The sequence below is a fragment of the Calypte anna genome, chromosome 1 (assembly GCF_003957555.1).
Source record: "Calypte anna isolate BGI_N300 chromosome 1, bCalAnn1_v1.p, whole genome shotgun sequence".
Taxonomy (NCBI): Eukaryota; Metazoa; Chordata; class Aves; order Apodiformes; family Trochilidae; genus Calypte; species Calypte anna.
In genome coordinates, this window is record NC_044244.1 from 104,903 (window position 1) to 242,925 (window position 138,023).

Genomic DNA, 138,023 nt, shown 5'->3' on the forward strand with positions numbered 1-138,023 from the left:
TCTGGTGTGAGGCATGGAGAGGCCAGCAGCTCGTGGAGCCTCTGGAGCAAGAAAGGCTCCTCCCGCTACACTTCTACCCTGGAAGTGCTGTGTGGTGGCTGGAGTCCTGGAAGAGACCAGCAGCTCGTCGAGCTTCAGGAGCAAGAATGGCTCCTCCCGCTACATGGCCCAGTATAGGTTGGGGGCTGACCTGCTGGAGAGCAGTGTAGGTGAAAGAGACCTGGGGGTCCTGGTTGACAAGAGGATGACCATGAGCCAGCAATGTGCCCTTGTGGCCAAGAAGGCCAATGGCATCCTGGGGTGCATTAGAAAGGGTGTGGTTAGTAGGTCAAGAGAGGTTCTCCTCCCCCTCTATTCTGCATTGGTGAGGCCACACCTGGAGTATTGTGTCCAGTTCTGGGCCCCTCAGTTCAAGAAGGACAGGGAAGTGCTTGAAAGAGTCCAGCGCAGAGCTACTAAGATGATTAAGGGAGTGGAACATCTCCCTTATGAGGAAAGGCTGAGGGAGCTGGGTCTCTTTAGTTTGGAGAAAAGGAGACTGAGGGGTGACCTCATCCATGTTTTCAAATATGTAAGGGGTGAGTGTCAGGGAGATGGAGTTAGGCTCTTCTCAGTGGTGACCAGTGATAGGACAAGGGGTAATGGGTGTAAATTGGAGCACAGGAGGTTCAAGTTGAATATCCGGAAAACTTTTTTTCCTGTAAGGGTGACAGAGCCCTGGAACAGGCTGCCCAGGGGGGTCGTGGAGTCTCCTTCACTGGAGACATTCAAAACCCACCTGGACACGTTCCTATGCGAGGTTCTCTAGGTGGCCCTGCTCTGGCAGGGGGGGTTGGACTAGATGATCTTTCGAGGTCCCTTCCAACCCCTAGGATTCTATGATTCTATGATTCTTTTCTCTTCTGGAGAGGAACCCAGGATGCTGCTCAGCTCCTGATGGAGCTCCTCATCCCAATCCACTCCTGAGCTCTTCTTTGCTTGACTGGGGCTACAAGAAAACCTTTCCAAATCACTTTTCCAACCCAAGATGGAAAACATCCAACCAGACCTTGCAAAAGCTCCACTTGTTTTCAGCCCCAGGGTTTGGACATGTCCTGGGTCATCCTTTAAGTCTTGATTCCCAAGCAAAGCAGAGACAAATCCTTCCTTTTGAAAAGCTCCAAGTGTGAATTCCAACACAAAAGATGTTAAAAGTTTAGGAAAAGAATCCAAATAATGTCTTGAGCCCCCCTGAAGTGTTGCAAATGGATGAAGAGGAATGGTTGTGTTGGCCCAGTGAGCTGCAGGCACTGAGTCTGTCCTGCTTGGGGCCAGGATACACCCAATATCCCTTCTTCTAGTCAGAATTTCCACTTAAATCTCTTTTGAGTACCTTCACTTGCTGAAATTAAAGGTGTTTCCCAGTCCCTGTCTGCTCCCAGGACTGATAACCTTCCCTGTTTACAGCTGCTGCTGGGAATGCTGTGCAGACCCAAGGCCACTGCTGGGCTCAGCAGAACCAGAAAGGGGAAAAAAGAGTAAAAAAAGAAAAGGGAGTAACAGGGTCACAGCTCTGACCTTGCTCCAGGGAGGAGTACACCAGGCAAAGGACTAAAACTGACCAAAATACTCCATCCCATCCCAAAAATGTCACACTCAGGAGAAATCTGAGGGATCAGGAGGGTGAAGCTCTTTGTCCATGGCTGGGACCTTGTCCTCTTCTGAGTCCCCCCTCAGGGAATGGAATCAAAAATCATGGAGTGGTTTGGGAAAAAAACAGGGAATGGGTTGGGTTGGAAGGGACCTTAAAGATCGTTTAATTCCAACCCCCCTGCCATGCTCAGGGACCCCTCTCCCAGCCCAGGGGGCTCCAAACCCACCCAAGGTGTCCATGAAAGCTTCCAGGGATGAGGGAACCCTAATTAATGCTCCTTGAGCATGGAATCCTGGAAGGGTTTGGGTTGGAGGGGACCTTAAAGCTCCTCCAGTCCCAAGGGGACAATCCAGGGACCCCTCCCCCAGCCCAGGGGGCTCCAAGCCCCATCCAACCTTCAACACCTCCAGGGATGGGGCAGCCACAGCTTCTGGGGGCAACCTGGGCACCCAGGGGCTCAGCACCCTCACCCCAAACAATTTCTCCCTCCCTCCCCAAGAAACAGAATCCCAGACTGGTTTGGGTTGGAAGGGACCTCAAAGCTCATCCAGTCCCAACCCCCTGCATGGGCAGGGACACCTCCCACCAGCCCAGGGTGCTCCAAGCCCCATCCAACCTGACCTGAGACACTGCCAGGGATGGGGCAGAGACTCTTTTCCTGGGCAACCTGGTTCTAAAGCTCAGCACCCTCACCCCAAACAAGTTCTCCCTCCCTCCCTCCCTGCCTGCCTGCCCAAGATCTCCTCTCCATCTCCCCTCTTGCAGCTGGAAACCCTTCCCCCTCGCAGGGTCCCATCCCTCCAGGCCCTTGTCCCAAGTCCCTCCCCAGCTTTCCTGGAGCCCCTTCAGGCACTGGAAGGTGCTCCAAGGTTTTCCTGGAGCCAGACAAGACCTGACTCAGTTAAACCTCTTCCTGGGGGTCCTTTCTCTTGGGACCTGAAGAGAATCCCTTCCGTGTTGCTGGGTTTGTGTCTTCCTGTGCTTATCCAGGCAGGATCTGTGCCTTTTGGGATGGTTCTGTTCACTGCATTTGCATTTATCTTCTGATATTGCCCATCCAGAACCACATCCAGGTAGAGGTGGCAATATCCCAGGTGGTTTGACCCAACAGAGCCACATCCACCTCTTCCAGTCCTTGGTGTTCATCGTCTGAGCCTGGTCAGACACCTCGGGTGGGGTAGGACTGAGGGTTGGACTCAATGATCTTGAAGATTGTTTCCAACCATGATGATTCTATGACTCTGCCTCCTTGGCACAACCCTCCCAGGTCTTCATCCAAACACCTGAGTCCCAGTCTCATCCTGGGATGTTTCTTCTCCTCCCTGCCAGAGGTGGAAGAACATTTTGGGCGCTGCGAGCTACGTTGAAGTCAACTTGAGATTGAAGTCAACTTGAGATTGAACTCAACTTGAGATTGAACTCGATTTGAGATTGAACTCATCTTGAGATTGAACTCAACTTGAGAATGAACTCAACTTGAGATTGAAGTCAACTTGAGATTGAAGTCAACTTGAGATTGAACTTAACTTGAGACTGAACTCAACTTGAGATTGAACTCAACTTGAGAGTGAACTCAACTTGAGATTGAAGTCAACTTGACATTGAAGTCAACTTGACATTGAACTCAACTTGACATTGAACTCAACTTGAGATTGAACTTAACTCGAGGCTGAACTCAACTTGAGATTGAACTCAACTTGACATTGAACTCAACTTGACATTGAAGTCAACTTTCCAGCCCAGGAGATTATTTGTGCACTGCTGTTGCCTCGTGGTGTGGATCACAAAGGGTTCAGCACTTTTCCAACTGGGAGACCTTGAACTTGCCAGTCCCTTTCTCTCGTTTGCCGAGCTCAGAAATCTCTGATGCTTTTCTCTTCTCTCCTGGAAATTACAGAGAGAAACTTGCTGAGCTTCCAAAGAGCTCAGCATCAACCTTTGTGTGCAGAGAGAGCCTTGATTGCCTCCTTCCCACATTCTCCATTAGCTTGGACTTTTCTCCAGCCTTTCCTTTTTGTTCTTTAAATGCTTTGGAGTCCCCCCACGCTCCGTTCCTCAGCCTCCTCCTCCCATTATCTCCGTGGGTTCCAGCAGAACACGTGGACACTCTTTTGTTAGGGCCACTGCTCCTGAGGAATTGGGGTCTCTTCAAACTGTTCCTTGCAGTTTTGCTTCTGCCATGCTCATTAAATCCCAGTTCCAATCAAACTCAGCTGCTAGAAACGGGGAGGGATTGGAAGTTGGGCTGAGTTGCATCAGGTTCCCTGCCACCTCCCAGGGGCTTTGGGTTTTCAGTTTTCTTGGAAATATTCACCTTTTGGGGCACTTTCCTGATGGGGGAAGGTGAATGGGGAGAACCTGAGGCCTGCAGGAAGCTCAGCTGCCTCTTAAAACCAGAGACAGATTCTTGGAATAGATTTATTGATAGTGACCCACGGAGCCATTGCTCGTGGACCTTAAACAGATCTCTATTTATTTGGTTTTTTTTCCTAAGCAATCTGAAAACTGTGGCAGTTTTATGGAAGAAGGCAGAACCTCACGTGATGGAAAAATCCAGGATAATGATAAAAGGAAATCTCCAGGACTGCTAAAAGCAGCAGAATAAAAACACACCCTCTGCCTCCCAACCTTAAAGATCATCAAGCTCCCAACCCCCCTGCCATGCTCAGGGACACCTCCCCCAGCCCAGGGGGCTCCAAACCCACCCAAGGTGTCCATGAAAGCTTCCAGGGATGAAGGAACCCTAATTAATGCTCCTTGACTTAATGAGCATGGAATCCTGGAAGGGTTTGGGTTGGAGGGGACCTTAAAGCTCCTCCAGTCCCAAGGGGACAATCCAGGGACCCCTCCCCCAGCCCAGGGGGCTCAGAGCCCCATCCAACCTTCAACACCTCCAGGGATGGATGGAGGAAGGGATGGATGGATGGATGGATAGATGGATGGATGGATGGATGGAGGATGGATGGATGAAGGGAGGGATGGAAGGATGGATGGATGGATGGATGGATGGATGGATGGAGGGATGGATGGAGGGATGGAGGGATGGATGGATGGATGGATGGATGGAGGGATGGATGAAGGGAAGGATGGATGGATGGATGGATGGATGGAGGGAGGGATGGAGGGATGGAGGGATGGAGGGATGGATGAAGGGAAGGATGGATGGATGGATGGATGGAGGGAGGGAGGGATGGATGGATGGATGGATGGATGGATGGAGGGAGGGATGGATGGATGGATGGAGGATGGATGGAGGGAGGGATGGATGGATGGATGGATGGATGGATGGAGGGAGGGATGGATGGATGGAGGGATGGATGGATGGATGGATGGATGGATGAGGGATGGATGGATGGATGGATGGAGGGATGGATGGATGGAGGGATGGAGGGATGGAGGGATGATGGAGGGATGGATGGATGGAGGGAGGAATGGATGGATGGATGGAGGGAGGAATGGATGGATGGATGGATGGAGGGATGGAGGGATGGAGGGATGGAGGAATGGATGGAGGGATGGAGGGAGGAATGGATGGATGGATGGATGGATGGATGGATGGAGGGATGGAGGGATGGATGGATGGAGGGATGGATGGATGGATGGATGGATGGATGGAGGGATGGAGGGATGGAGGGATGGATGGAGGGATGGATGGAGGGAGGAATGGATGGATGGATGGATGGAGGGAGGAATGGAGGGATGGAGGGATGGAGGGATGGAGGGATGGATGAGGGATGGAGGGATGGATGGTTGTCAAACTGGTGCTGCCATCTCTGAGGTCACATTGGACCAAACCTCGTGTGTTCTCAGGACCTGTTGTTCCTCTGGGTGTTTCCTAAACCCCTCACCCAATGCCTCTGGGATTTAATGTTTATTTTAAATGAGTAAAACCTGAAAAAAAAACAATTGGACGGAGATGATGAGCTTTGACAACACAGCTTGTTCTTTTTAAAAAAACAATGTAAAAACCCCATTTTCCAGCCTGAATGCCACCTGAGCTTTACATTTTCTCTCCTGAAGCCTCCAGAGGCATTTTGTGCCTTGCTGAAGTGATTCTCTGGCACTTCCCTGGAAGGGAATGGTTTCTGTGGTTGAGGACAGGCAGCACTTGGTCTTTTGTTGTCTTTTCTTTTGGATCCAGAAGAAACAAACCCCAAAAATCCAACCTCAGGACCCCAAATTGTGTGTTGGGACAACACAACCTCTCTGGGCAGCCTGGGCCAGGGCTCCCACAGCCTCACCCTCAACAACTTTCTCCTCATGCTGAGCTGCAACTTCCTCTCTTCTCCCTTCAACCCAGTCTTCCTTGGCCTCTCCCTGGCCACCCCCAAAAAGAGATTGGCCCCTTCCTCTTGCCCCCCACCCCTCAGCTACTGATGGACATTCAGCACATCCCCTCTCAGCCTTCTCTTCTCCAGCCTCAACAGCCCCAGGCCTCTCACTCTTTCTTCCCAGCACAGATGCTCAAGTCCCTTCCTCACCCTCCCACCTCTCCCTTGGCCTCTCTCCAGTAGATCCCAGTCTCTCCTCAACTGGGGAGCCCCAAACTGGAGACAGGATTCCAGGGGTGCTCTCCCCAGGGCAGAGCAGAGCAGAGGAGGAGGAGGAGGAGGAGGAGAACCTCCCTGGATCTGCTGGACACACTTCTCCTGATGCCCCCAGGACACCATTGGCCCTCTTGGCCCCAAGGGCACATTGCTGACCCCTGGAGAATTCCCTGTCCCCCAGGACTCCAAGGGCTTTCTCCAGGAGCTGCTTTCCAGCAGGACATCCCCAACTCTGCACTGGGGGTTGGGGTAATTTCTAAACAAACACAGGAGGTGAAAAAGAAAAGGGAAAGGGAAAGAAAAGGAGAAAGGAGAAAGGGGAAAAGGAAAAGGAAAGGAAAAGGAAAAGGGAAAGGGAAAGGGAAAGGGAAAGGGAAAGGGAAAGGGAAAGGGAAAAGGAAAAGGGAAAGGGAAAGGGAAAAGGAAAAGGGAAAGGAAAGGAAAAGGAAAAGGAAAAGGAAAGGGAAAGGGAAAGGAAAGGAAAAGGGAAAGGGAAAAGGAAGACACCTCAGCTGAAGCTGGCAATAATTCCCTGTCCCCCAGCACTCCAAGGGCTTTCTCCCAGGAGTGACAAAGGGATCTGCCAAGATAAATCTTAAATTCTGTGTTAAACTGAATCATTCCAAGGGCAGGATGGCTTTGAGGAGATGGGGAAACCATTTGGGAGGAGTTTGATAGAGAAAGGGTAAAAATCCCAACACTGTTCATCTTTTATATTAAAGAAAAAATCAATGTCTCCTTCTCCAGCAGGTTATGGAGGGAGCTTTGACCTTCAGGTTTTGGTGCTTCCTTCAGCTTCCTCAATCCCTACACCCTGAATTTCCTTCTTTCAGCTTCTGTCACCTCTGTGAATCCCATTCCCACGTGTGGGAGGAAATTCTAAGCCCACACATCCAACCAGAAAGCATTTTGCCTTTTCAACTGTCAGAGCATTTTGGTTTGGGGAGGGAGAACTTGTTAGTAATCCCTCATTAGGCTAATTTTAAGTCTCTCTCACATGGATTTAAATGTTCTTCTCCAGCTTTTCATCCCCCTGTGAGAGTGTCTGATTGATTGACCTGCCCTCCTGGTTTCTGTTGTGCTTTTAAATGACTTATTTAGTGGATTTAATTGAATTGGGTGGATTTATGAAGCCCCTTGGAGCTTTCTCATTGCCCTGGAGTGGGTCAGAGCTCAGGTTTTCTCCTCTCCCAGGGTGACAGCTTCGTGGGAACCTCACCAGGGCTCTTCACAGGTTTTGCTCGTGGTTCCTTCAGGTGTAAAAACCATCAAAAACTCCTTCCTAACCCCTTTGGCTCCAGGTGGATTTTGTTAAAAGGATTTCAGCTGAGTGGGGGATGCTCTGCCCAGGGGAATCTCTGCTGCATTTGCATCCCGGAGCCACAGGTGGGGAAACAAAACACAAGAGAAAATTGCCTGAAATTGGGTCCAAACCTCCTGCCCCCAGAGAATCATGGAATGGTTTGGGTTAGAAGGGACCTTAAAGCTCATCCAATCCCTCCCCATGTCATGGGGACACCTCCCCCAGCCCAGGGAGCTCCAAACCCACCCAAGGTGTCCATGAAAGCTTCCAGGGATGAAGGAACCCTAATTAATGCTCCTTGACTTAATGAGCATGGAATCCTGGAAGGGTTTGGGTTGGAGGGGACCTTAAAGCTCCTCCAGTCCCAAGGGGACAATCCAGGGACCCCTCCCCCAGCCCAAGGGGCTCCAAGCCCCATCCAACCTTCAACCCCTCCAGGGATGGGGCAGCCACAGCTTCTGGGGGCAACCTGGGCACCCAAGGGCTCAGCACCCTCACCCCAAAGAATTTCTCCCTCCCTCCCCAAGAAATAGAATCCTGGAATGGGTTGGCTTGGAAGAGAACTGAAAGCTCAGCTCATTCCAACCCCCCTGCCATGGGCAGGGACACCTCCCTCCCAGATTGCTCCAAGCCCCATCCAACCTGGCTTTGAACACTGCCAGGGATGGGGCAGAGACTCTTTCCTGGGCAACCTGGTTCTAAAGCTCAGCACCCTCACCCCAAACAAGTTCTCCCTCCCTCCCTCCCTGCCTGCCCAAGATCTCCTCTCCATCTCCCCTCTCCCAGCTGGAAACCCTTCCCCCTCGCAGGCTCCCATCCCTCCAGGCCCTTGTCCCAAGTCCCTCCCCAGCTTTCCTGGAGCCCCTTCAGGCACTGGAAGGTGCTCTAAGGTCTCCCCATTGCAGCCTTCTCTTCTCCAGCCTCAACACCCCCAACTCTCTCAGCCTGTCCTATTTGTGTCCTCTTCCAGTTGAAAGCCATCACTCCTCATCCTCTTCCTACGTGCCCTTGTAAGAATTCCTTTTCCAGCAGGGTTCCTGGGGGATCTGCCAAGACAACCCAAGCCCTGCTGCAAACTCCACTCCTGGCCTCATGCCTGCCCCTCGGCCGTCAGCCCAACAGGGAAAATGAACTTAATGAGCAGGGCTTTAATCAGTGGACCTTGGTGTAATCAGCAGAAGCAGAGCCCCTCGACCTCCTCAGGATGGGCCAACCCCCCCCTCCACCCCTGCTTTTCATTTTCCCATGGGAAGAAAGCTGCAGGATCTCAAAGGGAAAAGAAAAAGCTTGAAAACAGAGATTAAAGATTCCTTTCCATGAACTCAGCTTTTCCAGGGCAGAAAGTGACTGAACCACAGGAGACTGAGGTTGGAGATGGGGAGGGAATTCTTGAATTTGAGGGTGGGGAGAGCCTGGCCCAGGTTGTCCAAGGAAGTTGTGGCTGCCCCATCCCTGGCAGTGTCTCAGGTCAGGTTGGATGGGGCTTGGAGCCCCCTGGGCTGGTGGGAGGTGTCCCTGCCCATGCAGGGGGTTGGGACTGGATGAGCTTTGAGGTCCCTTCCAACCCAAACCAGTCTGGGGTTCTGTTTCTTGGGGAGGGAGGGAGAAATTGTTTGGGGTGAGGGTGCTGAGCCCCTGGGTGCCCAGGTTGCCCCCAGAAGCTGTGGCTGCCCCATCCCTGGAGGGGTTGAAGGTTGGATGGGGCTTGGAGCCCCCTGGGCTGGGGGAGGGGTCCCTGGATTGTCCCCTTGGGACTGGAGGAGCTTTAAGGTCCCCTCCAACCCAAACCCTTCCATGATTCCATGCTCATTAAGTCAAGGAGCATTAATTAGGGTTCCCTCATCCCTGGAAGCTTTCATGGACACCTTGGGGGGGTTTGGAGCCCCGTGGGCTGGGGGAGGGGTCCCTGAGCATGGCAGGAGTTGGGATTCAATGATTCTCCTCCTCCTCCTCCTCCTCCTTCTCCTTCTCCTCCTCCTCCTCCAAGCTTTCAGAGTTTTCTCCTCTCAGTCCTGAGCTGTGCTCCACCATCACCCATCCTCCTCCTGGTCCCTCTCCCACCCACCCCCTCTCCTCACCCAGCACCTTGTGCCTGGATGTATCCCAAAACCACAGGTGGGGTGGGAGGGGGTGGGATGCATCTCCTGCCTGGGGCTTCCAAACCCCCAGGAACATCCAGACTCAGGTTGTTTGGTGTCTCTATTTCCAAACAATGCCACAGAACCACAGAATGTCACCTGGGAAGGGACCTCCAGGATCAGCTGCTCCAACCCTTCTCATGTTATTGAGCTGAGATGTCCCAGCACCCACTGAGCTGAGGCTTCAAACTTCCCAAAGTGGGGGAATCCACCCTGGGAGACCATTCCAGTGTCTGACTGTCCTCAGAGGGAAAATCTTAATTTTTGTGTCCAGTTGGAATCTCCCCAGGAGCAACTTGTGCCCATTGCCCCTTGTCCATGGGGTTTCTTGTCCATAGGGAGTCTCCATCTCCTTTGGAGCCCCCTTGGAGTACTGGAACACCAGAATTAGGTCTGCCCTGAGCCTTCTCTTCTCCAGGCTCAACAGATGCAGTTTTCCAGCTCTCTCCTCATATTCCAGGTGCTCCAGTCCTCTGATCATCCTCCTGGCTCTTCTCTGGACCCTCTCCACCCTGTCCACATCCTTTTTGTACAGCAGGGCCCAAAACTGGATGCAGTTTTAAGATGATCTCTGTGATAACACCCAGCACTCTGCCACCTCTTCCTCTCCTGTGCCTGGGGCTTGAGCTGCAGAGGCAGAAGGAGTTGGGCTGGGTTGGAATCCTGGCTCCAGCAGCTGATACTGAGTGGCTTTGCCTCTCTCCTGCCTTCCTGACTGCAGAGATGGGATCCAAATGGGCTCCCAGCCTCACCTCTCATCTGAGTGGAGCCCAGCATCCATTCCTCTTGGCTCCAAAGCACATCCTGAGAGCATTAATAAAGCTCCCTTGGAGTACTGGAACATCAGAATTAGGTCTGCCCTGAGCCTCCTCTTCTCCAGGCTCAACAGATGCAGTTCTCCAGGCTGAACAACCCCAAGCCCTCAGCCTGGCTTCCCAGGGAGGTGCTCATGGAAAGGGTTTGGAATGAGCTGATCTTTAAGGTCTCTCCCAACCCATTCTCTCACCTGATGAATTGATTGATGGATTTACAGGAGGAGGGGCAGCCAGGGACACCTCCCACAGGACCAGGTTGCTCAGAGTTTGCTTCCCACACCACCATGGTTGTGGTTTTGATGTCCCCACGGTCACCACAACCCCAACCCCACCCCCCCATGGGCTGCATTTGCCCCTTCCTCACCTTTTTGGGTCGTCTCAGCACTTGGTGTCTCCGGGTGCTCCTGGGTTGGGTTTTGGGGTGGAAAACTTGGGTCTCCTTCAAGAAAACACAACAGGGAGACAGCATCAAGAGCAGCCCCCACCCCACATCCCCCTCCCCTGATGGAGCTTCCATCCCTCATCCCCGTGGATCCAGGAGGGGCCTTACGGATGCATTGGAGCATGGGGGGGGTCCAGGCTGGTTGTGTGGAGCCCTGGGGGAGGACACACTGGATGAGGTTGGAGGTCCCAGCTTTCCTCTTGTAGCCCGGGTTGCAGGTGTAGCGCAGGAGGGTGTTGAGCTGAGTGGTGTTGCCCACCTGGATGTGGGCATTGGGCACCTCCTTGGGCTGGCTGCATCCTGCTGGAGGGAGAGGTTGGGGGGAAAAAAAATAATAATAAAAAATGATGAAGGGAATAAAGAGGTGAAGATTTTTCAGCCTCCAACATCATTCCCTTCAGAGATGGATAACGAGGAGCTCCTCATGAACCTTCCTTCTGCTCCTCTCTGACCACACCAAACCTTTTCTCACCCCAGCCCTGGGATGCAAATTGCTCTCCAGGACCCTGCTGATCCCACCTCCCTTCCCCTCTCACTGTTTAGAGCAAATCCCAAACCTAGAATCTTTTTGGTTTGTTTTTTGCTACTTTATGGCTCAGTCCTGCTGGCATTCCTCCAGGCACAGAGCTCTGTGCAGATCCCAGCTGGTTCTGCCTTTTTTTTGATGCTGTTCCCATCTCCCTGGTAGGCAGCAGCTGGTCCTTCAGCTACAGAGGGCTCTGAGCTCCCCATCACTGACAGGTATCACCCTGGGAGAGGAGAATATTGAATATTTCTTGGTCCTGCAGGTCAGGATTTCAATACTTAGCTCCCTGGGAAAAAAAAATTAAAATATGTGTGTAATTTTGGGGGATAAATAGAATTATTCTCAACTTCTCAGTGCCAAAACTCATCCTTAGTATGGAGCTGCTGGAGCCAGTGCAGAGGAGGCCCTGGAGCTGCTGGGAGGGCTGGAGCAACTCTGCTCTGGAGCCAGGCTGAGAGAGTTGGGGGTGTTGAGGCTGGAGAAGAGAAGGCTGCAATGGGGAGACCTTAGAGCACCTTCCAGTGCCTGAAGGGGCTCCAGGAAAGCTGGGGAGGGACTTGGGACAAGGGCCTGGAGGGATGGGACCCAGCGAGGGGGAAGGGTTTCCAGCTGCAAGAGGGGAGATGGAGAGGAGATCTTGGGCAGGCAGGGAGGGAGGGAGGGAGGGAGGGAGGGAGGGAGAACTTGTTTGGGGTGAGGGTGCTGAGCTTTAGAACCAGGTTGCCCAGGAAAAGAGTCTCTGCCCCATCCCTGGCAGTGTTCAAAGCCAGGTTGGATGGGGCTTGGAGCAATCTGGGAGGGAGGTGTCCCTGCCCATGGCAGGGGGGTTGGAATGAGCTGAGCTTTCAGTTCTCTTCCAAGCCAACCCATTCCAGAATTCTATTTCTTGGGGAGGGAGGGAGGGAGAAATTCTTTGGGGTGAGGGTGCTGAGCCCTTGGGTGCCCAGGTTGCCCCCAGAAGCTGTGGCTGCCCCATCCCTGGAGGGGTTGAAGGTTGGATGGGGCTTGGAGCCCCTGGGCTGGAGGAGGGGTCCCTGGATTGTCCCCTTGGGACTGGAGGAGCTTTAAGGTCCCCTCCAACCCAAACCCTTCCAGGATTCCATGCTCATTAAGTCAAGGAGCATTAATTAGGGTTCCCTCATCCCTGGAAGCTTTCATGGACACCTTGGGTGGGTTTGGAGCCCCCTGGGCTGGGGGAGGGGTCCCTGCCCATGGCATAGGTGGCACTGGGGGATCTTTAAGCTCTTTTCCATCCCAAACCAGTCTGGGATCCCCTGATTCACTGTTGATGTCAGAACTCTGTGGTCTCCTTCCTCATCCATCAGCAGCACCCTCAGCCTCCCAAGCACTTCCACCCAGTGTCCCACTGGCTCAGAGCCTCACGGGTCAGTATTTCCCTAAAAAGTCCTTTTTTGAACAGCCTGGGATGAGGTTTTATGTTAAAGCAGCTGGGACAGGTGAGAGTCCTGCTCCTGCCTCAGCTTGGATGGATGGGTGGATGGATGGATGGATGGATGGATGGATGGAGGGAGGGATGGATGGATGGATGGATGGATGATGGATGGATGGATGGATGATGGGTGGAGGGATGGATGGATGGAGGGATGGGTGGATGGAGGGATGGAGGGATGGGTGGATGGAGGGATGGAGGGGTGAAGGGATGGATGGATGGATGGATGGATGGGTGGATGGATGGATGGATGGATGGGTGGATGATGGATGGATGGATGGGTGGATGGAGGGATGGATGGATGAATGAAGGGATGGATGGAGGGATGGATGGGTGGATGGATGGATGGATGGAGGGATGGATGGATGGGTGGATGATGGATGGGTGGATGGATGGATGGATGGATGGGTGGATGATGGATGGATGGATGGATGGATGGAGGGATGGAGGGATGGGTGGAGGGAGAGAGGGAGGGATGGAGGGATGGATGGATGGATGGATGGATGGATGGATGGATGGATGGATGGAGGGATGGAGGAATGGAGGAATGGTTGGAGGGATGTATGGATCTATGGATGGACACCCTGGTATAGTTGAAGATATCCCTTCCCATGTCTGTAGAACTCTATGATCTTGAAGATCCCTCCCAACCCCACCAGTTTGTGTTTCTATGATTTCCCAGTTTCCTGTGTTTATAAAATGTGAGCAGAAGGAGTGTCCTGCAGACCCACCAGGTCTGGGCCCTTTCCTGGGACTGGACAGAACTGTCTCTACTTTGCTTGTGGCCTCTTGACAACCTTCTTTGGCCTCCTGGAAGGTCAATTCCTTGAGTCCCTGCCAACCTGGAAACATGTCCAACGTTTTTTCTTCTCTGTAGAAAGTGTCCTGTTGGCTTTTTGTGCCTGGAAGAGGTTTCAGCCAGATGGGGTTTGGTTTCTTCTCCCAGATTACAAGAGAAAACGGCCTCAAGTTGTACCAGGGATTTGATAGATTTGATGTTAGGTGAAAAATCTGCTCCAAATGGGTTGTCAGGGGCTCTCCCAGGCTGCCCAGGGCAGGGCTGGAGTCTCCATCATCCCTGGAGGGGTTTCAGACCCTGGGGATGTGGGGATGAGGGACATGGGGTGGTGCTGGCATGGGCACTGCTGGGTTCAGAGTTGGACTGGATAATCTTAAAGTCCTTTTTTTTTCCCCAACTAAAATGATTTTATGATTCTAGAAGATGCTCATTCCGTGGTCTTTGGAGTCCAGGGTTAAATAAGATTTGTGGTAAACTGAAAGTCTGTAAAACAGCTCTGCCAGGTCTGCCCAGGATGTTCTGAACCTGTCAGGAGGCTTTAAAATGGGACAAATTCTCTTCCTTTCTTTGAAAACCAGACAGAGGTGGCTGAGTGGGGGATTCTGGTGAGTGCAATGTCCCAGGAAGGGGTCAGGGGGGTGATGGGGATTTAGGAGAATTTGGGGACCATTCCAGAGAAGCATTTGCTGGGGTTTAGGTTTTCCTGGTTACCAACACCTTGCTGGGCTGGTGAGGGAAGGGGATGGGTGCTGCCTGTGGGACCTCTCCCTAAAGCCAGGGATGGAGACCTCGGGGGTTTTTAGGATCCAGGTCTCCATCCTCTGGGTTTTTTAGGATCCAGGACACTCCGTGTCCCCCAGGCAAAGCCCAAGAATCTCCTGCTAATCCCCACCAAGGAGTTTGCACCTTGCAGGTTCTCAGGAGTCCCTCCAAAGCCACTCCACTTTCCACCCATTTTCTCTTTTTTTTTTTTTCGTGTAAGTTGAAACTTGGGGATTTTTTCTCCTTTTCCTTGGGTTCTCGCTCCCCCTCGTGTCTGCTCAGGGATTTTGCAGCCATCATTTTCCATTTCTTTCTGCTCACTCTGTTCTTCCATCACCCCAGCACACCTCCTGGTTCTCCTTCTGCTGCAAGGCAAGGCATTAAATCTCAGCCAGCTTCTCAGCAGCCACCTCAAGCCACCCATTTCTGTGGTTTTTTGAGAAATAATTACTCATTTTTTTTCTTGTTCTCTGCTCAAAGCTTTAGTCCTGCTGAGCTTTCAGGAGCTGGTAGCTGTCTGGTCACTGGGGTTTGACCCAAATCTGTTCCCTGCTGGGAAATATTCCACAAGAAAAGAATATCCTTGGTCTCTTTGGTCCCATGGCCACATCATCCCCCTGTTGAACTTTGGAAAAAAAACTTCTCTTAAGTGTTTGTGGTCCTCCTGACACTGAGCAGTCCTGCTGGGATCTTGGGGGTTTGGGTTTTTTGGTTTTATTTAAGCAATGAGCATTGATTTGAGTGATGGATGTTGGAAATCAGCAGCTACGGGGGTCCCACCAAGCCCAGGCAATGCTCCAGGGTTGGGGTGATGGCTGGAAAGTGGGAAAAGGACCCAGGAGAGTTGGTGAAAAGGGGTTGGACAAGAGCTCAGGGTGTGCCCAGGTGGCCAAGGTGGCCACCAGCATCCTGACTGGGCTGGGTTGGGATCAGCAGTGGGGTGGGCAGCAGGAGCAGGGAGGAGGCTGCACCCCCAATCCTGGGGTCAGTTCTGGGGACCTGAGGAGCAGAAGGAGATTGAGGGGCTGAAGAGTGTCCAGAGAAGGGAATGGAGCTGGGGAAGGGGCTGGAGAGCAAGGAGAAGGGATGGAGAGTATGGAGGAGGGGCTGGAGAAGATGGAGAAGGAGTTGGAGAGGAAGGAGGAGGAGCTGGAGAGCCAGGAGAAGGGGATGGAGAAGATGGAGAAGGGGTTGGAGAGGAAGGTGGAGAGTATGGAGAGTGAGAAGAAGGGTCTGGAGAGCATGGAGAAGGTCTGGAGAGAAAGAAGAAGGGTCTGGAAAGTAAGGAGAAGGTTTGGAGAGGAAGGAGGAGGGGCTGGAGAGCAAGGAAGAGGGGATGGAGAGTGAGGAGGAGGTTCTATAGAAGATGGAGAAGGAGCTGGAAAAGATGGAGAAGGAGCTGGAGAGTAAGGAGAAGGTCTGGAAAGTAAGGAGAAGGCTTGGAGAGGAAGGAGAAGGGGCTGGAAAGTAAGGAGGAGGGGCTGGAGAAGATGGAGAAGGGGTTGCAGAGGAAGGAGAAAGTCTGGAATGTAAGGAGGAGGTTCTGAAGAGAAAGGAGGAGGGTCTGGAGAAGCTGGAGAAAGGATTGGAGTGGAAGGAGAGTATGGAGGAGATGGAGAAGGGTCTGGAGAGCATGGAGAAGTTCTGGAGAGAAAGAAGAAGGGTCTGGAAAGTAAGGAGAAGGTTTGGAGAGTGAGGAGAAGGGTCTGGAGATGATGGAGAAAGGGTTAGAGAGTGAGGAGGAGGTTCTATAGAAGATGGAGGAGGGGCTGGAGAAGATGGAGAAGGGGCTGGAGAGGAGAAGGTTTGCAGAGCTGGAGAAGATGGAGAAGGTTCTATAGGAGCTGGGGAAGAGTCTGGAGAGCAAGGAGAAGGTTCTGGAGAAGATGGAGAAAGGTCTAGTGAACAAGGAGAAGGATCTGGAAAACTTCTGAGGAGGAGCAGCTGAGGGACCTGGGTCTGAAGAAGATGGAGAAGGTTCTGGAGAAGATGGAAAAGGTTTTGGAGAAGTTGTGAGGAGCAGCTGAGGGCCCTGGGGGTGTTGATCCTGGAGCAGAGGAGGCTGAGGGGAGACCTTGTGGCTCTCTGCAACCCCCTGAGAGGAGGTTGGAGCCAGGGGGGGTCGGGCTCTGCTCCCAAGGAACAAGGGATGGGACAAGAGGAACTTTGGGCACAACTCAAGTTTGTTTAGGTTGGAGCTGGGGAAGAATTTCTGCCTGGAAAGGGTTGTCAGGGCCTGGCCCAGGCTGCCCAGGGCAGGGCTGGAGTCCCCATCATCCCTGGGGGGGTTTCAGAGCCCTGGGGATGTGGGGATGAGGGACATGGGGTGGGGATGGCTTTGGGCTCTTGGCTCTCTTGGCTTTAAAGGTCTTTTCCAACCCAAATGATTCCATGATTTGCTGATTCCAGTTGACTTGGGTGGGGATGCAGACAAAAGGTTTTTTTGCTCATCTTAAGTTGTGCCTGGTGTTTGCCCAGAAGGTTTAAGTGATGTCTCTTGGACTTGTTTTCACCCAGAGCCTCCTGTTTTAGCCAGAAACTCCAAAATTTCTGGTATTTAAATTCACCAGAGCAAGGAAGGGGAGCTGGGAACTTCTCCTCCTGTCCATCCCTCTGCTTCAGGCCCTCTCTTGGTGCCTCCCAAGCCAAGTTCCTTGCTTGATGGCAAAGAGCAGAAAGAGGAAGGCAGTGATGGGAGGTTTGTGTCTGTTTTCACCCCCCAAAAAATACTTTTCAGGAAGGAAAAGTAAAGGGAATGTTTGTGTGGGCTGATAAGCTGCTGGACCTTCCTGGTGGAGAAGGTGAAGAAGGTGGTGAAGAAGGTGGTGAAGAAGGTGGTGAAGAAGGTGGTGAAGAAGGTGGTGAAGAAGGTGGTGGAGAAGGTGGTGGAGAAGGTGGTGGAGAAGGTGGTGGAGAAGGTGGTGGAGAAGGTGGTGGAGAAGGTGGTGGAGAAGGTGGTGAAGAAGGTGGTGGAGATGGTGGTGGAGATGGTGGTGGAGATGGTGGTGGAGAAGGTGGTGGAGAAGGTGGTGGAGATGATGGTGGAGATGATGGTGGAGATGATGGTGAAGAAGATGGTGAAGAAGATGGTGAAGAAGATGGTGAAGAAGATGGTGAAGATGCTTCCATGGGCATCTCCAGCTCCACCTTCTCTTCTCCCCAGACTGCTGAGCTACAAAACAGGCTCAGAAAAGAGGATTCTGCATTCCTGAGGGTGAAATTCTTCATTATTTGGTGTGGCTGCAGCAGATTTCAGACTCTTTTCAAGCACTGCAAAGTGGCAAAGCTTTGTTTGGAACCTCTGGAGCTGCTGTCCATGGAAAAGTCTCCTGGCAGGAGCAGGAGATCCCCTCCTGGTCTCTCTAGCTACAGAACCTTCATTTTTTGCCTCTTCTCCTTCTGCAGAGCTGGGGCTGAGCGTGCTCAGCAGAGGGAGCTGCAGCCCCACCAGGCTGCTCCATCCTTGGCAGGAAGAAATGATTCCAGTGGGAATCATTCCAAAGGATTCCTCTGCTCTGAGCACAGGGTTGGGAAGTTCATTCCAACCACATCGAGTGTGAAGCTGGAAGCCCTTTGGTGTTTGGGGTGTCCCTGTGCTCTTTCCTTGGAAGCCACATCAGGTTTTGGTGGTGCCAAAGTCCCCTCATCCCAGGGGTGACCCCTAAATCCAGCACTGCCTCCTCCAGATCCCTGTCCTGCCCCTTGGAATTCTGGTGATGCTGGGCTGGAGACATGGGAGAGATGGAGGGATGCATGGAGGGATGAGGGATGGATGAGGGAAGATTGAGGGATGGATGAGGGAAGATTGAGGGATGGATGAGGGAAGATTGAGGGATGGATGAGGGATGGATGAGGGATGGATGAGGGATGGATGAGGGATGGATGAGGGATGGATGAGGGAAGATGGAGGGAAGATGGATGGAGGGAAGATGGAGGGAAGATGGAGGGAAGATGGAGGGAAGATGGAGGGAAGATGGAGGGAAGATGGAGGGAAGGAGGAAAGGAGGAAAGGAGGAAAGGAGGAAAGGAGGAAAGGAGGAAAGGAGGAAAGGAGGAAAGGAGGAAAGGAGGAAAGGAGGAAAGGATGGAGAGATGGATGGATGGCTATCTGCCTCCTCCATGCCACAAGGGAGGTTGCTCTTACTTGCTCTTGGCTCCCACCTGGAGCAGAGCTGGGATCGTCACGGAATCCCAGCTGCAAAAATGGGCTGGATCCCAGCATTTCCACCCAGCGTGGGACTCTGAACAGACCTGAGGAACTGAGCTGCTCATCTCACCCCTCAGCACTTGGATAACCAGGTTGGTTCCTTGGGAAGATCTCAGCCAGGAGAAGGTTTGCCCAAGGAGGGGGCTGGGCTGCCGCATCCCCACCACATCCGAGGCAACGGGAGCCTGGAGAGTCTCAGCCATGGAGCAGTGGGATGGCAATGCCAACTCCTCAGCTTTCCACCTCCCCCAGTGGATGGTGAGTTCTTTAGGTTCTTCTTTTAACCCGAACTTCTCCAGGTGGTGGCTTCTTCATTGCTGGAAGGAGCTCCAGGGCTCGCTGCTCCTCATCAGGCGTTCGGTCCGGTGTTAACGAGGTCTCTTTGGCATCCTCAGCCTCATCCTTTGGCTTCTGCAGCCTCACTGAAAACGGTGAAATCGTGGAGGGAAGGGTCCCAATGGGCCAGCCCTTCGTGCAGATTTATTATCTAAAAAACCTAGTTTTTAGAAGAATTTGGGAGCAGCAGCGAGGAGTTGGGAATAGCGGTGAGGAGAAGCAGGTGAAGCTTTTCAGTGTGTTCCAGGAGACATTACATTTCATCAGGACCAGCATTACAATTATTATTAGACTTGCACCAGATAATCCTTGAGGTTTTTGCCAACCTATTTCAGGATTCTCTGATTATCTTTTCAACCTGCTTGAATTTTTAACCTCTTTGTAGATTCTAGTGTTGGAAGAAAACCTCCGAAACTGAAGACACCCTCCAGGGCAACTTGGGTTTGGTGGGTTAAAGAGCTTAAAGCCTAGCAGAAAATATTAAAAAAAAAAATAAAAATCCCTCTGCTTTGCTTCTCTGGCAGAAAGAATTCCCCAAGCAGCTGAAAATATCAGGACATTGCTCCAAAAACCAAGCAGGGCTGGAAGGCAGAAGGTTGCATGTCTGGAGGTTGGGCTTCACGTGTCCCCCCAAGGTCTAAAATGCTCCTGATGCTTCAGAAACACTGAGATTCTCTTAATATTCATCAAGTCTTTCAAGGTTTCTGCTCAGATTTTTTTGTTTTTTCCCCTCATTTCTATTTTTGAACTTGTCCCTTTCTCTTCTCATTTCTTGACTAACCTGAGGACTTCTTCAAGTACTCAGACACATTTCTGAAATATCTTTATAGTGCGCTAGGATTCAGGCCTAGGTTATATTCTCATGGAATCTACAGTTTTAATTGTGGCTCAGATTCCAGAAGGATTGTTCACAAAGTTTGTTTTTATGGGTTGTGTCAGGTATGAAATGAATGAATGGGTTTATGTTGTATATGTGAGTTGGGGGTGGGGCTGGGGTTGGGTCGGGTCGGTACCGGGCCTTGTGGGCGCGTGGTGCCGGCGGGGAAGTCCTGGTTCGTGTTTGCCGCTCCCCGGGCGCGTCCCAAGGACCCAAGGACTGCAACCGGGTCTGGTTTTACCTCAGCCCGGCCTCGCCGCCCGCCTCCCGGCAGCAGGAGCTGCGCTCCGGAGAGTCGGGCGGGAACCGGCTGCCCGGCCTGGGGAGCCCAAACCCGGTGCTGCGGGTGGACCCAAACACACAGGAAACCCCAGAACCCCCTAAAGAAAAAGCTTCACCCCACATTTGGGCTCGGGGTGTTCATGTTTGGGCTCACGGTCCCAGAAATGGTCCAAGGAAGTGATTCTGCCCCTGTGCTCAGCCCTGGGGAGGCCACAGCTTGAGTCCTGTGTCCAGTTCTGGGCCCCTCAGCTCAGGAAGGAGATTGAGGTGCTGGAGCAGGTCCAGAGAAGAGCAAGGAGGCTGTGAAGGGATCCAGGACAAGTCCTGTGAAGAAGGGCTGAGGGAGCTGGGGGTGTTGAGGCTGGAGAAGAGGAGGCTCAGGGGAGACCTCATCACTCTCTCCAACTCCCTGAAAGGAGGTTGGAGCCAGGGGGGGGTTGGGCTCTTTTCCCAGGCAACTCTCAGCAAGACAAGAGGGCAGGGTCTCAAGTTGTGCCAGGGGAGGTTTAGGTTGGAGATTAGAAAGAATTTCTTTCTGGAGAGGGTGATCAGGCATTGGAATGGGCTGCCCAGGGAAGTAGTGGATTCTCCGTGTCTGGAGCTATTTCCAAAGAGCCTGGATGTGGCACTGAGTGCCATGGGCTGGGAACTGCAGCAGTAGTGGATCAAGGGTTGAACTTGATGATCTCTGAGGTCCCTTCCAACCCAGCCAGTTCTATGATTCTATGATTCTATATGTAGTTACAGTAATGAAAAGGGCTTTATCATAGCAATCCAACTCCAGTCACTCATGGGCAGTCTTATCCAAATAGTCAAAAGTTTTGACAGCACTCAAGTATGAAAAAATATGACCTCCTACTTATTTACTCCTGTGAAGCCAAGGGAGCAGTGATGAATCTGGCTTCAAACCTTCTTGCAGCAAATCCCTCTCAGAAAGAGAAGGAAAAAGCATAATTTCAAGTAGGTAAAGGAGGGGAAAACAGATGAAGGCATAATTATATTGTGACCAGGTAAACTAAGACTAGTTTATCACGTATTTGGTTAATGCATCTGGGTAACCAATAGTCTGGAACAGAATACAGAGCTTGATGCTAGTTTTTCCTACATGAAGAGCCAGGTTTACATGATGGCTTTGTACACACATGAACTGATATCTGAGATTTTCTATTAATACTCAGTCATCCCTTGCCAACTTTACAAAGCAGTCATGGGTTCAGTGGCACTAAAGCATGGAAGGAAGGCTCCTCATAATGAGAGTTAGGCAGAGAGGCATTTCTCTGTCTTCTTCAAGGCTCAGTACTTTCATTGAAGTTGCTCATGTCTCAGTGAGCCAGTCCAACAACAACATTTCATGAGATTTTATCTGTCTGGTTAACTATTAGCTTAAACTGTGGTAAAGCTACCACAGTTAGCTTTAATAAAAATAAAAGTCAGACAAAGCCAGACAGAATGCAGAATGCATAAATGTTTGCTTGTGAAACAGTGCCTATAGAAGAATGTATGTCTATGTTTGTAGATGATGGTTGCTTATGGGCTGGTGTGCCTATAGAAGTGCCTATAGAAGAATGTATCCTGGAGATATTTAAAAAAAGACTGGATGTGGCACTCAGTGCCATGGTCTAGCAACTGCTCCGGTGGGTCAAGGGTTGGACTCGATGATCTCTGAGGTCCCTTCCAACCCGGCTAATTCTATGATTCTATGAATAAGGAGTTGGTGCTCTCAGACACCCAGCAAGGTGTTCATCTGCTTTGCTCTTTATCTGCAGAGCCTGTTCAGAACTTCATTATTTCCCCTTGAAGAACAAAAATTACCAACCCCCCAGGATGATTTCCTTAAGCTTTAGGGGTTTTATTTTCCATAAAATCCCATTTTCTTTCCATAAAATCCCATTTTCTTTCCATAAAATCCCATTTTTCTCTTTCCTCGTCTCACTCAGTTTTGATACTTCCTGATTCTTGCAGCTTTCACTCAATTTGTGCCACATTTAGATCCACAAATGAAAGAAGGATTTTTCACCTTTAGGGGTTTGTTGTCACCTTCTCATCCTATGGCTTCAAATGGGGATTTTTTTGAGGGTCCTCGTTGCAAAAATAGAGATTTTTTTGGGTAATCCTGATTGCAAAATCACAGATTTTTTTGGGGGGGGGAGGGATCCAGATTGCAAATATCCAGATTTCTGCTTAAAAACAAGCAGCAAACCTCTCCCTATGGATCCATCCCCTTCCATCATTTTCTCCTTTGTGATTTTTTCCTGGGGTTGGGACCAGATGACAGAAATTTTATTGAAATACATAAAAAGAAGGATTTTTTTTTTTTTTTTCCCTAGCAATTTCCTTTCGTGACATGGGGGGGTGATTTTAGAGCTGCTTTAAAGCTGCTGTGGCAGCAAACTCCATCTCCAAAGGGCTCAGGTTTAGGTCCTCTGGCAATGTTTTTAATCAGGATTTTAACCTGACTCATTTCCATTTTATGGGGTTTCTCAGGACAGCCCGGGAGCAAACAACCAACCACATTTCAAGTAATAATTAGCTTTAAAATGCTCATTATCTCTAAGGTCATTACTTCAAGGAGTATTTTATGTCTCCACCTCCTTAACCAAGGAGCTGCTTTTACCACAGTGAACCAAATAGTAGTAACCAAATCACCAAATATTAAAAGAAAAAGGATTACTAATGAATAATAATAATAATAATAATAACAGCCATCATCAGCATCACCTTTTCTGTGTCACTTTGTGAAAGAGCAGCTGAAAATAAAAGTTCTCCCATTAATTTGAGGTTCTGATGGTTGGGAGCAGATGGGCAGAGGGTCAGTTTGTGATGGAAAGGGAGGTTTGGGGTTTTGCAGACCTGAGCAAAGCCTAATTAATTAACTGTGACTTGAGTTGTTCTTCTCCCTCCTGTATCTGCTCTTCTCTTGGCTTCCCTCTGCTCAGGGGTTTCCAAAGAGAGAATCCTCATCTTTGGTTTCCAAAGAGCTTGCTGGTTCCTCATGGGATTCCAGGATTTAACCCTTCCTCATGGGATTCCATACCATGGGATTCCATCCTCCTGGCTTCCCTCTGCTCAGAGGTTTCCAATCCAAAGAGCTTGCTGGTTCCTCATGGGTTTCTGGTTCCTCATGGGATTCCATACATGGGTTTTAACCCTTCCTCATGGGATTCCATCCTCCTGGCTTCCCTCTGCTCAGGGGTTTCCAAAGAGCTTGCTGGTTCCTCATGGGTTTCTGGTTCCTCATGGGATTATGGGTTTTAACCCTTCCTCATGGGATTCCATCGTCCTGGCTTCCTTCCCTCTGCTCAGGGGTTTCCAATCCAAAGAGCTTGCTGGTTCCTCATGGGATTACGGGTTTTAACCCTTCCTTGTGGGATTCCATCCTCCTGGCTTCCCTCTGCTCAGGGGTTTCCAAAGAGAGAATCCTTATCTTGGCTTCCCTCTGCTCAGGGGTTTCCAAAGAGCTTGCTGGTTCCCCATGAGTTTCTGGTTCCTCATGGGATTCCATACACGGGTTTTAATCCTTCCTCATGGGATTCCATCCTCCTGGCTTCCCTCTGCTCAGGGGTTTCCAAAAAGCTTGCTGGTTCCTCATGGGTTTCTGGTTCCTCATGGGATTCCATACATGGGATTTAACCCTTCCTCATGAGATTCCATCCTCCTGGCTTCCCTCTGCTCAGGGGTTTCCAAAGAGAGAATCCTTCTCTTGGCTTCCCTCTGCTCAGGGGTTTCTAAAGAGAGAATCCTCATCTTTGGTTTCCAAAGAGCTTGCTGGTTCCTCATAGGATTCCAGGATTTAACCCTTCCTCATGGGATTCCATACCATGGGATTCCATCCTCCTGGCTTCCCTCTGCTCAGGGGTTTCCAATCCAAAGACCTTGCTGGTTCCTCATGGGATTCCACACACAGGTTTTAACCCTTCCTCATGGGATTCCATCCTCCTGGCTTCCCTCTGCTCAGGGGTTTCCAAAGAGAGAATCCTTCTCTTGGCTTCCCTCTGCTCAGGGGTTTCCAATCCAAAGAGCTTGCTGGTCACACCTTTCAGGGAGAGTGTTAGCCCAGGCACTTCTTCAAATCAGGGAGAATGTTCCTGTTGCCAGCTCCTCACACTGCTGCCTTTCAGAAGTTGTTCTTCTTTCAAGTTGTCCACATTCTCCACCAAATGCAGCAGGAGGAGCCTTTCTTGCTCCTGAGGCTCAACAAGCTGCTGGCCTCTCCATTGCCTCACACCAGAGTGAGCTTCTCCCTGTGGGTGTGTGTCCCACCTTTATTACCCCCTGGTAATAGGGGGCCTGCCCTAACCAGGCACAGGTGGACTCTCACCCACTCTTTGGCAACTCGAGGCACCTGGTTTATCTTGTTTCCCTACAACGGTGCTTCCCTTTATTGGGTAAAACCCACAATTTCTCCAGTTCTCTACAGTTTGGATTTGATGGTGGCATCAAACACCTTTGTGACAGGCAGGGATGAACGTCTGCAGGCAGCTGTGGGAGATGAGTTTCTCATCCCTGTTGGGATGTGATCAAAAAGAGGGGAAATGGTGAATTTGGGGAGTTTTCTGCAAGCCTGCAGGCAGTGAGCACACGAGGCAGAAATCCTCTTGGGACCTGGTGCCTTCTTGGGGAAGTTTTTGGTGGTTTCAGGTTTGTAGCTGATAAGGGAAACATTCCATGTGAGGACTGAAGGGTTTTCATGGCCTCAGAGGATGGTTTGGGTGGGAAGAAACTTTGGAAAATCATCTCCATCCCCCCTGGAACATCAGAGCCCCATCCAACCTTGACCTGGAGTGTTTCCAGGGATGAAGCATCAACCACCTCCCTGGGCAGCCTCTCTCCATCCCTTAACCTTGGAGCTCCTACAAACCCCAAGTTATTCCTTTGTTGGAAGCTGAATGTGGAAGGAACCATTTCCTCTCATCATGGGGCTGCCAGCAGCAGAACCCAGGGTGGACCAAGGGATATTTTTTACAGCTGGAGGAGAAGGTTTCTCTCTTTGTCCTGACTGCTTTAGGTCTTTGTTTGTTATTTCCTTTCCTAAAAGATTTCTCCTTCCCCTTCCCAGCAGTTGCAGAGGTGCCACCCATGCTCATCCTTGTTGGGTGTTGGGTGTTGGTGCTGCTGTTCCTCCCAGGGAAGTGTCCTCTGGGGCACTGAGCTCTGAGATGCTGGAAGAACTTCTTTTAATTTTATGTCCAGAAGGTTTTCCACCTGCTGTGGAATCCCAGAGGATTATTACTTCAACAAGAGGTCAACTGAGAGAGAGTCTCAGCTGCTGGGATGCAACCCATGGGCCATGGTTTGGTCCCCTCGGAGGGCTGAGGATCAAAATCTGTCTCTGTCTTGGTAAAATAAAATCATTTGAGGTGTTTGGAGCCAGGATCTGATGTTTGTGCTGGACACAACCTCAGCCCAAGGTTGAACATGAGTTAGAAATGCCCTGGGCTGAGTCTGCACCGTGGATCCATCCCTGGTGGTCTCCAAGAATCAGTGGCTTCAACTTCCAACACCCTTGGAAGCCTCTTTGGCCCTGGCTGGGGGACTCTTTGTTCCCATCCTTGCTGTCCCAAGTCCTGTAGGTAAAAATCAGGATTAACCTGGGCATCCCCCAGGTTGTTTTTTCAGGAGCCAAAGGGTTAAAGGTGTGGGTGTTAATCCTGGAGCTGTGACCTTTTGTCTGGAGAGCTGGAATCTGAACCAGTTGGAGCTCCAGTGAAAGTTTTGGCTGAGTGAGCAGCCTCGTCAGGGTCAGGTATTAATTTGGGGCATCTGAAATGGTGGAATTAATGGTGGGATTAATGGTGGAATTAATGGTGGGATTAATTAATGGGTTTGGAGAGTCCTTTTCTTGGAGCCATATGATCTGGGCTCAGGAGGTGGATTAGGAGAACAGAAACTGCCTGAGATGTTGAAGCTGAGGTTTTGCAGATAATTCCAGGCATGGAGAGAGCTGAAAGGGTGATGGAGGGGAGGAAAAGAGAGAGGGAGGGAGGGAGGAAAGGAGAGAGAAAGGGGGAAAGGAGAGAGGGAGGAAAGGAGAGAGGGAGGAAAGGAGAGAGGGAGGAAAGGAGAGAAGGAGGAAAGGAGAGAGGAAAGAGAGAAAAGAGGGAGGAAAGGAGAGAGGGAGGGAGGAAGGAGAGGGAGGGAGGAAAGAGAAGGAGGAAAGGAGAGAGGGAGGGAGGAAAGAGAAGGAGGAAAGGAGAGAGGGAGGTGGAAAAGAGAGAGGAAAGGAGAGCGGGAGGGGGAAGGAGAGAGGGAGGGGGGAAAGGAGAGACAGAAGGAGGAAAGGAGAGAAAGAAGGAAAGGAGAGAAGGAGGAAAGGAGAGAGGGAGGTGGAAAAGAGAGGGACAGAAGAAGAGAGGGAGGGGGGAAGGAGAGGGAGGGAAAGAGAGAAGGAGGAAAGGAAAGAGGGAGGGGGGAAAAGAGGGAGGAAAGCAGAGAGGGAGGGGGGAAAGGAGAGAGGGAGGGAGGAAAGAGAAGGAGGAAAGGAGAGAGGGAGGTGGAAAAGAGAGAGGAAAGGAGAGAGGGAGGGAGGAAAAAAGGGCGGGAGGAAAGGAGAGAGGAATGGGGGAAAGGAGAGAGGGAGGAAAGGAGAGAAGGAGGAAAGGAGAGAGGGAGGGAGTAAGGAGAGAGGAGGAAGAAAGGAGAGAGGGAGGAAAGGAGAGAGGAAGGGGGGAAAAGAGGGAGGAAAGCAGAGAGGGAGGGCGGGAAAGGAGAGAGGGAGGAAAGGAGAGAGAGGGGAAAAGAGAGAGGGAAGAAAGAGAAGGAGGAAAGGAGAGAGGGAGGTAGAAAAGAGGGAGGAAAGGAAGGAGAGAAGGAGGGGGGAAAGGAGAGAGAAGGAGGAAAGGAGAGAGAGAGGGAGGGATGGGGGAAGGAAGGCCATCCCTGGGGAGGTCTCTTCTCAGGTGCCTTTCAGATCCCGGGTGGGATCTCCGGTTTCACGGGGGAAATTGGAGCAGGAGCTGGAGGATCAGGAGGTGGGGTGCTGGGGGGAGGCTGCTTTTCCTTCCTGAATAAGGGATGAGAAGGCAGGAGGAGGAGGAGGAGGTTGGGAGCTGCCAGCCCTGGGTTCTGGTGGGACAGCAGAGCAGTGGTGTGGGTCCCCTCCAACAGCTCCAAAATGATTTCCCTTGGGATCTTTGCCATTTTGATTTAAAAAATAAAGAATAAATTAATGCTGTCACTTGAAATCATGGAGAGATGAAGAGTTTTTTCCATTGGGAAAAGACTTCTCAGGCAGTTTGGGACGTGAATAACCAAGTGGTGGCAGCTCTTGAAGACCACAAACCCCAAGCTGCTCTTTGGGGTGGATTTTATTAGCTCCATAACTTGGTTTTTAGTCCCAGGTTTGTTGCAGGTGGATTTACAAACTGTCAGCTTAATCACAGAGAAAACTGCATTTTTTTTTCCTTTCTCCCTTTGTTCCTTAAAAAAAAAAAATAAATATAAGCATCCCCAGCTAAGAATAAATTCCAAGACAAGAAAATCCCTGCTCTTGCAGAATGAAAAGGTTCTGAGAATTTAGGATTTGGGTTCCTCTTGCATGTTGCAGAAGCACTCGGGGATTTTGTGGCTGTCAAATGGATTTTAAGGTTTCCTTTGGCAGTTTTTAAAAAGAGTAGAAAATGCTGGGAACCCATGGGGTGGCTGAAGTGAGGCAAGTGGGAGGCTGTGCGGAGGGTTGGTGATTTTTTAATAACTTGTTTGGTGAATTATAGTGATAAATAGGATTTTACAAGGATTAAACGTCAGCCCACAGCTTGGACAGGAGCACCCTGTGCTGGGTTAGGAACTGCTGGAACGGGCCCAGAGAGTGGTGCTGAACGGGGCTGCATCAAAATGGAGGCTGTGGTGTCCCCCAGGGATCAGTGTTGGGCCCAGTGCTGTTCAATATCTTTATTGATGATTTAGATGAGGGGATTGAGTCCAAATTCACAGATGACACCAAGATGGGGGGAGTGTGGAGCAGCTGGAAGGCAGGAGGGCTCTGCAGAGGGACCTGGACAGACTGGAGAGTTGGGCTGATCCCAACGGGATGAGGTTCAACACAACAACCCCAAAAGGTGCCCAGCAGAAAAGGCAAGGCCTTTGGCACCTTCTCCCACAGGATATTCCTGAAAAAGCTGTGGATCAGCCAGGAGCACCCTGTGCTGGGTCAGGAACTGCTGGAACAGGCCCAGAGAGTGGTGCTGAACGGGGCTGCATCAAAATGGCGGCTGTGGTGTCCCCAGGGATCAGTGTTGGGCCCAGTGCTGTTCAATATCTTTATTGATGATTTAGATGAGGGGATTGAGTCCATCATCAGCAAATTCACAGATGACACCAAGCTGGGGGGAGTGTGGATCAGCTGGAAGGCAGGAGGGCTCTGCAGAGGGACCTGGAGAGACTGGAGAGTTGGGATGATCCCAACGGGATGAGGTTCAACATTCCAAGGGCCGGGTCCTGCACTTTGGCCACAACAACCCCATGGGGAGCTCCAGGCTGGGCACAGAGTGGCAGAAAGGGACCTGGGAGTCTGGATTGCCAGGAAGCTGAAGAGGAGCCAGCAGTGTGCCCAGGTGGCCAAGAAGGCCAATGGCATCCTGGGCTGGCTCAGGAACAGCGTGGCCAGCAGGTCCAGGGAAGGGATTCTGCCCCTGTGCTCAGCTCTGATGAGGCCACAGCTTGAGTCCTGTGTCCAGTTCTGGGCCCCTCAGCCCCTCAGGAAGGAGATTGAGGTGCTGGAGCAGGTCCAGAGAAGAGCAAGGAGGCTGTGAAGGGATCCAGCAGAATTGCTGTGAGGAAGGGCTGAGGGAGCTGGGGGTGTTGAGGCTGGAGAAGAGGAGGCTCAGGGGAGACCTCATCACTCTCTGCAACTCCCTGAAAGGAGGTTGGAGCCAGGGGGGGGTCAGGGAGGTATCAGTGGGATAAGAGGGCTCAGACTAAAGAATTTTTTCCTAATATTAGGAAATATTAGGAAATATTAGGAAAGGATTCTTTGCAGAGAGGGTGATCAGGCATTGGAATGGGCTGCCCAGGGAAGTAGTGGATTCTCCGTGTCTGGAGATCTTTCCAAAGAGCCTGGATGTGGCACTGAGTGCCATGGGCTGGGAACTGCAGTGGGAGTGGATCAAGGGTTGGACTTGATGATCTCTGAGGTCCCTTCCAACCCAGCCCATTCCATGATTCTATGATTACAACTGAGGTATGATTTGTAGAAGATACCTGAGCTGGGACAGGAAAGAACTTGAGTTTTGTGCATTTTTATAGAATCAAGTTTCTTAGTTTTAGTCTTCAGCTCAGTCTTGGCTGAAAAAAAAAAAAGTTTTTTCTACTTTTTTGCCCTTTTTTTCCAGGAAAAACTATTTGTTTTAAGTATCTTGCTGTGATACCCTACTGGAAAAGTAGCTTGTGCTTTGGTGGTGCCATCCAGTTGAGCCTCAGACCCCCTTTTGGAGGCTTTTAGATAAATCCCCTGCAGCTGAAGTAGCATCTCCCTGAGGCTTCTGCATGAAAAGAATGATCAATAACATTAAAACTTAAAAACTCACCTTGAAAACACAACTTGGGCTTTAGTATCAGCTGGGACAAGTGATGCTGAGCCCAACCTCAGCTTTCCCAACACATTTCCACAGTGGGAATAATCTGAATTTCCATTTCCCACTCTACGGGTTCATTCAAGTTGGGAATTCTGGGTTTTCCTCTCCAGAAAACAGATGTTGCTTGTGTCCAGCCCAGGAATTTTTACTCTTTTCTTTAGTGGATTCTTTGACATCAGCCTTGGAGACATCAAATGCCACCGTGGCTCCTGCAGGAAAGCTTTGGAGAAGGACTTGGAGCAAAGTTGCCTTGGCAGCATCTTCCTCATCCACTGGACAGCAGTGAGGAGCAATTTTAGGTCAAATCTGCACAATATTCTAGCAAACCAGTGGTAAATTCTTTTAAAGGAGGTGTGGATGGCAAGAGATGGAGCTGGAGGGGTGATTTTTTTTTGTATATTTTGGTGGTGATGCTCCCCTGCTTCTCACCTCCATCTTCAGGGTTGAGGTTCTCCATGGGAGTTGTTTTGGGTAGATCTCTAGGGACAAAATTCTTTGGGTAACAGCTCCAGCCATTAAATAATTAAAAAAAAAATTAAAATAAATAAATATAAAAATAAAAAGTGTAGCAGAACATCCATGTAGCAAAACATCTGGCTTCCCAAACCCTTCTGCTGCATCAGCATCTCTCTGGGGTCATCCACAACCCTTTTTCTGCTGCAGGAGATACCTGTGGGGTGGGAAGAGACTGGAATAGAGCTAAAAGAAAACTCTTTTGATGATGAGGGGGGTGAGAGACTGCTCCAGGCAGCTTGGAAAGGTGGAAGGTGCCCCATCTTTGGTACCCATCTTTGGTACCATTTGAGGTCAGGTTGGATGGGGCTCAGAGTTGAAGATGCTCATGGTGGGGAGGTTGGATTAGTTGACTTTAAAGCTCCCTTCCCACCCAAACCCTGGTGGGATTTGATGTTTCTGAGAGGAACCCACCTGGGGACAGCAGGAGGGGTGTCAAGGCTTGGACCCTTCCAAAGATCAAGGACAAATCCTCTGCACTTGTTGCTGGGGTGGGGGACACACACAAAGGATCTGCATTAATTAAACCCCACTTTCCCAGTTAACAAATGCCTTCCAGTTGCTCATTAATTCATTTTCTCCTAATGAGGCTCCCTCAGCATAATCATCTGACATTGGGGGGAGAGGAAAGTGGGGATGGAGGAGGGAGAGAACCTGAGTTTATTAAAAAAAAAAAAAAAAAAAAATAAAAGCACCTAATTAGCAAGTTAATTATAGCGAGCAGGGAAATGTTCTGGTTATATAAATCAGCTTTTGTTATGCACACACAAGCCAGGCCACGTCCAGAAACTGCCCAGAGGTCAGGCAAAGGCTGTGATCCAACCTGAAACAGAAGCAGAGCTTGTTCAGCAGGACGCCTCATTAAGTCTTGGGGTCCTTTCCTGCCAAAACAACAACAACAAAAAAACCCAAAACCCAACGCTACAAACCCAGGGAGTCCAAAAAAAAAAAAAAAACAACCCAAGCAGTTCCCTTTTCCCTCCCTCTCCCTCCACCCAGCAGCTGAAACCAGAGCTGGGGAGGTATAAATGGGGGGGCAGCCTCTGCCCTGGATAGAGACAGCACCGAGGGACCTGTGGGTGATGTCCCCACCATGCCCAACAAGAAGAAATACAACATCAATGGAGACTCTGGGAGTAAAGCCCAGGTGAGGGCAGTCCTTAGGACCCTAATAATAATAATAATTTATTTTTTTTTCTATTTAAAAAAATCCCTTTGTTTCTCTCCACCCTCTTCGTTTCCCCTCCTTTCCTTCCTCTTGCCTCTGGAGCTGATTCCATCCAGGCTGGGAGAAGCTTTCCAGGGAACTCCTCTTCATTTTTTTAATTCTTTTTATTTTCAGTAGAATTTTTGAAGTGTTGAGCCCGAGGTGTTGCTCTGGGGTTGTTCTGCAGAGGAGTTGGTGGGTTTGTGAGCACGTTCTTTGCCCATGGGAACCTCGACCAGCAAGATGTTGGGTTTATTTTTGGTTTTTTTGCTTGGTGAAGTAGCACAGATCAGCCCTTCCTGGTGGAAAGCTCAGGTTGAAGTGAGGCTTAGCTCATTTGAAATGTAACCAGCACACACCTGCATTGAGAAGTCATTAACCCCTTCTGCTTCTGGAGGTTTTCCAGCTTGGGTTGTTTTGTTGGGATTTTTTCCTGGTAGAGGTTGAAAACAGAGATGTTTGAGTAGCTGTGGAGCAGGTTGGACTCCAAAACCCAAGTGGTGCAGCTCTCAAAGGCTTCACCCTCTCTTCTTTGAGCTGTAGCCTGTGCAAAGTTGGCTGTTGGCTTCAGAAATGGTTCAGTCTGAGCTGAATGAGTTCAACCTGGAACAAAATCCCTGTCCTCATCCCCTTCTTGCATATCCTGGTCTTAAATTCCTTCTTTCCAGCCTGGCTTGAACGTGACATGTCATTGGTCACTTTGTGCCTTTTGCTGTGATTTAAACCCAAGTTTTTGGGCTGGATAAGCCAGGCTGAGTTTTCTCCTTCTGTCTCAAATTCACCTCTCTGAGGTTTCAGCTCTAAAATGGAAGATACGTCGTGGGACCTGGCTTAAGGTTATGTTCCTGCCAGCAATTTGCACCCTTCACACGTCCAGCAGATACAAAATCCAGCACTAGGTGAAGGCCATGGCTCAAATAAATCAAATCCCAGCATCTAGTCCTGCCAGCTCTCCCTGGGTGTCAACTGGAAGAGCCCAAAGACGTTGGGAAGGGTCAACGCTCGCTGAGAGCGGACTTGAGCGTTGACCTGGTGGGCACCTTTCCTGAGGTTTTTCTCCTCTGATACCTCCTTCCACCTCTTGCCATGCTCAAGTTCACCCCAGCTTGTGGCAGCTTTTAAAGGGTTTAAGCTCTTGGAGGGGTTAATATAAAGTCTAGCTCTGGTTCTGCCTGATTTGGTCCATGACTTGGCTTTTCGGCGTGTTCTTGCCCATCCGTGCTGTGTGTGGAGGAACTTCCAGAGTTCTGGGTGCAGTTACCAACTTTACCAAACCAGTTGTGTTAAAAATCCTTGAAGGGAGGATGCAGAGGAAAGGAAAATGTTAATTAGAATACAAATTCCCCCACCCTTTGTTAAGCTTCAGCCTCCCTCACTTTGCCAAGAGCCTCGTTTCGCACAAATAACCTGAATGCTTTGAGGAAGCTGCTCAGTTGTCAAGGGATTTTGTCCTAGTTGGGAAAAAAAAAAAAAAAAAGATGTTATTTTAGGTCAACAGCTCATTAGAAAAGGAATTAAAAAATTGGAGGGGTGTGTGTGTGAAGACCCCATCCCCCTGGGACCAGGGGTGTTCATCTGCACTGCAGCTCTTGGCTGTAATATGAGTTGGGTGTGGGGGTTTCTTCTCCCCCGTGTGTCTGTGATCTGGTTTTATTCTGTTTGCTTTAGGATTAGCAGAAAAAAAAAAGAAAAAGCTTCCAGGTGGTGCTGTAAATCCTCTCCTAAGTCCTTCCCTCCCCAGGAGCTCGGGCTGGTTGCCCTGGGTCACCTGAGACCCCCATCACCTTTTTCTTTCACTTCCTGACCCAAAAAGTTGGGGACCAGCTCTGGAGCTTCTCAAAACTTCTGTAACTTCTCAAAGTACCCCAAGGGGTTACTTGGTGGACTCGATTGATGGCATTCATTGTTTTGGAGATGTAAATATTTAATCATAGAATCATAGAATAGGCTGGGTTGGAAGGGACCTCAGAGACCATCGAGTCCAACCCTTGATCAACTACTGCCACAGTCACTAGACTATGGCACTGAGTGCCATATCGAGTCGCTTTTTAAATGTCTCCAGGGATGAGGAGTCCACCACCTCCCCAGGCAGCCCGTTCCAATGTCTGATCACCCTTTCTGTGAAAAAATTCTTTCTAATATCCAATCTGAACTTCCCCTGGCACAACTTGAGACCCTGCCCTCTTGTCTTGCTGAGAGTTGCCTGGGAAAAGAGCCCAACCCCCCCTGGCTCCAACCTCCTTTCAGGGAGTTGGAGAGAGTGATGAGGTCTCCCCTGAGCCTCCTCTTCTCCAGCCTCAACACCCCCAGCTCCCTCAGCCTCTCCTCACAGGATCTGTGCTCCAGTCCCTTCACCAGCCTGGTTGCCCTCCTTTGGACCTGTTCCAGGACCTCAATCTCCTTCCTGAGCTGAGGGGCCCAGAACTGGACACAGGACTCAAGCTGTGGCCTCCCCAGAGCTGAGCACAGGGGCAGAATCCCTTCCCTGGACCTGCTGGCCACGCTGTTCCACAACCAGCCCAGGATGCCATTGGCCTTCTTGGCCACCTGGGCACACTGCTGGCTCCTCTTCAGCTTCCTGGCAATCCAGACTCCCAGGTCCCTTTCTGCCACTCTGTGCCCAGCCTGGAGCTCCCCATGGGGTTGTTGTGGCCAAAGTGCAGGACCCGGCCCTTGGAATGTTGAACCTCATCCCATTGGGATCAGCCCAACTCTCCAGTCTGTCCAGGTCCCTCTGCAGAGCCCTCCTGCCTTCCAGCTGATCCACACTCCCCCCAGCTTGGTGTCATCTGTGAATTTGCTGATGATGGACTCAATCCCCTCATCTAAATCATCAATAAAGATATTGAACAGCACTGGGCCCAACACTGATCCCTGGGGGACACCACAGCCACCATTTTGATGCAGCCCCGTTCAGCACCACTCTCTGGGCCCGTTCCAGCAGTTCCTGACCCAGCACAGGGTGCTCCTGTCTGATCCATGGGCTGACAGCTTCTTCAGGAGGATGCTGTGGGGGACGGTGTCAAAGGCCTTGCTGAAGTCCAGGTAGAGCCCATCCACAGCCTTCCCCTCATCCACCAGTCAGGTCACCCGATGATAAAAGGAGCTCAGGTTGGTCAGACAGGACCTGCCCTTCCTAAACCCATTCTGGCTGGGTCTGATCCCTTGCCCATCCTGCAGGTGCTGTGTGATTGCACTGAGGATGATCTGTTCCATGACCCTGCCAGGCACTGAGGTCAGGCTGACGGGCCTGGAGTTTCCCGGGTCCTCCTTCCGGCCCTTTTTGTGGATTGGTTTGACATTCCCCAACTTCCAGTCATCTGGGATGTCCCCCGTGAGCCAGGACTGTTGGTAGATGATAGAGAGAGGCTTGGCGAGCTCTTCTGCCAGCTCCCTCATCACTCTTGGGTGGATCCCATCTGGTCCCATAGACTTGTGGGGGTCCAAGCAGCTCAAGAGGTCACTGACCTGGAGCTGCTGGGGTGGTTTTGGGGTGTGCTGTGTCCCTGGGGCAAGGCAGGGTGGACTCTGGGTGGTTTTAGTGCCTCTTGAAATGTGCCAGGTGCTGGTGAAGCTTTTTGGGGTCACTCACTGAAGGTTGGTGCTGATGTGAGCAGAGAAGCAGAGTCAGGGACAACCCCAGGTGCACATCAACGGGTTCCAGGAGGATTGAGTTGATTCTTCAGAATTGTAATGATTCAGAATTATTTATAATTCTGCTGTAGAGTTATAAATAATCATCTGTTAGAGCAGATCAGGGAGTCACAGACTGGTTTGGGTTGGAAAGAACCTTAAAGACCATCCAGTCCAACCCATCTGCATCAACTGGGACACCTCCCACCAGCCCAGATTGCTCCAAGTCCCATCCAATGTGTCCACAAAAGTTCCAGGGATGAGGCAACCATAATTAATGCTCCTTGATTGAATCAGTATGGAATCATGGAAGGGTTTGGATTGGAGAGGACCTTAAAGCTCATCCAGTTCCAACTGGACAATCCAGGGACCCCTCCCACCAGCCCAGCTTGCTCCAAGCCCCATCCAACCTGACCTTGAACACCTCCATGGATGGTTGGTTGATGTGAAAACCTGGACTTGGGCAGTTTGGAGGAAGGAAATCCTGATTATTTGGCCTTCTTGCTCTTCTTTTCAACCAAGGGGAGGAATAAATAGGGGCTGGGAGGAAGAGGTTCTACCATAAATAGCAGTGCCTGGATAAATGGGACACTTCTTCACCTGTGTCCTCTGCATGCTTTGGAGCAGATCAGCTTTGTTGACTCAAAATAAATATTTCTCTCTCAGCTTGGCAGTTATCACAGCTTAACAGGGGCAGGGCTGAGCCTGCTCAGTCCCTGGAGCTTCACAAACATTCCTGAGGTTTTCATTCCTTAGGGATGAGTGAAGTGAAACAGGATGGATTCTTCATCTTGGGTTGAGCAGGTTGCTGTTTGATATATTGGGGCAATGCCCAGCAGAAATCCAGGCTGGGTGGAGAATGGATGGATTGCTTCCTGGAGTTGGGATTGATGCATCCTGAGCAGGTTTATTGAGGATGCTCAGCTGGGGAGTCTGGGGACACTCTGGGGGGAACTGAGGCCACCAAGGGGGACCTGGAGAGGATGGAGAGGGGGGGCCATGGCAACCCCAGGGAGTTCAACAAGGCCAAGGGCAAGGTCCTGCCCAGGGGTGGGGACAATTCCCAAGAAAAATCCAGGAGAATGGCTGGAGAGCAGCCCTGAGGAGAAGGACTTGGGGGTGTGGGGTGAGGAGAAGCTCAAGAGAGGCATCAAACCCCCCATGTCCTGGGCTGCATCCCCAGCAGTGTGAGCAGCAGGGCCAGGGAGGGGATTGTCCCCCTCTGCTCCGCTCTGGGGAGCCCCCCCTGGGGTAAAGCTGTGTCCAGCTCTGGGGTCCCCAGCAGCAGAAGGACACGGAGCTGTTGGAGCCAGTGCAGAGGAGGCCCTGGAGCTGCTGGGAGGGCTGGAGCAGCTCTGCTCTGGAGCCAGGCTGAGAGAGTTGGGGGTGTTGAGGCTGGAGAAGAGAAGGCTGCAATGGGGAGACCTTAGAGCACCTTCCAGTGCCTGAAGGGGCTCCAGGAAAGCTGGGGAGGGACTTGGGACAAGGGCCTGGAGGGATGGGACCCTGCGAGGGGGAAGGGTTTCCAGCTGGGAGAGGGGAGATGGAGAGGAGATCTTGGGCAGGCAGGGAGGGAGGGAGGGAGAAATAGTTTGGGGTGAGGGTGCTGAGCTTTAGAACCAGGTTGCCCAGGAAAAGAGTCTCTGCCCCATCCCTGGCAGTGTTCAAAGCCAGGTTGGATGGGGCTTGGAGCAATCTGGGAGGGAGGTGTCCCTGCCCATGGCAGGGGGGTTGGAATGAGCTGAGCTTTCAGTTCTCTTCCAAGCCAACCCATTCCAGGATTCTATTTCTTGGGGATCCTGGGGAGGGAGAAATTGTTTGGGGTGAGGGTGCTGAGCCCCTGGGTGCCCAGGTTGCCCCCAGAAGCTGTGGCTGCCCCATCCCTGGAGGTGTTGAAGGTTGGATGGGGCTTGGAGCCCCTTGGGCTGGGGGAGGGGTCTCTGCCCATGGCAGGGGTGGCACTGGGTGATCTGTAAGAACCTTTTAACCCAAACCATTTGATGCCTTATCCTTAATTTCCTGCTTTGTTGTACACAACAGTGTGCCCTTCAACCCCATGCTCTTCAGTACTTGTGTTCTCCACGTGTCCACACTCCCAACAGCCTTGACCCTGATGGATCTGATTGCCAATATTTCTTAACACAGTGCTGCTGAAGTGGCACTTGTTGCATGAAGGTTGTCTTTTTTCCCCCTTCTTTTTAAATTCTCTATGATTTAAAAAGGAGCTTTGGGTATTTGCAAGACAAATTGACAACTCTGCATCTGGTGCAGGGTCTGAACTGCAACCAAGTCGGCAACTCCGTGCTCTGCCCCCAGGGAAATAACAGGAGCTGCAGTTGAGGTGGTGTCAGTGTCTGCTCTGGGTTCTAGGCTTCAATTTGCTGTCTCAAACCATTGAGTTTTTCCCCCTGACTGAACTCAGCATTTCTTTGAACAGATCCAGTTTGCTGACCAGAAGCAGGAATTCAACAAACGCCCCACGAAGATCGGGCGCCGCTCGCTTTCCCGCTCCATCTCGCAGTCCTCCACAGACAGCTACAGCTCAGGTGGGCACCATCACTCCCTTGCTCCTCTCCCTTGTCCTAATTACAAGTTTAAGGTCGTTTAAAAGCAAATTGAAATCTTTTCCAGCTGTGCAGGGTTTGGTTCTGCTCCTGCCATGAGCGGGGAGTTGGGCTCCACGATGCTTATGGGTCCCTTCCAACTCCTGAGGTTCCATGGTTCTGTGGTCAGCTGCATCTTCTTTAACTTTTAAGGCTTTTTTAGTGTCCCAGGTTTATTTATGAAAGTTGTTTCTGGCAACTTGATTTGTCTGGACTAATATTTGGTGGTTGTGCAGAACTACCCAGAACCCTTCAGGTTCTGGTACCCCCAGCACCAGGTTTGTTCCTTTGAGGACCTGGCCCAGCAAAGTATTTTGTGCTGCACAGGTGCTCAAATTGTTTTGTTTTCTTGGAAAACTGATAATTTCAGATTTCAAAGTCTACATTTTTTAATGTAGAAGCTTCGTTTCTAGAGCAGTCCATGAAGATTTCCTACAATCCAGTCCAAGAACCAGTGAAGAGCCAACTGGTTTCACTGAGTGCCCCATTCACCAACCATTTAACATACAGAAATCAAACTTTTCAGGTGGAAATGGGAATCTTTCAGGTGGAAATGGGCATCTTTCAGGTGGAAGTGGGCATTTTTCCCTGCAGGAAGGAGTGCAGCTTTGAGAGAACCATCTGAAACTTCCCCTTGGAGAAGGCAAAGCTGCCCTGCACTTCACAGCCACTCTCTGGCAGGGGTTTATTCAGCAAATAAATCACTGGGACCACAGAGTGCTGTGAAAAAACTTGGTGTCACCACACTCCCCAGCAGGTAGGAACTTCAGCAGCCCAGTTGGTAAAACATCACATCCCCAGGTGGGACCTGCAGTTAAATTCTAGACCAGGAGCACCCATGTGGGACCAGTATCCAACTGGGACCAGTATCCTTCCAGTGTTCCCTTTTCTGTGTCTGAATCTGTCCTGAAGTGCTGGTCTTGTGCTGGGGAGTTTGTGTTGCTTCAGGAAGTGGCTGTGAGGACAGTGGCTTTCCAGGAATAAGGAGAGGTCATTTGGGATGCTCTCAGGTTGTTTGGGATAGGTCCATGTGGGATCCTTGGGCACGTGGAAGGAAACCCTGCTTAATACCTCAAATATCCTAGGTTCCATCTCCTGTCCTGAGCCCATCACAGGAAGGAATTGGGATCAAATTGGTGTCTTGATGCATCTGATCCCCTGAAGAAGATGCAGAAGAAATCAGTTTTCAGTTAAAAGATACTAAAAATGGAGATGTAAGGAACTGGGAGCTGGAGGAGGTGGTGTTGCTCTGTTCCCCCTGGGTGGGAAGGCAAAGCCATCAAGGTCTTTCTTCTTCCAAAACTCATGGTGGATTATCATCCAGAGCTCTCAGGTGGCTGGGGGCTTGCAGGGCTTTGGCTTTATGGCCCAGCCATGGGAATCAGGAGCATTCAGGGGGGGTTCTGCCCTTCACTTCATCCCTCTCCATCACATGGGGACAGGTTTTGGATGCAGCTCAGAGCATGTTTGAGGAGACCCTGGGTAGATATCTGGGTCCTGGAGCATCAGAGAGCACAGGAGCTCCAAGGTGCCTCCTGTCCTCACCCTCTTAGATGTGAAAAAAGAAATAATTTGGGTTTGGGGTGAATGAGAGAGAGAACAGGGATTATCCCTGGGCACTGGGGAGGCTGCACCTTGAATCTTGGGGGTTACTTCTGGGCCCATCAGGACCAGAGGACATTGAGAGGATGGAGAGTGTCCAGAGAAGGGAATGGAGCTGGGGAAGGGTCTGGAATCATAGAAACACAGAATCATTTTGGTGGAAAAGTCACAGAATCATTTTGGTGGGAAGGGACCTTAAAGCTCATCCAGTTCCAACCCTCTGCATGGTCAGGGATGCTCCCACTGAGCATCCTGGTCTGGTTGAAGATGTCTCTGCTCATGAGAGGGGAATTGGCTTAGATGCCCTCCAAAGGTTCCTTCCAACCCACAGTGTTTGAAAAATCCCCAGAGACCCCAGTGAACATGAAACCTTTGTCACTTGGTTGATGTGGAGCAGAAATGGAATTAAAATGCTATCAGGACGTGCTGGTCTGGCTCCTCAAATCAGCAATAAAAGCCTCTGATGTGTATTTGGCATAAACCACCCATCTTCTGTTGCTGTTCCACTTCATTTAAAAGGGGTAATTCTTCTCACCAAGAATTTTAATTGGGGTTTGGGGTTTTTTTTGCACCATTTGGGAGGAGTTTGTCCACCCAAGGATGCTCCACGGTGTTTAACAGCAGCTGCAGCCCAAGGAAAGTGCAACCTTGGAGGCAAATTTGGGCTTAAATGTCAAGAAATTCTTTCCCTTTCTGCTGGTATCTACTCAAAGATTTTGGGGGAGGATCAGGAGGTTTAGGATTGGGTGTAAGGCACCAACTCCACGTTCTGTGGGCTCTGCAAATGGGATTGGAACAGGGAAAATCATTGTTGAAAAATACTTGACTTCCTCCTCTTGCTGTTCCATAACTTTAAAAAGGTTTTGCCCAAAAGTAGGAAGTTTTGTGTCTTTAGTTGGGTTCTCCCAAGGGTATCATAGAATCATAGAATCATAGAATTGGCTGGGTTGGAAGGGACCTCAGAGATCGAGTCCAACCCTTGAACCCCTTTTGGTTTTTTTTTGCTGGTGATGATGCCAGTAGTGCAGATGTGAGAGGATCCTCATCTTGAATATTTGAACTACACCAATAAAATTAATTTAATTACCACAATTCTAGATCATAGAATCATAGAATCATAGAATTAGCCGGGTTGGAAGGGACCTCAGAGATCATCTAGTCCAACCCTTGACCCACCGGAGCAGTTGCTAGACCATGGCACTGAGTGCCACATCCAGTCTTTTTTTAAATGTCTCCAGGGACGGAGAATCTACCACCTCACCGGGCAGTCCATTCCATAGCCTGATCACCCTCTCCGTGAAGAAATTCTTTCTAATATCTAACCTAAACCTCCCCTGGCACAACTTAAGACTGTGTCCTCTTGTCTTGTTGAAGGTCGTCTGTGAAAAGAGTCCAGTTCCCCACCTCGCTACAGCCTCCTTTCAGGTAGTTGTAGACAGCAATGAGGTCTCCCCTGAGCCTCCTCTTCTTCAGGCTGAACAGCCCCAGCTCTCTCAGCCTCTCCTCATAGGGCCTGTGCTCCAGTCCCTTCACCAGCCTGGTTGCCCTCCTTTGGACCTGTTCCAGGACCTCTACATCCTTCTTAAACTGAGGGGCCCAGAACTGGACACAGGACTCAAGCTGTGGCCTCCCCAGAGCTGAGCACAGGGGCAGAATCCCTTCCCTGGACCTGCTGGCCACGCTGTTCCTGAGCCAGCCCAGGATGCCATTGGCCTTCTTGGCCACCTGGGCACACTGCTGGCTCCTCTTCAGCTTCCTGGCAATCCAGACTCCCAGGTCCCTTTCTGCCACTCTGTGCCCAGCCTGGAGCTCCCCATGGGGTTGTTGTGGCCAAAGTGCAGGACCCGGCCCTTGGAATGTTGAACCTCATCCCGTTGGGATCATCCCAACTCTCCAGTCTGTCCAGGTCCCTCTGCAGAGCCCTCCTGCCTTCCAGCTGATCCACACTCCCCCCAGCTTGGTGTCATCTGTGAATTTGCTGATGATGGACTCAATCCCCTCATCTAAATCATCAATGAAGATATTGAACAGCACTGGGCCCAACACTGATCCCTGGGGGACACCACAGCCGCCATTTTGATGCAGCCCCGTTCAGCACCACTCTCTGGGCCCGTTCCAGCAGTTCCTGACCCAGCACAGGGTGCTCCTGTCTGATCCATGGGCTGACAGCTTCTTCAGGAGGATGCTGTGGGAGACGGTGTCAAAGGCCTTGCCTTTTCTGCTGGGCACCTTTTGGGGTTGTTGTGTTGAACCTCATCCCGTTGGGATCATCCCAACTCTCCAGTCTGTCCAGGTCCCTCTGCAGAGCCCTCCTGCCTTCCAGCTGATCCACACTCCCCCCAGCTTGGTGTCATCTGTGAATTTGCTGATGATGGACTCAATCCCTTCGTCTAAGTCGTCGATAAAGATATTAAACAGAACTGGGCCCAAATGCATGATTATATGCAGATGCATGATTATATTCTCTATAAAAACCAAAACACCTGCCTGGGAAAAGCTGGTATAAAAATACCATTTATATAAAAAAACTTATATATATATCTATAAACCATCTGTATAAAATTACCATCTATATAAAAACCACAAACATCTGCCTAGGAAAAGCTGGCTACCATCTAAGCACCTTTTTTTAATTTCAAAAAATACCTTTCAGCCCCCAAAACCAAGATTTTAAAGAAACCTCTGGGCAGATCAGCTGTCCTCAAGGAAATAATCTTCCTGCAGCTAATTAATCCTGCTGGAGTTCTTGATATACAAGAGCTTGGTGTGACATAAAATGCTTTTTTTTTTCTTTTTTTTTGCCATTTGGGATTTTTTTTTTGGTTTGTTTTTCTTAAGCCCAGGCTCCTGGCCCTTCAGGAGCTGCCACGGGGTCACCACCCAGAAACTCAGAAATAGTTTTTGCCATCAAGGTGTTGTGTGTCCCTTGGCACCCCTGGGGAAAGAGGGTGCAGAGACTTTGCAGAGAAATTTCAGCAATGCATAATTCTCCTCTGTAAGAGGATTAAACCCCACGTGGGTCTCAAGGAGCCTGGAATGAGCACGGGGCTTTTTTTCTTCTCTTTGGGATCATTTGAGGGCTTCAACCTGAGCCAGAAATGAAAATAATCAGCTTGGTGGGTGCTGCAGGGAGCACAGAGCTGGGGTTCTGCTTGAGGAAGGAGGTTGAACTCCTCAGGTTGGGTTTTCTGCCATGAAAATGGAAAAGGAGATGTTGAAATTAGAGGATCTTAGAACTGTTCTGCTTGGGAAAGAGCTTTGGGATCATGGAACCCAACATTCCCCCATCCCCACCCCATGTCCCTCATCCCCACATCCCCAGGGTCTGAAACCCCCCCAGGGATGATGGGGACTCCAGCCCTGCCCTGGGCAGCCTGGGCCAGGCCCTGACAACCCTTTCCAGGCAGAAATTCTTCCCCAGCTCCAACCTAAACCTCCCCTGGCACAACTTGAGTTGTGCCCAAAGTTCCTCTTGTCCCATCCCTTGTTCCTTGGGAGCAGAGCCCGACCCCCCCTGGCTCCAACCTCCTCTCAGGGGTTGCAGAGAGCCAGAAGGTCTCCCCTCAGCCTCCTCTGCTCCAGGATCAGCACACCTAGGTCCTCAGCTGCTCCTCACAACTTCTCCAGAGCTTCTCCATCTTCTCCAGAACCTCCTCCTTACTCTCCAGCTCCTTCTCCATCTTTTCCAGCCCCTTCTCCATCTTCTATAGAACCTCCTCCTTGCTCTCCAGACTCTTTCTCCCTAACCCTTTCCAGGCAGAAATTGTTCCCCAACTCCAACCTAAACCTCCCCTGGTACAACTTGAGTTGTGCCAAAAGTTCCTTTTGTCCCATCCCTTGTTCCTTGGGAGCAGAGCCCGACCCCCCCTGGCTCCAACCTCCTCTCAGGGGGTTGCAGAGAGCCAGAAGGTCTCCCCTCAGCCTCCTCTGCTCCAGGATCAACACCCCCAGATCCATACCCTGGGAGTGGGATAAAGAATGTCTTTCTGGAGAGGGTGATCAGACATTGGAATGGGCTGCCCAGGGAAGTAGTGGATTCTCCGTGTCTGGAGATCTTTCCAAAGAGCCTGGATGTGGCACTGAGTGCCATGGGCTGGGAACTGCAGTGGGAGTGGATCAAGGGTTGGACTTGATGATCTCTGAGGTCCCTTCTAACCCAGCCCATTCCATGATTCTATGATTCTACGTTTAGTTTGGAGAAGAGGAGGCTGAGAGGAGACCTTACTGCTCTCTACAGCTCCCTGAAAGGAGGTTGTAGGGAGGTGGGTGCTGGGCTCTTCTCTCAAGTGAACAATGACAGGACCAGAGGAAAGGGCCTGAAGTTGCACTAGGGGAGGTTTAGACTTAATATTAGGAAGAATTTCTTTACTGAGGGAGTAGTCAGGTGTTGGAATGGGCTGCCCAGGGAGGTGGTGGAGTCACCATCCCTGGAGAGATTTCCAAAGAGCCTGGATGTGGCACTGAGTGCCATGGGCTGGGAACTGCAGTGGGAGTGGATCAAGAGTTGGACTTGATGATCTCTGAGATCCCTTCCAACCCAGCCCATTCTAGGATTCTATGATTGTGAGGAGGAGGAGAGGTGATCCCAGCTGAGGGCTGAAGGAGCTGCCCTTGGAGAACAGATCCATGGACACATTGAGTAGAACGTTGTGTGTCCTTCTGCTGTGGCTTTTGGGAATGTTTTTGTTCTGCCTCTGACCTCCTTTTCTTCCTCCAGCTGCCTCCTACACAGACAGCTCTGATGATGAGACTTCCCCCCGAGACAAGCAGCAGAAGAACTCCAAAGGCAGCAGTGATTTCTGTGTCAAAAACATAAAACAGGCGGAATTTGGGCGCCGAGAGATTGAAATTGCTGAACAAGGTAAATGGGACGAGTTCCTCAAGCTCCACCTTGTCCAGGGCTCTCTTGTGGGCTTCTTCCTTCCCCTTCAAACCCTCCTCGTGCAGGGTTCAGTACAAAGGGGATACCTGACACTGATCCTGGTAGAGATGGGGCAACTTCTGTGGGATTTTGTGGGATGGAAAGGAGTTGTGGGGTTACACCATGAAGCTCCAACCAACCAACCAACCAACCAACTGCTGAAGTTGAATACATTTTGTTAAAATCAGTAGAAAAGATTGAAACCCATCAAATAAATGAGACAACTTTGGTTTAGCATGGTTGTCCTCAAAAATCCATGCAGTGTTTAGGTAGTTGGAGAGATCTTGGAGAGTCCCAAGTCCTCCACAAGCTGGGGCAGATCTTCCTCCAGCTTCACATGAGAAAGTAGAAACTGTGATAATGCTAAATTCTCAGTAACAGGGGGGAAAACAAAGGACCTCAGAGGGTTACTGGGTCTTTTTCAGCTGTTACATGATCAGATGATCCCTGCTCTCAAGGATTTGGCTTTTTCCTGAAGCTGCCACAGCTGTACAGATCCAGGGGAGTAGCAGAAAGCAGGACAAGAAGTCCCATGGCTTTTCCTTCTGTCCTCAACCCTCTTTGATCACATTGATGGATGTTTTTTTAATTTTATTGTTTAATTTCTTTACTTTGCCTTTCAGAAATGCCTGCACTGATGGCTTTGAGGAAGAGAGCTCAGGGAGAGAAGCCACTGGCCGGGGCCAAGATCGTGGGCTGCACGCACATCACAGCCCAGACAGCTGTAAGACCCCTTCCAGAAACTCCAGACAGGGATTTTCCCAAAGTTTAGCCTCTAAAATAGACCCTGAGCATTTTATATATATATATATGCATATACATACTGCAAGTGGAAGTTACTTTGAAGTTCTTCATCCCTTTGAAATTGCCAAAACCCAAAAGTGATCTCAAAACCATTTTCTCCATCACCCCCATTGCTGCTTAAAACCAATTCCAGGTCCCCTTCAGCAGCTTCCCCATGAAGATCAAGTGAAAATCCCAGAGGTGTCTTGCTCATTGTGTTCTGTATTGTTCTTTCATACTTTTTTCTGATTCTTTTTTTTCCTTTGGTTTCCATCCAGGTCCTGATGGAGACCCTTGGAGCTCTGGGTGCTCAGTGCCGATGGGCTGCATGCAACATCTACTCAACTCTTAATGAAGTGGCTGCTGCCCTGGCTGAGAGTGGTAGGAAACCACTAGGAAACTTCACCCTCTTTGTTCTTTCTGGCTTTAAAAGGATTTCTTACTCTGCCATCATATTCAGCTCATGTTTTACAGTAGAGCGTAGAGTCCTGCACTTGAGGAGGAATAACCCCAACCCCCAGTACAGAGTTGGGGATGTCCTGCTGGAAAGCAGCTCCTGGAGAAAGCCCTTGGAGTCCTGGGGGACAGGGAATTCTCCAGGGGTCAGCAATGTGCCCTTGGGGCCAAGAGGGCCAATGGTGTCCTGGGGGCATCAGGAGAAGTGTGTCCAGCAGATCCAGGGAGGTTCTCCTCCTCCTCTGCTCTGCTCTGGGGAGACAAGAGCTGGAATCCTGGCTCCAGTTTGAGGCTTCCTAGTTGAGGAGAGACTGGGATCTACTGGAGAGAGGCCAAGGGAGAGGTGGGAGGGTGAGGAAGGGACTTGAGCATCTGTGCTGGGAAGAAAGAGTGAGAGGCCTGGTGCTGTTGAGGCTGGAGAAGAGAAGGCTGAGAGGGGATGTGCTGAATGTCCATCAGTAGCTGAGGGGTGGGGGGCAAGAGGAAGGGGCCAATCTCTTTTTGGGGGTGGCCAGGGAGAGACCAAGGAAGAATGGGTTGAAGGGAGAAGAGAGGAAGTTGCAGCTCAGCATGAGGAGAAAGTTGTTGAGGGTGAGGCTGAGGGAGCCCTGGCCCAGGCTGCCCAGAGAGGTTGTGGAGTCTCCTTCTCTGGAGCCTTTCCAAACCCCCCTGGCTGTGTTCCTGTGTGGGCTGCCCTGGGGGATCCTGCTGGGGCAGGGGGGTTGCACTGGGGCATCTCCAGAGCTCCCTTTCCACCCCTGACACTCTGTGGTTCTGTGGGTTTTTTCTCTTCATTCAATTCAGAATAAACCTGTAGGAGGCAGGGACAGCTCAAGTCCAATCCTTCCCATTGGTCTGAAAATCTTAGAATGCTTTTTCTCTGGAGTAGAACAGTCTGTGAGGATGGACATCATGACCTTCATGAACCTGGAAGTTATTTGGCTGAAGGGAACTAAACTGAATTTAACTTCTACAAATTTGAGTCAAAACTTCAACTAAAAGGGATGAAAGAGAAACTTCAGGGGAAGGACATGGTTCACCCAGCAGCCACTGTCCATGTTGCTGCTCCCCTGGGAGGTGCCCTCATTCAAATCCTCTTTTCCTTGGGTGAGGGAAGGGATTTTTACCACGAGACCCAGAAGCCAAACCCAGCAGTTTGCTGAAACTGAATCATAACCCTTGCTCATGAGTCAGGATAAAATTGTGGCTAATGGTGACTGGCAGGAAGGTAGGACACCTGGAAGGGAGGAGGTATGGAAGGTAGAACATCTGGAAGGGAGGATGCATGGAAGATAGGACGTCTGGAAGAGAGGATGATGTGTGGAGGGTAGGACACCTGGAAGGGAGGATGTATGGAAAGGAGGATGTATGGAAGGTAGGACATCTGGAAGGGAGGATGTATGGAAGGGAGGCTGTATGGAAGATAGAACATCTGGAAGATAGGATGTATGGAAGATAGGACATCTGGAAGGGAGGATGTATGGAAGGTAGAACATCTGGAAGGCAGGAGGTATGGAAGATAGGACATCTGGAAGAGAGGATGATGTATGGAAGGTGGGACACCTGGAAGGGAGGATGTATGGAAGGGAGGCTGTATGTAAGATAGAACATCTGGAAGGTAGGGTGTATGGAAAGGAGGATGTATAGAAAGTAGGACACCTGGAAGGGAGGATGTATGGAAGGGAGGCTGTATGGAAGATAGAACATCTGGAAGGTAGGATGTATGGAAAGGAGGATGTATGGAAAGGAGGATGTATGGAAAGGAGGATGTATGGAAGGTAGGATGTATGGAAAATAGGATATCTGGAAGAGAGGATGATGTATGGAAGGTGGGACACCTGGAAGGGAGGATTTATGGGAGGGAGAGTGTATGGAAGGTAGAACATTTGAAAGGCAGAACATCTGGAAGGTAGGATGTATGGAGGGTAGGACACCTGGAAGGGAGGATGTATGGAAGGGAGGATGAATGGAAGGTAGGACACCTGGAAGGGGGATGTATGGAAGGGAGGATGAATGGAAGGTAGGACATCTGGAAGGTAGGATGTATGGAAAGGAGGATGTATGGAAGGTAGGACACCTGGAAGGGAGGATGTATGGAAAGGAGGATGTATGGAAGGTAGGACATCTGGAAGGGAGGATGTATGGAAGGTAGGACATCTGGAAGAGAGGATGATGTATGGAAGGTAGGACACATGGAAGGGAGGATGTGTGGAAGATAGAACATCTGGAAGGGAGGATGTATGGAAAGGAGGATGTATGAAAGGTAGGACATCTGGAAGGCAGGATGTATGGAAGATAGGACATCTGGAAGAGAGGATGATGTATGGAAGGTGGGACACCTGGAAGGGAGGATGTGTGGAAGGAAGGCTGTATGGAAGATAGAACATCTGGAAGGTAGGATGTATGGAAAGGAGGATGTATGGAAGGGAGGAGGTATGGAAGGTAGAACATCTGGAAGATAGGATGTATGGAAGATACGACATCTGGAAGAGAGGATGATGTATGGAAGGTAGGACACCTGGAAGGGAGGATGTATGGAAGGTAGGATGTGTGGAAGATAGAACATCTGGAAGGTAGGATGTATGGAAAGGAGGATGTATGGAAGGTAGGACACCTGGAAGGGAGGATGTATGGAAGGGAGGCTGTATGTAAGATAGAACATCTGGAAGGTAGGATGTATGGAAAGGAGGATGTATGGCAGGGAGGAGGTATGGAAGGGAGGATGTATGGAAGGTAGGACATCTGGAAGATAGGATGTATGGAAGATACAACATCTGGAAGAGAGGATGATGTATGGAAGGTGGGACACCTGGAAGGGAGGATGTATGGAAGGGAGGGTGTATGGAAGGTAGAACATCTGGAAGGTAGGATGTGTGGAAGAGAGGATGTATAGAAGGTAGGACACCTGGAAGGGAGGATGTATGGAAGGTAGGATGTGTGGAAGATAGAACATCTGGAAGGTAGGATGTATGGAAAGGAGGATGTATGGAAAGGAGGATGTATGGATGGTAGGATGTATGGAAAATAGGATATCTGGAAGAGAGGATGATGTATGGAAGGTGGGACACCTGGAAGGGAGGATTTATGGGAGGGAGAGTGTATGGAAGGTAGAACATTTGAAAGGCAGAACATCTGGAAGGTAGGATGTATGGAGGGTAGGACACCTGGAAGGGAGGATGTATGGAAGGGAGGATGAATGGAAGGTAGGACACCTGGAAGGGGGATGTATGGAAGGGAGGATGAATGGAAGGTAGGACATCTGGAAGGTAGGATGTATGGAAAGGAGGATGTATGGAAGGTAGGACACCTGGAAGGTAGGACATCTGGAAGGGAGGATGTATGGAAGGTAGGATGTGTGGAAGGTAGGACATCTGGAAGAGAGGATGATGTATGGAAGGTAGGACACCTGGAAGGGAGGATGTGTGGAAGATAGAACATCTGGAAGGGAGGATGTATGGAAAGGAGGATGTATGAAAGGTAGGACATCTGGAAGGCAGGATGTATGGAAGATACGACATCTGGAAGAGAGGATGATGTATGGAAGGTGGGACACCTGGAAGGGAGGATGTGTGGAAGGTAGGATGTATGGAGGGTAGGACACCTGGAAGGGAGGATGTATGGAAGGTAGGACACCTGGAAGGGAGGATGTATGGAAGGGAGGATGAATGGAAGGTAGGACACCTGGAAGGGGGATGTATGGAAGGGAGGATGAATGGAAGGTAGGACATCTGGAAGGTAGGATGTATGGAAAGGAGGATGTATGGAAGGTAGGACACCTGGAAGGGAGGATGTATGGAAAGGAGGATGTATGGAAGGTAGGACATCTGGAAGGGAGGATGTATGGAAGGTAGGATGTGTGGAAGGTAGGACATCTGGAAGAGAGGATGATGTATGGAAGGTAGGACACCTGGAAGGGAGGATGTGTGGAAGATAGAACATCTGGAAGGGAGGATGTATGGAAGGAGGATGTATGAAAGGTAGGACATCTGGAAGGCAGGATGTATGGAAGATAGGACATCTGGAAGAGAGGATGATGTATGGAAGGTGGGACACCTGGAAGGAGGATGTGTGGAAGGTAGGATGTATGGAGGGTAGGACACCTGGAAGGGAGGATGTATGGAAGGTAGGACACCTGGAAGGGAGGCTGTATGGAAGGTAGGACATCAAATGGGCAGCCAGAGCTTGATTTTGCAGATAAATATTCTCACTGAGAGCTTGTTGGCCTCTTCTCTGGTGGGCAGAGCTTTTTTTTGGGGGGGGAAAGGAAGGAATTAGGAAGGCTGAAGCTGCCTCCTGGTGCTGCCCTCAGTGTCTCCTCAACATGAGATCCCTGAAGCTGCTTGTGGGAGGGCGATGGTGAACAACGAGAGCTCGAGCAAGAGTTGGGGTGGTGTCAGGAGCCCAGTTCCCGAGGTGTGGAGGTTTTGGAGAGCTGATTGCTCCCCAGGGGCTTTGCTGAGGCTGTGTCAGCACCCATCTCCCTCTCTGTGCCAGGGTTTCCTGTCTTTGCCTGGAAGGGAGAATCCGAAGACGACTTCTGGTGGTGCATCGACCGCTGCGTCAACGTGGAGGGCTGGCAGCCCAACATGGTGAGAGAGGGGTGGAGGATGCTCAGCAGGTTCTGAAGCACGGGGAGCTCCCCCCTGGAGAGGAGGAGGAGGATTTGGTGCTGATTTGTGTTTTCCTTCTGACTTCAGACCTCACCTTGGGGCTTGGATCTGCTGCTGGCACAGCGCTTGTCCCCCAGAGCTCTTTGGGTTTGACCCCGTGGGGTGGGAAATTCACTTACCCAGGTGGGAAGAGACAGAGGGGTTTAACTCCCTGCTCCATCTGGATCTTTTTTCTTTAATATTTTGTTTCAATATTTCCTAAAGCAGCATTGCTGCCAGGTTTATTGGGTGCTGAGCTTGCTTCCAGAGCACTTTGGTAGAGCTGAAACCAAACTCGTCTCATGTGGCTGGGAAAAAAAAAAAAATGACTCAAAAATCAGCACAGACTGATTGCAGCCATTCTGCCAGAGCTGAATTATTTCACACCTTGGTTTGATGTGTTTTCTTTTTTATTTTTTTCATCTAGGTAAAGCCCCCGTTTCAGAACAAAAATTAAGGTTTTTTTTTTTAGGTGATTTCTGCATTTCGAAGCCTTTTCTTACTCCATGAACACAAAACCTTTGGGTTTCTTTATACCCTTGTTTCTAGGGAAAATGGAGAACACCTCAATCCAGCCAGCTGAATTATTTGCAATATCAAATGTGCTGTTTTCATCAGGCTTCCTGACAGGTTTCTGAACCCTGGAGCTTCAGATCTAAATTAGATGAAAAGTCATCAAAAGGCAGGCGTGTGTCTGTCTTGTTTGTTTGCCAATATCAGTTTGGTTTAGGTGGGTTGGGGGTTTTTTTTGGGTCCTTTCCAGTCTCCACCTGCTCACTTCCTTGCTGTCACCTTTAAAAAGATTTCTGGATGTCAAAAAAAAAAAAAAAGAAATTCACCCCCAAGCTGCAAAAGTCTGGATTTGGTAGCAGCTTTCTTCTTCTTTGGGAGGAATAATTTCCCATCTCAATAATCAATAACTGGAGAAGTCAGTACCAGAATGTGGAGCTCATCCTTCCCCAGGATCTCTTCAGACCTCAGGATGCTGCCCCGTGCCTCCATCCCTCAGGCTGTTTCCAGACACAGGAATAATTCCTGGGGAGGACCAAATCCCTTGGATCTGGCAGTTCCCAAAGGTTTGCATGTTGGGTTTTGGAGAACTGTGGGGTTTAGAGATCAGAAACAGGATGCAGGGTGAAGAATTGGTGTGAAAAGGATCTTCTGGGGAGACCTTCTGACAGTGATGGCTTCTCTGTCCCTAAAGGGGCTCCAGGAAAGCTGGGGAGGGACTTGGGACAAGGGCCTGGAGGGATGGGACCCTGCGAGGGGGAAGGGTTTCCAGCTGCAAGAGGGGAGATGGAGAGGAGATCTTGGGCAGGCAGGGAGGGAGGGAGGGAGAACTTGTTTGGGGTGAGGGTGCTGAGCTTTAGAACCAGGTTGCCCAGGAAAAGAGTCTCTGCCCCATCCCTGGCAGTGTTCAAAGCCAGGTTGGATGGGGCTTGGAGCAATCTGGGAGGGAGGTGTCCCTGCCCATGGCAGGGGGGTTGGAATGAGCTGAGCTTTCAGTTCTCTTCCAACCCAACCCATTCCAGGATTCTATTTCTTGGGCAGAGAGGGAGGGAGAAATGGTTTGGGGTGAGGGTGCTGAGCCCCTGGGTGCCCAGGTTGCCCCCAGAAACTGTGGCTGCCCCATCCCTGGCAGTGTCTCAGGTCAGGTTGGATGGGGCTTGGAGCCCCCTGGGCTGGTGGGAGGTGTCCCTGGATTGTCCCCTTGGGACTGGAGGAGCTTTGAGGTCCCTTCCAACCCATTTTGTGATTCTGTTTCTAATGCAGGTGTTTATTTCATAATCTCAGCAGTGTGGATGGTGTTAATCCTTCCCATCTCCCTTCATCCTCCTGCCTCTTGCTTTGAAACTTCTTGGGGATCCTGGGGAGGGAGAAATTCTTTGGGGTGAGGGTGCTGAGCCCCTGGGTGCCCAGGTTGCCCCCAGAAGCTGTGGCTGCCCCATCCCTGGAGGGGTTGAAGGTTGGATGGGGCTTGGAGCCCCCTGGGCTGGGGGAGGGGTCCCTGGATTGTCCCCTTGGGACTGGAGGAGCTTTAAGGTCCCCTCCAACCCAAACCCTTCCAGGATTCCATGCTCATTAAGTCAAGGAGCATTAATTAGGGTTTCCTCATCCCTGGAAGCTTTCATGGACACCTTGGATGGGTTTGGAGCCCCCTGGGCTGGGGGAGGTGTCCCCATGGCATGGGATGGCACTGAAGGAGTTTTAAGGTCCCTTTGAACCCAAAGCATTCCTCAACTTTTGGTCTGTCCTGAGCCTTCTCAGGGCTGTATGGAGGAGCTGAGCTGAGCCCCCAAATGGCCCTTCAGAAGAACCTGAGGTTTGTGGTGGTGGTGCTGGAGTCTCTGGAGGATCAGCTGCCAGCAGATGGGATCTTCTGATGAGAAAAGGAAAATCTGGGGCTGCCCCATCCCTGGCAGTGTCTCAGGTCAGGTTGGATGGGGCTTGGAGCACCCTGGGCTGCTGGGAGGTGTCCCTGGATTGTCCCCTTGGGACTGGAGGAGCTTTGAGGTCCCTCCTGGGCTTTCAGGAGCATGGTGAGAGTGTTGATTTGTCCTAGGTGGCTGCAGATGCTGTGGAAGAGCTGGAGATGGTGGAAGGTCCCTGCTGGGCCAGTGAGCAGATCTGAGCAGATTTGAGGAGACCCCCACACCCCAGCAGTTGGGTGAGGAGGGCTGGGCTGGCAGCCAGAGGTCTGGGATGTGCAGGGAAGACAGAGAGGAGGAGGAGGAGGAAGATGAGGATGATAGGGACCATGCAAAGAGGAGGAAGGCGGTGAGTCAGTCAGAAGTCTTGAGTGTTGGTGTAGGGAGGATGCAAGAAGGAGGAGGTCAAAAGGCTTTGATAGTGGTGTAGGGAATGTGAAAAGAGGAGGATGATGAAGAAGAAGAAAAAAAACAGAAAAGGAAAAGAAGGAGAAGAAAAATGAAAAGGAAAGAAAAAGGAAAAGGAAAAAAGAGGAAATGGAAGAGAAAGATGAAAGGTAAAGAAAAAGGAAAAGGAAAAAATGGAAAGGAAAAGGAAGAAGAGAAAAAGGAAAGGGAAAAGGGAAAGGGAGAGGGAAAGGGAAAGAGAAAGGGAAAGGGAAAGGGAAAGGGAAAGGGAAAGGGAAAGGGAAAGGGAAAGGGAAAGGGAAAGGAAAAGGAAAAGGAAAAGGAAAAGGAAAAGGAAAAGGAAAAGGAAAAGGAAGAAAAAACAGAAAGAGAAAGAGAAGAAAATAAAAAGAAGAAAGGAAAAGAAGAGGAAGAAGAAGATTATGATAATGATAATCGTAATGATGACAATATTGGGCAAAGTGCCCAGGTCCCTGGCACTTCACCTGCCACTGGGTGACCTCTGCTCCTTGTTTTGTCTTCATCCTGTCACACTGCCCTCCTGGGCCACCTGGGCCACCTGAGGCCACCTGGGCCACCTGAGGCCACCAAGGTGGCAGAAGGCAAATGCACATTTTGGGATTTATTGTTTTTTTCTGCAGTTTTTTGATTCCTGTGACCAAACGTTTTCCCAGCTGGTCCTTCCCAGGGTGTTTTTTCCAAGGGCACCTTCACTTGTTCATCTTCTGTGTTCTGTCTGGCTTTCTCCACTGCCCTGGAATGGGCATTTTAGTAGGAGATGGGTGGCTCAGGAGGGTCCTGATCTGGTACAGGAGAATTTTGTCCTGCTGGGGGTGAGGTTCTGCCTGATCAAGTGGGCAGAGCCCCAAGGCTGCTGTGTAAAAGAGGTTCAGGATTTTTAATGTGCCCCATTTTGTGCTGTAACTGGGTTGTCATTTGCATTTGTGGCTCTGCACCCTCCTCCTCCATCCTCTTACTTCTCCATCCTCCTCCTCTATCTTCCTCCATCCCCCTCCATCTTCCTCCTCCTCCATCCTCCTCTTTCTTCACCATCCTCTTTCTCCATCCCCCTATTTCTCCATCCTCCTCATTCTCCATCCTCCTCCTCACCTTCCTCCTCCTCTTTCCTCCTCCTTTTCCATCCTCCTTCACCATCTTCCTCCTCCTCCATTTTCCTCCATCTTCCTCCTCCTCCATCCTCCTCTTTCTCCATCCTCCTTTCTCCATCCTCCTTCTCCATCTTCCTCCATCATCCTCATTCTCCCATCTTCCTCCATGCTCCTCCTTCTCCATCCTTCTCCTTCTACTTCTCCATCTTCCTCCATCCTCCTCCATGCTACTTCTCCACCCTCCTCCTCCCCCATGCTGCTTCTTCTCCATCCTCCTCTTTCTCCACCCTCCTCCTTCTCCATCCTTCTTCTCCAAGTTCCTCCATCATCCTCATTCTCAGTCCTCTTCCTCCTCCATCCTCCTCCTTCTGACATCCTCCTCCTTCTCCATTCTCTCCCTCCTCCTTCTCCATTCTCTTCCTCCTCCATCCCCCTCCTCCTCCTCCATCCTTCTCCATTAACATCCCTATTGGAAGAGCTGATGGCTGCATGTGGTTCCAAGGCATTTCCCCTTGGGCTTTTGGGAGAGAGGAGCTTCCACAGCCATTTCCCTGTTTCCTCTGCTCCTAAACACCAAGTTCTGCCATTTTTTCTGACCTGCTGAGTTTCTATCACAGCCCTGATGAAGCAAAACTCCTGTGCTGAGGACTCAAGCAGAGTGTTCCCACCTGAACCACCTCACCAACCAAGATGTGGCACTTGAGATGCCAAAACATGGGCTTGAGATGAGCTTGTGGTTTATTCCTTGTACCTTTTGGGCTCAGCAGGACCTCCTGGATCTTCAGAATGGTGACTTTCTGGTGATTTTTCTTACAGATCTTGGATGATGGAGGAGATCTGACTCACTGGATTTACAAGAAATACCCCAACATGTTTAAGAAGATCAAGGGGATTGTAGAGGAGAGTGTGACTGGTGTGCACAGGTAATGGGACTCTGAGCATGGAGATGTTTGGAGAAAAACAAACCCAAATGCATCAGGGCACTGGCAGCAAAAGATCTCAATCTGTAAAACACCACAGACTTGACTGGTGCTGAAGCTCCTCCAGGGGCTGGGGTTTTCTTTCAGCTTGGGCTTGGCTTTTCTGTAAGAGCTGTTTTAAACCTCTTAAATCCAGTGAACAGACTTGGAACTGCTGCCCTGAGTCTCAAAGAAGCTCCTGCTGACCATTGTGAGGGGAGAAGAAGGACCCAGGGTTTGGTTTATCCAGGTGGGAAATAGGAGTGGTGGTGGTGGTGATCTCACCTTGTTTTGCTGGTGAAAAAAGAAAGAGGTGAAGGGGTTCCACAAGAAGGGTTTCTCACAACCAGAAGGAGATTGAGGGGCTGGAGAGTGTCCAGAGAAGGGAATGGAGCTGGGGAAGGGGCTGGAGAGCAAGGAGAAGAGGATGGAGAGCATGGAGGAGGGGCTGGAGAAGATGGAGAAGGGGTTGGAGAGGAAGGAGGAGGAGCTGGAGAGAAAGGAGAAGGGGCTGGAGAGTGAGGAGAAGGGATAGAGAGTGAGGAGGAGGTTCTATAGAAGATGGAGAAGGGACTGGAAAAGATGGAGAAGGAGCTGGAGAGTGAGGAGAAGGTCTGGAAAGTAAGGAGAAGGCTTGGAGAGGAAGGAAAAGGGGATGGAGAGGAAGGAGAAGGTCTGGAAAGTACGAAGGAGGTTCTGGAGAGAAAGGAGGAGGGTCTGGAGAAGATGGAGAAAGGGTTGGAGTGGAAAGAGGAGAGTATGGAGAAGATGGAGAAGGGGTTGGAGAAAAAGGAGAAGGTTTGGAAAGTAAGGAGAACGCTTGGAGAGAAAGGAGAAGGGGCTGGAAAAGATGGAGAAGGAACTGGAGAGGAAGGAGGAGGTTCTGGAGAAGATGGAGAAGGGGTTGGAGGGAGAGGAGAAGGTTTGTAGAGCAAGGAGGAGGCCTGGAAAGTAAGGAGAAGGTTTGGAGAGAAAGGAGAAGGGTTTGGAGATGATGGAGAAGGTCTGGAGAGAAAGAAGAAGGGTCTGGAAAGTAAGGAGAAGGTTTGGAGAGTGAGGAGAAGGGTCTGGAGAAGATGGAGAAGGGGCTGGAGAGGAAGGAGGAGGTTCTGGAGAAGATGGAGAAGGGGTGGGAGGGAGAGGAGAAGGTTTGTAGAGCAAGGAGGAGGCCTGAAAAGTAAGGAGAAGGCTTGGAGAGAAAGGAGAAGGGTTTGGAGAAGATGGAGAAGGAGCTGGAGAGTAAGGAGAAGGGGATGGAGAGTATGGAGGAGGGAATGGAGAAGGGGCTGGAAAAGATAGAGAAGGGTTGGAGAGGAAGGAGGAGGTTCTGGAGAAGATGGAGAAGGTCTGGAGAAGTTGTGAGGAGCAGCTGAGGACCTGGGGGTGTTGATCCTGGAGCAGAGGAGGCTGAGAGGAGACCTTGTGGCTCTCTGCAACCCCCTGAGAGGAGGTTGGAGCCAGGGGGGGTCGGGCTCTGCTCCCAAGGAACAAGGGATGGGACAAGAGGAACTTTGGGCACAACTCAAGTTGTGCCAGGGGAGGTTTAGGTTGGAGCTGGGGAAGGATTTCTGCCTGGAAAGGGTTGTCAGGGCCTGGCCCAGGCTGCCCAGGGCAGGGCTGGAGTCCCCATCATCCCTGGAGGGGTTTCAGAGCCCTGGGGATGTGGGGATGAGGGACATGGGACAGTGGGGGAATGTTGGGTTCCATGATCCCAAAGCTCTCTCCCCATCAGCAGCACTCTGTGTTTGGGTGGGTTTGGGCACTTCCAGGAGCACAGCCCCAGCAGGATGGAGACCCAACAGTGCCCAAAGAACACTCAGGAATTTCCCCAACACTTCCAGCCCCGGGGTTCCTCAGTCAGACCCTGATCCTCCCAGAGGTGGGGAGGAAGGGGGAAAATTGCTCCCCCAGCCCCATGGAGCAGGGCTGAGATGTCCTGGGCAGCCCCGAGCACCTCAGCAAAGGGCACAGGGAGAGGGGGAAGGGGAAGCAGAGAGTTTTCCAGGCCTGATCCCATCTCCTGCAGCTTCCCCCCAGAGGCAGGAGGCAGCCCAGAGAACATCCCCAGCCCAAAGCCAGCGGGTGCTGAAGGACAGGAGGACACCCAGCAGCACAAACCCCAAGGGATGGGTCAGGAATCTGCCAGGAACAATTTCTCCCTGGAAAGGGTTGTCAGGGCCTGGCCCAGGCTGCCCAGGGCAGGGCTGGACTCCCCATCATCCCTGGGGGGGTTTCAGACCCCTGGGGATGTGGGGATGAGGGACACGGGGTGGGGATGAGGAACATAGGGTGAGGATGAGGAACATGGGGTGGGGGTGGCCTGGGCAGGGCTGGGGGAAGGGTTGGACTTGATGGTATAAAAACTCTTTTCCAACTCAGATGAATCTGTGATAGGAAGGGATGGGCTTTGGAGAAAGTCAACAACACAATCCTAAGATCAATCTATGGGAAGAAGTGAGATTTGGGAAGAGGAAATGAGTCTCCAGTTGGTCTGGAAAGGGAGAACCCCAGCTGTGTGAGTGAAGGACATCCATGGTCTGCAGCAGAAGCAGAACTGAGATGGGAGAAGGTTTAGGAGAGATGGCAGAGGTGTCAAGAGGAGGATCTGGTGATGCTTTCAGCCCTGGGAATGATTCCCTGTTTGGGGAAGAGAGATGTGGTAGAACAGAGCAGGGTTAGAAACTTCCCTGTGGTCTCCTGGCAGGAGTGAGGTTGTGTTCTGGTGCTGGTGGTACCAGTGAGGGGGTTCTGTGATCCTTACCCAGATCATGTGGAGACTGAAACTCCTCAGGTGAGTGGGGAATAACCTGGAGCTGGTCTGTAGAGCCTGAGCAATGAAGCAGATTCTCCTTCCCAGGGTCTACATAGTCTGAGCAAGGCACCAGCTTCTCCTTCCCATGGTCTGGAGCAGGGAGATGTTTTCCAGATGCTCTTCATAGTGTTTAGATGAATTTTTAGTGGTTTTGCTGCTGCCAGGGGTTCAGTCTGCTCTCAGAAGTGGGGCAGGTTGGTATCTCCCCCCCTAAGGATGCTTTTTGTGCTCTTTTCTTGGTGATTACTGCTTTCAAACAGAGGTTTGCTGCAGGTGTTGACCACAGCAGCTTCCCCTTGCTTGGCTCTTGCTCTGCTGTGGCCATTTCTGTTCATCTCAAGCTGGAGGAGCTTGAAGAATTACAGGAGTTCTGATTTTATGGTTTCTGAAGGAGGATTTGGGGGTTTTCTCCTTTGCAGGACGTGAGAAGTTGGTCGTAATATTAAGGGATGAGGAAGGTGGAGTTTGGAGCACCTTCTGTTCTGCTCTTTGGTGGTTTTTTTTTAGTGAAATGCTTCCTGCCAACCTGGTAGCTCCTCAGTAGGGGAGAGAAATGGGTAGAGATGTTCATGGAAGGAAAACTGCTGGAATGAGGAGCTCCTAGGGAGAGCTCAGCTCTGACCCTCCAGGTGTCTGCTCCTGACTCCAGCCAAACCAAACACAGCAGTGGAGAGTAAAGAAAGGTTTTTTCCATTGATCATCTCTTTCTTGCCATGTTTGTACCAGGCTGTACCAGCTGTCCAAAGCAGGGAAGCTCTGTGTCCCAGCCATGAATGTCAACGACTCAGTCACAAAGCAGAAGTTTGACAATCTGTACTGCTGCAGGGAGTCCATCCTGGATGGGTAAGTACATGGCCACCCAAACAGGGGCCTCTGCTCAGCTTGTGTTGGACCTGGGTCTGTCCTGCCTTCCAGTTCTGATCAGTTGGGATCATTTTTTACCTCTGTCTGGATGGGAACCACCAAAACATTTTGAGGCAGCAGCTGTGGTCAGAAGGTCCCAATGGAACCTCCCAAAGTTCCAAGCTCCACAAAACACACACAGAGCAGAAAACAAATGGATTTTGTGTTAGTAGGAGGATGATCCTGCAGGGAAGACCTCAGCACCTCCACAAGTCTGCGTTCAATATTTTTAACCCACAAAACACATGCCTGGGGCACATTGGTTCTGTCTCTGCTCCTCTTGGTGTGGGAAGCATTTCTTCTCTCTTCTCAGAGTGTCTGCAAGACACATCAGATATTTCACTGGCCACAGTGCCAGGAGAAGCTCACCAGGGCCCTTCAAGGGCTTCCCATCAGGTTGATGTTGTAGGTGACCTCCATGGTCCCCTCTTGAGGAGCTCCTGTGGTCAGAAGGTCCCAGTGGAACCTCCCAAAGTTCCAAGCTCCACAAAACACACACAGAGCAGAAAACAAAGGTTGGATTTTGTGTTAGTAGGAGGATGATCCTGCAGGGAAGACCTCAGCACCTCCACAAGTCTGGGTTCAGTACATGCCTGGGGCACATTGGTTCTGTCTCTGCTCCTCTTGGTGTGGGAAGCATTTCTTCTCTCTTCTCAGAGTGTCTGCAAGACACATCAGATATTTCACTGGTCACAGTGCCAGGAGAAGCTCATCTTGACCCTTCAAGGGCTCCCCATCAGGTTGATGTTGTAGGTGACCTCCATGGTCCCCTCTTGAGGAGCTCCTGTGGTCAGAAGGTCCCAATGGAACCTCCCAAAGTTCCAAGCTCCACAAAACACACACAGAGCAGAAAACAAATGGATTTTGTGTTAGTAGGAGGATGATCCTGCAGGGAAGACCTCAGCACCTCCACAAGTCTGGGTTCAGTACGTGCCTGGGGCACATTGGTTCTGTCTCTGCTCCTCTTGGTGTGGGAAGCATTTCTTCTCTCTTCTCAGAATGTGTGCAAGACACATCAGATATTTCTCTGGCCACAGTGCCAGGAGAAGCTCATCTTGACCCTTCAAGGGCTCCCCATCAGGGTGATGTTGTAGGTGACCTCCATGGTTCCTTCTTGAGGAGCTCCTGTGGTCAGAAGGTCCCAGTGGAACCTCCCAAAGTTCCAAGCTCCACAAAACACACACAGAGAAGAAAACAAATGGATTTTGTGTTTGCAGGGGGTGATCCTGCAGGGAAGACCTCAGCACCTCCACAAGTCTGGGTTCAATATTTTTAACCCAGCTACACACGTGCCTGGGGCACATTGGTTCTGTCTCTGCTCCCCTTGGTGTGGGAAGCATTTCTTCTCTCTTCTCAGAGTGTCTGCAAGACACATCAGGTATTTCATTGGCCACAGTGCCAGGAGAAGCTCATCTTGACCCTTCAAGCGCTCCCCTTGAAGGTGATGTTGTAGGTGACCTCCATGGTCCCCTCTTGAGGAGCTCCTGTGGTCAGAAGGTCCCAGTGGAACCTCCCAAAGTTCCAAGCTCCACAAAACACACACAGAGAAGAAAACAAATGGATTTTGTGTTAGTAGGAGGATGATCCTGCAGGGAAGACCTCAGCACCTCCACAAGTCTGGGTTCAGTATTTTTAACCCAGCTACACACATGCCTGGGGCACATTGGTTCTGTCTCTGCTCCTTGTGGTGTGGGAAGCATTTCTTCTCTCTTCTCAGAGTGTCTGCAAGACACATCAGATATTTCACTGGCCACAGTGCCAGGAGAAGCTCATCTTGACCCTTTAAGAGCTCCCCATCAGGTTGATGTTGTAGGTGACCTCCATGGTCCCTTCTTGAGGAGCTGCAGCTCCAGCTCCTGGGTGAAGACTCCAAAAGTCCTCACGGATGACTCAGCTCCTTCTTCCTCTCCCACTCAGCTTTGTGGCACCAGGATAAGACCCATCTGTGTCTTTTGTGTGTGTGTGAGTCAACCAGCTGCCTCATCACAACATTTTTTAGCTTTTCTACTTCCCACTTTTTTTTTTTTTATCCTCTCCTATGAATAGAGGAAAAAAAATAGAGAAAGAAAGAAAACAGAAGAGGTTGTGGTAGGACCCAAAACTTATCCCATGAGAGTTGTGTGTCCAAAGTGTGGGGCTGAATCTGAGGATTAAACTCTGCCACCCAATTTCAGATTGGTCTGGGTTGGAAGGGACCTTAAAGCTCAACCAGTTCCAACCCCCCTGCCATGGGAAGGAACATTTTCCAGCAGCCCAGGTTGCTCCAAGCCCCATCCAAGCTGACCTGAGAGACAGCCAGGGATGGGCTTCACCTTTCCTTCAGCTGAGTGTTAATAAATGGGTGCAGAAGGTGAGGGTTGGTGGCTGCTCTCTCCCCATCCTTCTCCTGCAGGATTTACAGCCAAGAAAAAGACTTTTCAGCCCTTTCTGCTCCCTCCTCCCCCAGAAATTCCAGGCAGGGTTGGGTGGGAATCAATCGCTGAGGGATACGTGGGCACCGGGAACATGATGCATCTTCTTGAGGTTGTTGGTCTTGGGATTCAGTGCCAAGTACTTGAAGTTCTGATCTAAGAGTAATTCTCAGTGATCTTTTTATTTCTTTCTTTCTATGTTCCTCTCTTTTTTTTCATTTGTTTTATTTTGGTGGAATTGGGTGGCTGTGTCCTCACTGCCCCCACCACCCAATTTGGTCTTTTCTCTCAAGGAACAAGTGATGGGATGAGAAGAAATGGCCTCAAATTGTGCCAGGGGAGGTTTAGGTTGGAGCTGGGGAAGAATTTCTCCCTGGAAAGGGTTGTCAGGGCCTGGCCCAGGCTGCCCAGGGCAGGGCTGGAGTCCCCATCATCCCTGGAGGGGTTTCAGAGCCTGGGGATGTGGGGATGAGGGACATGGGGTGGGGGTGGCCTTGGTAAAGTTGAGTGAATGTTGGACTTGATGATCTTAAAAGTCTTGTCCAAGCAGAAAGATTTCATAAATCCATTCACTTGGAACCTCCTTGGGCTGAGGCTTCGTGCTCAGATAAAAGCTGTTGAAACAGCTGTAGGAACAGCGTGGCCAGCAGGTCCAGGGAAGGGATTCTGCCCCTGTGCTCAGCTCTGGTGAGGCCACAGCTTGAGTCCTGTGTCCAGTTCTGGGCCCCTCAGCTCAGGCAGGAGATTGAGGTGCTGGAGCAGGACCAAAGGAGGCAACTGGGCTGGTGAAGGGACTGGAGCACAGATCCTGTGAGGAGAGGCTGAGGGAGCTGGGGGTGTTGAGGCTGGAGAAGAGGAGGCTCAGGGGAGACCTCATCACTCTCTGCAACTCCCTGAAAGGAGGTTGGAGCCAGGGGGGGTTGGTCTCTTTTCCCAGGCAACTCTCAGCAAGACAAGAGGGCAGGGTCTCAAGTTGTGCCAGGGGAGGTTTAGGTTGGAGATTCGAAAGAATTTCTTTCTGGAGAGGGTGATCAGGCATTGGAATGGGCTGCCCAGGGAAGTAGTGGATTCTCCGTGTCTGGAGATATTTCCAAAGAGCCTGGATGTGGCACTGAGTGCCATGGGCTGGGAACTGCAGTGGGAGTGGATCAAGGGTTGGACTTGATGAGCTCTGAGGTCCCTCAGCCTCTCCTCACAGGATCTGTGCTCGAGTTCCTTCACCAGCCCAGTTGCCTCCTTTGGACCTGCTCCAGCACCTCAATCTCCTTCCTGAGCTGAGGGGCCCAGAACTGGACACAGGACTCAAGCTGTGGCCTCCCCAGAGCTGAGCACAGGGGCAGAATCCCTTCCCTGGACCTGCTGGCCACGCTCTTCCTGAGCCAGCCCAGGATGCCATTGGCCTTCTTGGCCACCTGGGCACACTGCTGGCTCCTCTTCAGCTTCCTGGCAATCCAGACTCCCAGGTCCCTTTCTGCCACTCTGTGCCCAGCCTGGAGCTCGCCATGGGGTTGTTGTGGCCAAAGTGCAGGACCCGGCCCTTGGAATGTTGAACCTCATCCCCTTGGAATCAGCCCAACTCTCCAGTCTGTCCAGGTCCCTCTGCAGAGCCCTCCTGCCTTCCAGCTGATCCACACTCCCCCCAGCTTAGTGTCATCTGTGAATTTGCTGATGATGGACTCAATCCCCTCATCTAAATCATCACTAAAGATATTGAACAGCACTGGGCCCAACACTGATCCCTGGGGGACACCACAGCCGCCATTTTGATGCAGCCCCGTTCAGCACCACTCTCTGGGCCCGTTCCAGCAGTTCCTGACCCAGCACAGGGTGCTCCTGGCTGATCCATGGGCTGACAGCTTTTTCAGGAGGATGCTGTGGGAGAAGGTGCCAAAGGCTTTGCCTTTTCTGCTGGGCACCTTTTGGGGTTGTTGTGTTGAACCTCATCCCATTGGGATCAGCCCAACTCTCCAGTCTGTCCAGGTCCCTCTGCAGAGCCCTCCTGCCTTCCAGCTGATCCACACTCCCCCCAGCTTGGTGTCATCTGTGAATTTGCTGATGATGGACTCAATCCCCTCATCTAAATCATCAATAAAGATATTGAACAGCACTGGGCCCAACACTGATCCCTGGGGGTTCAGGACACCCAAGGCACCCTGGGGTCTGTTGCCCCCTGCAGAGTTGCCCCAAATTTTTTATTATCCCCAAATTTTAGGTCCCTGAGGAGCAGATGTCACCAGGGACTGAGAAATGTCCCCCAAAAATCTTCTTTATCTGCAGAGCTCCCACAGGTCTTGAAATTTGATTTTATTTCTCTATTTTTTCAGGCTCAAGAGGACCACGGACATGATGTTTGGAGGAAAGCAGGTGGTGGTTTGTGGCTACGGGGAGGTAAGGGCCCCGATCTGAAGGTTCTGGATTTGTATTTTTATTTTATTTTATTTTATTTTATTTTATTTTGTTTTGTTTTGTTTTATTTTATTTATATTTTTTTTATTTTATTTATTTATTTTATTTATTTTATTTTATTTTTATTTTATTTTTATTTTATTATTACTTTAATTTTATTTTTTATTTTATTTTATTTTATTTATATTTTATTATTTTATTTTTATTTATTTTTATTTATTTTTATTTTATTTTATTTTATTTTTTATTTTATTTTTATTTTATTTTTATTATTACTTTATTTTATTTCATTTATTTTATTTTATTTTTATTCTATTTTATTTTTATTATTACTTTATTTTTATTTTATTTCTTTCATTTTATTTATTTTATTTTATTTATATTTTATTTATTTTATTTTTATTTTATTTTTATTTTATTTTATTTTTTAATTTTATTTTATTTTATTTTATTTTATTATTACTTTATTTTATTTCATTTATTTATTTTATTTTTATTCTATTTTATTTTGATTATTACTTTATTTTTATTTTATTCCTTTCATTTATTTATTTTATTTTATTTTATATTTTATTTATTTCATTTTCATTTTATTTTTTAATTTTATTTTATTTTTATTTTATTTTATTTTTTTATTTTATTTTATTTTTATTTTATTTTTTAATTTTTATTTTATTTCTTTTTTTATTTTATTTTATTTTATTTTATTTTTGGATCTCCATCTTTTCCTTGCCTTTACCCCAGGGGATTTGCCCTCACCTCTTGGATTCTCTCTTCAGCCCTGATGGGCTTTGACAAAGATATTTGTTGTTGTTGTATTATTTATAATAATTTAAATTAATTGTGTTTACTCATTGATTATGTTAATATATTACTTATGTAATATATATAATTAGATGATTATGTTATAATTATATATAATTATATATATTTTTGTATAATATATATTTACATATTTTATATATTATATAATACAGATTTAAAATATAATATATTATATATAAAATATTAATATATAAAATATGTTATATGTTAAAATATGTATTTATATATTTATATAATATATATTTATATATTATATATTATATATTATATTTAATTATATAATATATATAATATATTTATATTATATTATATATATTTTAATATTTTATATTAATTATAATATAATTATATAATATATATAATTATATATTATAATTATATAATTATATATAATTATATATTTTATATTTTATATTTAATATATAATAAATATAAAATTAAAATTAAAATATAAATAATTAAAATAAGTTATATATAATATATATTATATAATGTATTATATGTAATATTTAATATATATAATTTATATAATATATAATTTATATATTATATAGTATATATATTATATATAATGTAGTATTTATATATAATATAATATAATATAATATAATATAATATAATATAATATAATATATTATAATATAATATAATATAATATAATATAATATAAACCATGTTATATATTATCTATAATAAATAATAACTAATATAATAATTAATAATAATAATTTATACTTATTATTTAATATTATATATAAATATATAGTATTATATACTATATATAAACGTATCTACTATATAAATATATATTATTTATAACAATAAATAGTAATATATATTATATAATATTAATCTAGAATGATGTAATAATTGTATTAATTTGTATTTATAATCATTTATACAGTAATAATAATTTATTTTATTAACAATAACTCATATTATTAACATTAACTCATATTATTAACAATAATTTATTATTATTAACAATAATTTCTATTATTAACAATAATTTATATTATTATCAACAACTTCTCTCACCACTTCTCTCATGATTCCTGTTACTACTCAACACTTTCAGTCCCTCTCTACCCCAGCCCAACCTCTCCTCCTGGATCACCCCAAACCCACCAATTCCACCCCAAAACTGAGCTGCCCAGAGGGGCCCAGGGGCAGCACCTGGACCTTTGGTGGTTCTGGTGCTGGTGGTTCTGGTGCTGCTGGATCTGGTTCTGATGGGTCTGGTTCTGGTGGGTCTGGTTCTGGTGGGTCTGGTTCTGGTGGGTGTCTTTCTGGTGGTTCTCTTTCTGATGGTTCTGGTGGTTCTGCTTCTGGTGGTTCTGGTGCTGCTGGGTCTAGTGGTGCTGAGTCTGGTTCTGGTGGTTCTGGTTCTGGTGGTTCTGGTGCTGCTGGGTCCGGTTCTGGTGGTTCTGGTTCTGGTGGTTCTGGTGGTTCTGGTGGTTCTGGTTCTGGTGGTTCTGGTGCTGCTGGGTCTGGTTCTGGTGGTTCTGGTGCTGGTGGTTTTGCTTCTGGTGGTTCTGGTGCTGCTGGGTCTAGTGGTACTGGGTCTGGTTCTGGTGCTGCTGGGTCTGGTTCTGGTGGTTCTGGTGGTTCTGGTTGTTCTGGTGGTTCTGGTTCTGATGGTTCTGGTTCTGGTGGGTCTGGTTCTGGTGGGTCTGGTTCTGGTGGTTCTGGTGGTGCTGCTGGGCCTGGTTCTGGTGGTTCTGGTTCTGGTTCTGGTGGTTCTGGTTCCAGTGGTTCTGGTGCTGCTGGGTCTGGTTCCGATGGTTCTGGTGGTGCTGCTGGATCTGGTTCTGGTGGTTCTGCTTCTGGTGGTTCTGGTTCTGGTGGGTCTGGTTCTGGTGGTTCTGGTTCCGGTGGTTCTGCTGGGTCTGGTTCTGGTGGTGCTGGTTCTGGTGGTGCTGGGTCTGGTTCTGGTGGGTCTGGTTCTGGTTCTGGTGGTTCTGCTTCTGGTGGTTCTGGTTCTGGTGGTTCTGGTGGTTCTGCTTCTGGTGTTTCCGGTGGTTCTGCTTCTGGTGGTTCTGGTGCTGGTGCTGGTGGTTCTGATGCTGCTGGGTCTGGTGGTTCTGGTGCTGGTGGGTCTGGTTCTGGTGGGTCTGGTGGTTCTGGTTCTGGTGGGTCTGGTGGTTCTGGTTCTGGTGGTTCTGGTTCTGGTGGTTCTGGTGGTTCTGGTTCTGGTGGGTCTGGTTCTGGTGGGTCTGGTTCTGGTGGTTCTGGTGGTGCTGCTGGGCCTGGTTCTGGTGGTTCTGGTTCTGGTTCTGGTGGTTCTGGTTCCAGTGGTTCTGGTGCTGCTGGGTCTGGTTCCGATGGTTCTGGTGGTGCTGCTGGATCTGGTTCTGGTGGTTCTGCTTCTGGTGGTTCTGGTTCTGGTGGGTCTGGTTCTGGTGGGTCTGGTTCCGGTGGTTCTGCTGGGTCTGGTTCTGGTGGTGCTGGTTCTGGTGGTGCTGGGTCTGGTTCTGGTGGGTCTGGTTCTGGTGGTTCTGCTTCTGGTGGTTCTGGTTCTGGTGGTTCTGGTGGTTCTGCTTCTGGTGTTTCCGGTGGTTCTGCTTCTGGTGGTTCTGGTGCTGGTGGTTCTGATGCTGCTGGGTCTGGTGGTTCTGGTGCTGGTGGGTCTGGTTCTGGTGGGTCTGGTGGTTCTGGTGGTTCTGGTGGGTCTGGTTCTGGTGGTTCTGGTGGTTCTGGTTCTGGTCGTTGTGGTTCTGGTGGTTCTGACCCGCTCTGTGTCCCGGCAGGTGGGGAAGGGTTGCTGCGCTGCGCTGAAGGCGATGGGAGCGATCCCGTACGTGACCGAGATCGATCCCATCTGTGCCCTGCAGGCCTGGTGAGTGCTGAGCGGCTGCGGCTGCGGCCTCGAGTCTCCTGTGTGGCCTGGGGGGGTTTTCCTTTTTTTCCTTTTTTTCTTTTTTTTCTTTTCTTTTTCTTCTTTTTTTCTTTAATTTTTTTCTTTTTTTCTTTTTTTCTTTTATTTCCTTTTTTATTTCCTTTTTTATTTCCTTTTTTATTTCCTTTTTTTTTTCCTTTTTTCCCTTTTATTTTTTTTCTTTTTTTCCTTTTCCCTTTTTCCTTTTCTTTTTTCTTCCTTCTTTCTTCTTTTCTCTTTTTTCTTTTTTCCTTTTTTTCCCCCTTTTTATTTCGTTTTCTTTTTTCTTTTTTTTCCTTTCATTTCTTCCCTTTTTTTCCCCTTTTGTTTCTTTTTATTTTCTTTTTTTCTCCTTTCTTTCCGTTTTTTTTCCTTTTATTTCTTTTTCTTTTTTCCTTTTTCTCCTTTTTTCCCTTTCTTTTCTTTTTCTTCTTTTTTCCTTTTTCTTTTTCCTTTTATTTTTCTTTCTTTTTTCCCTTCTTTTCTTCTTTTTTTCTTTATTCTTTCATTTTTCTTTTTTTCCCTTTCTTCTCTTTTTCCTTTTTTCTTTTTTCTTTTTCCTTTTTTCTTTTTCCCTTTTTGTTTCTTTTTCTTTTTCTTTTTCCTTTTATTGCTTCTTATTTTGTTTTTCCTTTTTTCTTTTTCTTTTCTTTTTTCTCTTTTCTTTCCTTTTTCCTTTTTTCTTTTTCCTTTTATTTCTTTTCCTTTTCTCTTTTTTCTTTTCTTTTTTTTTCCTTTTATTTCTTTTCTTTTTCTTCTTTTTTTGCTTTCTTTCTTTTTTCCTTTTCTTCTTTTCTTTTTTTTCTTTTTTTCTTTTTCTTTTCTTTTTTTTTTTACTTTTCTTTTTTCTTTTTTTTTCATTTTATTTATTTTCTTTTTCTTTTTTTCTCTTTTTTTCTTTTTTTCTTTTTCCTTTTCTTTTTTTTTTTTTCCTTTTTTCCAAGAAAACCACAACCACAGCATGCTGGGCAGTGGTGCCTCCCCAGAGAGATGCTGAGGAGGGGCTTGTTCTGCTGGGGAGGGGGTTGTGGCTTCTCAGCACCCTTGGAGGGCTCCCAGCTCCTTCCTATGGCCAGAAAAGGTCCCTGCACTAAAACATCATCCAGGCTGCCCCATGAGCCAGCTCCCAAAATCACCACGGTGGCCAAGAGCTCAACAGCAGAGGCTTGAAAGAGCTTTAATGGCAGAGAAGCAACAAATGGGTTGGAAGGGACCTCAAAGCTCATCCAGTCCCAACCCCCTGCATGGGCAGGGACCCCTCCCACAGCCCAGGGGGCTCCAAACCCACCCAAGGTGTCCATGAAAGCTTCCAGGGATGAAGGAACCCTAATTAATGCTCCTCGACTTAATGAGCATGGAATCCTGGAAGGGTTTGGGTTGGAGGGGACCTTAAAGCTCCTCCAGTCCCAAGGGGACAATCCAGGGACCCCTCCCCCAGCCCAGGGGGCTCCAAGCCCCATCCAACCTTCAACACCTCCAGGGATGGGGCAGCCACAGCTTCTGGGGGCAACCTGGGCACCCAGGGGCTCAGCACCCTCACCCCAAACAATTTCTCCCTCCCTCCCTCCCCAAGAAATAGAATCCTGGAATGGGTTGGCTTGGAAGAGAACTGAAAGCTCAGCTCATTCCAACCCCCCTGCCATGGGCAGGGACACCTCCCTCCCAGATTGCTCCAAGCCCCATCCAACCTGGCTTTGAACACTGCCAGGGATGGGGCAGAGACTCTTTTCCTGGGCAACCTGGTTCTAAAGCTCAGCACCCTCACCCCAAACAATTTCTCCCTGCCTCCCCAAGATCTCCTCTCCATCTCCCCTCTTCCAGTTTGAAGCCATTCTTCCTCATCCCATCCCTCCAGGCCCTTGTCCCAAGTCCCTCCCCAGCTTTCCTGGAGCCCCTTCAGGCACTGGAAGGTGCTCTAAGGTCTCCCCATTGCAGCCTTCTCTTCTCCAGCCTCAACACCCCCAACTCTCTCAGCCTGTCCTGGTAGGAGACAGGATTGGAAGTATGGAATAAGATGGCTTGCAAGGATGTCAGGGAGGGAAGGGGGACCTTGGCAGAGCAACCTGGGGCTTTGCTGGGTTATTTTGGGTTCTCTGATCACCCACCTCTCACAAACCTCCCCCTTGGTATCCCTGGGATCTCCCCTTGCAATCCCAGCTCATTCCCTCCAGGGGAAGGAAGGAGCTTTTGGTGCTGGGATGCTGCTTCCCCATCCCAAGGCAGGATGTGGGGAGGGAGGAGGGAAGCAGAGACCCCAAAACCACCCGGAGAAGAATTCAGCCCTCAGCCTCTTCCTACCAGCAAGCTCCCAGAGGCTCAGGAAACTCAGGAGCCCTGCTTCATTAGCAGAGCTGATCAGCTTCCCACTTGGCTTGGCAACCTTTCCAAGTGGCACATCCAGCATCCCTGACATTAATTTGGTGCTGAATTTGGTGTTTTACAGCCAAAACCTTTCCCTGCCTCTGCAGCAAAGCAGCCTGCAGCCCCTCTCCTGAGGAGTCTGCAGTGGGGGAAAAGAAACAGCAAATGGGACAGACACAGGAAAAGAATTACTTTTTTTTTTAATATATATATATATAGTAACTATAATTTTTCAGCTTGTCAGAAGCACAGAAATAAGGTTTTTTGGGGGCAGGAGGGCTGTCAACAAATGCTAAAAAAACCCAAGCCTGCCCTTGTTACCTGATGCTCTGGGTGCACCTTGCTGGGTGAAAGCAGGGAAGAGGTGAGTGCTGCACAACTCCTAAAGCTCCTGGAGATGCCCACACAGGTATTTCCCAAGTTAATGATGGGTTTTGGGGTGCTGGGGTGGGACTGGAGACGATCTCAATCTGAATCAGACAGGATTCTGTCCCAGGATCTGCAGCTGCTGGGTGTGCTCTGCAGGAGGAGCAGCTTTGAACAAGCTGTCTCAGTTGGCAGTGGGGATTTGCAGGTGTGGAGCCTCAGCAGAAAACCCTGATTTTCTTTTCACTTCTCCCCACAAGTCCCAAACCCTCTGGCTTTGCTCCAGAAACCCCCCTGGTGGGCTGGGACACATGGGCCTTGGCCTGGCCACGCTCTGGTGTTAGGAAAGGAAAATGAGTGTCTGAAAAACAATTAATGGGTTGTTTTGGGCTTTTTTTTTTTCCTCCCTATTTCTGGCATGTTTTTCCTGCTTCTCAAACTCCTTTCCTCCCCACCTCTCCTTTCAGCATGGATGGATTCAGGCTCGTGAAGCTCAATGAAGTCATCAGACAAGTTGACATCGTCATCACCTGCACAGGTACGTGGGCCCCAGGGAGGGAGGAGGGGGCACAGCTCATGACCGAGTCCATCTTTTTCCAAGGGAAAGGGTAAAATAAAAAATAAAATGATGGGGAGAGGGAACATGGGTGTTCATTACAGATATCACTGTCTGGCAGGGAACAAGAACGTGGTGACCAGGGAACATCTGGACCGGATGAAGAACGGCTGCATTGTCTGCAACATGGGGCACTCCAACACGGAGATTGATGTGGTGAGCAGGGGACGAGTGTTGGGAGCAGGGATGGCTGGGCTGGTGCAGCTTTTGGGAGCCTTTTCCATCTGTGTCTGACTGGTGCCACATCAGCAAGCACCTGGGAGGAGAGAAAATAATCCACTGCTCCCCGTGCCAGCGTTGTTCCTGAGATCCTAAGTGATGCCAGGAAGCCAGACGAGCTGCTGGCATAGTGTTTGGTGTCCACCAGCATCACTCCTTCCCCTGGAGAGTAAGCAAACTGTTGGATTCATGACCCTAAAGGTCCTTTCCAACCCAAACGATTCCCTGGTTCTTTGAGTCGCCATCTCCAGCTCTTCTGCTTTCCTGTTCCTGTCCCAGTAAGACCCAGCCAAAAGTTCCTCACACTCAAGCTCACCAAAATGGGCTGATCCGTGCCTAGAGAGGAGCAGAAAACCAGGAGGGTCTTGTCTGAGGGTGAGGGAGAATTCCTTGGGCAAACCCAAGGGCTTAAAACCATTTTCTGGGCTGCTGTGAGCCCACCTGGCTGGGAAGAAGTGATCAACCATGACCTGGAATCCTCTTCAGCCAGAAAAGCTTGAACAAGAAGTTGTCCAGGGAGCTTTGATGTGCTGGAATCATAAAAATAATCCCAGGTTCTGATTCATGAAGGTTTCATTGGATTGGGACTCCAACCAGACCTAAAGGAAGCTATGAGCTCAGGACAAGAAGCTGCTTCCTCTTCACTTCCCTATTATGTAGGTTTTTGGTCTTTTTCCAGAACTTTGAACTTTATTAATGTGTTTTGTTTTGTTTTTTTTTCCCAGGCCAGCCTGCGTACCCCTGAGCTGACCTGGGAGAGGGTGAGGTCTCAGGTGGACCATGTCATCTGGCCAGATGGGAAGAGAATAGTCCTTCTGGCAGAGGTGAGTGGCAGGCAGAGGAGCAGGGATTGCAACCTGGTCTCTGCTGGTGGAGGAAGAAATGAAAGTTTGGATGGGCAAAGCAGAGCCAGAAATCCTCTCTTTGGGGCTCAGCAGCTCAACCTCTGGCTGGAAGGTTTGGTGGCATTACAGAAAAAGCTGTGGGTTTCTTTATCCCACTCCCAGGGTATGGATCTGGGGGTGCTGATCCTGGAGCAGAGGAGGCTGAGGGGAGACCTTGTGGCTCTCTGCAACCCCCTGAGGGGAGGTTGGAGCCAGGGGGGTCGGGCTCTGCTCCCAAGGAACAAGGGATGGGACAAGAGGAACTTTGGGCACAACTCAAGTTGCTCCAGGGGAGGTTTAGGTTGGAGCTGGGGAAGAATTTCTGCCTGGAAAGGGTTGTCAGGGCCTGGCCCAGGCTGCCCAGGGCAGGGCTGGAGTCCCCATCATCCCTGGAGGGGTTTCGGAGCCCTGGGGATGTGGGGATGAGGGACATGGGGTGGGGGGTGATCTTGGCACTTCTGGGATTAACGTTTGGACTCCATGATCCACCTGAGAGTTCTTTTCCAACCAGAACTGTCCCATGATTCTCCTAAGTGGTGTTTCAGCCCTGAAGGGACACGTTTCACTGGTGGTTCCTGTACCTTCTGTAGGGTCAGGAGTTGGCTTTGGTGCCATCTTGAGGTAACCACCACTTTTTTTCCTTCCCAGGGCCGCCTGCTGAACCTGAGCTGCTCCACCGTCCCCACCTTCGTCCTCTCCATCACTGCCACCACACAGGTGAGTGGGGTTTGGGCTCCTCTCCCTCCCTGCTGGGCAGCAGTCACTTAGTGTTGCCTCCATGAGGTCAGGACCGGCATGGCAACCGAGCCCGGGCCTCTTGGGCCATCAGCTCCTGGACACCAAGGTGGTGGACGGCTGTCAGGGTTTAACACTGTCCTGGCAATTAAACTGAATAACAGATGCTCTCTATTAATCTCTCTCTCCTCCTTGATAAAGAAAGGAGAGAGAATAAGGGAGAGAGACTGATGGGTTGGAAACTAAGCCACACAACTTTAATGAAACAGGAATGAGAAATAGGGAAAATTACTAAATCTATACAAATATACAGGAAAATGGATACCACATTCCTTCCCCCTTTTCCCCAATAACTCTCCCATCCCCACTGGGGCTGCAGGGCAGCCCTGGGAAAGTCCAGGCTGGAATCCTGGGGTCAGGAGCAGTTGGGAGCTGGAGGCAGGAACACACAGATTCAGGCTGGGATGGACCAGGAGCAGAGGCAGAGGAACGGATGGAATCCTCCCAGGATGCTGAAGGAAGGGAAGCAGGAAAGCAGGAAATCCAGAAATCTGGCTTGGCCCTCATGATGCCTCAAATTTATACTGAGTATGATGTATATGGGATGGAATCCTCTGTTTGGTCAATTCTGGCATCTATCTTGTCTGTTCCTCCCCAAAGGAGGGCTCAGGTGGGATCTCTTTATCCTCCTGGATGGTAAAATGTTTTCCTCAGAGCTGAGCAGTGTCCTTGGCTCTGCACACCAGTCTCCAGCAGAAACTCTAAACATCAAGTGTTATCAGTCCTAGAAGCACACACTGTCTGAGAAACTTGCTGTTAATTTCAGCAAGTGCAACTACTTACAAGAGACTGAGCTGAAAGCAAAAAGTACAAGACAGAAAATCACCTTTATCCTGGCCCAAACCAGGACAACGGCAAAATGGCGTTTCTTTCACAGGTGGTACAGCCTTCTATAACTTGGGTTACAACCTCATTCCAGGTCTGCTTACATCACTTATCTAACTGCTGATAAGAGAGGGGTCTTCCTGTACAGCACGGTATCTTCCGACCACCAGACCCTATCTAACTACAACTTACCTGAGTCTTTTCTCCACCCAGGCCCTGGCTCTGATAGAGCTCTACAACGCTCCCGAAGGCCGCTACAAGCAAGACGTGTACCTCCTGCCCAAGAAAATGGGTAAAGGGGCCCTGGGTGCCTTCTCTGGTTTCACTTGGAGGTGGATCAGGGGGGGAGGTTTTGGGAGCCGGGGCAGGGCAGCCTCCAGGGTTCTCTGGTTGACCTCCCTGCCAAGCTCCGGCTCTCCCGGTGAGTTCTTCCCTGAGCTCTCCACGGGAATCCAGCTGCAGGGACGGGGGGGATTGTCATGGAGGGATTCCCTGCCAGCAGAGCTAAGAGGAAACGGAGGCTCTGACCAGCAGCTCTGCCAGCAGAACCCCCTCCTGATGACACAGGCTGGACTGGCCATGCTTTTACTGCAAAATCAGAGTTTTCTGGGGGACCTCGCTCTCTACGACCCCCTGAGGGGAGGTTGGAGCCAGGGGGGGTCGGGCTCTGCTCCCAAGGAACAAGGGATGGGACAAGAGGAACTTCTGGCACAACTCAAGTTGTGCCAGGGGAGGTTTAGGTTGGAGCTGGGGAAGAATTTCTGCCTGGAAAGGGTTGTCAGGGCCTGGCCCAGGCTGCCCAGGGCAGGGCTGGAGTCCCCATCATCCCTGGGGGGGTTTCAGACTCTGAGGATGTGGGGATGAGGGACGTGGGCTCAGGGTGGCCCGGGAAGGGAGTCGATGACCTTAAAGGTCCTTTCCAACCCAAATCATTCTGGGATTCTAGGATTTTTGATGTTAGTTGTGTTTTTGGAGACCAGGTGCAGCTCGTCCCTGGCTGTCACCTCCCAGACAGAAATACCCAGTGGCTCCCATGCCACCAGAGCTCCCCAGCTTGCCCGAGGCTTCCCACAGCAGCAGACCCAGGAGTATTTTTTAGGCACATCGATAGAAATACACACCCGTAGAAGGCTATTTCAGCAAGCACCCTCGAAGGGTAGTTCAGAGCAAGGTTTTTCCTCCTCTAGCCGAGCAGAGGCGAGAGCCTGTCTGGTTCTCTCCCCTCGGGGCAAGAAGCTGTCCTGTGATTCAGCGGGGAGGGCCCGAGGGGCGATGCCGTTCCCGGCCGGGGGCTTTAGGGACCTGGAGCCTTGCCTTCCCCTCCTCCTTCTCCCGCTAACAAGCTTCGGGATCGTTTCAGATGAGTACGTGGCCAGCCTTCACCTCCCAACCTTTGATGCCCACCTGACAGAATTAACAGACGAACAAGCGAAATACCTGGGCCTGAACAAGAACGGACCTTTCAAACCAAACTACTACAGGTGCGGCTCCCCAACCTCTCTCCTTTTCCTGCCACCGGTGTCTGGGGGGGCGGGAGGGTTCCATCTCACCCTGAGAAGACCCCTCGGGGCTTTCCGAGAACTCCTGGTCTGTCCAGGATGGGGCTGGAGCTGTGGCACGGAGCCCTTGGCAGGACGGGAGCGCTTTGGCTCTGGCAGCAACTGTCCCCCCGACGTGGCAAAAGACAGAGCGGTGCCACCAGGCCAGCCGGGGGGACGGCTTTATCCTTCAAAAAGTTCGACGGAGGATGAGCTCAGCTCCCCAGCCCTCCTCCTCCTCCTCCTCCCACAGCGCGGGCTGTGCCCGTCACCCCCCAAAATCAAAACAAGTTTTAGGGTGAGCCCTCGGATCGCTGCCGTGTCTGGGCTGACGTGTCACAGCCGGAGCTGCGACGTGGGTTTTTTTTTAAGCATTTTGTGGCATTTGTGTGTGTGTGTGGGGGGGGGAGATGGGGACCGAGTCCCTTTCTAAATCATTTCTTTCCTTGGGGTTCCGAAACGCACCGAGCTGATGCCGGGGGAGCTTCCCATCTCTTCCCCCCGAGCTGCTCACCGAAGCCCTCGTGTTTTTTCCTCTCCTTTCCCCCCGAGCTGCTCACCGAACCCCTCGGGTTTTTTCCTCTCCTTTCCCCCCGAGCTGTTCACTGAACCCCTCGGTTTTTTTCCTCTCCTTTCCCCCCGAGCTGCTCACCGAACCCCTCGGTTTTTTTCCTCTCCTTTCCCCCCGAGCTGTTCACTGAACCCCTCGGTTTTTTCCTCTCCTTTCCCCCCGAGCTGCTCACCGAACCCCTCGGTTTTTTTCCTCTCCTTTCCCCCCGAGCTGCTCACCGAACCCCTCGGGTTTTTTCCTCTCCTTTCCTCCCGAGCTGCTCTCTGAACCCCTCGGGTTTTTTCCTCTCCTTTCCCCCCGAGCTGCTCACCGAACCCCTCGGTTTTTTTCCTCTCCTTTCCCCCCGAGCTGCTCACCGAACCCCTCGGGTTTTTTCCTCTCCTTTCCCCCCGAGCTGCTCACCGAACCCCTCGGGTTTTTTTCCTCTCCTTTCCCCCCGAGCTGCTCACCGAACCCCTCGGGTTTTTTCCTCTCCTTTCCCGATGAGCTGCTCACCGAACCCCTCGGTTTTTTTCCTCTCCTTTCCCCCCGAGCTGTTCACTGAACCCCTCGGTTTTTTTCCTCTCCTTTCCCCCCGAGCTGCTCACCGAACCCCTCGGGTTTTTTCCTCTCCTTTCCCCCCGAGCTGCTCACCGAACCGCTCGGTTTTTTTCCCCTCTCCTTCTCCCCTCCCCAGATATTAAGTTCCTGCCGCCGCTGCGTCCCGGAGAACCGCGAGGAACAAGAGCCCAGATCTTTTCTCAACTCCCGGACAGGATGAAGCAGCACGAGTTTCCTAGGTCAGAGCTGGGCTTGCTCCCGCAGCAGGCGCTGTGGTTTAGGTTATTTATTTATTACATTAGAACGCTGTATGTGCGGCCGCTGCCACTGGCGCTCGTCCCGCTGCGGGACTGGGATGCGGTGGAGTTCTTTCCCTTCGTTTCGTTTCGTTTCGTTTTAGTTTTGGTTCTCTTGGGGTCGTTCTTTTTTTTTTTTTTTTTTTCGGGGCCGGGGGGAGAGGCGAGGAAGCAGCTGGTGGAAAGGAAAGAAGGAGCGGAAGGCTTCGTCGGACGCGCACGACGGGACCCGCGGGGGGGACCCAGCTCGGAGGTCGGACGTCGCTTTTGCTTTTGGTTTCCTGCCCGTCGCAGAGCTTCTGCCAGCCGAGCAGGACCCTGGCAGGAGTGCGACCCGACGGGAGAGGAAGGCCGGCTTTGGGTTTTCCACGCCCTTCGTTAAATCCTCGTCGGGACCGACCGAAGGGCCCCTTCGGCGGCGATGCGGCCGGCGCCGGAGAAACCTCTCGGGATCCTTTGGAGCTCTTGTCGACCTCTCCGTGGACGGCTCCACCGGGGACCTGGCGAGCTTTTGCCTTGGCACTGCGGGAAGCTGTGACGAAGGGGTCTGGTCGTTGGCGCGGACGGGATCCGGGAGGGCGGAGGGGGTGGTGGTGGTGGCTGGGTCCTGCTCTACCCCCGCTCCCTCCGTCGCGGCTCCGCGGTGTTTTTCCCGCCGCTCGCGTTAAGAGCGCCAACCTCCCGCGGTTCGAGCCAAGTCGTGTTCCCGGTGGGGCTCCAGAGCCGGTGGAAGAGCCCGGCAACCTCCCCGACCAACACTGCTCGCGTGTCGGGGAGCTCTTCCGAACCCGAGCAGAGCTCGTCGGCCATCCCTGCCCGGGAGACCCCTTCGTCCGCGCAAGGTCTTTCCTCCAGCGGCGTTTCCTCCTCGGAAACCTGCCGGAGTCCCGGTTTCGAGTGCTAGTCGTGCGATAAAGATCTGGCAATCCCTTCCGAGGGGGTGAGGCGTGCCGGGGTAATCCCCAGGGGGGAATCCGCGCAGGGGAAGGGCTCAGCACCGCGAAAAACCCCTCCTGGATCCTCGCGTCTCGACGCGCCGGAGCCAGAGGAGAACGAATTCGTCGTCGTTGCTTCTTTGAGCTCGGAAGGTCCCTCCTGAAGGCCGCGGGCAGCGTGGGGTGCGCCCCGAGGTGACTTTCCTTGTGCCATCGGAGTCGCTTTTACGGTTCCCGCGGAGAGCCGGGTGAAATGAAGCCGTCCGACCCCGGGAGAGCGGAATCCTCGAGGGGCCCCGTGGCTGCCGCGTTGGTGCCCCGGTCCCTCAGCAGCTCCAGATTCTCGCTTTGCCCTCCCGGACCTCTTCGCCGCCGCCGTCGGAAAACTCTCCTGGGGCGGCTGCTTCAGGCGCAAGAAAGGGGAAAAAAGAAACACACCAAAACACCTGGAATCGCGGTCTCGGCGGCCGAGTCCTTCCCGGGGTCTGAAGTCCTCGCTGACCGCAAGGGACTGGGCTTTGGAGCGAGCAGCGAGATTCCTGATTCCTCCTCCTTCCGATTCCTCGAAAACCTGGAAGGAAGACCTTGGGAAGGCCTTAGGGCTGTGAGGAAGTCTTCGGGAGAGCGTGCTGGGGCTTTGAGGAGACCTTAGGGCCTTGAAGGAAACCTGGCGGGGAGCCCTCGGGGTTTGAAGGAGACTTTGAGGAGGCCGTGGGGCTTCGAAGAGACTTTGGGGAGACCTCGGAGCTTTGGGGAGGCTTTGAGAAGATTCTGGGAGCCCTCGGGGCTTTGGGGAGGCTTTGTTGAGACCTCTTTGGGGAGATTTTTGAGGGCTTTGAGGAGATTTTGCGGACCCTCGGGGCTCTGGGGGGATTATTTGGAGGAGACCCCTTAGGGCTTTGAGGAGACTTCGTCGTGGACCGATCGGCAGCCGCAGACTCGAGATGATCTCTGGTCGCTCACGAATTTTCCCCCGGATCCTGAGATTTATTTTTTTTTTTTCTGGGGGGGAAGAGTTCCCCGAGTTACCTGGAGCCTCCCGTTGGGGTCTCTCCCCAGCATCACCCAGCAAACCTCCGAGTTTCTGCCGGGCTCTGATCCTGCTCTGGGTCGAGGTGAAACCAGGCTCACGTTGAGCAAAGCAGATTTTTTTTTTTTCTTTTTTCTTTCTTTTTTCGTTTTCTTTTTTTTTTTCTCTTTCTTTGGGAAAAAAAACCCCAGAGGAGTCCCCGGCCGCCGCCGCAGCAGCCGCTTCTGCCCCCGGGGGGATATTCCCGATTCCCTCCCCGTCCCCGCAGCCGCTTCCCCTCCGCTGTCCGTGGCTTGTGGAGCCGGCGCTGTCCTCCTCGTCCGTGGCTTCCCTCCTGCCGAATTTTAAGCCCCTTTTCCGCGTAGATAGGAGAAAAAAAAAAAATTAATTAAAAAAAAAAATCAGAATCGAATCCAATCCGACTTTTTTTTCTTTTTTTTCCCCCACCTCGATTTTTCAAGCTCTTCTCCGCCTCGTTCTGCTTTTCCCGGAAGCTTTTTGGCTTGCTTGGCTTTTTTTTTTTTTTTTTTTCCTTCTTTCCCCCCCCCTCCCTAATCGATCTGGAATCGTATTCTACGATCGTCTCTAAATTAAACGTGTAAAGGGTTGTTTTGGGGTGTTGTTTTTTTTTTTTTTTTCTTAAGTAACGCGTTTTTAAAGAATTAGGAAGAAAAAAAAAATAAACTAAAAGCTTTAGGTAACAGCAGCAACATAAAGTCTGAGGAAACGAACCCGGTTCTGAACTTCAGAGCTCATGAGGCAAAAAAAAATCCGTCATCCGCCCGCGGCGAGGAAACAAACAAAGAAAAAAAACTTGGCAAAATAACGTTTTCGAAAGGACGTCCTAAATATTCGTGTCTGAGTGATTGTATTAGATCAGCAATAAAGACTCTGTGATCAAAACGCAACTAAAATGTCGGAAAACTCAGCTGCGGCTCTGGCAGGAGCAGGGGGGGGGAAGTTTTGGGGGGGGGGGAATTTTTAGGGCCGAAATGGGGAATTCGGGGGGTCGGGAGGGGAGTTTTGGGGCCGGGAGGGATGGTGATTCCCTTAGGAGGGGGAGGTCGATGCCGCTTCTCTGCGTGGTCACCCCCAAAACCAATCGTGTGTCGTCGTTCCCCCCCACCTCATTTTGGGGGAGAGCGGATCGGGGAGGGGGTTTCCAGCCCCCCCAGGATTTAAGCGGCTGATTTCGGCTTTGGAGAGAGAATTCCAAGGGCACCCGGGAGCGTGGTGCTGCAGCCATTTAGTGGCGGAGGGTCCCCGGGGAGGGTCATCAATCAGCTGAGCAGGGGCAGCCCCCAGCCTTGGCCCCGAGGGATTTCAGGGAGGGCGGGGAGCGCGGCGAGCAGGAGCGGGCAAACAGGAAAGGAACGGGACACGGCACAGGAAAGGGACACGGCAGGACAGGAACGGGACACGGCACAGGAACGGGACAGGGCAGGACAGGAACGGGACACGGCAGAACAGGGACGGGACACAGGACAGGAACGGGACACGGCACAGGAAAGGGACAGGGCAGGACAGGAACGGGACACGGCAGAACAGGGACGGGACACTGCAGGACAGGGACGGGACACGGCACAGGAAAGGGACAGGGCAGGACAGGAACGGGACACGGCAGAACAGGGACGGGACACGGCAGGACAGGAACGGGACACGGCACAGGAAAGGGACAGGGCAGGACAGGAACGGGACAGGGCAGGACAGGGACGGAACACGGCCAGAACAGGGGACGGGACACGGCACAGGAACGGGACACGGCACAGGAACGGGACACGGCAGAACAGGGACGGGACATTGCAGCCTTAGTGGGGATGGGAGAGTTCTTGGGGGAAAGGGGGGAGGAACCTGGGATCAATTTCCTGTAGATTTGTACAGATTTAGTCATTTTTCCTATTTATCGTTCCTGTTTCATTAAAGCTGTGTAGTTTAGTTCCCAACCCATCAGTCTCTCTCCCTTATTCTCTCGCCTTTCTTTATCAAGGAGGGGAGAGAGAGGAATAGGGAGCCTCTGGCACTCGGTTTAATTGCCGAGCCAGTGTTAAACCGTGACACGTGGAGACGCCGGCTGTGTCCGCCGCCCTCAGGGAAGCCCTGAAGAGGAGGAACCCGAGATGCCCATAGCTCTCCAGGCCTCGGGCTGCACAGCGGCTTCAAGCCCGCTGGGGGCACCGGAGGACAGACAGCGTGGCCTCCGGGGGCGATGCCACTTGCCGGGGGTGAAGGACTCGCCGCGCCCGGGGGCAGAGAGCCGGGAGGAGCGATGGGGAGAGACCGACAAGGAGTAGCGACAGCCTGCTAGGAGACTGGCTGCTGGAGTCCCACCCTTTCGACAGAAAGCCAGAAGGAGCCGGGGAAGCCCTGCCCCTCCTGCCAGCAGGCACTTGGAGTAAGCCAGGGGGATGGCATGGCATGGGGGGGGAATGGAAACACGGCCGGGGGACGCCCCGAAAACTCAGCCCCCTCATCTTTCCCCGAGCTCCTTCCAACAGCAGCCCCGCAGGAGCCCACAAGCCTCGGCGACAGGGACCCCCCCCCACAACTCCCCTGCTGGCAGCTCTTGGGTCTCTGCAGACCCCCACTCCAGATGGAGAAACCCCCACCGTGGCAGGACCCCACAAACCCCCACGGCAGGGGTACACCCCTAAAACTGAACCCCTCCCCCCCTCATCTTTCATCGAGCTCTTTCCAACAACAGCCCCACAGGAACCCACAAACCTCTGCGACAGAGACCCCCAACTTCTGAGGCAGGGACCCACCCAAATCCCGGGTCAGGGAACCCCAAATCCCGGGTCAGGGAACCCCCCACAACACCCAGGGTGTGGACCTCCTGCTCCTGGGCTGGGACCCTCCCAGCTCCCGAGGCGGAGACCCCCCCACCCCGGGGAAAAAGAGAAAAGATGCTGACAGGATTAACTCCTGGAAGGAGAGGAGATCGGGCTGAGCTGGTTGTGTGAATTCACTTTATGATAGAGAATGAAAACCTGGAAGAGATGGTAATGACTTTGCATTCAGAACCAGCAGAATGCAGGGTTACGCGGAGAAACAAGTGACCAAAGCAGCGGAGACGTGTCCAGACCCTAACGGGATTCACTTCTGTCTCGGAGGTCGGCAGAAGACGAAGTCTCGGCAGGGCCAAGGCGAGCTGGGCCCTGGGGGAGTGCAAACACCTGCACGGGAGACTGCAGGAGGAGGCTGCCAGAACCTCCAGAGAAGGGGAACGTTCTGGCGAGGCTCCAATGATGCTCTAGAACGAGAGGATGAAGTCATCGAAAGCAAGAAAGGTCCAAAGCTCGACCCCGACTTCGTGACTTCATCTGAAGGCCCCCAAAGACCCCGAGACATAGCCCCAAAAAGACGACTCTGCCCAGACTCGGCCTCTTATTACATGTTGCTATCTTCTTATCTTAAGATTAAGATAAGATGCTATCTTATTATCTTAAGATTACATGTTGCTATCTTATGAAGAGGTACGTAAGGAGGACGTAACCTCCCCTTTTAAGGTCTAAATACCCTCACCCTTGCCCTTAACCCTTTGAACTCTTCGTCCACCGTGAGCTGGGAGCTCCCCGGATCCGAACATAAAGACCTTTGCTGTTTAAAGACTCAAAACTCAGTCTCTAAACAGTTTTGCTTGGCCTCTTTGGGGCTTCACCAGGGCAGGGACCCCACCCCCCAACTCCCAGGGCGCTGGGGTCCCCCGCCCCAGGGGAAGCCCCCATCTCCCGGGGCAGGGAGCCCCCAGTCCCCGGGGCAGAGACACCTCTCACCCCACCTCCCCCCCGCTCGACTCCCGCACCAGGGTCCCCCAGAAGCCCTCCTTAGGTCCCCCCACTCCCGAGACAGCTTGCCCCCAACCCCCACCTGCGGCGTCCCCTACCCCCGAGCTCCAGAAGCAGCCCCCGGGAAGGGGAGGTGGTGGAGCTGGGGGGTGGGATGGGGGTGACCTCAGAGCCCCCCGCCCTTACCCCCGACTCTTCCCGCTGGCTCCTAAAGAGCTCCCGGCTCTTGGGCTGCGCCGGGGGCGGGGGCTGTGCCGGACGAGCCCTGCCAGGGACGGGGGTCGGGGACGGGGACGGGGGTCGGGGACGGGGTCGGAGTCGGGGTCGGGGTCGGGGTCGGAGTCGGAGTCGGAGTCGGGGTCGGGGTCGGGATCGGGGTCGGAGTCGGGGTCGGAGTCGGAGTCGGAGTCGGGGTCGGGGTCGGGGTCGGAGTCGGAGTCGGGGTCGGAGTCGGGGTCGGAGTCGGGGTCGGCGTCGGGGTCGGGGTCGGGGTCGGGGTCGGAGTCGGAGTCGGAGTCGGAGTCGGGGTCGGAGTCGGGGTCGGAGTCGGGGTCGGAGTCGGGGTCGGGGTCGGGGTCTCTCACGCCGCCGCCGTCGCCTCCATGCGCCGCGTTCCCTCTGCCGCCCCGGACACGCCCCCTCCGCTCCCATTGGTCGGTTCGCCCGGTAGGCGGAGACTCAGGACTCACCCCCTCTCTGCTATTGGCTGGGGGGCGGGGCTAGAAAGGCACTGAGGAAAGGGGGAGGGGCGGGGGGTCCCGGCGATGCGGAAGAGGGGAGGGGGGGCTCGGGGCTCGGGGGGACCCTGGGGTGGGGGGTGTGACGGGATTCGGGGTGTCCCGAGGGTGACGCGTGGCCCCGTGGGAGGGGGACCTTAGGGGGGACACACACACACACAGGTTTTGGGGTGACGCGGTGTCTCGGGGAGGGGGGGGAATCGGGGGTGTTCTGAGTCTCCGCCTACCGGGCGATCCAACCAATGGGAGCAGAGGGGGCGTGTCCGGGGCGGGGCACGTGTCCGCTTCCCCACGTGCCGGCGCTGCAGAGGGGACGCGGCGCATGGAGGAGGCGGCGGCGGGAGAGACCCCGACCCCCACCCTGACCCCCCCCCTCCGACCCCCCCCACCCCGACCCCCGTCCCGGGCAGGGCTCGTCCGGCACAGCCCCCGCCCCCGGCACAGCCCAAGAGCCGGGAGTTCTTTAGGAGCCAGCGGAAAGAGTCGGAGGTAAGGGCGGGGGGCTCTGAGATCACCCCCATCCCACCCTCCCCAGCTCCACCACCTCCCCTTCCCGGGGGCTGCTTCTGGAGCTCGGGGGTAGGGGACACCGCAGATGGGGTTTGGGGGAAGCTGTCTTGGGAGTGGGGGGACATAAGGAGGGCTTTTGGGGGGGCCCTGGCACGGGGTTGGGGGGTACTTTCTGCGGAGTCGAGGGGGGGGTTCTCTGTCCCGGGAACTGGGGGCTTCCTGCCCCGGGAGATGGGGGCTTCCCCTGGGGTGGGGGGCTCCATCGCCCTGGGAGTTGGAGGTCCCCGCACTGGGAGTTGGGGATGGGGTCCCTGCTGCGGGAGAAGGGGGGGTTCCTGACCCGGGATTTGGGTGTCCCTGCCCTGGGTTGGGGGGGTCTCTGCCCCGGGATTTGGGGGTCCCTACCCTGGGGTGGGGGATCTCCGCCTCGGGAGCTGGAAGGGTCCCTACCCCAGGAGCAGGAGGTCCACACCCTGGGAGTTGTGGGGGGTTCCCTGACCCGGGATTTGGGGTTCCCTGACCCGGGATTTGGGTGGGTCCCTGCCTCAGAAGTTGGGGGTCTCTGTCGCAGAGGTTTGTGGGTTCCTGTGGGGCTGTTGTTGGAAAGAGCTCGATGAAAGATGAGGGGGGGAGGGGTTCAGTTTTAGGGGTGTACCCCTGCCGTGGGGGTTTGTGGGGTCCTGCCACGGTGGGGGTTTCTCCATCTGGAGTGGGGGTCTGCAGAGACCCAAGAGCTGCCAGCAGGGGAGTTGTGTGTGTGTGTGTGGGGTCCCCAACACCCACCTGGCTACTCCTTAACCTCTTCCCCTTCACCAGGGTCTGGGGGCCACTCCTCACCCCTCCTGCCCACTAAACTGCTGTCCCCAGCCCCCCTAAAGCCACCCAAGGACCCCCCCCTCCCTCTGAACAGAGGGGGAGGTTGAGAGCTGCAGGTTGAGACGCTCCCTGAGGAGCTGACCCAAAAATGTCCCTCTTGGCTGGGACACGGTGTGTGTCGTGTGTGTCCCCCCCCTCCCTCCCCCAATCCCTGCCCGTGCATTTTGGGGTCTGCCCGTGAATTTGGGGTCTGCATTTCATTCCCAGCAGCTCAGCCTCACCAAGCAGCTTAGCAGAGCACGCGTTTCACCCAATTCCTCATCAGCTTTAGCACCCACCCCATCCCCCCACCCTCGGCTTGACTGCCAAAAAATTGGGTGAAAATAATCAGCATTTAGGACCAAGTCAGGCTCAGCCCCGGAGCTTCTCAGCATCCTTTGGGATCATCGGTATTAATCGTGACAAGGCATCGGTTCCATCACCGGCTGCCGGGGGAAGGGATGCGGGGATTCCGCATGAGGAATTATGTTAATTGGAGCTGATTTCTCCATTCATCTGTTTTTTTTTTCCTCTTTCTTTCCCCCCCCCCCCCTGCCCCGGGGCAGCTCGGTGCCGGCACTGGGTCAATCTGGCTGCGGTTCCCTTCTCCTATCCCTCTGAAAATCCTCCAGGGAAGTTTCATGCTCCAGTTCCTCATCCACGGGGGAGGAGGAGAAAGGGAAATCCGCAACCCTGAGGGCTCGGGAAAAGCAAAACCCGGCTCGGAAACCTGAATCCGAGATGCCCGGAGGGGGGGTGGTGGTGTTGGATTTGCCATCCTTTGCTTCAAACCAGCCCCCAAGACTTTTGTTTTTAAGCTTATGCAGGGCTTTGAAATCCATCAAATGTACCCTGGTACTTTGGGTCCTGCCTCTGCTTTCCCTGGGATTTGAGGAATGTCATTTTTATATTTTATTTTATTTTTTTTATCACTCACCTTCCAAATTTCCACCGTATTTTAAGCAGACATCCCCTCTCCAGCCCCTTGTCAAGACCATCCATGCAGAACCTGCTGCTGGAGGAGCTTTTCATGGATTCATGGATGGGCTGAGGGTGCTTGGCAGCTGTCCTGCCTCCCAAAATATCCCTGTCCCCCTCCTCCAGCCTCCTGACCCCATCCTGCTCCCTGCAGGGCTCCTTGGATTGTCCCAACCTGGAGTTCGAGTACGGAGACACCGACAACCACGGCTCCGAGTTAGCAGGTGAAGCTCTGCTGCTGTTCAGAGAGAGGGAGGGGAAAAAACAACACCAAAAAAAATTAAATTAGACCTCAGGAAATAATGGGGCCAATGGGAGGGGGGATGGATACTGGGTGGGATCATCCCTGGGGCTGTAGGGGTTTATTAATAGAGAGCTGCTTGCTCCCCAGGGAGGTGTGAGGACACAGGGGTGACCCCGTGCTCTGAATTATCTGGGGTGTGATGACAGCAGTGGGAGGACAAATGTCATGCCCAGTGGCACAGCCTGGGCTGGGCAGTGTCACCTTTTAGTGGGTGTCACCCATGGGGCCAGGCCTGGGCCCCGGGCTCTGGCTGCTTCTGCCCCGTGGACTTTGTTGTCCCCAGAGGATCTCAACCAGCAAAGGGCTTATTTTTAGCTCTGCGTGGCTCAGCTGCAGGAGCTGGCTGGGCTAAAGCATGTTTTTTTCTTCAAGTGATCCTTCCTGCTCCCTCACAGGGCCCTTTCAGTGCTGTTCAGCACTGCAGGACCTATAGGAATTGTATAGGGACAAGGAGGGGTTAGGTAGGAGCAGGCATGTGGTGTCCCTCTGGGTCCAGCCCCTGTTTGCAGGTCCCTAAACATCTGAGCTCTTGGGTGTGAAGTCAGTGAGGGTCTTGCCTGGGTGCTCCTGCCATCCCTCCCTCTGCAAACTGGTTTAACTGGGACAAAAAAATTACCAAAGGTCCTGAAAAAAAACCCCCCTCCCACCTCTTAAATTACAAATAGAGCTCCAGCACTGTGGATGTGGGAGCACAGGGATGAAAATGATGGATTTGGTGGCCCTGGGTGGCTCCAAGATGCCCTTGGGACCTCAGGGAGAAGTTGAGGTCTCTGCCCCACGGCTCCTCGGTTGTGTAGGGGAATTTTGGGGTCCCACAGGGAATCTGGCAACGAGAAGGAGGGTGGAACTGGGTCCCTGCTGACCCCTTTCTCCATCAGAGCTGTACAGCTACACCGAGGAGCCCGAGCTCAGCACCAACAGGAGATGCTTCGAGGAGGATTTTCACACTCAAGGTACCAGCTCTGGGCTCAGCACCTCTGGGTCAGGGTGGGACCCCTTTGAGGGAAGCATCTGTCTGGTTTTCATCTCTCCAGTGCAGGGCAGGAGGTGGCTGGAGCTGGCTGGGGCTCAGCAGAAAGCCTACATCATGCACCTGCTGGATGGGCTGGAGGTGGTCAACAGGGACAGGAGGCTCAAAGTAGCACGGGCCATCCTCTACCTGGCACAGGGTAAGGGCCACATCAACCCTGCCCGGGTGTGGGCATGGATCTGGGCCTGGCTTCAGCATGGGGGGCTGGGGAGAAACCTTCTGGTGCTGTGCCATGGAGTGAAGCTCCTTCCTGGGATGCTCCAGGATGTCCAGTGGGGTTGAAAGGCGATTCCTCCCTAACCAGCACCTCCCTCTGGGTCTGCCCAGGTGTCTTTGGGGACTGTGATAATGAAGGTGATGTCCTGTACTGGTCTCGACACAACAGCTTCCTCCTCTATCAGCTGGGAACCTTCACAGCCTTCCTGGAGCTCCTCAACATGGAGATTGAGTGAGAGGACCTCCACTGCCCTCCCCTTTTCCTTGTCCTCTTCTTCATCTCATTCTTTCTCCTTGCCTTCACCTTTTCCCCCTGTCCTCCTCACCCTCCTTCATCCCTCTCCTCATCCTTTTCACCCTCTCCTTTCTCCTCCCTCCTCCTACAGAGGACCAGGGAGGTGTCACAGCCACAGCATCTCCCCCACTCTGGTTTTTCCACCACCTGCTGATGGAGGTTGGAGGGTGGGGGTGAGGAGCATCCCCTGCCTGCTCTCTGGTGCTGAGTTTGTCCCCTTTGTCCCCAGCAACAGCCAGGCCTGCAGCAGTGCCCTGAGGAAGCCAGCCATCTCCCTGGCTGACAGCACAGAGCTCAGGTAGAGCCTCAGCTCCCCCCTGGCATCTTGGGTGGAGGCTTTTGGGGACAGAGTGGCCTCTGGCTGGCAGTGTCACCTGCCTGCCCCACTGTCTGCTGCAGGGTGCTGCTCAGTGTCATGTACCTGCTGGTGGAGAACATCCGTGTGGAGAGGGAAGCGGATCCCTCCGAGTGGAAAACGAGTCGGGAGACCTTCAGGATGGAGCTGAGTGAGCCACAGAGTTCCTTGTGCTCTGATGAGGTCTTTTTGTTGTGCTGTAGTGGTGAGGAGACCTCAGGGATGGGGGATCTGCTCTGAACCTGCTCCTGGTCTTTCTCTCCTCCAGGTTTCCCTGTGCACACTGAAGAACCCTTTGCTCTTCTTCTCTTTACCATGGTGACCAAGTTCTGCAGTGGCCATGCTCCACACTTCCCCATGAAGAAGGTTCTGCTCCTGCTCTGGAAGGTGCTTCTGGTGGGTGCAAACCCTTCCTTTTCCCATAAACTGATCATTTGAGGAATAGTGCTGACACACTTGAAGGTTCTGCTCTTGCTCCAGTGGGTGCAAACCCTTCCTTTTTCCATAAACTGATATCTGGGGGACAGTGCTGACACACTTGAAGGTTCTGCTCTTGCACCAGTGGGTGCAAACCCTTCCTTTTTCCATAAACTGATATCTGGGGGACAGTGCTGACATAGTTGAAGGTTCTGCTCCTGCTCTGGAAGGTGCTTCTGGTAGATGCAAACCCTTCCTTTTCCCATAAACTGATATCTGGGGAACAGTGCTGACACACTTGAAGGTTCTGCTCTTGCTCTGGTGGGTGCAAACCCTTCCTTTTTCCATAAACTTCCCCATGAAGAAGGTTCTGCTCCTGCTCTGGAAGGTGCTTCTGGTGGGTGCAAACCCTTCCTTTTCCCATAAACTGATATCTGGGGAATAATGCAGCCTGGATGCTCCTCCCAGGTCAATCCAACCATAATGAGGTCACTTAGGATGTCTCAGGAAGCTGAAAAAATCCAGTTTCTTCTAGCATGGGGATGGGATGGGTTGAGCCACGCAGAGACCATGGGGTGGGGAGAAGCCTGGAGAGCAAACCAGTGCCGTGGTGTCTTCATCCTCAAATCTTCCAGTTTGATGGCCCCAAAAACTGCTGCTCCCCCCAGGGAGAGCCTCGTGGTCCCACCAGGATTTCTGCTTCTCTCTTCCTCCCCTCTCTCCTTGGTCCCTAGTTCACGCTGGGTGGATTTGAAGCCCTGCAGATGATGAAGGTGAGGAAGAGGGAGGAGCTGGGGCTGCCCCCCCTGCCAGAGGACAGCATCCAGGTGATGAGCAGCATGAGAGCTGCTTCGCCTCCCGCCTGCTCCCTGGAGCTCCTGGAGCAGCAGCAGCAGCAGCAGCAGAAGCAGCGCGGGCACCGAAGCCGCAGGGTGAGAGCTGGGACCTCCTGGGGCTGGGGCAGGGCCCAGGGAGCTTCTCCATCATCAGCTTGAGGAGCAGCCTCTGCTCAGGAGGGTTTCCCCATGTCCCCAAGTGCTCCTCTGTTCTCTGCTTTCATAGGATCAGGGAATGGTTTGGGTTGGGAGGGACCTCAAAGCTCATCCAGTGCCAACCCCCTGCATGGGCAGGGACACCTCCCACCAGCCCAGGGGGCTCCAAGCCCCATCCAACCTGACCTGAGACACTGCCAGGGATGGGGCAGCCACAACTTCTCTGGGCAATCTGTTCCTGCTCCCTAGCATTTGGTTTCAGAGCCTGAGGAGCAGAGGATCAGCTCTTGCCATGATGGCAAACTCTCAGGTGGCAATGGCATCCTCACTGGGTAAATGTTTGTTGATGCTGTTCTTGGGCAAAACTGTGCCTAGAGGGAATTCCCACTGTGGGTTTGATAAGGAAACAAAGCCATTCCTCAGGGATCAGACTCATTAATCAAAGAATCCCAGAAGGGTTTGGGTTGGAAGGGACCTCAAAGCTCATCCAGTCCCAACCCCCTGCATGGGCAGGGACACCTCCCACCAGCCCAGGGTGCTCCAAGCCCCATCCAACCTTCAACACCTCCAGGGATGGGGCAGCCACAGCTTCTGGGGGCAACCTGGGCCAGAAATGAAAGAATTTCTTCCTAATGTCTAACCTAAATCTCCCCTCTTCAAACTTGAAACCGTTTTTCTTAAATTAAGTGGATTGAGTTGGAAATGGGTTTAAATTAAAGCTCATCCAGTCCCAACCCCTGCCATGCTCAGGGACCCCTCCCCCAGCCCAGGGGGCTCCAAACCCACCCAAGGTGTCCATGAAAGCTTCCAGGGATGAGGGAACCCTAATTAATGCTCCTTGAGTATGGAATCCTGGAAGGGTTTGGGTTGGAGGGGACCTTAAAGCTCCTCCAGTCCCAAGGGGACAATCCAGGGACCCCTTCCCCAGCCCAGGGGGCTCCAAGCCCCATCCAACCTTCAACACCTCCAGGGATGGGGCAGCCACAGCTTCTGGGGGCAACCTGGGCACCCAGGGGCTCAGCACCCTCACCCCAAACCATTTCTCCCTCCCTCCCTGCCCAAGAAATAGAATCCTGGAATGGGTTGGGTTGGAAGAGAACTGAAAGCTCAGCTCATTCCAACCCCCCTGCCATGGGCAGGGACACCTCCCTCCCAGATTGCTCCAAGCCCCATCCAACCTGGCTTTGAACACTGCCAGGGATGGGGCAGAGACTCTTTTCCTGGGCAACCTGGTTCTAAAGCTCAGCACCCTCACCCCAAACAATTTCTCCCTCCCTCCCTCCCTGCCTGCCCAAGATCTCCTCTCCATCTCCCCTCTTGCAGCTGGAAACCCTTCCCCCTCGCAGGGTCCCATCCCTCCAGGCCCTTGTCCCAAGTCCCTCCCCAGCTTTCCTGGAGCCCCTTCAGGCACTGGAAGGTGCTCTAAGGTCTCCCCATTGCAGCCTTCTCTTCTCCAGCCTCAACACCCCCAACTCTCTCAGCCTGTCCTGGTAGGAGACAGGATTGGAAGTATGGAATAAGATGGCTTGAAAGGATGTCAGGGAGGGAAGGGGGACCTTGGCAGAGCAACCTGGGGCTTTGCTGGGGTATTTTGGGTTCTCTGATCACCCACCCCTCACAAACCTCCCCCTTGGTATCCCTGGGATCTCCCCTTGCAATCCCAGCTCATTCCCTCCAGGGGAAGGAAGGAGCTTTTGGTGCTGGGATGCTGCTTCCCCATCCCAAGGCAGGATGTGGGGAGGGAGGAGGGAAGCAGAGACCCCAAAACCACCCGGAGAAGAATTCAGCCCTCAGCCTCTTCCTACCAGCAAGCTCCCAGAGGCTCAGGAAACTCAGGAGCCCTGCTTCATTAGCAGAGCTGATCAGCTTCCCACTTGGCTTGGCAACCTTTCCAAGTGGCACATCCAGCATCCCTGACATTAATTTGGTGCTGAATTTGGTGTTTTACAGCCAAAACCTTTCCCTGCCTCTGCAGCAAAGCAGCCTGCAGCCCCTCTCCTGAGGAGTCTGCAGTGGGGGAAAAGAAACAGCAAATGGGACAGACACAGGAAAAGAATTACTTTTTTTTTTTAATATATATATATATATACATATATATATATAGAAACTATAATTTTTTAGCTTGTCAGAAGCACAGAAATAAGGTTTTTTTGGGGCAGGAGGGCTGTCAACAAATGCTAAAAAAACCCAAGCCTGCTCTTGTTACCTGATGCTCTGGGTGCACCTTGCTGGGTGAAAGCAGGGAAGAGGTGAGTGCTGCACAACTCCTAAAGCTCCTGGAGATGCCCACACAGGTATTTCCCAAGTTAATGATGGGTTTTGGGGTGCTGGGGTGGGACTGGAGACGATCTCAATCTGGATCAGGCAGGATTCTGTCCCAGGATCTGCAGCTGCTGGGTGTGCTCTGCAGGAGGAGCAGCTTTGAACAAGCTGTCTCAGTTGGCAGTGGGGATTTGCAGGTGTGGAGCCTCAGCAGAAAACCCTGATTTTCTTTTCCCCACAAGTCCCAAACCCTCTGGCTTTGCTCCAGAAACCCCCCTGGTGGGCTGGGACACATGGGCCTTGGCCTGGCCACGCTCTGGTGTTAGGAAAGGAAAATGAGTGTCTGAAAAACAATTAATGGGTTGTTTTGGGCTTTTTTTTTTCCTCCCTATTTCTGGCATGTTTTTCCTGCTTCTCAAACTCCTTTCCTCCCCACCTCTCCTTTCAGCATGGATGGATTCAGGCTTGTGAAGCTCAATGAAGTCATCAGACAAGTTGACATCGTCATCACCTGCACAGGTATGTGGGCCCCAGGGAGGGAGGAGGGGGCACAGCCCATGACCGAGTCCATCTTTTTCCAAAGGAAAGGGTAAAATAAAAAATAAAATGATGGGGAGAGGGAACATGGGTGTTCATTACAGATATCACTGTCTGGCAGGGAACAAGAACGTGGTGACCAGGGAACATCTGGACCGGATGAAGAACGGCTGCATTGTCTGCAACATGGGGCACTCCAACACGGAGATTGATGTGGTGAGCAGGGGATGAGTGTTGGGAGCAGGGATGGCTGGGCTGGTGCAGCTTTTGGGAGCCTTTTCCATCTGTGTCTGACTGGTGCCACATCAGCAAGCACCTGGGAGGAGAGAAAATAATCCACTGCTCCCTGTGCCAGCGTTGTTCCTGAGATCCTAAGTGATGCCAGGAAGCCAGACGAGCTGCTGGCGTAGTGTTTGGTGTCCACCAGCATCACTCCTTCCCCTGGAGAGTCAGCAAACTGTTGGATTCATGACCCTAAAGGTCCTTTCCAACCCAAACGATTCCTTGGTTCTTTGAGTCGCCGTCTCCAGCTCTTCTGCTTTCCTGTTCCTGTCCCAGTAAGACCCAGCCAAAAGTTCCTCACACTCAAGCTCACCAAAATGGGCTGATCCGTGCCTAGAGAGGAGCAGAAATCCAGGAGGGTCTTGTCTGAGGGTCAGGGAGAATTCCTTGGGCAAACCCAAGGGCTTAAAACCATTTTCCGGGCTGCTGTGAGCCCACCTGGCTGGGAAGAAGTGATCAACCATGACCTGGAATCCTCTTCAGCCAGAAAAGCTTGAACAAGACGTTGTCCCGGGAGCTTTGATGTGCTGGAATCATAAAAATAATCCCAGGTTCTGATTCATGGAGGTTTCATTGGATTGGGACTCCAACCAGACCTAAAGGAAACTATGAGCTCAGGACAAGAAGCTGCTTCCTCTTCACTTCCCTATTATGTAGGTTTTTTTGTCTTTTGCCAGAACTTTGAAGTATTTTAATGTGTTTTGTTTGTTTTTTTTCCAGGCCAGCCTGCGTACCCCTGAGCTGACCTGGGAGAGGGTGAGGTCTCAGGTGGACCATGTCATCTGGCCAGATGGGAAGAGAATAGTCCTTCTGGCAGAGGTGAGTGGCAGGCAGAGGAGCAGGGATTGCAACCTGGTCTCTGCTGGTGGAGGAAGAAATGAAAGTTTGGATGGGCAAAGCAGAGCCAGAAATCCTCTCTTTGGGGCTCAGCAGCTCAACCTCTGGCTGGAAGGTTTGGTGGCATTACAGAAAAAGCTGTGGGTTTCTTTATCCCACTCCCAGGGTATGGATCTGGGGGTGTTGATCCTGGAGCAGAGGAGGCTGAGGGGAGACCTTGTGGCTCTCTGCAACCCCCTGAGGGGAGGTTGGAGCCAGGGGGGGTCGGGCTCTGCTCCCAAGGAACAAGGGATGGGACAAGAGGAACTTTGGGCACAACTCAAGTTGCTCCAGGGGAGGTTTAGGTTGGAGCTGGGGAAGAATTTCTGCCTGGAAAGGGTTGTCAGGGCCTGGCCCAGGCTGCCCAGGGCAGGGCTGGAGTCCCCATCATCCCTGGAGGGGTTTCAGAGCCCTGGAGATGTGGGGATGAGGGACATGGGGTGGGGGGTGATCTTGGCACTTCTGGGATTAACGTTTGGACTCCGTGATCCACCTGAGAGTTCTTTTCCAACCAGAACTGTCCCATGATTCTCCTAAGTGGTGTTTCAGCCCTGAAGGGACACGTTTCACTGGTGGTTCCTGTACCTTCTGTAGGGTCAGGAGTTGGCTTTGGTGCCATCTTGAGGTAACCACCACTTTTTTCCTTCCCAGGGCCGCCTGCTGAACCTGAGCTGCTCCACCGTCCCCACCTTCGTCCTCTCCATCACTGCCACCACACAGGTGAGTGGGGTTTGGGCTCCTCTCCCTCCCTGCTGGGCAGCAGTCACTTAGTGTTGCCTCCATGAGGTTCAGGACCGGCATGGCAACCGAGCCCGGGCCACTTGGGCCATCAGCTCCTGGACACCAAGGTGGTGGACGGCTGTCAGGGTTTAACACTGTCCTGGCAATTAAACTGAATAACAGATGCTCTCTATTAATCTCTCTCTCCTCCTTGATAAAGAAAGGAGAGAGAATAAGGGAGAGAGACTGATGGGTTGGAAACTAAGCCACACAACTTTAATGAAACAGGAATGAGAAATAGGGAAAATTACTAAATCTATACAAATATACAGGAAAATGGATACCACATTCCTTCCCCCTTTTCCCCAGTAACTCTCCCATCCCCACTGGGGCTGCAGGGCAGCCCTGGGAAAGTCCAGGCTGGAATCCTGGGGTCAGGAGCAGTTGGGAGCTGGAGGCAGGAACACACAGATTCAGGCTGGGATGGATCAGGAGCAGAGGCAGAGGAATGGACAGAATCCTTCCAGGATGCCGGGTGAAGGAAGGGAAGCAGGGAAGCAGGAAAGCAGGAAATCCGGCTTGGCCCTCATGATCCCTCAAATTTATACTGAGTATGAGGTGTATGGGATGGAATCCTCTGTTTGGTCAATTCTGGCATCTATCTTGTCTGTTCCTCCCCAAAGGAGGGCTCAGGTGGGATCTCTTTATCCTCCTGGATGGTAAAATGTTTTCCTCAGAGCTGAGCAGTGTCCTTGGCTCTGCACACCAGTCTCCAGCAGAAACTCTAAACATCAAGTGTTATCAGTCCTAGAAGCACACACTGTCTGAGAAACTTGCTGTTAATTTCAGCAAGTGCAACTACTTACAAGAGACTGAGCTGAAAGCAAAAGTACAAGACAGAAAATCACCTTTATTCTGGCCCAAACCAGGACAACGGCAAAATGGCGTTTCTTCACAGGTGGTACAGCCTTCTATAACTTGGGTTTACAACCTCATTCCAGTCTGCTTACATCACTTATCTAACTGCTGATAAGAGAGGGGTCTTCCTGTACAGCACGGTATCTTCCAACCACCAGACCCTATCTAACTACAACTTACCTGAGTCTTTTCTCCACCCAGGCCCTGGCTCTGATAGAGCTCTACAACGCTCCCGAAGGCCGCTACAAGCAGGACGTGTACCTCCTGCCCAAGAAAATGGGTAAAGGGGCCCTGGGTGCCTTCTCTGGTTTCACTTGGAGGTGGATCAGGGGGGGAGGTTTTGGGAGCCAGGGCAGGACAGCCTCCTGGGCTCTCTGGTTGACCTCCCTGCCAAGCTCCGGCTCTCCCGGCGAGTTCTTCCCTGAGCTCTCCACGGGAATCCAGCTGCAGGGACAGGGGGGATTGTCATGGAGGGATTCCCTGCCAGCAGAGCTAAGAGGAAACGGAGGCTCTGACCAGCAGCTCTGCCAGCAGAACCCCCTCCTGATGACACAAGCTGGCCACGCTTTTACTGCAAAATCAGACTTTTCTGGGGGACCTCGCTCTCTATGACCCCCTGAGGGGAGGTTGGAGCCAGGGGGGGTCGGGCTCTGCTCCCAGGGAACGAGGGATGGGACAAGAGGAACTTTTGGCACAACTCAAGTTGTGCCAGGGGAGGTTTGGGTTGGAGCTGGGGAAGAATTTCTCCCTGGAAAGGGTTGTCAGGGCCTGGCCCAGGCTGCCCAGGGCAGGGCTGGAGTCCCCATCATCCCTGGAGGGGATTCAGACTCTGGGGATGTGGGGATGAGGGATGTGGGCTCAGGGTGGCCCGGGAAGGGAGTCGATGACCTTAAAGGTCCTTCCCAACCCAAATCATTCTGGGATTCTAGGATTTTTGATGTTAGTTGTGCTTTTGGAGACCAGGTGCAGCTCGTCCCTGGCTGTCACCTCCCAGACAGAAATACCCAGTGGCTCCCATGCCACCAGAGCTCCCCAGCTTGCCCGAGGCTTCCCACAGCAGCAGACCCAGGAGTATTTTTTAGGCACATCGATAGAAATACACACCCGTAGAAGGCTATTTCAGCAAGCACCCTCGAAGGGTAGTTCAGAGCAAGGTTTTTCCTCCTCTAGCCGAGCAGAGGCGAGAGCCTGTCTGGTTCTCTCCCCTCGGGGCAAGAAGCTGTCCTGTGATTCAGCGGGGAGGGCCCGAGGGGCGATGCCGTTCCCGGCCGGGGGCTTTAGGGACCTGGAGCCTTGCCTTCCCCTCCTCCTTCTCCCGCTAACAAGCTCCGGGATCGTTTCAGATGAGTACGTGGCCAGCCTTCACCTCCCAACCTTTGATGCCCACCTGACAGAATTAACAGACGAACAAGCGAAATACCTGGGCCTGAACAAGAACGGACCTTTCAAACCAAACTACTACAGGTGCGGCCCCCCAACCTCTCTCCTTTTCCTGCCACCGGTGTCTGGGGGGGCGGGAGGGTTCCATCTCACCCTGAGAAGACCCCTCGGGGCTTTCCGAGAACTCCCGGTCTGGCCAGGATGGGGCTGGAGCTGTGGCACGGAGCCCTTGGCAGGACGGGAGCGCTTTGGCTCTGGCAGCAGCTGTCCCCCCGACGTGGCAAAAGACAGAGCGGTGCCACCAGGCCAGCCGGGGGGACGGCTTTATCCTTCAAAAAGTTCGACGGAGGATGAGCTCAGCTCCCCAGCCCTCCTCCTCCTCCTCCTCCCACAGCGCGGGCTGTGCCCGTCACCCCCCAAAATCAAAACAAGTTTTAGGGTGAGCCCTCGGATCGCTGCCGTGTCTGGGCTGACGTGTCACAGCCGGAGCTGCGACGTGGGTTTTTTTTTAAGCATTTTGTGGCATTTGTGTGTGTGTGTGGGGGGGGAGATGGGGACCGAGTCCCTTTCTAAATCATTTCTTTCCTTGGGGTTCCGAAACGCACCGAGCTGATGCCGGGGGAGCTTCCCATCTCTTCCCCCCGAGCTGCTCACCGAACCCCTCGGGATTTTTCCTCTCCTTTCCCCCCGAGCTGTTCACTGAACCCCTCGGTTTTTTTCCTCTCCTTTCCCCCCGAGCTGCTCACCGAACCCCTCGGGTTTTTTCCTCTCCTTTCCCCCCGAGCTGCTCACCGAACCCCTCGGGTTTTTTCCTCTCCTTTCCCCCCGAGCTGCTCACCGAACCGCTCGGTTTTTTTCCCCTCTCCTTCTCCCCTCCCCAGATATTAAGTTCCTGCCGCCGCTGCGTCCCGGAGAACCGCGAGGAACAAGAGCCCAGATCTTTTCTCAACTCCCGGACAGGATGAAGCAGCACGAGTTTCCTAGGTCAGAGCTGGGCTTGCTCCCGCAGCAGGCGCTGTGGTTTAGGTTATTTATTTATTACATTAGAACGCTGTATGTGCGGCCGCTGCCACTGGCGCTCGTCCCGCTGCGGGACTGGGATGCGGTGGAGTTCTTTCCCTTCGTTTCGTTTCGTTTCGTTTTAGTTTTGGTTCTCTTGGGGTCGTTCTTTTTTTTTTTTTTTTTTTTTTTTTTTTTTTTCGGGGCCGGGGGGAGAGGCGAGGAAGCAGCTGGTGGAAAGGAAAGAAGGAGCGGAAGGCTCCGTCGTCGCCTTTCGTCGGACGCGCACGACGGGACCCGCGGGGGGGACCCAGCTCGGAGGTCGGACGTCGCTTTTGCTTTTGGTTTCCTGCCCGTCTCAGAGCTTCTGCCAGCCGAGCAGGACCCTGGCAGGAGTGCGACCCGACGGGAGAGGAAGGCCAGCTTTGGGTTTTCCACGCCCTTCGTTAAATCCTCGTCGGGACCGACCGAGGGGCCCCCTCGGCGGCGATGCGGCCGGCGCCGGAGAAACCCCTCGGGATCCTTTGGAGCTCTTGTCGACCTCTCCGTGGACGGCTCCACCGGGGACCTGGCGAGCTTTTGCCTTGGCACTGCGGGAAGCTGTGACGAAGGGGTCTGGCCGTTGGCGGGGACGGGATCCGGGAGGGCGGAGGTGGTGGTGGTGGTGGCTGGGTCCTGCTCTACCCCAGCTCCCTCCGTCGCGGCTCCGCGGTGTTTTTCCCGCCGCTCGCGTTAAGAGCGCCGACCTCCCGCGGTTCGAGCCAAGTCGTGTTCCCGGTGGGGCTCCAGCGCCGGTGGAAGAGCCCGGCAACCTCCCCGGCAACCTCCCCGACCAACGCTGCTCGCGTGTCGGGGAGCTCTTCCGAAGCCGAGCAGAGCTCGTCGGCCGTCCCTGCCCAGGAGGCCCCTTCGTCCGCGCAAGGTCTTTCCTCCAGCGGCGTTTCCTCCTCGGAAACCTGCCGGAGTCCCGGTTTCGAGTGCTAGTCGTGCGATAAAGATCTGGCAATCCCTTCCGAGGGGGTGAGGCGTGCCGGGGTAATCCCCAGGGGGGAATCCGCGCAGGGGGAAGGGCTCAGCACCGCGAAAACCCCTCCTGGATCCTCGCGTCTCGACGCGCCGGAGCCAGAGGAGAACGAATTCGTCGTCGTTGCTTCTTTGAGCTCGGAAGGTCCCTCCTGAAGGCCGCGGGCAGCGTGGGGTGCGCCCCGAGGTGACTTTCCTTGTGCCATCGGAGTCGCTTTTACGGTTCCCGCGGAGAGCCGGGTGAAATGAAGCCGTCCGACACCGGGAGAGCGGAATCCTCGAGGGGCCCCGTGGCTGCCGCGTTGGTGCCCCGGTCCCTCAGCAGCTCCAGATTCTCGCTTTGCCCTCCCGGACCTCTTCGCCGCCGCCGTCGGAAAACTCTCCTGGGGCGGCTGCTTCAGGCGCAAGAAAGGGGAAAAAAGAAACACACACCAAAACACCTGGAATCGCGGTCTCGGCGGCCGAGTCCTTCCCGGGGTCTGAAGTCCTCGCTGACCGCAAGGGACTGGGCTTTGGAGCGAGCAGCGAGATTCCTGATTCCTCCTCCTTCCGATTCCTCGAAAACCTGGAAGGAAGACCTTGGGAAGGCCTTAGGGCTGTGAGGAAGTCTTCGGGAGAGCGTGCTGGGGCTTTGAGGAGACCTTAGGGCCTTGAAGGAAACCTGGCGGGGAGCCCTCGGGGTTTGAAGGAGACTTTGAGGAGGCCGTGGGGCTTCGAAGAGACTTTGGGGAGACCTCGGAGCTTTGGGGAGGCTTTGAGAAGATTCTGGGAGCCCTCGGGGCTTTGGGGAGGCTTTGTTGAGACCTCTTTGGGGAGATTTTTGAGGGCTTTCAGGAGATTTTGCGGACCTTCGGGGCTCTGGGGAGATTTTTTGGAGGAGACCCCTTAGGGCTTTGAGGAGACTTCGTCGTGGACCGATCGGCAGCCGCAGACTCGAGATGATCTCTGGTCGCTCACGAATTTTCCCCCGGATCCTGAGGTGTTTTTGTTTTGGTTTTTTTTTTCTGGGGGGGGAAGAGTTCCCCGAGTTACCTGGAGCCTCCCGTTGGGGTCTCTCCCCAGCATCACCCAGCAAACCTCCGAGTTTCTTCCGGGCTCTGATCCTGCTCTGGGTCGAGGTGAAACCAGGCTCACGTTGAGCAAAGCAGCTTTTTTTTTTTCTTTTTTCTTTCTTTTTTCGTTTTTCTTTTTTTTTTTTCTCTTTCTTTTGGGAAAAAAAACCCCAGAGGAGTCCCCGGCCGCCGCCGCAGCAGCCGCTTCTGCCCCCGGGGGGATATTCCCGATTCCCTCCCCGTCCCCGCAGCCGCTTCCCCTCCGCTGTCCGTGGCTTGTGGAGCCGGCGCTGTCCTCCTCGTCCGTGGCTTCCCTCCTGCCGAATTTTAAGCCCCTTTTCCGCGTAGATAGGAGAAAAAAAATAAAATTAATAATAATAAAAAAAAATCAGAATCGAATCCAATCCGACTTTTTTTTTTTTTTTTTTCCCCCACCTCGATTTTTCAAGCTCTTCTCCGCCTCGTTCTGCTTTTCCCGGAAGCTTTTTGGCTCGCTTGGCTTTTTTTTTTTTTTTTCCTTCTTTCCCCCCTCCCCTAATCGATCTGGAATCGTACTCTACGATCGTCTCTAAATTAAACGTGTAAAGGGTTGTTTTGGGGTGTTGTTTTTTTTTTTTCCTTACGTAACGCGTTTTTAAAGAATTAGGAAGAAAAAAAAAAAATAAACTAAAAGCTTTAGGTAACAGCAGCAACATAAAGTCTAAGGAAACGAACCCGGTTCTGAACTTCAGAGCTCATGAGGCAAAAAAAAATCCGTCATCCGCCCGCGGCGAGGAAACAAACAAAGAAAAAAAACTTGGCAAAATAACGTTTTCGAAAGGACGTCCTAAATATTCGTGTCTGAGTGATTGTATTAGATCAGCAATAAAGACTCTGTGATCAAAACGCAACTAAAATGTCGGAAAACTCAGCTGCGGCTCTGGCAGGAGCAGGGGGGGGGAAGTTTTGGGGGGGGTGGGAATTTTTAGGGCCGAAATGGGGAATTCGGGGGGTCGGGAGGGGAGTTTTGGGGCCGGGAGGGATGGTGATTCCCTTAGGAGGGGGAGGTCGATGCCGCTTCTCTGCGTGGTCACCCCCAAAACCAATCGTGTGTCGTCGTTCCCCCCCACCTCATTTTGGGGGAGAGCGGATCGGGGAGGGGGTTTCCAGCCCCCCCAGGATTTAAGCGGCTGATTTCGGCTTTGGAGAGAGAATTCCAAGGGCTCCCGGGAGCGTGGTGCTGCAGCCATTTAGTGGCGGAGGGTCCCCGGGGAGGGTCATCAATCAGCTGAGCAGGGGCAGCCCCCAGCCTTGGCCCCGAGGGATTTCAGGGAGGGCGGGGAGCGCGGCGAGCAGGAGCGGGCAAACAGGAAAGGAACGGGACACGGCACAGGAACGGGACACGGCAGAACAGGAACGGGACACGGCAGGACAGGAACGGGACACGGCACAGGAACGGGACACGGCACAGGAAAGGGACACGGCAGGACAGGAACGGGACACGGCACAGGAACGGGACAGGGCAGGACAGGAACGGGACACGGCAGAACAGGGACGGGACACGGCAGGACAGGAACGGGACACGGCACAGGAAAGGGACAGGGCAGGACAGGAACGGGACAGGGCAGGACAGGGACGGAACACGGCAGAACAGGGACGGGACACGGCACAGGAACGGGACACGGCACAGGAACGGGACACGGCAGAACAGGGACGGGACACTGCAGCCTTAGTGGGGATGGGAGAGTTCTTGGGGGAAAGGGGGGAGGAACCTGGGATCAATTTTCCTGTAGATTTGTACAGATTTAGTCATTTTTCCTATTTATCGTTCCTGTTTCATTAAAGCTGTGTAGTTTAGTTCCCAACCCATCAGTCTCTCTCCCTTATTCTCTCGCCTTTCTTTATCAAGGAGGGGAGAGAGAGGAATAGGGAGCCTCTGGCACTCGGTTTAATTGCCGAGCCAGTGTTAAACCGTGACACGTGGAGACGCCGGCTGTGTCCGCCGCCCTCAGGGAAGCCCTGAAGAGGAGGAACCCCGAGATGCCCATAGCTCTCCAGGCCTCGGGCTGCACAGCGGCTTCAAGCCCGCTGGGGGCACCGGAGGACAGACAGCGTGGCCTCCGGGGGCGATGCCACTTGCCGGGGGTGAAGGACTCGCCGCGCCCGGGGGCAGAGAGCCGGGAGGAGCGATGGGGAGAGACCGACAAGGAGTAGCGACAGCCTGCTAGGAGACTGGCTGCTGGAGTCCCACCCTTTCGACAGAAAGCCAGAAGGAGCCGGGGAAGCCCTGCCCCTCCTGCCAGCAGGCACTTGGAGTAAGCCAGGGGGATGGCATGGCATGGGGGGGAATGGAAACACGGCCGGGGGACGCCCCGAAAACTCAGCCCCCTCATCTTTCCCCGAGCTCCTTCCAACAGCAGCCCCGCAGGAGCCCACAAGCCTCGGCGACAGGGACCCCCCCCCACAACTCCCCTGCTGGCAGCTCTTGGGTCTCTGCAGACCCCCACTCCAGATGGAGAAAACCCCCACCGTGGCAGGACCCCACAAACCCCCACGGCAGGGGTACACCCCTAAAACTGAACCCCTCCCCCCCTCATCTTTCATCGAGCTCTTTCCAACAACAGCCCCACAGGAACCCACAAACCTCTGCGACAGAGACCCCCAACTTCTGAGGCAGGGACCCACCCAAATCCCGGGTCAGGGAACCCCAAATCCCGGGTCAGGGAACCCCCCACAACACCCAGGGTGTGGACCTCCTGCTCCTGGGGCTGGGACCCTCCCAGCTCCCGAGGCGGAGACCCCCCCACCCCGGGGAAAAAGAGAAAAGATGCTGACAGGATTAACTCCTGGAAGGAGAGGAGATCGGGCTGAGCTGGTTGTGTGAATTCACTTTATGATAGAGAATGAAAACTCGGAAGAGATGGTAATGACTTTGTATTCAGAACCAGTAGAATGCAGGGTTACGTGGAGAAACAAGTGACCAAAGCAGCGGAGACGTGTCCAGACCCTAACGGGATTCACTTCTGTCTCGGAGGTCGGCAGAAGACGAAGTCTCGGCAGGGCCAAGGCGAGCTGGGCCCTGGGGGAGTGCAAACACCTGCACGGAAGACTGCAGGAGGAGGCTGCCAGAACCTCCAGAGAAGGGGAACGTTCTGGCGAGGCTCCAATGATGCTCTAGAACGAGAGGATGAAGTCATCGAAAGCAAGAAAGGTCCAAAGCTCGACCCCGACTTCGTGACTTCATCTGAAGGCCCCCAAAGACCCCGAGACATAGCCCCAAAAAGACGACTCTGCCCAGACTCGGCCTCTTATTACATGTTGCTATCTTCTTATCTTAAGATTAAGATGCTATCTTATTATCTTAAGATTACATGTTGCTATCTTATGAAGAGGTACGTAAGGAGGACGTAACCTCCCCTTTTAAGGTCTAAATACCCTCACCCTTGCCCTTAACCCTTGGAACTCTTCGTCCAGCGTGAGCTGGGAGCTCCCCGGATCCGAACATAAAGACCTTTGCTGTTTAAAGACTCAAAACTCAGTCTCTAAACAGTTTTGCTTGGCCTCTTTGGGGCTTCACCAGGGCAGGGACCCCACCCCCCAACTCCCAGGGCGCTGGGGCCCCCCGCCCCAGGGGAAGCCCCCATCTCCCGGGGCAGGGAGCCCCCAGTCCCCGGGGCAGAGACACCTCTCACCCCACCTCCCCCCCGCTCGACTCCCGTGCCAGGGCCCCCCAGAAGCCCTCCTTAGGTCCCCCCGCTCCCAAGACAGCTTCCCCCAAAACCCACCTGCGGCGTCCCCTGCCCCCGAGCTCCAGAAGCAGCCCTCGGGAAGGGGAGGTGGTAGAGCTGGGGGGTGGGATGGGGGTGACCTCAAAGCCCCCCGCCCTTACCCCCGACTCTTCCCGCTGGCTCCTAAAGAGCTCCCGGCTCTTGGGCTGCGCCGGGGGCGGGGGCTGTGCCGGACGAGCCCTGCCAGGGACTGGGGTCGGAGTCGGGGTCGGGGACGGGGTCTCTCCCGCCGCCGCCGCCGCCTCCATGCGCCGCGTTCCCTCTGCCGCTCCGGACACGCCCCCTCCGCTCCCATTGGTCGGTTCGCCCGGTAGGCGGAGACTCAGGACTCACCCCCTCTCTGCTATTGGCTGGGGGGCGGGGCTAGAAAGGCACTGAGGGAAGGGGGAGGGGCGGGGGGTCCCGGCGATGCGGAAGAGGGGAGGGGGAGCTCGGGGCTCGGGGGGACCCTGGGGTGGGGGGTGTGACGGGATTCGGGGTGCCCCGAGGGTGACGGGGGGGGGACCTTGGGGGACACACACACAGGTTTTGGGGTGACGCGGTATCTCGGGGCGGGGGGGGGAATCGGGGGTGTCCTGAGTCTCCGCCTACCGGGCGATCCAACCAATGGGAGGGGAGGGGGCGTGTCCGGGGCGGGGCACGTGTCCGCTTCCCCACGTGCCGGCGCTGCAGAGGGGACGCGGCGCATGGAGGAGGCGGCGGCGGGAGAGACCCCGACCCCCACCCTGACCCCCCCCATCCCGACCCCCCCCACCCCGAACCCCGTCCCGGGCAGGGCTCGTCCGGCACAGCCCCCGCCCCCGGCGCAGCCCAAGAGCCGGGAGTTCTTTAGGAGCCAGCGGAAAGAGTCGGAGGTAAGGGCGGGGGGCTCTGAGGTCACCCCCATCCCACCCTCCCCAGCTCCACCACCTCCCCTTCCCGGGGGCTGCTTCTGGAGCTCGGGGGTAGGGGACACTGCAGATGGGGTTTGGGGGAAACTGTCTTGGGAGTGGGGGGACATAAGGAGGGCTTTTGGGGGGCCCTGGCACGGGGTTGGGGGGTACTTTCTGCGGGAGTCGAGGGGGGGGTTCTCTGTCCCGGGGACTGGGGGCTCCCTGCCCCGGGAGATGGGGGCTTCCCCTGGGGTGGGGGGCTCCAGCGCCCTGGGAGTTGGAGGTCCCCGCACTGGGAGTTGGGGATGGGGTCCCTGCTGCGGGAGGAGGGGGGGTTCCTGCCCCGGGATTTGGGTGTCCCTGCCCTGGGTTGGGGGGGTCTCTGCCCCGGGATTTGGGGGTCCCTACCCTGGGGTGGGGGATCTCCGCCTCGGGAGCTGGAAGGGTCCCTACCCCAGGAGCAGGAGGTCCACACCCTGGGAGTTGTGGGGGGTTCCCTGACCCGGGATTTGGGGTTCCCTGACCCGGGATTTGGGGGTGTCCCTGCCTCAGAAGTTGGGGGTCTCTGTCGCAGAGGTTTGTGGGTTCCTGTGGGGCTGTTGTTGGAAAGAGCTCGATGAAAGATGAGGGGGGGAGGGGTTCAGTTTTAGGGGTGTACCCCTGCCATGGGGGTTTGTGGGGTCCTGCCACGGTGGGGGTTTCTCCATCTGGAGTGGGGGTCTGCAGAGACCCAAGAGCTGCCAGCAGGGGAGTTGTGTGTGTGTGTGGGGGGTCCCCAACACCCACCTGGCTACTCCTTAACCTCCTCCCCTTCACCAGGGTCTGGGGGCCACTCCTCACCCCTCCTGCCCACTAAACTGCTGTCCCCAGCCCCCCTAAAGCCACCCAAGGACCCCCCCCCCTCCCTCTGAACAGAGGGGGAGGTTGAGAGCTGCAGGTTGAGACGCTCCCTGAGGAGCTGACCCAAAAATGTCCCTCTTGGCTGGGACACGGTGTGTGTCGTGTGTGTCCCCCCCCTCCCTCCCCCAATCCCTGCCCGTGCATTTTGGGGTTTGCCCGTGAATTTGGGGTCTGCATTTCATTCCCAGCAGCTCAGCCTCACCAAGCAGCTTAGCAGAGCACGCGTTTCACCCAATTCCTCATCAGCTTTAGCACCCACCCCATCCCCCCACCCTCGGCTTGACTGCCAAAAAATTGGGTGAAAATAATCAGCATTTAGGACCAAGTCAGGCTCAGCCCCGGAGCTTCTCAGCATCCTCTGGGATCATCGGTATTAATCGTGACAAGGCATCGGTTCCATCACCGGCTGCCGGGGGAAGGGATGCGGGGATTCCGCATGAGGAATTATGTTAATTGGAGCTGATTTCTCCATTCATCTGGTTTTTTTTCCTCTCTTTTCCCCCCCCCCACTGCCCCGGGGCAGCTCGGTGCCGGCACTGGGTCAATCTGGCTGCGGTTCCCTTCTCCTATCCCTCTGAAAATCCTCCGGGGAAGTTTCATGCTCCAGTTCCTCATCCACAGGGGAGGAGGAGAAAGGGAAATCCGCAACCCTGAGGGCTCGGGAAAAGCAAAACCCGGCTTGGAAACCTGAATCCGAGATGCCCGGAGGGGGGGTGGTGGTGTTGGATTTGCCATCCTTTGCTTCAAACCAGCCCCCAAGACTTTTGTTTTTAAGCTTATGCAGGGCTTTGAAATCCATCAAATGTACCCTGGTACTTTGGGTCCTGCCTCTGCTTTCCCTGGGATTTGAGGAATGTCATTTTTATATTTTATTTTATTTTTTTTATCACTCACCTTCCAAATTTCCACCCTATTTTAAGCAGACATCCCCTCTCCAGCCCCTTGTCAAGACCATCCATGCAGAACCTGCTGCTGGAGGAGCTTTTCATGGATTCATGGATGGGCTGAGGGTGCTTGGCAGCTGTCCTGCCTCCCAAAATATCCCTGTCCCCCTCCTCCAGCCTCCTGACCCCATCCTGCTCCCTGCAGGGCTCCTTGGATTGTCCCAACCTGGAGTTCGAGTACGGAGACACCGACAACCACGGCTCCGAGTTAGCAGGTGAAGCTCTGCTGCTGTTCAGAGAGAGGGAGGGGAAAAAGCAACACCAAAAAAAATTAAATTAGACCTCAGGAAATAATGGGGCCAATGGGAGGGGGGATGGATACCGGGTGGGATCATCCCTGGGGCTGTAGTGGTTTATTAATAGAGAGCTGCTTGCTCCCCAGGGAGGTGTGAGGACACAGGGGTGACCCCGTGCTCTGAATTATCTGGGGTGTGATGACAGCAGTGGGAGGACAAATGTCATGCCCAGTGGCACAGCCTGGGCTGGGCAGTGTCACCTTTTAGTGGGTGTCACCATGGGGCCAGGCCTGGGCCCGGGCTCTGGCTGCTTCTGCCCCGTGGACTTTGTTGTCCCCAGAGGATCTCAACCAGCAAAGGGCTTATTTTTAGCTCTGCGTGGCTCAGCTGCAGGAGCTGGCTGGGCTAAAGCATGTTTTTTTCTTCAAGTGATCCTTCCTGCTCCCTCACAGGGCCCTTTCAGTGCTGCTCAGCACTGCAGAACCTATAGGAATTGTATAGGGACAAGGAGGAGTTAGGTAGGAGCAGGCATGTGGTGTCCCTCTGGGTCCAGCCCCTGTTTGCAGGTCCTTAAACATCTGAGCTCTTGGGTGTGAAGTCAGTGAGGGTCTTGCCTGGGTGCTCCTGCCATCCCTCCCTCTGCAAACTGGTTTAACTGGGACAAAAAATTCCCAAAGGTCCTGAAAAAAAAACCCCCTCCCACCTCTTAAATTACAAATAGAGCTCCAGCACTGTGGATGTGGGAGCACAGGGATGAAAATGATGGATTTGGTGGCCCTGGGTGGCTCCAAGATGCCCTTGGGACCTCAGGGAGAAGTTGAGGTCTCTGCCCCACGGCTCCTCGGTTGTGTAGGGGAATTTTGGGGTCCCACAGGGAATCTGGCAACGAGGAGGAGGGTGGAACTGGGTCCCTGCTGACCCCTTTCTCCATCAGAGCTGTACAGCTACACCGAGGAGCCCGAGCTCAGCACCAACAGGAGATGCTTCGAGGAGGATTTTCACACTCAAGGTACCAGCTCTGGGCTCAGCACCTCTGGGTCAGGGTGGGACCCCTTTGAGGGAAGCATCTGTCTGGTTTTCATCTCTCCAGTGCAGGGCAGGAGGTGGCTGGAGCTGGCTGGGGCTCAGCAGAAAGCCTACATCATGCACCTGCTGGATGGGCTGGAGGTGGTCAACAGGGACAGGAGGCTCAAAGTAGCACGGGCCATCCTCTACCTGGCACAGGGTAAGGGCCACATCAACCCTGCCCGGGTGTGGGCATGGATCTGGGCCTGGCTTCAGCATGGGGGGCTGGGGAGAAACCTTCTGGTGCTGTGCCATGGAGTGAAGCTCCTTCCTGGGATGCTCCAGGATGTCCAGTGGGGTTGAAAGGCGATTCCTCCCTAACCAGCACCTCCCTCTGGGTCTGCCCAGGTGTCTTTGGGGACTGTGATAATGAAGGTGATGTCCTGTACTGGTCTCGACACAACAGCTTCCTCCTCTATCAGCTGGGAACCTTCACAGCCTTCCTGGAGCTCCTCAACATGGAGATTGAGTGAGAGGACCTCCACTGCCCTCCCCTTTTCCTGTCCTCTTCTTCATCTCATTCTTTCTCCTTGCCTTCACCTTTTCCCCCTGTCCTCCTCACCCTCCTTCATCCCTCTCCTCATCCTTTCACCCTCTCCTTTCTCCTCCCTCCTCCTACAGAGGGCCAGGGAGGTGTCACAGCCACAGCATCTCCCCCACTCTGGTTTTTCCACCACCTGCTGATGGAGGTTGGAGGGTGGGGGTGAGGAGCATCCCCTGCCTGCTCTCTGGTGCTGAGTTTGTCCCCTTTGTCCCCAGCAACAGCCAGGCCTGCAGCAGTGCCCTGAGGAAGCCAGCCATCTCCCTGGCTGACAGCACAGAGCTCAGGTAGAGCCTCAGCTCCCCCTGGCATCTTGGGTGGAGGCTTTTGGGGACAGAGTGGCCTCTGGCTGGCAGTGTCACCTGCCTGCCCCACTGTCTGCTGCAGGGTGCTGCTCAGTGTCATGTACCTGCTGGTGGAGAACATCCGTGTGGAGAGGGAAGCGGATCCCTCCGAGTGGAAAACGAGTCGGGAGACCTTCAGGATGGAGCTGAGTGAGCCACAGAGTTCCTTGTGCTCTGATGAGGTCTTTTTGTTGTGCTGTAGTGGTGAGGAGACCTCAGGGATGGGGGATCTGCTCTGAACCTGCTCCTGGTCTTTCTCTCCTCCAGGTTTCCCTGTGCACACTGAAGAACCCTTTGCTCTTCTGCTCTTTACCATGGTGACCAAGTTCTGCAGTGGCCATGCTCCACACTTCCCCATGAAGAAGGTTCTGCTCCTGCTCTGGAAGGTGCTTCTGGTGGGTGCAAACCCTTCCTTTTCCCATAAACTGATCATTTGAGGAATAGTGCTGACACACTTGAAGGTTCTGCTCTTGCTCCAGTGGGTGCAAACCCTTCCTTTTTCCATAAACTGATATCTGGGGGACAGTGCTGACACACTTGAAGGTTCTGCTCCTGCTCTGGAAGGTGCTTCTGGTGGATGCAAACCCTTCCTTTTCCCATAAACTGATATCTGGGGAACAGTGCTGACACACTTGAAGGTTCTGCTCTTGCTCTGGTGGGTGCAAACCCTTCCTTTTTCCATAAACTTCCCCATGAAGAAGGTTCTGCTCCTGCTCTGGAAGGTGCTTCTGGTGGGTGCAAACCCTTCCTTTTCCCATAAACTGATATCTGGGGAATAATGCAGCCTGGATGCTCCTCCCAGGTCAATCCAACCATAATGAGGTCACTTAGGATGTCTCAGGAAGCTGAAAAAATCCAGTTTCTTCTAGCATGGGGATGGGATGGGTTGAGCCACGCAGAGGCCATGGGGTGGGGAGAAGCCTGGAGAGCAAACCAGTGCCGTGGTGTCTTCATCCTCAAATCTTCCAGTTTGATGGCCCCAAAAACTGCTGCTCCCCCCAGGGAGAGCCTCGTGGTCCCACCAGGATTTCTGCTTCTCTCTTCCTCCCCTCTCTCCTTGGTCCCTAGTTCACGCTGGGTGGATTTGAAGCCCTGCAGATGATGAAGATGAGGAAGAGGGAGGAGCTGGGGCTGCCCCCCCTGCCAGAGGACAGCATCCAGGTGATGAGCAGCATGAGAGCTGCTTCGCCTCCCGCCTGCTCCCTGGAGCTCCTGGAGCAGCAGCAGCAGCAGCAGCAGAAGCAGCGCGGGCACCGCAGCCGCAGGGTGAGAGCTGGGACCTCCTGGGGCTGGGGCAGGGCCCAGGGAGCTTCTCCACCATCAGCTCGAGGAGCAGCCTCTGCTCAGGAGGGTTTCCCCATGTCCCCAAGTGCTCCTCTGTTCTCTGCTTTCATAGGATCAGGGAATGGTTTGGGTCGGGAGGGACCTCAAAGCTCATCCAGTGCCAACCCCCTGCATGGGCAGGGACACCTCCCACCAGCCCAGGGTGCTCCAAGCCCCATCCAACCTGACCTGAGACACTGCCAGGGATGGGGCAGCCACAACTTCTCTGGGCAATCTGTTCCTGCTCCCTAGCATTTGGTTTCAGAGCCTGAGGAGCAGAGGATCAGCTCTTGCCATGATGGCAAACTGTCAGGTGGCAATGGCATCCTCACTGGGTAAATGTTTGTTGATGCTGTTCTTGTACAAAACTGTGCCTAGAGGGAATTCCCACTGTGGGTTTGATAAGGAAACAAAGCCATTCCTCAGGGATCAGACTCATTAATCATAGAATCCCAGAAGGGTTTGGGTTGGAAGGGACCTCAAAGCTCATCCAGTCCCAACCCCCTGCATGGGCAGGGACACCTCCCACCAGCCCAGGGTGCTCCAAGCCCCATCCAACCTTCAACACCTCCAGGGATGGGGCAGCCACAGCTTCTGGGGGCAACCTGGGCCAGAAATGAAAGAATTTCTTCCTAATGTCTAACCTAAATCTCCCCTCTTCAAACTTGAAACCGTTTTTTCTTAAATTAAGTGGATTAAGTTGGAAATGGTTTAAATTAAAGCTCATCCAGTCCCAACCCCTGCCATGCTCAGGGACCCTCCCCCAGCCCAGGGGGCTCCAAACCCACCCAAGGTGTCCATGAAAGCTTCCAGGGATGAGGGAACCCTAATTAATGCTCCTTGAGTATGGAATCCTGGAAGGGTTTGGGTTGGAGGGGACCTTAAAGCTCCTCCAGTCCCAAGGGGACAATCCAGGGACCCCTTCCCCAGCCCAGGGGGCTCCAAGCCCCATCCAACCTTCAAGACCTCCAGGGATGGGGCAGCCACAGCATCTGGGGGCAACCTGGGCACCCAGGGGCTCAGCACCCTCACCCCAAAGAATTTCTCCCTCCCTCCCTCCCCAAGAAATAGAATCCTGGAATGGGTTGGCTTGGAAGAGAACTGAAAGCTCAGCTCATTCCAACCCCCCTGCCATGGGCAGGGACACCTCCCTCCCAGATTGCTCCAAGCCCCATCCAACCTGGCTTTGAACACTGCCAGGGATGGGGCAGAGACTCTTTTCCTGGGCAACCTGGTTCTAAAGCTCAGCACCCTCACCCCAAACTATTTCTCCCTCCCTCCCTCCCTGCCTGCCCAAGATCTCCTCTCCATCTCCCCTCTCCCAGCTCCAAACCCTTCCCCCTCGCAGGGTCCCATCCCTCCAGGCCCTTGTCCCAAGTCCCTCCCCAGCTTTCCTGGAGCCCCTTCAGGCACTGGAAGGTGCTCTAAGGTCTCCCCATTGCAGCCTTCTCTTCTCCAGCCTCAACACCCCCAACTCTCTCAGCCTGGCTCCAGAGCAGAGCTGCTCCAGCCCTCCCAGCAGCTCCAGGGCCTCCTCTGCACTGGCTCCAACAGCTCCGTGTCCTTCTGCTGCTGGGGACCCCAGAGCTGGACACAGCTTTACCCCAGGGGGGGCTCCCCAGAGCGGAGCAGAGGGGGACAATCCCCTCCCTGGCCCTGATCACACTGCTGGGGATGCAGCCCAGGACATGGGGGGTTTCTGGGCTGTGAGCACACATTGCTGGCTCAGTTTTTCATCCCCCAGTTTCAGTTCCAGCAGCTCAGCCCCATGATGTGTTTGACCTGGAGGAAGCAGGAGCACATCCTGATCCCATGGCAGAGGCCAGATAAGCACCAAGGAGCAAAGTGCTCCCAGCAAGCTCCTCTTGTGGAGTTGCTGTGCTGAGGTCCAAGGGTGATGATGCTTTTTTTTTTTTTTTGGTGTGGTAGAGGTGCTGTATGGCAGCACCAAAAGTGAAGTTGGGAGATGGGTGACACCTCCTGGAACAGCAAGGTCAGAGGTACAGAGAGGGCTGTTCCTTGTCCTGGCTTTGGTGGCAAGAGCTGGGAAGGAAATCCTCACCTGAGGGACATCTGGAAGCTTGGTCCTTCCAGGATGGAGAGGTCTGGTGCCAGCAGCTGGGTGGGAAGTAAAACCCAGGGCATCACTTGAATTCCTCTTTTCCCTCCTGCTGCAGCCCCTGGTGAAACAAGACAGTTTGGATATCTACAACGAGAGAGACCCCTTCAAGAATGATGAAGGAGGAGCTGATGAAGAGGAGAATGATGATGTGGACAGTGGGATTGAGGGGGAACTGGACCTGATGGAGAGGGACACAATGATCCCCATGATGCCTGCTCAGCACCCAACCATTGACAAGGTGTCCTTCCCCAAAGGGCTCCCCTGGGCCCCCAAAGTCAGGTAAAACCCTCTGGGGTCACTGCTCTGCTCCCCAGCCCTTCCCCTCCTGGGGTTCAGTGCAGGCTGTGGCAAGTTTGGTGGGGACTCCTTTTCTTTTTTTTGTCTTGGTTGGTCCTTTCTGGGCTTCTCTGAGCTCTTCCTCAGGTTTTACAAACCAAGTGTGGCCAAGTTTGATCAGTAACAGTCCCATCATGGACATCCCAGGCTGTGCTGGGAAGGAGCTGGAAGGTTGTGCTGGAGTGAGTGGGAGCTGGCGCAGCTTTCCCAGCTAGAACCAGTGGACCTCAGGCTTAAGGAACTGGTTAAGGATGTTGCCTCTTGCTGGTTGAGTGGGACTTTTGTGTTGCTAGATGAAGCCTTGTTCAGAGACCTTTCTCTGAGATGAAAAGTTGGACAAAAACATCTCAGGATGAAGAAGTTGGGGCTTTCCCTTCCTAAGAGCAGTTCTGCTACACGTGAGATAAGGGAGTGTTAGGAAAAGAAGGTGGAAACTTCTGCCCCTTTCCCTCTGTAATCTATGTGAGGGTTTTGCTGTTGATCCAAATCATGGATTTAATCCATGGGCTTTAAAAAACCTGAGTAAATACATCTTTTTTTTTGACATGGGAGCAGTGAGAGAGTTAAGTGTGTCCCTCCAGGCCCCTCCTTGAAGGGACACAGCAAGAACAGGTTTCCCCCCTGGGTCTCCACACAGACAGTGCCAGGGTGCTCCAAATGAGGGTTATTTTTCTTAGCTGATGCCTGAAAATCCCCTTGGATTTCTTCCTGCCAGTGAGAGCCCTGGCTCCTGGTTCATGTCCTTCTTCTAGGGCTGAGAGCCTGAGCAGTTCTCATGAAAGATGCCCAAGGTGGGACATGATGGAGCAGCTCCTGGAGCAGCATGTGCTCTGCCAGACTGCAGGGCCAACATTTGTTTGCTCAAAGTGAGCAGATGCTGCTGGAAGATGCAAGTGCTGGCAACACAGAAGGTGGAAAAAAAGGTGCTGGTTGCAGAGAACTCATCTCAGATTATTTGCATGCTCCCAGGAAGCTCCACAGCAAACAGAAATTATTTTGGTTCACAGTGAGAGCATTGGTGGCTCTAACCTGGTGCTGTTAAGACCTCTGGAAATCAGTCCTAGAAAGGTTCTTGCTGTCCTTTCTGAGCAGTGCAGGCTGTGATCTGGTGTCTCTCCCATTTTCCAACCTTCTCCTTGTTTTTCTTTCTCTGCTGCTCCATCAGACAGAAGGACATTGAGCATTTCCTGGAAGCCAGCAGGAACAAATTCATCGGATTCACACTGGGCCAGTGAGTGGTGTTACCTGTGCAGCTCCAACAAAATCTGTCCTGGAGCTGCTGAACTGCTGGGAGGTGTCCCCAGGGCTCAGTTTTTCTCTCCTCAACCAACCTGGGGCATCCTGAGGATGATGAGGACCCAGTGCTGGATTTCCCTGGGGCTGCAGCAGGGCTCTCAGTGTTATAAAAACACATCCTAGGAGATGCTGATCTCCAGGGACCTCTTTCTATTAAAAAATCAGACCTAGCTTGGAATAAGTGACCCCCAGCCCAAGCCAGAGGGGTCACTGTGGGAGGGAGTTGGGACAAGGTACCCACAGAACATGACTCAGGTTGTGCCTAAATCAAGCTGTGGGTGCAGAGTCCCCCTGGCCTGGTTCCCTTGTTGGTTTTAGGGGCAGTGCTGAGCTGAAGCTGACACCATGCAGGGACCTGATTTCACCCCAAATCTTCACCCTGAGGTCACCCCTCTCAGGTGCAGCTTTTCTGGGTGCCAGGGCAGCTCCCACCAACTCCTCTCCCATTTCCTGACCCCCTTGGGGATGTGTTCAGTGGATTCATCAGGCTGCAGGCTCTCTTTTATGTGACCTTGCATGGCATGGAAGTGTTCAAGCCAGCTCTTCCTCCTAGCCCTCTCTCATCCCCCACAGAGACACCGAGACCCTGATAGGGCTGCCACGACCCATCCATGAAAGTGTGAAGACACTGAAGCAGGTAAGAAGGGGGCTCCATGCATGGCACCTGCATGAAGCAGCCCAGAAAACCTTGCTGAGCAGCAGTCAGACTTTCTGACCACATCCTGCCACTCCCTGGCACTCAGCAGATGCTCTGAGGTGGGATCAGACCCATGGGCATCTCATGGAAGGGAAAAAAAAACATAAATTGTTGGCCAAAACTTGTAGAGGGGTTGCAGGGCATCAAGTCTCACACCCATATTTGTGGGACAGGAGTTGGAAGGAGTTTGAGACTCCTCAGACAGGGTTTAACACTGCCCTGGCAATTAAACCAAATAACAGATTCTCACTATTAATCCCCCTCCCCTGCCTGATAAAGAAAGGAGAGAGAATAAGGGAGAGAGACTGATGGGTTGGGAACTAAACTACACAGCTTGAATGGAACAGGAATGAGAAATAGGAAAAATGACTCAATCTATACAAATCTACAGGAAAATTGATCCCAGGTTCCTCCCCCCTTTCCCCCAAGAACTCTCCCATCCCCACTGAGGCTGCAGGGCAGCCCTGGGAAAGTCCAGGCTGGAATCCTGGGCTCAGGAGCAGTTGGGAGCTGGAGGCAGGAGCACACAGATTCAGGCTGGGATGGATCAGGAGCAGAGGCAGAGGAAGGGATGGAATCCTCCCAGGATGCTGAAGCAAAGAGGGAGAGGGGAAGAAGGGGAAGCAGGAAGGGGTTTGAGCCTGGGGATCCCTCCAATTTCTCCTGAGGATGAGGTGTATGGGATGGAATCCTCTGTTTGGTCAATTCTGGTCATTTCTCTTGTCTGTTCCTCCCCACAGGAGGGTTTCAGGTGTGACCTCTTGACTCCTTTTCTCCTTTTGGAGGGCCAAATGTTGCTCAGAGCTGAGCAGTGTCCTTGGCTCTGCAGCCCATTCTCCAGCAGTAACTCTAACCATGGAGTGGGATCAGTCCCAGCAGCAGACACTGCCTGAGAAACTTGCTGTGAATTTCAGCAAGTGCAGCTCCTGACAAGAGACTGAGCTGAAAGCAAAAGCACAAGCCAGAAAATCCCCTTTCTCCTGGCCCAAAGCATCAGTTCAGTTTTCTGCTCCTCTACAGTTGGGCTCCACCAGGGCTTGCAGTCAGAGCTCCTTCCCCCTCTCCCTTGGGAAGTTGGTTTGATGCATCCAGGGAAGGTCTGGAAAGCTTTGGAGGGGATGGATATCCCTGGTATGAGGTGTGGGAACTTTGTCCAACCTCTGGGTGAAACACAGAGATGGGTTGGAGCAAGGGGGTCCCTTCTTGTTAGGTGTCAGAGGAAAGGTTCTCCATGGATCTGCTGTGGTCTCTTCACCTCACTGAGATATTCCTGAAATGAGGAAATGTCATCACTGAGGGTTTCATCCTTCGGCTGTGATGTTGCTCTGCCTCTCTCTCTGTGTTTTCCCAGCACAAGTACATTTCCATCTCAGATGTGCAGATAAAGAACGAGGAGGAGCTGGAGAAGTGCCCCATGTCCTTGGTAAGGAGTTGCTGCTCCCCATCACTCCACAGATGGGTGGAAAGTTCCCAAGGTGTCACAGAAACCCACTTGGTCTCTGTAGCCCTTAGGACACACCTTAGATGCTCTTTTTTTGCTAGAATTTCATCTCTTGATCAAATGTAGCAGTGGAGAAAGGCCTGGGGCAGCTATGGCCATCGTTAAGTCCTCAAGCTGGGTTATATGGAGATGACCAACACAGCTCAAGAGGATGGACCTGAAATAATTTTTCCCTTGTTTCTGGTGTTTCTCTGTGCTAGGGGGAAGAGGAAGTCCAAGAAACCCCTTGTGAGGTCCTGTACAGAGCAATGTTGTACAACCTCCCCCAGTACATGGTAAATCTCTGCTTCTTCAAAGTAAAAAAGAGTTTTTGAGTGGGGAATGGGGACAAAGTGGGAGCTGCAGAGCTGGGGGGGTGTTCAGGACTTGGATGGGGATATTTTGTTGGGAATCCAGAGCAGAGTTGGGTGGAAAGTACAGTGGAAGAGGAAGGATTCAGAGGATCAGGTGCAGACATTGATGCAAGATGGGTCAAGATGATGACAAGATGGGTCAGTGGTCAGAAAATAGGATCTGTGTGTGGGGGGGATATGGGCCAAGGGACAAATCCCTCTTCCTGGGAGCATCTGTCCATGCCTGGTCAGATTTGTGGGGGGGGATATGGGCCAAGGAACAAATCCCTCTTCCTGGGAGCATCCTCCTTTATGCCTGGTCAGAAAATAAGATTTGGGGGGGGGGATATGAGCCAAGAAACAAATCCCTCTTCCTGGGAGCATCCTCCTTTATGCCTGGTCAGAAAATAAGATTTGGGGGGGGGGATATGAGCCAAGAAACAAATCCCTCTTCCTGGGAGCATCCCTTCATGCCTGGTCAGAAAATAGGATTTGTGGGGGGGGGGATATGGGCCAAGGAACAAATCCCTCTTCCTGGGCATCCCCCTTCATGTCTGGTCAGAAAATAGGATGTGTATGGGGGGGGATATGGGCCAAGGGACAAATCCCTCTTCCTGGGAGCATCCCCCTTTGTGCCTGGTCAGAAAATAGGATGTGTGTGGGGGGGATATGGGCCAAGGAACAAATCCCTCTTCCTGGGAGCATCCCCCTTCATGCCTGGTCAGAAAATAGGATTTGGGGGGCCAAGGGACAAATCCCCTCTTCCTGGGAGCATCCCACTCAGCTGGTCAGAAAATAGGATTTGTGGGGGGATATGGGCCAAGGAACAAATCCCTCTTCCTGGAGATCCCCACTCCAAGCCTGGTCAGAAAATAGGATTTGAGGGGGAATATGGGCCAAGGAACAAATCCCTCTTCCTGGGGATCCCCCTCCATGCCTGGTCAGAAAATAGGATTTGAGGGGGGATATGAGCCAAGGAACAAATCCCTCTTCCTGGGAGCATCCCCCTTCATGCCTGGTCAGAAAATAGGATGTGGGGGGCCAAGGAACAAATCCCTCTTCCTGGAGATCCCCACTCCAAGCCTGGTCAGAAAATAGGATTTGAGGGGGAATATGGGCCAAGGAACAAATCCCTCTTCCTGGGACCATCCCTTCATGTCTGGTCAGAAAATAGGATGTGTATGGGGGGGGATATGGGCCAAGGGACAAATCCCTCTTCCTGGGAGCATCCCCCTTCGTGCCTGGTCAGAAAATAGGATTTGGGGGGCCAAGGGACAAATCCCTCTTCCTGGGGATCCCCCTTTATGCCTGGTCAGAAAATAAGATTTGGGGGGGGGATATGGGCCAAGGGACAAATCCCTCTTCCTGGGAGCATCCCCCTCCATGCCTGGTCAGAAAATAGGATTTGAGGGGGGGATATGAGCCAAGGAACAAATCCCTCTTCCTGGGAGCATCCCCCTTCATGCCTGGTCAGAAAATAGGATGTGGGGGGGGAATATGGGCCAAGGAACAAATCCCTCTTCCTGGGGATCCCCCTCCATGCCTGTTCTCCCTGCAGATAGCTTTGCTGAAGATTCTCCTTGCTGCAGCTCCCACCTCCAAAGCCAAGACTGATTCCATCAACATCCTGGCTGATGTGCTGCCCGAGGAGATGCCGTGAGTCCCCAGGGCCACCAACCCTCTTGGCTTGGCCAGGAAGTCTTGGACTGGGCAGGAGAGTTGGGATTTGCCAATAGATTTCTCCAGATGGGGGAGATCTCTTTGGAGAGGTGCAAGCTCCTCGTGGTGCTGGAGCAGAGCTGGTTTTTCAGGAGTGTGACGATTCCAGAGGAGTTGGTGGTCACTGATCTCTGCTGGCTTAGTGACACAAACCCTGGAATGATGCTCATGGATATAAATCATAAAGATCCCTGAAGGTATGGTAGGTGTCCCAGAACTGGGAGGTGTCCCACTCTCCCAGAATTGCTGGTGGAGAGCAATCAGCATTTTTTTTTTTTCCCTTTTTTTACTGCACTTTGGTGTCACCAGACAGGAGGGGAGGGAAGTGAGAGCCCTGGAGGGAAGTGAAGATCTCAGTTTCTGTAGAGTTTCTGTAGTCTATATGAATAAAAACTCAACAGTTCCTTGGTCCTTGCCTCAGTACCCACCCTGCTGTTGGTTTTTTTTTTCCCCTCCAACCCAGCATCACTGTTCTTCAGAGCATGAAGCTGGGGATGGATGTGAACAGACACAAAGAGATCATTGTGAAGAGCATCTCAGCTTTGCTGCTCCTGCTCCTCAAGCACTTCAAGCTGAACCACATCTACCAGGTGAGCAGAGAGAAGGGGCTGAGCTGGAGCTGATGGTCCTGATAGATCCAATCCTAAAAGATCTTTCCTGGGAGGTTTTTCCCTGAGGAGCTGCAGGTCAGCAGCTCCAGGTGAGGATTTGTATAGGGATGCTCAGGCAGGGATAACCTGGCTGCCATGCACCTCCTGCCTGTGTTCTGTTGTTTCCACTCACATGGAAAATCTTTCCAGACTTCTGGAAAAATTCATGCTGGAGCTGATCAGGTTCAAATTCAGGAGATTTGCCCCAGCAGAGATGGGAAGGGAGTAGGGGAAGCCCCTCTTTTGCTCTGTTTCATGTCTGGTGACCAGAAATAGTGCTGGGTAGGACCTCAGGAGCTCAACTGATCCAATCCTCTGTCCCTTAGCAGGATCAAGTTCTGGCAGTTCCAGTTTCAGCAGAACCTGGAGGTCTGGGTCCTGGCTGCAATGGGGTTTTTGTTTCATTTGCATGGCACCAATTGAACTTGGCCTTCATCAGGGCTTTCCTTGATTAAAAAAAATACCAAACACTGATTTGAGCTGTAGCCTGGGCCCAGTTCTCCATCTGTTCTACAAGTCAAACAATTAGGGCTTCCTATTTTTCTTTTCCTTTTAAAGGCTTCAGCATGGCACAAATCCACCTGTGTTATGAAGCCCACTGCTATTTATCTGACAATAAATACAAATCCATATGCAGGACAGGATAAATGAAACAAGCCCCCATGGTTTTGCAATCCTACATCTGTTTCCTCCATATCCCTTCACTCATTTTTCTTCTTTCACCCCCAAAACAGCTCCTCTCATCCCTCCCCCCGTGGCAGGGGGACCCTTGCAGTCTGCTGCTAAGTCTGGAGGCAGCTGTGTGGTTTCATTCTGCTTTTGTGTCTGATTTTTGGGTGAGCACTCATCATTTCCCTTGCTGCTGAAGCTGCTCTCATCCCAAAAACCTCTGTGAGGGCTGAGCGGGTGGTTGTAGCATCCATGGAGGGCAGGGGGGGATGTGGCTGGTCCAGGCTCTGCTGGGGCTCTCTCTGTGCTCCTGGGATGCTGCATTGGAGGCAACAACTCCACAGACCTGCACAGCTCATGGTTGGGTTTCTCTCTGAAAATAATTTGATGGTGACAGCCCTGAAGAGAAGGATTTGGGGGTAGGGGTGTCCCAGAAGCTCCAGGTGAGTTCTCAGTGTGTGCTTACAGCCCAGAAACCAAGCAGGTCCTGGGCTGCATCAAAAGCAGCAGAGACAGAAAGTCAAGGGAGGGGATTCTCCCCCTCTGCTCTGCTCTGCTGAGACCCCACCTGGAGCTCTGTGTCCAGTTGTGGAGTCCCCAACATCAGAAGGACACAGAGCTCCTGGAAGGTGTCCAGAGCAGAGCCACTCAAATGCTCAGAGGGCTGAGCACCTCCCTGGGAAGCCAGGCTGAGGGCTTGGGGTTGTTCAGCCTGGAGAAGAGGAGGCTCCCAGGTGAGCTTAGAGCAACCTTCCAATATCTGAAGGGGCTCCAAGAAAGCTGGGGGAGGGCTTTGGACACGGGGGGGGTAGGGAGAGGAGAAGGGAAATGGGTTAAAACTTGGAGAGAAAGGGGAGATTGAGGTTGGAGATGGGGAGGAAATTCTTGAATTTGAGGGTGGGGAGAGCCTGGCCCAGGTTGTCCAAGGAAGTTGTGGCTGCCCCATCCCTGGCAGTGTCTCAGGTCAGGTTGGATGGGGCTTGGAGCACCCTGGGCTGGTGGGAGGTGTCCCTGGGCATGGCAGGGAGTTGGGACTGGATGAGCTTTGAGGTCCCTTCCAACCAATCCATGGTTCTATTTCGTTGGGAGGGAGGGAGAAATTGTTTGGGGTGAGGGTGCTGAGCTTTAGAACCAGGTTGCCCAGGAAAAGAGTCTCTGCCCCATCCCTGGCAGTGTTCAAAGCCAGGTTGGATGGGGCTTGGAGCAATCTGGGAGGGAGGTGTCCCTGCCCATGGCAGGGGGGTTGGAATGAGCTGAGCTTTCAGTTCTCTTCCAAGCCAACCCATTCCAGGATTCTATTTCTTGGGAAGGGAGGGAGGGAGAAATTCTTTGGGGTGAGGGTGCTGAGCCCCTGGGTGCCCAGGTTGTCCAAGGAAGTTGTGGCTGCCCCATCCCTGGCAGTGTCTCAGGTCAGGTTGGATGGGGCTTGGAGCCCCCTGGGCTGGTGGGAGGTGTCCCTGCCCATGCAGGGGGTTGGCACTGGATGAGCTTTGAGGTCCCTTCCAACCCAAACCATTCCATGATTCCATCCTTCAGATTTGGATCATTTGGAGTGAATACCAGGACAGTTTAATGGCTCAGTGCCTAAAATGCTTTGGAAACACAAAAAGTGAAGGCCTGGCTTGTGCAAACTCCCACCTTGGAGACCCAAGCTGCCAATGTCTTTTCCAACCCAAACCATTCCATGATTCTGCAATTCTACTCATTTTCCTTGGTTCCATCCTTTGTAACCCCCTCATTGCTGTGTTTCCAAGCAGTTTCCAAGCAGCTTGGATCCCAGTTAGCAGGGCTGCTGGTTACTCATGCACTACTAACAGCTGGTAGTGATGGTGTAGTGAGAGTCACCAGCTTGTACCAGGCTGTCCCAAACAGCTTGTCCCAAACTTTCTGTGCTCTCACATGTGGGATGTTGATGGGAGGTTGGGATGAGGTGGGAGAGGGTGAGGTGGGATAAGATGTGGCTGCTCTTTGGGTCTCTTTCCTTAGAGGATTGGTTTGGGGTTATTACACAGCTGTGCATACCCAGAGTATTTCTGTTTAGGGGGGGAGGGAAATAAAAAGCATGTGTGAAGGAAAAGGTCCTTTTCTTCAGTCAAAATTTGAAAAGGGTTTAGAGGAGGAGAAGGATCTGGGGGTCCTGACAGACACAAAGTTATCCAGGAGCCAGCAGTGAGCCCTTCCTGCCAGGATACCAAGGGAATCCTGGGCTGTATAAAGAAGAGGGTGGCCAGAAGGTGGATGGAAGGAATTCTCCTCCTCTGCTCTGCCCTGGTGAGGCCACAGCTGGAACCTTGCATCCAGTTTGGTGCTCCCCAGTTCAAGAGAGACTGGGATTTACTGGAGAGAGTCCAGAGGAGGGTCCCTTCCAAGCTTAGCTATCCTATGGTTCTATGATATTGTTCTCAGAGTACTACCAGGCCATGAAAGGATGTCCCAGTGCTGAGAAATCTACCCTGACTATTTAAAATACAACCAAATTCAGTATAGAAAGTAATTATTCATCCAGGGACATCTCCAGCTATTCCCTAATTCACTAGGGAAGATGTTTTCTGAGCTCTCAAGTCTTGTACCTTCAATGCTCCTACCAAACATCAAGTCTCAAAGGAGGGAAGTTCAGAGCAACTTTTCTTTCTTTGCACAAAATCTGATATTGCCTTTTTTTAATTATTATTTTTGTTCTACAATGGATCAGCACCCATTGGTCTTGGCAGTGGCATGGTGCACCAAGTGCTTCTCAGGAGAGGATGATCTTTGCACTCATGTCTTGGGGTCAAGAGAGTGGTGCTGAACGGGGCTGCATCCAGTTGGCAGCTGGTCACTAGTGGTGTCCCCCAGGGATCAGTGTTGGGCCCAGTGCTGTTCAGTATCTTCATTGATGATTTAGATGAGGGGATTGAGTCCATCATCAGCAAATTCACAGATGACACCAAGCTGGGGGGAGTGTGGATCAGCTGGAAGGCAGGAGGGCTCTGCAGAGGGACCTGGACAGACTGGAGAGTTGGGCTGATCCCAACGGGATGAGGTTCAACATTCCAAGGGCCGGGTCCTGCACTTTGGCCACAACAACCCCATGGGGAGCTCCAGGCTGGGCACAGAGTGGCAGAAAGGGACCTGGGAGTCTGGATTGCCAGGAAGGTGACCATGAGCCAGCAGTGTGCCCAGGTGGCCAAGAAGGCCAATGGCATCCTGGGCTGGCTCAGGAACAGCGTGGCCAGCAGGTCCAGGGAAAGGATTCTGCCCCTGTGCTCAGCCCTGGGGAGGCCACAGCTTGAGTCCTGTGTCCAGTTCTGGGCCCCTCAGTTTAAGAAGGATGTAGAGGTCCTGGAACAGGTCCAAAGGAGGGCAACCAGGCTGGTGAAGGGACTCGAGCACAGGCCCTATGAGGAGAGGCTGAGAGAGCTGGGGCTGTTCAGCCTGAAGAAGAGGAGGCTCAGGGGAGACCTCATTGCTGTCTACAACTCCCTGAAAGGAGGCTGTAGCGAGGTGGAACTGGACTCTTTTCACAGACGACCTTCAACAAGACAAGAGGACACAGTCTTAAGTTGTGCCAGGGGAGGTTTAGGTTAGATATTAGAAAGAATTTCTTCACGGAGAGGGTGATCAGGCTATGGAATGGACTGCCCGGTGAGGTGGGAGATTCTCCGTCCCTGGAGACATTTAAAAAAAGACTGGATGTGGCACTCAGTGCCATGGTCTAGCAACTGCTCCGGTGGGTCAAGGGTTGGACTAGATGATCTCTGAGGTCCCTTCCAACCCGGCTAATTCTATGATTCTATGATTCTATGAAATACTGGAGTCCAGAGGAGGGTGAAAAAGATATTTGGGGGATTGGAGCATCTCCCTGCTGAGGAAAGGCTGAGAGAGCTGGGACTCTTCAGCCTGGAGAAGAGAAGGCTGAGGGGAGCCCTTGTTCATGTCCCCAAGTACCTAAAGGGTGGGTGCAAGGAGGATGGAGCCAAACTCTTCTCAGGAGTTCCCAGGGACAGGATGAGGGGCACCAGGCACAAGCTGGGCCATGGGAAGTTCCTTTTAAACCTCCTTTGCTGGGAGGGTGCCCAGGCTGCCCAGGGAGGTTTTGGAGTCCCCTTCTCTGGAGATATTCAACCCCCCCCTGGATGCAGGGCTGGGTAATGTGCCCTGGATGATGATGCTTGGACTGGGTGATCTCTGGAGGTCCCTTCCAGCTCTGATTCTGTGAATTATTGTATTTTCTCCTGTACTAGCTAAACCTCCTCCTTCCCTCTTCCCTCTTTTGCCATAGATTTTTACCTTAAAGCTTCACTGCAGTGGTTATGTGCAGCTATTCCTAAATTACTGTAAAATAAATAAAGTAAATAAAGTTTTGTGTCCCCACTCTATGGGAAATAATTTTCCAGTTGCTGGGAGTTGCTGGGTGGGATGCAAGCCCTGTACAGCAGAGTTCTGCAAGGGAAAGATGGGCTGCAAGGTGTCTAGAGCAAACCATGAAGACTGCTTTGCTTTCTGGCTGGGAATGGGTTTCCATTCCCAGGTGCTGCTCCCACCTCCCCCTGACCCCTTTTCCCTTCTCTTCCTCAGTTTGAGTACGTGTCCCAACATTTGGTGTTTGCCAACTGCATCCCACTGATCCTGAAGTTCTTCAACCAGAACATCCTGTCTTATATCACTGCCAAAAACAGGTACAGCCACTTCTGGGCAAGAGAAAGATGATGGGGCAGGGAGGTTTTGTGCATGGAGAACCTTTCCAGCTGCTGGGTTTCCATCTCTGCTCCCTGGCACAGGTTTGGGGGCACAGGAATCCTCAGTGGGGGAGCAAATCCCTTCTGCTTAATAAGGAGAACAGGTTTGGGGGTTCCCAGGGGTTCCTATTCACTACTAAAATACCCAGAGACATCTCCCATCTGACTGTAGAGTTTTTTCATCTTTATGTGGAGCACAGTCCAGAGCCAAAGCCTCAAAAAGCCTTGATGGAGCAGAGCCTTCTAGGGTTTTTTCCCCACTTTTTATGGCTGTAATTCAGCTTTCCTGACTTCTCTGGGTTTTGCAGAGTTGCCAGTGCTTTCACTTCTGATTTAAGAAAGAGGCACCGGCCCCATTTGGAGTTTGGGCAGGGGCTGGCTGGATCAGCACAAGGCGGTGGATGTGGTTTACCTGGATTTCAGCAAAGCCTTTGACACCGTCCCCCATAGCATTCTCCTGAAAAAGCTGTCAGCCCACAGCTTGGACAGGAGCACCCTGTGCTGGGTTAGGAACTGGCTGGAACGGGCCCAGAGAGTGGTGCTGAACGGGGCTGCATCAAAATGGCAGCTGTGATGTCCCCCAGGGATCAGTGTTGGGCCCAGTGCTGTTCAATATCTTTAGTGATGATTTAGATGAGGGGATTGAGTCCATCATCAGCAAATTCACAGATGACACCAAGCTGGGAGGAAGTGTGGATCAGCTGGAAGGCAGGAGGGCTCTGCAGAGGGACCTGGACAGACTGGAGAGTTGGGCTGATCCCAACGGGATGAGGTTCAACAAGGCCAAGTGCCGGGTCCTGCACTTTGGCCACAACAACCCCATGAGGAGCTCCAGGCTGGGCACAGAGTGGCAGAAAGGGACCTGGGAGTCTGGATTGCCAGGAAGCTGAAGAGGAGCCAGCAGTGTGCCCAGGTGGCCAAGAAGGCCAATGGCATCCTGGGCTGGATCAGAAACAGCATCACCAGCAGGTCCAGGGAGGTGATTCTGCCCCTGTACTCAGCGCTGGTTAGGCCACACCTCGAGTACTGTGTCCAGTTCTGGGCCCCTCAGTTTAAGAAGGATGTAGAGGTCCTGGAGCAGGTCCAAAGGAGGGCAACTGGGCTGGTGAAGGGACTGGAGCACAGGCCCTATGAGGAGAGGCTGAGAGAGCTGGGGGTGTTCAGCCTGAAGAAGAGGAGGCTCAGGGGAGACCTCATTGCTGTCTACAACTACCTGAAAGGAGGCTGTAGCGAGGTGGGAACTGGACTCTTCTCACAGAAGACCTTCAACAAGACAAGAGGACACAGTCTTAAGTTGTGCCAGGGGAGGTTTAGGTTAGATATTAGAAAGAATTTCTTCACGGAGAGGGTGATCAGGCTATGGAATGGACTGCCCGGTGAGGTGGTAGATTCTCCGTCCCTGGAGACATTTAAAACAAGACTGGATGTGGCACTCAGTGCCATGGTCTAGCAACTGCTCCGGTGGGTCAAGGGTTGGACTAGATGATCTCTGAGGTCCCTTCCAACCCGGCTAATTCTAAGAACTGAAATAGCACAGTTCTGGGCTGGGTAGGATTTCCTCATTTGGAGGAGAGGGACACAAAAGCTGCTGCTCTTGGAATGGTGCAAAAATCCTTTTCCTTGCTGTTTGATGCTCTTTTGGTTGCTTTTGAGCCATGTGTGTAGGCTGCTTTGTCTCCTGTATGTTATGGCTCTGTATGTGTGGGAAGGCACGGATGGAAAAATAGAAAATAATGTTTTAATGCTCTTGCTGATAAAGATTTATCCACTTTTGGTCCTGTGCTTTAAAGGCACCTAAGTAAGGAGGAAAGCTGAGCTCTCTCTGGAGCACTGAGCTCTCTCTTCTGCTTTCTGCTGGAGTTTCACAGGCAGGATAGAGACCTGTGAGAAGAGGTGAGGTTTGCAGCTGGATGCTCTGATCCTGCCCAGCCCAGAACAGCAGCAAAAAGTGTCAGGCACTGCCTTACAAAAAGATTGCAAGATTTGGTTAAGTTCAGGTTTATGGATCCCTATTCAGTGATGCCACAAGAGGGAGGATCAGAAGGATGGTGCTGCTGGTCCTGAGCTGGCTCCCTCTGAGCTCTCCTGCACTTCCAGTTTTGGGATTAAAATGGATGTGAGACAGTGAGAAGCATCTGTCCTTGGGGTCTGACAAGCCCTTCTTGGGCACACAGGTTAAACAAAACCTGTTCTAGGGGATCTGCCAACCTTGGGGTCTTCATCAAGGGGTCTTACCCCTGACTCAGGGATTGTCACAGCTCAGTGTTCAGTTGCTGGACTGAAAACCACAAAACAGCAAACAAAGACTCAGCTGTGTGGCAGTGCAAGGGCTTCACTTTACAGCTGGGCATGTCTCAGTGTGTCTGTATGTACACATACATTTTATCCATGTTTTTTTCTATTTTCTTGCCTACTTTCATAAGGGCAATAACCCTGGAGGACTTGGAAAGACCTGACTGCCCTCATTGTGCATTTTCTTGCTGGTGATCAGATGTCTCCATTTTAACCTAAGATATATTTTATTGGGTTTTGTGTTTTTTTCCTTTTTTTTTTTAATGTAACTAATCTGTCATGTCTAAATGCATCCAAATCCTTCGAGTCCTTTATTAATGCTCTCAGGATGTGCTTTGGAGCCAAGAGGAATGGATGCTGGGCTCCACTCAGATGAGAGGTGAGGCTGGGAGCCCATTTGGATCCCATCTCTGCAGTCAGGAAGGCAGGAGAGAGGCAAAGCCACTCAGTATCAGCTGCTGGAGCCAGGATTCCAACCCAGCCCAACTCCTTCTGCCTCTGCAGCTCAAGCCCCAGGCACAGGAGAGGAAGAGGTGGCAGAGTGCTGGGTGTTATCACAGAGATCATCTTAAAACTGCATCCAGTTTTGGGCCCTGCTGTACAAAAAGGATGTGGACAGGGTGGAGAGGGTCCAGAGAAGAGCCAGGAGGATGATCAGAGGACTGGAGCACCTGGAATATGAGGAGACAGCTGGAAAACTGCATCTGTTGAGCCTGGAGAAGAGAAGGCTCAGGGCAGACCTAATTCTGATGTTCCAGTACTCCAAGGGGGCTCCAAAGGAGATGGAGACTCCCTATGGACAAGGAACCCCATGGACAAGGGGCAATGGGCACAAGTTGCTCCTGGGGAGATTCCAACTGGACACAAAAAGGAAATTTTTCCCTCTGAGGACAGTCAGACATTGGAATGGTCTCCCAGGGTGGATTCCCCCACTTTGGGAAGTTTGAAGTCTCAGCTCAGTGGGTGCTGGGACATCTCAGCTCAATAAGATGAGAAGGGTTGGAGCAGCTGATCCTGGAGGTCCCTTCCCAGCTGGAATTCTGTGGTTCTGTGATTCATATTCACCTGGTTCTTACTGAGTCTCTTCTGTCCTTTCTTCCCCAGCATTTCCATCCTGGATTATCCCCATTGTACAGTCTGTGATTTGCCTGAGCTCACAGCAGAAAGCTTGGTAAGCAGCCCAGAAAGGGTCCTTGTAACCAGTAGTGCTGGATGCAAGAGGGTGAGAAAAGATATTTATTTTCCTTATAATTTTTTTTTCTGTCTTCCTTTGCTGCACCTCTAAGCTTTCCAAAATTAGATTTATTTTTTTTTCCTCCCTCCAGACTTGAAAATTCCTCCTGTTTCTATTCTGACTGAGGTGTTGTGCATCCCATGACAATAACTGGGTTTGGAGGTGTCCCTTTCACCTTTCCAAATGAGAGAAGCTGCTTTTAAAAGGGATTTACCCAGAGCCCATTGCCTCCCAGGCTGGAATTGCTCTGAGCACTTGCATTTTGTAAGCTGGCAGTGGATAAAGGAATGAACCCAATTCCCTAGGGAAAGCAGAGAGCAGGAAGGGCTGTGGGAATATATGGAGTACAGAGGAGACATTCCTGCTGAAAAAACTACAGTAATTCAAATGCAGAGTTGGAGCTGGACAGGGTGCAGAACAAGGGGAAGCTTTGGGATTAAGAGAGAAAGGAGAAAAGAGGGAAGGGAGGGACCCTAAATGATGCTGGAATCATTAGGAAGGAGGCTGAGCAAGAGTAGTCAAGGCAAGGGTGTTGCTTGGCTGCTAAAATCTCAACTCTGTTTTGCTCTCTGTAGTTATGTAAAGGTTAAAAGCATCAAAGTGAAGGATTTTCCATAGTTTCTACAAACCAAAGTTGCTCAGAAACCCCCCCAAGGCAGCAGTCAGCCAGGAAATCCAAACTGGTTTTATCTCATCTGTAGCATTTCTGATGTTCTGCTGGGCTGCAGATTCCTCCAGTCAGTTGATTAGTCCAGATGATCAAATTTATATAAAAACTTGCTGTGGGGGGTGGGATTTAACCCTGTGGGGGTCAGGGTTTAACACTGTCCTGGCAATTAATCCCAATAACAGATGCTGTCTATTAATGCCCCTCCCTGATGAGAGAGAATAAGGGAGAGAGACTGATGGGTTGGGAACTAAACTACACAGCTTGAATGGAACAGGAATGAGAAATAGGAAAAATGACTAAATCTATACAAATCTACAGCAAAATTGATCCCAGGTTCCTCCCCCCCTTCCCCCAAGAACTCTCCCATCCCCACTGAGGCTGCAGGGCAGCCCTGGGAAAGTCCAGGCTGGAATCCTGGGCTCAGGAGCAGTTGGGAGCTGGAGGCAGGAACACACAGATTCAGGCTGGGATGGATCAGGAGCAGAGGCAGAGGAAGGGATGGAATCCTCCCAGGATGCTGAAGCAAAGAGGGAGAGGGGAAGAAGGGGAAGCAGGAAGGGCTTTGAGCCTGGGGATCCCTCCAATTTCTCCTGAGGATGAGGTGTATGGGATGGAATCCTCTGTTTGGTCAATTCTGGTCATTTCTCTTGTCTGTTCCTCCCCACAGGAGGGTTTCAGGTGGGACCTCTTGACTCCTTTTCTCCTTTTGGAGGGCCAAATGTTGCTCAGAGCTGAGCAGTGTCCTTGGCTCTGCAGCCCATTCTCCAGCAGTAACTCTAACCATGGAGTGGGATCAGTCCCAGCAGCAGCCACTGCCTGAGAAACTTGCTGTGAATTTCAGCAAGTGCAGCTCCTGACAAGAGACTGAGCTGAAAGCAAAAGCACAAGACAGAAAATCCCCTTTATCCTGGCCCAAAACAGGACAGATTATCACACTTTGCCAGTGTGGAGGCTCAGTCCTCCACTGCTGTTTTTCTGCCAGGGATTTTTGGCTCCTTTTGGGAGCCTGCTCAGGGTGACAGCTCCTGGACATCACCTCCATCCTTACCAACAAGATCAATCTTTTTTTTTTTTTTTTTGTGGGTCCATGAGCTCCTTGCCAAGGTCTCATGTCCTGGCCAGGCTCCCAGCATCTCCTGGCCCAATGGGGACATGGAGTGACAAATTGCTGAGGGCTCCTGCTAATCCTTAGGGTCATCTCAAGCTTTATGGGTTTAGAAGACAGAACGTCCAGGTCTGGAGTTCTCAGCACAGGAATGACCTGGACCTGCTGGAGGAGGCCTCAAACATTGATCAAAGGATAATTTGCTGTGAGGATAAGCTGAGAGTTGGGGTTGTTCAGCCTGGAGAAGGCTCCAGGGAGACTGCACTGTGGCTTTTTGGTGTTTAAAGGTTTATAAAAAAGATGGGGTCAAACTTTTTGGCAGGGAATGTAGTGCCAGGACAAGGGGTGATGGCTTTAAACTAAAAGAGGGAAGATTTAAGTAGGTATAAGGAAGATATTTTTTATGATGAGGGTTGTGAGACCCTGGCCCTGCTGTGGCTGCCCCATCCCTGGAGGCATTCAGGGTCAGGTTGGATGGGGCTTGGAGCATCCTGGCTTAGTGGAAGGTGTCCTTGCTCACTGGAGGATAGATAATATTTAAGATTTCTTCCAAACCATTCTATGATTCTGTTATTCTAACTTTTTTTTGATGCCTCATCACTTCCCTCCAGTAGACACAGGTGTCAGCCTCACAGGAGACTGATTTAATTAGAGAATATGGAGAAATCAATCAGAATTTGACCATGAGCATTCATCTTTGGGAAGGTGCTTGGGAATGTAAGGATTTAAGAGGCATTAAAGATGCTCTGGTGTGGCAGAGACACGTTTGTGTGTGGCTTTGTGTTTCTTCAGCCACTATTCTGTCTCTTAGTTAGCTTTTAGTTTTTAATACTCCACTGCACTGATTTCATCATCCCAGCCATAAGATATTTCTCAGCAGATGTAGCAGATGTTCATGTTTTTGGTGGGTTAAACACAAGATTGGGTTTGGTTCACACCCCTGGAAAACCAGACCAGTTTCAGTAGTGCCATTCCCAGAGGAGGGACCTTCTGGCTGTGGGGTCCTGTCCTGGGAGCTGCTGGCCTCACGTGGTGTAAATCTGTCCTGTTGCACCCATCTTGTTGTTCCTCATCACTGGTCCTCATCCCCTCTCTCATCTCCTGGGGCTGTTGCTTCCCTCCAGTGCTCTGGGTTTGGGGAGGGGGCTGGAGAGGACCCTGCTGCACAGGTTGTGGTGCTGTGAGGAGGATGAAGGGGATAAAGGGGGGGGTAAAAGGCAGATGAAAGCCTGGTTATCCTCTTCCCTCCTTCCCCAACTCTGATGGAAAGGCTGTGACTTACCTGGAGTGACAGAGCCATCAGCAGCTTGGTGATAAAAACCAACCCAGGTGCTGGGAGGGATGGGGGTTGGCTCATTCTGCTCGGGGCTTTTGGGGATAAAAACACTTGGTGCAGGGAAAAACTTGGACAGAGCACTGGTAGGAGACTGCTTCTTGGGAAAGGGAACCTGGGTGACATCCCAGTGACCTCCCGGTGACATCCTGTGCACAGCAGCCTCCTGCTGGCACAAAGATGAATTTGCTCAGTTTGGGTTTTACCAAATTCCAGAATTAATAGATCTAAAATAAATAAAATAAATCTTCCTGGTTGGGGTGATGTGTGCTATAGCATTTTACCAGCTTATTACAACGATGGGTTTGGTGCTTGCTTTTAAGGCATTTTGCTGGTGGCATTTTTTTGGGGGTGAATCTGATTTGTAGCAGGAGGAGCCTTTCTTGCTCCTGAGGCTCAACGAGCTGCTGGCCTCTCCATTGCCTCACACCAGAGTGAGCTTCTCTCTGTGGGTGTGTGTCCCACCTTTATTACCCCCTGGTAATAGGGTGCCTGCCCTAACCAGGCACAGGTGGACTCTCACCCACTCTTTGGCAACTCGAGGCACCTGGTTTATCTTGTTTCTCTACATTTCCCCCCCCCCCCTTTTTTTTTTTTCTTACCCCAGTTTGCCCTAGCTTACAAACATTTTAACACTGATTACAGGATACAACCATTTTAACACTGATTATAGGATACACTTATAGCTTACGGGATTTAACCCTAGCTTCTCACACTGCTGCAGCCCAGGCAAACCCTTCAATGTCAGCCCAGGCACTTTTTCACAAAGTCTCTGCCTTTCCGACTTGAGTTGTTCTTCTCCCTCCTGTATCTGCTCTTCTCTTGGCTTCCCTCTGCTCAGAGGTTTCCAAAGAGCTTGCTGGTTCCTCATGGGTTTCTGCTTCCTCATGGGATTACAGGATTTAACCCTTCCTCATGGGATTCCATACCATGGGATTCCATCCTCCTGGCTTCCCTCTGCTCAGGGGTTTCCAAAGACCTTGCTGGTTCCTCATGGGATTACAGGTTTTAACCCTTCCTCATGGGATTCCATCCCCCTGGCTTCCCTCTGCTCAGGGGTTTCCAAAGAGAGAATCCTCATCTTTGGTTTCCAAAGAGCTTGCTGGTTCCTCATGGGTTTCTGGTTCCTCATGGGATTCCATACACGGGTTTTAACCCTTCCTCGTGGGATTCCATCCTCCTGGCTTCCCTCTGCTCAGGGGTTTCCAAAGAGAGAATCCTTATCTTGGCTTCCCTCTGCTCAGGGGTTTCCAATCCAAAGAGCTTGCTGGTCATACCTTTCAGGGAGAGTGTTAGCCCAGGCACTTTTCCAAATCAGGGAGAATGTTCCTGTTGCCAGCTCCTCACACTGCTGCTTCTTTAGACGTCTGTTTGTTGCCCACATTCTCCACCAAATGTAGCCAGGAGGAGCCTTTCTTGCTCCTGAGGCTCAACGAGCTGCTGACCTCTCCATTGCCTCCCACCAGAGTGAGCTGAGCTCTGTGGGTGTGTGTCCCACCTTTATTGGCCCCCTGGTAATAGAGGGCTTGTCCTAACCAGGCACAGGTGGACTCTCACCCACTCTTTGGCAACTCGAGGCACCTGGTTTATCTTGGTTCTCTGCACTGATTTCCAAACTGGATTAAACATGGACAGGAAGGGCTCCCTGGAGTCATCCCCAAACCCTCCTCCTGAGGATGCCCAGCTCAGATTTTGCTGTTAAGGCTGAAGCTTTCCTTAAGTGCATTATTAAATGAACCAGCACTTGGTTTCCCTCTCATCCCCCAAACAGGTTTTTTTGTGGGACAATTCTGCTGTGCTGAGCAAATCCCTGGAGTGGTGGAATTACTGCTCCAATGTGCCAGGGGGGAGATTTCTGCTCAGGGTGCTTACACTGAGCTCATACTTAAAATAATTTATTAGCTGCACTTAAGCTGGAGGGGATCTTTGTTAGAGAGGAGCCTTGTCCTCCTGCTATAAATGCTGCTGTGTATCAACCTGTGTGGGGGGGTGATTTCCTTTTATTTCCTATTATTGCCTTTTATTTGCCTGTGATCAGTCCTCTAAGCATTTAGGGTATTTTAAAAATTAATTTATATAATTAACAACCCTCTTGTTTTCTAAGCTGTGCTGATCACTGGGCTATAATTTGATCTCTGCCTGTGAACAACAAATAGAAATCTGCCACACTGGGTAATTCCCATGCTGGAAAGATGGGATTTATCTTTGTTCTTACTCTAAACTTAACTGCAAATTAAAACACTGTTTATATCTGAGTCTTTGAGGAGAGTTTTCCACCAAATCTGTTGGCTTGATGACAACCCAAGCAAGGAGGTGGCTCCACTGCTCAATCTCCATGGGAAATCAGACTTGTGCAGACAGGGAAAATAAAGATTTTCTGCACAAAGAAACCTCAGGGAGGATGCTGCTGGATGCTGCAAATTTGCAGATGACACCAAGATGGGGGGAGTGTGGATCAGCTGGAAGGCAGGAGGGCTCTGCAGAGGGACCTGGACAGGTTGGAGAGTTGGGATGATCCCAACGGGATGAGGTTCAACATTCCAAGTGCCGGGTCCTGCACTTTGGCCACAACAACCCCATGGGGAGCTCCAGGCTGGGGATAGAGTGGCAGAAAGGGACCTGGGAGTCTGGATTGCCAGGAAGCTGAAGAGGAGCCAGCAGTGTGCCCAGGTGGCCAAGAAGGCCAATGGCATCCTGGGCTGGCTCAGGAACAGCGTGGCCAGCAGGTCCAGGGAAGGGATTCTGCCCCTGTACTCAGCTCTGGGGAGGCCACAGCTTGAGTCCTGTGTCCAGTTCTGGGCCCCTCAGCTCAGGCAGGAGATTGAGGTGCTGGAGCAGGTCCAAAGGAGGCAACTGGGCTGGGGAAGGGACTGGAGCACAGATCCTCTGAGGAGAGGCTGAGGGAGCTGGGGGTGTTGAGGCTGGAGAAGAGGAGGCTCAGGGGAGACCTCATCACTCTCTGCAACTCCCTGAAAGGAGGTTGGAGCCAGGGGGGGGTTGGGCTCTTTTCCGAGGGCAACTCTCAGCAAGACAAGAGGGCAGGGTCTCAAGTTGTGCCAGGGGAGGTTTAGGTTGGAGATGAGAAAGAATTTCTTTCTGGAGAGGGTGATCAGGCATTGGAATGGGCTGCCCAGGGAAGTAGTGGATTCTCCGTGTCTGGAGATCTTTCCAAAGAGCCTGGATGTGGCACTGAGTGCCATGGGCTGGGAACTGCAGTGGGAGTGGATCAAGGGTTGGACTTGATGATCTCTGAGGTCCCTTCCAACCCAGCCCATTCCATGATTCTATGATTCTGTGCTGTCGGGGTTAAGCTTTTCCTTCTCTGCTCTGCAGGAAGCTGGAGACACCAACCAATTCTGCTGGAGAAATTTGTTCTCCTGCATTAACTTGCTGAGGATCCTCAACAAGCTGACCAAGTGGAAACACTCCAGGACCATGGTAGGTGATGTCCCAGCTCTCTGAGATGTGCCATGGGCTGCCAGAGTTGTACCTGGAGTGTGTCCCTGGCTCTGTGCTGCATGGTTTCAGCACAGCCTCCTGGCTGGGAGGTTTCTCTTGCTGTGCTGCAGCTTCTGCTTCTTCATAATTTGGCATTTTTCTTTTGCAGATTGAGCCTTAAGTGAAGGAATGCTTCTCCTTCTCCAAATAATACTTATTATTTGATAAATAATATTATAATATTATTACTTATATTAACTTATTATTTAATTAACTTAATATATACTTAAATAATATTACTTATTATAATTACTTATTTCTGTGACTTTCTAGCCCCCTGCAGCAAGTTTTGGTTATGTTCAACACTCTTGTTCTACCTTCTTGGGGTGTTTGACTTGAGCATCTGTGCTGGGAAGAAAGAGTGAGAGGCCTGGGGCTGTTGAGGCTGGAGAAGAGAAGGCTGAGAGGGGATGTGCTGAATGTCCATCAGTAGCTGAGGGGTGGGGGGCAAGAGGAAGGGGCCAATCTCTTTTTGGGGGTGGCCAGGGAGAGGCCAAGGAAGACTGGGTTGAAGGGAGAAGAGAGGAAGTTGCAGCTCAGCATGAGGAGAAAGTTGTTGAAGGTGAGGCTGAGGGAGCCCTGGCCCAGGCTGCCCAGAGAGGTTGTGGAGTCTCCTTCTCTGGAGCCTTTCCAAACCCCCCTGGCTGTGTTCCTGTGTGGGCTGCCCTGGGGGATCCTGCTGGGGCAGGGGGGTTGCACTGGGGCATCTCCAGAGCTCCCTTCCCACCTCTGACAGAGCTCCCTTCCCTGTGGTTCTGGACCTAACAAAGCTGACAGGTGATGTTTGCAGGTGGAAAGAAATTTCATTTTTCTCTGAAATCAGTTTACTCATTGCAGGGTAAAAACCCCAGGTAGCTCTGGAGGACTGGGAAGCACAATTCTTTTTGGGTGGGTTTGTTGCAAGCAAACCAATACTTGTTGCTCATTGCATCAACTTCCCAGGGCAGCTTTCAAGCTGTGGGCTCTGCCCTGGCAAGACCAGAGCTGGAATCCTGGCTCCAGTTTGGGGCTCCTCAGTTGAGGAGAGACTGGGATCTACTGGAGAGGGGCCAAGGGAGAGGTGGGAGGGTGAGGAAGGGACTTGAGCATCTGTGCTGGGAAGAAAGAGTGAGAGGCCTGGGGCTGTTGAGGCTGGAGAAGAGAAGGCTGAGAGGGGATGTGCTGAATGTCCATCAGTAGCTGAGGGGTGGGGGGCAAGAGGAAGGGGCCAATCTCTTTTTGGGGGTGGGCAGGGAGAGGCCAAGGAAGACTGGGTTGAAGGGAGAAGAGAGGAAGTTGCAGCTCAGCATGAGGAGAAAGTTGTTGAGGGTGAGGCTGTGGGAGCCCCAAATGGTTCCCCAGATGGTTGGAACAGCAGCAGCTGAAGGACCTGAAGACATTTAGTGCTGAAGGTCTGGGTTGGGATCTGGGATGTTGCTGCCCCACAGCCTGCAGGCTCCCAGTGATGTCCTCGTGGTGTAAAACATGGTGGTGACCATAAAAATCACCATGAGAGGAGCTACAAACCACAGGGGTTGACACAGAATCATTAAGGTTGGGAAAGACCTCTTAAGGTCATCAACTCCCAACCCAACCCCACCACTAAACCATGTCCCAAAGTGCCACTTGGTTTTGCTGAGCCCTAACTGGGGGGTTTCCTTTGGCTTGAAGTGCTGCAAAAGCTCCAAGCCTTTTGCCTGCTGGGCCTTGTCCTTCTGATCCGAGGGACCAACTTCATGGGTGGATAGCCTAAGGAAATCCTACAATCCACCAAAGTGCTTTCACATGGGGCCTGTCTCAGGGTGTGAAGTGTATCAGAATGTGGGGTGTATCAGAATGAGAAGGGGGGGTTCGTTACACTCCTGTTGCTCATTTGTAAATGAAGACCCAGCTGATGCTAATTAGATGATGTGTTCATTTTCTGCATGGTTGTTTAATGCTTTCTCAGTTCTATAAGTGCTGCAAACACCTCCAGGGATGGGTATTTCAGGGAAGCAAAAAATGTTGAGGGTTGGAAGGGAGCTCTGGAGATGCCCCAGTCCAACAGGATGTGTTCCCTGGGGGATCCAGCTGGGAAATACCTCCAGGGATGGGGATTTCATGGAACCAAACAATGTGAAGGGTTGGAAGGGAGCTCTGGAGATCCCCCAGTCCAACAGGATGTGTTCCCTGGGGGATCCAGCTGGGAAATACCTCCAGGGATGGGGATTTCAGGGAAGGAAAAAAATGTGAAGGGTTGGAAGGGAGCTCTGGAGATCCCCCAGTCCAACAGGATGTGTTCCCTGGGGGATCCAGCTGGGACAGGGGGGTTGGAGTGGATGATTCCCCAGTGTCAGTGCCCAAAGCTGCTCAGACAGCACCCCTGGGGTGTTCCTGCCCAGGCTGAGTTGATTGGTGTTGGTTTCCTGGCAGATGTTGGTGGTCTTTAAGTCAGCCCCGATACTGAAACGAGCTCTGAAGGTGAAGCAGGCCATGATGCAGCTCTATGTCCTCAAACTGCTGAAAATCCAGACCAAGTACCTGGGGCGGCAGTGGAGGAAAAGCAACATGAAAACCATGTCTGCCATTTACCAGAAGGTTCGGCACCGCATGAACGACGACTGGGCCTATGGGAATGGTGAGTACTGGGAATGTCACCTGGGAAGGGACCTCCAGGATCAGCTGCTCCAACCCTTCTCATGTTATTGTTGAGCTGAGATGTTCCAGCACCCACTGAGCTGAGACTTCAAACTTCCCAAAGTGGGGGAATCCACCCTGGGAGACCATTCCAATGTCTGACTGTCCTCAGAGGGAGAATTTTTATTTTTGTGTCCAATTGGAATCTCCCCAGGAGCAACTTGTGCCCATTGCCCCTTGTCCATGGGGTTCCTTGTCCATAGGGAGTCTCCTTTGCAGCCCCCTTAACATCATCATTAGGTCTCCCCTAAGTGCTGCTCCTCATTCAGAGTTGATATTGGTACAGAGGGACTTTGGCATTTGGTCTGTAATCTGTGAGGAAGAAATTAACTTGTTTGGGTCAGAATTAGGGATTTTTTTCATAACTTTTATTGCTCTGCTCAGCACCATCAAGAGTGAGCAACTTAATTACATGAGGAAAGGTGGGAACAACAGATAAGGATGGGATATGAGCAGCTTGGGTCTCCAAGGTGAGAGTTTGCACAAGCCAGGCCTTCACTTTTTGTGTTTCCAAAGCATTTTAGGCACTGAGCCATTAAACTGTCCTGGTATTCACTCCAAATGATCCAAATCTGAAGGGTGGAATCATGGAATGGTTTGGGTTGGAAGGGACCTCAAAGCTCATCCAGTGCCAACCCCCTGCATGGGCAGGGACACCTCCCACCAGCCCAGGGGGCTCCAAGCCCCATCCAACCTGACCTGAGACACTGCCAGGGATGGGGCAGCCACAACTTCCTTGGACAACCTGGGCCAGGCTCTCCCCACCCTCAAGTTCAAGAATTCCCTCCCCATCTCCAACCTCAATCTCCCCTTTCTCTCCAAGTTTTAACCCATTTCCCTTCTCCTCTCCCTACCCCCCTGTGTCCAAAGCCCTCCCCCAGCTTTCTTGGAGCCCCTTCAGATATTGGAAGGTTGCTCTGAGCTCACCTGGTGTCAGGGTTTAACACTGCCCTGGCAATTAAACCAAATAACAGGTTCTCACTATTAATCCCCCATCTCCTCCCTTATGAAGAAAGGAGAGAGAATAAGGGAGAGAGACTGATGGGTTGGGAACTAAACTACACAGCTTTAATGGAACAGGAATGAGAAATAGGAAAAATGACTCAATCTATACAAATCTACAGGAAAATTGATCCCAGGTTCCTCCCCCCTTTCCCCCAAGAACTCTCCCATCCCCACTGAGGCTGCAGGGCAGCCCTGGGAAAGTCCAGGCTGGAATCCTGGGGTCAGGAGCAGTTGGGAGCTGGAGGCAGGAACACACAGATTCAGGCTGGGATGGATCAGGAGCAGAGGCAGAGGAAGGGATGGAATCCTCCCAGGATGCTGAAGCAAAGAGGGAGAGGGGAAGAAGGGGAAGCAGGAAGGGGTTTGAGCCTGGGGATCCCTCCAATTTCTCCTGAGGATGAGGTGTATGGGATGGAATCCTCTGTTTGGTCAATTCTGGTCATTTCTCTTGTCTGTTCCTCCCCACAGGAGGGTTTCAGGTGGGACCTCTTGACTCCTTTTCTCCTTTTGGAGGGCCAAATGTTGCTCAGAGCTGAGCAGTGTCCTTGGCTCTGCAGCCCATTCTCCAGCAGTAACTCTAACCATGGAGTGGGATCAGTCCCAGCAGCAGACACTGCCTGAGAAACTTGCTGTGAATTTCAGCAAGTGCAGCTCCTGACAAGAGACTGAGCTGAAAGCAAAAGCACAAGACAGAAAATCCCTTTTATCCTGGCCCAAACCAGGACACCTGGGAGCCTCCTCTTCTCCAGGCAGCTCACACCTGAGAAACAGCAGCAGTTTCACCCCAGAGGATACCCTGAATCCTTAAGCTGAAGCACAAACCAGATGTGCTGCTCTGTTTAAACAGTGTGAGGTCAAAATGTGTCATTTTTTTTTTTGAGGGACGTCATGAAGTTTCTGATGTTCCTCATGTGTTATCCTCTGGGATACATCAGACTCAGATTCCCTTGTAAGTACATCCCCTGGCTGCAACAACTGAAGGTTAAGACAAGAGAAAGTCTTTAAAGATCTTGTTGCCTTAATAACATGATCCTAAACTTTTACTCTGTGTGTTATTTTTTCTTCTAATTAAGGATTAAGTAGAGAATTGAGGTAGCATTCCTGTTTAATTAAGAAAAGAGGTAAAAGCCTGACATCTTTTTAATGAGAAAGACATAACAGTGGTGATAAGGTGTTTAATTTCACACATAAAAGATTTAATCTATTTTTTTAAGACTTTTTATGCTTTTGATAGTCATGCTGCACTACAACCCTAATTCAGAAAAACCAAATTTTACTGAAATGAAATTAATTTAAGGCAAATGGAGTTCCCCAAATGCTCAAAGACTGGGGAGGACTGGGGATTTCCTTCCTTTACAGGGATTTCTATCCTCTTGCTGCCTTTTTCCACGTGCTGACTGTTCCCTGAAGGACTGAAAACAGCACAGGGTTTTTTTTTTTTTGGGATACAGCTAGGGGATACTCCAAGCCTTGGGTGTCTTAAATAGCTCCAGCTCTACATGCTTAA

At 52.0% G+C, this 138,023-nt stretch overlaps 4 protein-coding genes and 1 non-coding gene across 5 annotated transcripts in view; 4 read left to right on the forward strand and 1 right to left on the reverse strand.

Moving 5' to 3' along the window:
• Positions 1–10,854: 10,854 nt before the first annotated feature.
• LOC103529814 lies at positions 10,855–11,186 on the reverse strand. Its single transcript, XR_003987873.1, has 3 exons — positions 11,138–11,186; positions 10,987–11,032; positions 10,855–10,875 (listed from the first exon to the last, which is right to left on the reverse strand). It is a non-coding gene; the product is annotated as an uncharacterized LOC103529814 (transcript).
• A 26,290-nt stretch (positions 11,187–37,476) lies between these two features.
• Positions 37,477–79,086, forward strand: LOC103529813 (putative adenosylhomocysteinase 3). The gene is made up of 16 exons (XM_030455801.1): positions 37,477–37,585; positions 43,962–44,105; positions 44,789–44,889; positions 45,227–45,329; positions 49,899–49,993; positions 54,816–54,922; positions 58,497–58,613; positions 63,409–63,472; positions 67,066–67,154; positions 70,388–70,458; positions 70,598–70,692; positions 71,481–71,579; positions 72,288–72,356; positions 73,473–73,551; positions 74,620–74,740; positions 76,045–79,086. The coding sequence occupies exons 3-16, from the start codon at positions 44,791–44,793 to the stop codon at positions 76,049–76,051; spliced, it is 1,215 nt and encodes a 404-aa protein (XP_030311661.1). The 5' UTR covers positions 37,477–37,585; positions 43,962–44,105; positions 44,789–44,790; the 3' UTR covers positions 76,052–79,086.
• A 3,470-nt stretch (positions 79,087–82,556) lies between these two features.
• On the forward strand, positions 82,557–88,979 carry LOC115599488 (striatin-interacting protein 2-like). Its single transcript, XM_030463495.1, has 11 exons — positions 82,557–82,607; positions 82,944–83,180; positions 85,189–85,258; positions 86,217–86,291; positions 86,373–86,507; positions 86,696–86,816; positions 87,109–87,177; positions 87,279–87,385; positions 87,503–87,630; positions 88,386–88,583; positions 88,893–88,979. Exons 1-11 carry the CDS (start codon positions 82,557–82,559, stop codon positions 88,977–88,979), a joined length of 1,278 nt encoding a protein of 425 aa, XP_030319355.1.
• Positions 88,980–91,354: 2,375 nt separating this feature from the next.
• LOC115598737 (putative adenosylhomocysteinase 3) lies at positions 91,355–96,776 on the forward strand. The gene is made up of 7 exons (XM_030455837.1): positions 91,355–91,424; positions 91,564–91,658; positions 92,445–92,543; positions 93,252–93,320; positions 94,440–94,518; positions 95,582–95,702; positions 96,500–96,776. The coding sequence occupies exons 1-7, from the start codon at positions 91,355–91,357 to the stop codon at positions 96,504–96,506; spliced, it is 540 nt and encodes a 179-aa protein (XP_030311697.1). The 3' UTR covers positions 96,507–96,776.
• A 9,627-nt stretch (positions 96,777–106,403) lies between these two features.
• LOC115598703 (striatin-interacting protein 2-like) overlaps positions 106,404–138,023 on the forward strand; it is a 34,298-nt gene continuing 2,678 nt past the window's right edge. The window contains exons 1-18 of the mRNA XM_030455696.1: positions 106,404–106,420; positions 106,507–106,636; positions 106,825–106,945; positions 107,236–107,304; positions 107,405–107,511; positions 107,629–107,756; positions 108,430–108,627; positions 110,862–111,085; positions 112,308–112,373; positions 113,012–113,075; positions 114,487–114,558; positions 114,837–114,911; positions 116,527–116,624; positions 117,151–117,277; positions 122,564–122,664; positions 126,121–126,187; positions 132,692–132,796; positions 135,248–135,452. Coding sequence (XP_030311556.1) covers positions 106,555–106,636; positions 106,825–106,945; positions 107,236–107,304; positions 107,405–107,511; positions 107,629–107,756; positions 108,430–108,627; positions 110,862–111,085; positions 112,308–112,373; positions 113,012–113,075; positions 114,487–114,558; positions 114,837–114,911; positions 116,527–116,624; positions 117,151–117,277; positions 122,564–122,664; positions 126,121–126,187; positions 132,692–132,796; positions 135,248–135,452 — 1,909 coding nt within the window. The 5' untranslated portion in view covers positions 106,404–106,420; positions 106,507–106,554. The remainder of the gene's footprint in view (positions 106,421–106,506; positions 106,637–106,824; positions 106,946–107,235; positions 107,305–107,404; positions 107,512–107,628; positions 107,757–108,429; positions 108,628–110,861; positions 111,086–112,307; positions 112,374–113,011; positions 113,076–114,486; positions 114,559–114,836; positions 114,912–116,526; positions 116,625–117,150; positions 117,278–122,563; positions 122,665–126,120; positions 126,188–132,691; positions 132,797–135,247; positions 135,453–138,023) is intronic.

What these genes read in the sequence shown, in the direction of transcription:
- LOC103529813 (XM_030455801.1), top strand. Translation starts at nt 44,791, where the DNA reads ATGCCTGCACTGATGGCTTTGAGGAAGAGAGCTCAGGGAGAGAAGCCA. An exon ending in TGCTGCCCTGGCTGAGAGTG is followed by an intron (nt 45,330 to 49,898) that starts GTAGGAAACCAC and finishes TCTCTGTGCCAG; the next exon opens with GGTTTCCTGTCTTTGCCTGG. An exon ending in AGGGAGTCCATCCTGGATGG is followed by an intron (nt 58,614 to 63,408) that starts GTAAGTACATGG and finishes CTATTTTTTCAG; the next exon opens with GCTCAAGAGGACCACGGACA.
- LOC115599488 (XM_030463495.1), top strand. Translation starts at nt 82,557, where the DNA reads ATGCGCCGCGTTCCCTCTGCCGCCCCGGACACGCCCCCTCCGCTCCCA. An exon ending in CGCCCCCTCCGCTCCCATTG is followed by an intron (nt 82,608 to 82,943) that starts GTCGGTTCGCCC and finishes CAATGGGAGCAG; the next exon opens with AGGGGGCGTGTCCGGGGCGG. An exon ending in CATCCTCTACCTGGCACAGG is followed by an intron (nt 86,508 to 86,695) that starts GTAAGGGCCACA and finishes GGGTCTGCCCAG; the next exon opens with GTGTCTTTGGGGACTGTGAT.
- LOC115598737 (XM_030455837.1), top strand. Translation starts at nt 91,355, where the DNA reads ATGGATGGATTCAGGCTTGTGAAGCTCAATGAAGTCATCAGACAAGTT. An exon ending in CCAACACGGAGATTGATGTG is followed by an intron (nt 91,659 to 92,444) that starts GTGAGCAGGGGA and finishes TTTTTTTTCCAG; the next exon opens with GCCAGCCTGCGTACCCCTGA. An exon ending in CCATCACTGCCACCACACAG is followed by an intron (nt 93,321 to 94,439) that starts GTGAGTGGGGTT and finishes TTCTCCACCCAG; the next exon opens with GCCCTGGCTCTGATAGAGCT.